This window comes from Homarus americanus, unplaced genomic scaffold (genome assembly GCF_018991925.1).
Source record: "Homarus americanus isolate GMGI-L3 unplaced genomic scaffold, GMGI_Hamer_2.0 scaffold11794, whole genome shotgun sequence".
Taxonomy (NCBI): domain Eukaryota; kingdom Metazoa; phylum Arthropoda; class Malacostraca; order Decapoda; family Nephropidae; genus Homarus; species Homarus americanus.
The window spans coordinates 1,013,521-1,140,604 of record NW_024739301.1 but is presented as its reverse complement, the minus strand read 5'-3'; the positions used below and the strand labels follow the sequence as shown (position 1 = coordinate 1,140,604).

Sequence of the window (127,084 nt, the reverse complement as noted above, 5' to 3'; positions counted from 1 at the left end):
TTTAAAGAAAAATTTGCAGTTAACCTTTTGTATAACTTCAAAGATCTTTCAAGGACCATCAATGACATCCTACATACTGCCTAAAACATTTTCAAGTTTCTAATAATAAATAGGTATGTAATTTTAGAAACCCATCTCGAGGAATAAAATCCATATAGATAAGTTTTCTTCCATCCATATACTGCACTGTATCTAATTTGAAGGATCAAGATTTATGCTCCCAGAATGTGTCCTAAATTCATTGCCTTAGTCATCTTAATACATGGTGTTATATTCTTCAATTAACCCTTTGAGCCAGAGGGACATGCTTGGTACATCCTCTTACACCATGCATCATATCAGAGGGACTTGCCTAGTAGCTACATCCTCTGATCTCCATGACAGTAGAAAAGCTAGGAAGGTGAAATTGCTTTGATATGATACAAGTCTTGTTCCTAAAGATGCTCTGATTTACCACTTGGCCTAGTCTAATCCCCTCACTTGTGTTAGGGTGAGTACAGTATTGAGCTTAATGTGTTATCACTGCTGGCTATACGGGCAAACACTACGTAATTAGGGTGAGGCGTGCTGGAGCAGGAATCGATTTCTATGCTATATAGAAATCGATTCCTGTTCCAGCATGCCTCGCCCTATACCTTACTCATTCAAATAATTGTCTTGCTGGTAAATTACACTGCCTTGTGGCAATGGGAGTTCAGCATGCTGGCTCTCAAGTGGTCATTCCCCAAGTCCTTGACCAAACAATGAGATTTCACCCTTAAACCCTGGGTGACATTCTTTATGTCCACCATAGCTACCCTGGGTGACATTCCTCTATGTCCTTAATTTGCTTGGCATAGTTTGAATATCCAGGCGGGATGATGTACTTTTCATAGGAAGTTTATTTACTTGGCAACTCAACTCGCACATAATCATTGTCTCAAGTCTAATGGTCCAGTTACTCACCAGCAATCATGATAGAATGCACGATCTTTGACGTCTCGTGACCCGCTCCGCTTCTCCACACCCTTGACAGTAGTGCTATTCGTCAAGAGTTGTTGATTTGAGTGGCATTGATATAATATTGGGTGACAAAGGCAATGATGGAGAGGAAACAGACCCAGATGATATCAAGTTTGTTGAGGCAGCCAGCGGTGAGGACAGTGATAGACAATGGCGTGGATATAGGGGACCACGTTCATACCAGCCATAACAGTACGCTTGGAGTGACTGCACTAAATTTTCCCCTGAAATACCATATAAATAAGAAAGCTGTTTGATACAATCTTTCACAATGTAATACGTTAATATCGATATTTTTATACATTAATTTTACAAAAATATTATGTTTATGCAAGAATTCCTACACATGAAAGTTATTTATATGAAAACAAAAATACAAAAACTGTACAAGTTCTGTCATTAAACTCAAACCAAAGTTCAGTGCTATGTATTGTATCTTATACTGTATGTATACAATTAAAACAAACTTTGAATACATTATAATATAATTTAAGAGATGGTAGAGAAGTTAGCTTCAGATGAAGCACCATCAGTTTCATAAAAAGGAGAAGGGTGCTCTTTCTCTCCTAATGGTTTTCTCTTCTTTTTATGGTCTAACCATGAATCAGAGTACAGTACTGTACAGTATTAAAAAAATACTACACACTGTTTGAAGAGCTACCTCACAACTGAAGTACAGTAGTTGTCTGCATGCAGAATTAGAGGAACACAAACACCCTAGAACTAAAACTGTTATAAATATGTATGTAATACCACTACAGTACAAGACTGGTATGCTACAAAAAGTGGTCCACGAATAGGAGGGAAAAAAAAAATCAAAGTTGCCTCTACACCATCCCACATTTCTCTATAATTTGTTTACAACATTTTACAGTACAGGGCAGCTAAGTACTGTTCTTTTTTTCCTCTTTATTTTTAAATAGGTAGATCTATACACAGTCTGCAACCCCCCCCACAACAACAACATCAAACATGAGTATGATGTGTGATTACTGCAGGGGGACGTCGGATATGAAGGATACAGGCCTGACCCTTACAGCGTTTAGGATGTTGCAAACTGCTGTAAAGCATAAAGGCTGTTGCTGGTATTGCCCTGACTGTGTAGTCAAGGTGAATGAGGCGATTGCAAGCCATAGGGGAACGAGTTTCCTAGGGACGAAAATAGATGAAGCTGGAGCTTTGCTGGTTGCCAAACTAGAACAAATTGGGAAAGAGATCCTTGCTAAGACTGAGGAAGTAGCCGACAGAATGGAGGTGGTTGTTAAGAGGAGTTTTGCTGACATATTAGCAGGGCCACGGGAGGGGGCGGAGAGAAATGCAGGATCAGAACAGGTTCTACAGCAGCTAGGGACTCTAAAGAAGCGTGTCGAAGAAATGAAAATTAACGGACCTACTGTTAGGGGAGAGAAGGAACAAAGGGAACGTCTCCAGCGCAGGAACAAGGGAATAGATTTGGAGTCCCGGAGAGCCAGGCGAAGGGAACCGAGAGTAAGATAACACACGATAAGATGCAGTTTAAGAATATTTGTACAGAGGTTCTGCAGATGCCATCAACCTCTCAGGATGTGAGGAGGCTTTTTGTAGAAACTCTGAGAGATAATTTTCTGTTCCAACATGTCAGAGACCCGACACATTACAGAGGGAAGCAAACAGCCAAGCCACTAGACCTCATCATAAAAAACGAGGAGGGTATGGTGGCCAAACTGGAACACCTTGCCCCAGTTGGTACCAGTCACCGTATAGTGTTGTCATTCAGATTTAACTGTTACCTAGTTCAAGATAAGGCCAGGCCAAGGTGCAAATATTACAGGGGAAATTACAACGGGATGAGGGAAGAGATGAGGGGTATCCACTGGCCTGAACACTACGCTGAATATCATAACTAGTAAAGTGACCCATTTGATCGATAAATGCATACCCAAGACCAAACCCAGTGCCTCTAGGGATATGAGGGTTGGGTCAAATGATGAGCAGGACAGGAGGATGTATGCAAGAGCCAGAAACCAAGCAAAGATAGAATGTAGAAGGGCTGAAAAGGAGTTGCAAGCGAGGTCAAGTCAAACCCAAAGGCGTTTTGCCGCTATGCAAAGTCGAAATTAAAAATGCGAGTAGGAGTATCAGACCTGAGGCTTGAAGATGGTAGTTACGCAGATTCTGACCAGGATAAAGCTGAGGCATTGAACAGCTTCTTTTCCTCGGTGTTCACAAGAGAGGATGCGATTAACCTTCCTGCGTTTTAGGACAGACGGTTCGACACGGCACTGACCCACATTGCGTTCACAGAAGAGGGTATTAGAAATAAACTTTCAAAGCTAAAGGTCCATAAGAGTCCCGGCCCTGACATGGTGCATCCTAGAGTGCTAAGAGAGTTGAGCAACGAGCTAGCCGAGCCCCTGAAGATCCTGTTTTGTAAATGCCTGGATGAACAAAAGGTCCCCAGTGAATGGAAAGTGGCTTATGTGAGTCCTTTCTTCAAGAAGGGCGATCGTCACTCCACAAACACCTATAGACCGGTGAGCCTGACCAGCATAATATGTAAAGTACTTGAGAGTATTGTAGGGGTGTCGAGATATTAATGTTGTCTAGCACTCAGGATGGAAGGAAACTCTAATGTGGTGTTCTTGTATAATATAAGTTATATGATAGACAGTCTGGTGCTGGAGGTGCCGTGTGGTGAGGGGCCCGCGTGGAGCTTGCTGGAGGAGGTGTTGCTTGTTCAGGAAGATGGGCAGAATGATAGTTGGTTGGTGAGGAAGCTCAGAGAAGGACAGCTGGTGGGTCGCTATGCTCGCTGGCGGGAGCGAGGACCGCCAGGCAGGCGAGGAGAAGCGAAGGCAGCCAGGCAGCGGCGGAGGAGGAAGGTGTTGCTTGTTCAAGAAGAATGGTCAGAATGAATCTCAATGGAGAGACAGAGCTTATATACCCAGCAGCAGCCGCCAGTCCTCTATGAATCATGTTGGGAAAACCCAGAAAGTCGCCGGTGAATAGTTTCGTTGCTAAGCAACCGTACCATCTGGCATCAGCTCTCGCTTGGTTGCTAGGAGACGGCACGTCGGAATGCGTGGAGGTGCCGTGTGGTGGCTGTGGCTACGCAGTTGTAGGCAGTTGTAGGGGAGACGTCCACTACAATACTCCCCCTTCCCTCCAGGCGGTGTAGGAGACTTGTTGTCGGTAGAGTTGCTTAGCACATGTGAGGCAGACCGGGCGGTGCATGCCTCATGTGAGACAACGGCGATGGCGTGATGAGCCGATCGCTGAAATACAACTGTCTAGATACACACTATCTGTGGGAGAAGGGAGAAAAAGGGTGTGTGGAGGCGATGAATGTTGTGCTTCCCTCACGACAGGCACAGGGTAGTCAGATGCGCCTGCTGGGGTGTGTGTGGGCCTGGGTCAGGAGCAGGGGCTGCGTCAGCAGAAGCGGATTAGGGCTCGTGACAGCAGCTGGGTCCACGACAGCAGCAGGGTGCAGGACATTAGCAGGGAGTACCTGAGGGAGAAAAGAGGGGGTGTGGAGGCGATGGATGTTGTGTGCTTCCCTCACGGCAGGTACTGAGTCGTCAGATGCGCCTGCCGGGGTGTGTGGGCCTGGGTCAGCGTATGAGGCAGGACGGGTGTGCTGGGGTCGTAGGATGTGGTGCTTGGGGCAGGAAGAGGAGTCGGTGTCTGCTTGAAGACTGGGAGTGTGATCAGTGTCTCCTCCATCCTGTGTGAGTGCTAATCTCCGGGAGTCACCATTGTAGGAGTGTCGAGATATTAATGTTGTCTAGCACTCAGGATGGAAGGAAACTCTAATGTGGTTTTCTTGTATAATATAATTTATATGATAGACAGTCTGGTGCTGGAGGTGCCGTGTGGTGAGGGGCCAGCGTGGAGCTTGCTGGAGGAGGTGTTGCTTGTTCAGGAAGATGGGCAGAATGATAGTTGGTTGGTGAGGAAGCTCAGAGAAGGACAGCTGGTGGGTCGCCATGCTCGCTGGCGGGAGCGAGGACCGCCAGGCAGGCGAGGAGAAGCGAAGGCAGCCAGGCAGCGGCGGAGGAGGAAGGTGTTGCTTGTTCAAGAAGAATGGTCAGAATGAATCTCAATGGAGAGACAGAGCTTATATACCCAGCAGCAGCCGCCAGTCCTCTATGAATCATGTTGGGAAAACCCAGAAAGTCGCCGGTGAATAGTTTCGTTGCTAAGCAACCGTACCATCTGGCGTCAGCTCTCGCTTGGTTGCTAGGAGACGGCACGTCGGAATGCGTGGAGGTGCCGTGTGGTGGCTGTGGCTACGCAGTTGTAGGCAGTTGTAGGGGAGACGTCCACTACAGTATTATCAGAGATGCCTCGATGGAACATCTACTACGAAACAACCTTGTAAAGGATTACCAACACGGTTTTATGCCGGGCGCTCCTGCTTAACACAATTGCTCAAGGCATTGGATATTTGGACCCATATTCTGGAACGGGGTGGTAATATCGACAATATTTACCTAGATTTTGCCAAGGCTTTCGACAGTGTACCCCACAAAAGGCTGAAAATCAAACTGGAAGGGTACGGAATTCGGGGAAATGTCCTAGCGTGGATAGAAGACTTTCTACATGACCGCAAGCAGTGTGTGGTGATTAATGTCACAAAATCATCATCCGTACCTGTCATAAGCCGAGTACCACAATGCAGTGTATTGGGCCCGCTGTTGTTTGTTTGTTTCATAAATGACATGCCTGACGTTGTACACTCCTTCATACAAATGTTTGCCGATGACGCCGTTATTTCGGGAAATCAAGAACCAAGTGGACTGTGAAGAACTGCAGAAGGACGTATGGCAACTCACTTACTTGACAAGTTTTATCAACAACAAAGACAGTTGAACTTTTTACTTTTACTTTTATCCTCTTTGCCACTCATTGGCTCGCTAGCCGCCCGGGCGATCGGTCACGTCTCTGTCACGCACTGTTGGCAAGTACTGGGCATGCACCGGCTCCTGAATGTACCTGAACCCACTTTCAACATCACTCACAATGGATCTTGAATGTTCCAACTGTAATCAGACATATCTAAGTTGCCGTCACAAATGCAACCACAGTTGCAATTTCAAATGCTGTGTAATTATACTAAGGAATAACGAAGTCTCGGGTGCAATCTAAGGTTGAGAGAAATCGGAGGACTCAGGCGTCCTGAAGCGATGAGAAAACGGACTCCTCAGACGGGGGACTCAAATAAAGAAAGCATAGCTACACGTTTTGTGGGTTATTGAGCGTAATATGAATCGTCTGATTTTACGTTAACTGACGGGTACGACCCAGGTTATTACAGCAGTAGGCGCATACACCTCCCTTAGAACGGAAAGAGGTATAAAGGCTGCAGTTGGAGACTTGAAAAGGTTTGGGTGAAGCTGCTTTGGACAGTTGAAGTTCGGAAAGTAGTAAGGGGTCGGGGGAAGAGGTTAATAGATGGTGCTCCACATGGCAGCAAGAGCAAGGTCTACCATTAGACAATAGATTATGCTTCCAATATCTTCCCAGGCGGTAGTACCTCCCTGTTTGGTAGCTGCCAACTACCTACTACCTTGTGTACGGTAAATACCATACTGTACCGTTAGACCATATTTACGATGACAACAGACAAAGAATTATAGTCACAGTAGTCTAACGAAACTAGATTTACCGCAAGATTGTTAAGAAAGGTTTATTAGTTGTTATACGTTATTTCTGATCGTTTTGTGTTATTTGATGAAATATTTTAGTGATCTTGCTCGTAATATTGTTCCAACATTATAAGTCTAACTCCTATGTTTGGAAATTGAAAATATCACTAACTCGCTCGTCAATAATATTCCATCAAAATTTAATGAATTTAATTTTTAAAGCAGGAAAAATATGAATTTATTTTGTTAAATATAATCTGTAAAATTGCTAATGATAGGTTCTCATTTGATGGTGTGGACCTGTTCTGTGATTGGTGGAATGTTAACCTTCTCAGTCGCTCTGTGTTGTTGGTTGGTTCAAGTGGAGTTGGTCTGTAACCTGTTGATTGTTGGCGGAATATCTCCAGTTTCTCTTTTATTTACTGTCAGGGACTAGCAGAGTATAAAGAAGACAGGAGTTAAATAAGTGAGTAGTAGATGAGATATTGTTGTAAGATGGTGAACTGTGCCTGCTGCTGGGCTGACCGCCTCTGGCTAATATTAAAATATTAAATGTACTTCATGTTTGTTGTATAAGGTTTCATATTATGGTAGCCAGTAAGGGTATGGTTAGTGTAGGGGAGGGTGACGGTGTGTGGTTAGTGTAGGGGAGGGTGACTGTGTGTGGTTAGTGTTGGGGAGGGTGACGGTGTGTGGTTAGTGTAGGGGAGGGTGACGGTGTGTGGTTAGTGTAAGGGAGGGTGACGGTGTGGTTAGGTGTAGGGGAGGGTGTGGTGTGTGGTTAGTGGGGATGGTGACTGTGTGTGGTTAGGTGTTGGGGAGGGTGACGGTGGTGTGTGTGTGACGGTGTTAGTGTAGGGGAGGGTGACGTGTGTGTGGTTAGTGTAGGGGAGGGTGACGGTGTGTGGTTAGTGTAGGGAAGGGTGATGTGTGTGGTTAGTGTAGGGGAGGGTGACGGTGTGTGGTTAGTGTAGGGAGGGTGACGGTGTGTGGTTAGTGTAGGGGAGGGTGACTGTGTGTGGTTAGTGTTGGGGAGGGTGATGTGGGTTGTGTTGGGGAGGGGTGACGGTGTGTGGTTGGTGTGTGGGGAGGGGGTGACGTGTGTGGTTAGTGTAGGGAGGGTGACGGATGTGTGTGGTTAGTGTAGGGGAGGTGATGGTGTGTGGGTGTAGTGTGTGGTGGGGAGGTGATGGTGTGGTTAGTGTGGGGGTGTGTGTGTGACGGTGTGGTGTGGTGTAGGGGAGGTGTGTGGTGTGTAGGGGAGGGTGACGGTGTGTGTTAGTGTGGAGGGTGATGGTGTGGTTAGTAGGGAGGGGTGAGGGGAGGTGATGGGTGTGTGGTTAGTGTAGGGGAGGGTGATGGTGTGTGGTTAGTGTAGGGAGGGTGACGGTGTGTGGTTAGTGTAGGGGAGGGTGATGGTGTGTGGTTAGTGTAGGGGAGGGGTGATGGTGTATGGTTAGTGTAGGGGAGGGTGACAGTGTGTGGTTAGTGTAGGGGAGGTGATGGTGTGTGGTTAGTGTAGGGAGGGGTGAGGGTGGTGTGTGGTGTGTGGTTAGTGGGGAGGGTGTGTGTGGTTAGTGTAGGGGAGGTGATGTGTGTGGTGTAGGGGAGGGTGATGTGGTGTGGTTAGTGTAGGGTGATGGTGTGGTTAGTGTGGGAGGGTGATGGTGTGGTTAGTGTAGGGGAGGTGATGGTGTGTGTTGGGTGTAGGGGAGGGTGACAGGTGTGGTTAGTGTAGGGAGGGTGATGGTGTGTGGTTAGTGTAGGGGAGGGTGATGGTGTGTGGTTAGTGTAGGGGAGGGTGATTGTGTGTGGTTGGTGTAGGGGAGGGGTGACGTGTGTGGTTAGGTGTAGGGGAGGGTGACGGTGTGTGGTTAGTGTAGGGGAGGTGATGGTGTGTGGTTAGTGTAGTAGGGGAGGGGGGTGATGGTGTATGGTTAGTGTAGGGGAGGGTGACAGTGTGTGGTTAGGTGTAGGGGAGGGTGACAGTGTGGTTAGTGTAGGGAGGGTGACGGTGTGTGGTTAGTGTAGGGGAGGGTGACGTGTGTGGTTGGTGTAGGGGAGGGTGATGGTGTGGTTAGTGTAGGGGAGGGTGGATTGCATGTGGTTAGTGTTAGGGGAGGGTGAGTGTGTGGTTAGTGTAGGGAGGTGACGGTGTGTGGTTAGTGTAGGGTGATGGTGTGTGGTTAGGAGGGGATGGGGGAGGGTGTGTGTGGGTGTGAGTGTAGGGAGGGTGACGGTGTGTGGTTAGTGGGGAGGGTGACAGTGTGGTTAGGTAGGGGGATTGTGTGTGGTTAGTGTAGGGAGGGTGATGGTGTGTGGTTAGTAGTAGGGAGGGTGACGGTGTGTGGTTAGTGTAGGGGAGGGGTGACGGTGTGGTTAGTGTAGGGGAGGGTGACGGTGTGTGGTTGGAGGTGTAGGGGGGGTGTGGGGTAGGGGAGGGGGGTGTGTGGTTGGAGGTGTGGTGGGAGGGGAGGGTGACGGTGTGTGGTTAGTGTAGGGGAGGGTGACGGTGTGTGGTGTGTGGAGTGGGAGGGTGACGGTGTGTGGTTAGTAGGGGAGGGTGACGGTGTGTGGTTAGTGGGGAGGGTGACGGTGTGTGGTTAGTGTGTGTGGGTGAGGGTGATGGTGTGTGGTTAGTGTAGGGGAGGGTGACGATGTGTGGTTAGTGTAGGGGAGGGTGAAGGGTGTGGTTAGTGTTGGGGAGGGTGACGGTGTGTGGCTAGTAGGGGAGGGTGACTAGTGTAGGGGAGGGTGACGGTGTGGGGAGGGTGACGTGTGTGGTTAAGGGGAGGTGACGTGTGTGGTTAGTGTGTAGTGGTTAGTGTAGGGAGGGTGACGGTGTGTGGTTAGTAGGGGAGGGCACGTGTGGGGTTAGGTGTAGGGGAGGGTGTGGTGTGTGTGGTTAGTAGGGGAGGGTGACGGTGTGTGGTTAGTGTAGGGGAGGGTGACTGTGTTGTGTAGGGAAGTGGGGGGAGGGTGTGTGTGGTTGTAGGGGAGGGACGGTGTGTGTGTGTGGTTAGTGTTGGGAGGGTGACGGTGTGGTTAGTGTAGGAGGGTGACGACGTGTGTGGTTAGTGTTGGGGAGGGTGACGTGTGGTTAGTGTAGGGGAGGGGTGATTAGGGGAGGGTGGTGTGTGGTTAGTGTAGGGAGGTGACGTGTGTGGTTAGTGTAGGGAGGGTGACGTGTGTGTGGGGAGGTGACGATGTGTGGTTAGTGTAGGGAGGGTGAAGGTGTGTGGTTAGTGTTGGGGAGGGTGACGGTGTGTGGTTAGTGTAGGGGAGGGTGACGGTGTGTGGTTAGTGTAGGGGAGGGTGACGGTGTGTGGTTAGTGTAGGGGAGGGTGACGGTGTGTGGTTAGTGTAGGGGGAGGTGACGGTGTGTGGTTAGTGTAGGGGGAGGGTGGTGTACACGTCTGGATGTGGATACGTGTCCCAGTGGATTTGGTGAGTGTAGTAGGAGGGTAAGTTTGTACAGTGACTTATCTTGATGGAGTGTAGGTAGTGTATTTAAAGCCATTTATAACCTACGTATTTGGTATTCATTTGAGCTCTGGTTTCTGAAGTGATGACAATTTCAACCCTGTTTATCCAAATTACTTTAATTTAGTCTGAAGCTTAGCCATCTTCCCAACTTACTAATAATTTTAAATGTCACTCTTTACTGCCAACAATATTAGCGATTCTGTCATATTTACCAACAATTTTAGTTGTTAATTTGGTTGCTAAATTGTTATTATATAGGTTACCTATATTGCTGGTTTGTTTTGTAGTGGTGCAGCCAGTAACAGAGATGGCAGTAGTACGTGTGTATCGTGGATGGGGGAATACACAGTCTCAAGCAGCAGCTAAGAAAGTCCATCTTCAGCGCCTTCAACGGTCTTGTCCCATGGTAGAGTCTCTAGAACACGAGGTCTGCTACTACATCCTCACTGATCAAGAGTATGTATAAGCTACATGTGTGTAGTGGCATGTTTCATTGTAGTACAATATTAGTAAGGCACAGGATACAGGTATGGCAGCTGTATGTGAAATGCCTGTCTACTGGTATGGCAGCCTAATATGCATGTGTGGTGAGCAGACCATGTAATGATTAAGAAAATGGCTCTTTTTGACCATTAATACAGTCCATCAATAGTACTGTTGTCATACCTATATCCAGTGTGATTTTTGGCATATGGCTGCCATACTTGTATCCAATCATTAATATTAAGCTGTTTTGCATGTACAGTATCTCAAAAAAAGTATCAGCCAGGATGGGTTGATGACTTTCGAAATGCTACATGCAACTTGTGATGTCCCGGGAGGGTTGGTATGTGTGGTATACTAGTTCTACTACATTTGGTAACCGAACATCATCTTAATTATGTTGAAGTAAATGCACATTGCATTACGTATGTTAAACTATACAATATACCAAAGTAAAATTCTGTTTACTCCTTCTTTATCTGCACTGGCAGCCTCACCATGCCTAACAACACTAAAAATGTCGCTTCTTTTCTTAAATTTTTCGAACCAGCCCTTGCTGGCCCTAAGCTCTTCAAACTCTGTGCCAGAAGAACCAGGTTGCTCTTCCTTCTAATGTTTGTAAATTTCCCTGGCTCTTTCACAAATATATTCAGTAGAAGCTGAATCTCCTTTCATTTGTTTTTCCCTAATCCAAATAAGAAGTAACCTCTCTGTTTCTGCTTTTAATGATCTATCTTTAAACACTCTGGTAGATTTGTCTCTCACTTTCACTTCTTTGAACTTGTCTTTTTGTGCAAGAATTGTCGACACAGTTGATGCCGACATGCCATATTCTTTACTAAGCACATTTGTTCTAATGCCTTCATGTTTCTTAATGATTTCCTGTTTCACTTGAATTGAAATCTCCTTTCTCGATTTCTTTGGTGCCATGCTGGATTCAATACAGTAATTTCACCACTAAAATTTTAAGTTCACTAGTTGTAATTAAAGATTATTTTCTTTATATCAACACTGCACTATATATTATCATTATGTGAAATAAATTTCAGAATGACCAATAATTGTACTGTAAAAACATAAAAATAGTTTATGTTCAAGAGAGTCTCAAGCAAGATGTTACCTCTACTGACCTGACACAAACTGATGCCTGTTTGGTGAGTTGAGTGGCTGTTTGGCGTGCTAAAAACTAGTTTCCTGTACAGTACTTCAATTATGTTAAATAATTGTTAAAATTACTAAAAAAAATGTAATATAAAACTTGGAAAATTATTGAATAGTACAACCTTCTTGATATTTACTCAAATGGGAACGAATTTAAGCCATAGAACCGATTACTGTATTGGCGGATTAATATTCCAGCTGGTGGGCAAGCGAAAACATGTTGAGAGGAATTCGGTAAGACTTTTTTTCGTTAACCAAATTGAATATTCTTATGGAAGGTAATTCGTTAACTGAATTTCATTATCCGAGGGACCACTGTGTGTGTGTGTGTGTGTGTGTGTGTGTGTGTGTATATTTATTTATTTATTTATTTATTTTACAAATGTAAGCATCCGCTTTTGTGAACACCAATGAAAAGAAATTGTTCAACGCCTCCGCCTTATCCTGGTCATAATGTGCATCGCTGCCATCTTCAAACCTCAGGTCCTATATGTCTACTCACATTTTTAATTTTGACTTTGCATAGTGGTAAAAAGCCTTTGGGTTTCACTTGACCTCACTTGCAATCTGCCTCTGGAACTCTTTTTCAGCCATTCTGCACTCTGACTTTGCTTGATTCCTGGATCTGGCATTCATCCTCCTTTCTTGCTCTTCATTTGTTGTAACCCACGTTGTGACGGCACTGAGTGTGAGCTCTTTCAAGACTAGACTTGACCAACATAGGTGAGGTACAGATACATTCAGGAGCAAGTACAGTACTTGCCAACAGTGCTCAACAGACGTGACTGACTGCCCAAGCAGCTAACGAGCCGATCATTAGTGAGGAACATTAAAAAATAAATTACTACGTACTTGCGGCTCAATAGAAGCTGCTGAGATGTAAACCAACTCATTTAATTTACTTGAATTTTTAGCTACTTAAAAGACTACATCTATTGTATTTTGTTATTTAATGTACAGTATACATTTTTATATTCAAGAGGTAAAGCCAGTACAATACAGTAAATCCTAGCTAAATGTCGTGGTTACGTTCTTCAAAAACACAGCATTAATGGAAACAATGCTAACAATCAATTTTCCTCATAAGAAATAGATAAATACGCTAGTTACGTTCCCCAGCCTCCCTTTGCCCCATAAAATACATTACGGTACATCTACATAAATTACCGTATATACTCGTGTGTAGTTTGAGTTTTTAAGACCAAATTTTTAGGCAAAAAATTGGGGGTCGACCTCTACATGGGTAATAGTTTGGTTAGGTTGAATCCGTGCATGATGGGAAGGGCTAGGAGCAACTTTTAGCTTTAGACATGAAAGTATTTACCATTTACTGCCAGTAAACAATGGAAACGTAAAATATGTACCAATTAGTAATGAAAAGCTGTGCATTGCCTTCAGCAGATGAAGCGCACCAACTTACAATAGACTAAATTACCTTACAACGTGCTTTCAGTATATGTTGAAGTTATTAGCACAGGCTAACTTATCATATACGGTATCACAGTACTCATTGATCTACAAAAAATACCGGTAATAAAAACTTTTCGATATTTCACACTTAATATAATACCCGGTAATCCACCTCAACCTCATATTGTTTTCAACGATGCACGACGCACCACCAGCTGTTGAGTATCAGCTGGATGGTACACGTGTTTTTCGAATCGTTTTCAGTTAAAAACGGTTACATCACACGTATATTTTACCTTAACCGTGCCTGAATGAATATATTCTCGGAAATAAATAGTAGTTTTGCTGAAACGTGATGTATTTCAATGTAAAATACACTTGTAGGATAAAATACATGACGAAAACAAAAGACTTTACCTAACCTTCCGATGTTCAAGAGATGTTACGGTATTCGTTTTTTTAATAGTTTTCGGTTAAAATACTATTATATTACAATTATATTCTATTCATACTGTGCTCTATATTATAAAATTTCCTTAATATATATATATATATATATATATATATATATATATATATATATATATATATATATATATATATATATATATATATATATATATATATATATATATATATATATATATATATATATATAATGATGGTTGTGGAAATGTATGCATAATGGTTGTTTTTCATTGTGTAAATTTTACAAACTTCTCTATGGGAGTTTCACTACACTTTATATTTTTTGAAACAGGAAAGTGGGAGCAGAGGGAGACAAAAGATACTGTATATTGTCTCACAATCTATAGAAATGGGTGTACATTTTTCCCCTTATCTCCTCCACTTCAGTCTTCTTTGCTCTTGGGTGTGTAGTAACAAAACTACTAGTGGTATTATCTGCCCTCATACTCCACTGGGCTAATAGCACCATAGAACACTGATAAGATTGTGGTATTTCCATGTTCTGCAGAATTGGAAATCTATTGCAGTACTGTACTAATGGTTAATGATCAGTATTACAGGGCTATTAGCAAAATGTAGAAAGATTTCCTAATACAGTAGTACAATTTTCTTCAGGAATAAAGGACCCTGTGGCAGTGATGTAGCAGAAGTGCTCGGTGGTGAAGTAGCTTGTCAACTCTGGGGACTTTTGGGCGATCCTTGGGTGGATGGACTTGACCTACACACCAACACTCAGCTACAAGTTAACACAGAGACTACCCAGACCATTATTGAAATTGGTCCCAGGTAAATTATGAAGGTGATTCTTAATATTGCAAGTGAATTCACAAATTTTATATAGGTATCTAGGATCAGAGCCATAGTACCCAGAAAATCTTTGAAACCACTGAGGTGCATATGACTGTTATGGAGAACTTATTTTATTTTGAAGCTTCATGTCTCCCATTACCAGATGTTGGGCTTAGTGTACTTTGTGAGGTAAGCTGGTAGGTCTTGAAGCTTCATGTCTCCCATTACCAGATGTTGGGCTTAGTGTACTTTGTGAGGTAAGCTGGTAGGTCAATATAGAACCAAACGGGAAGTTGTGAAAGTAATGGAACAGGAAAACACAGATTGAATTTATAAGGTATAGGCTTCCACAGATGGAATAGCTTTGATAAAGTTCTGGATCTTGTTTATTATGGCTTAAACTACAGGGTGAGGTTAGTCATTAAAATAATCATAGATGTTTGAGTAACCAGATATTTGCCGTCATCTCCAGATGTGCTTTGGGGCTACAGTACTTGGGTGGTGGGTATGAAATAAAAGATATAATGTTAATACTGTAGTTAAATTATTATGTGCTGTGATGGTGTGTGAATATATTGTGCTGTGTATCTGTGGTCCGTAATATCTGGCACCTTTAGCGATCCATGGACCAAGTAGTTAGTTGGGTTTAGTTTTATAATAAATTTCTCCTGACCTGACATGGTCAAAATAAAATACCAGATAGATCTCCTGTCAGTCCCAAAGGCAATTGGGACACTTAAAGTGGAAGAATCAAGATTAGTTTGCTCATGCTGAAAACTGATTATTTACCAACACACTATAAAGGAGGCAAGTTGAATTAGATTCTCATAACCTCAGCCATTATTTGTAGTATTGTCAGTTTTACTTTGGTCCTTCAAATTATATATTTTTTGTATTAATGAATTAATTTTCATATATACATTTACTTTTATTATGAGGCCTTTTGCAAGTGACCAAGAAATTTTTACATTCATTGCTACTCTCCTTCAGACTGTTAAAGATGTCTCTGACTGATATTATGGCCATAGGCAGTAGCAGTGAGAGAAATAAAACCAAATCTTTTTTCTTGAATATTCTAGACTGAACTTCACGACAGCATGGAGCACCAATGCAGTCAGTATATGTCATGCCATGGGCCTTACTTGTGTAACCAGACTTGAGCGAGCACACCGCTATCTGGTTACCACCAAGGAAACACTTGACACTGGAAAGAGGGAGGAGGTTAGTTATAAGATTTTTACATAGAGTAATGAGATGGAAGAGTGTGAATCATGTGTTTTGTAGCTTTAAAATGGGTACTTATGCTTCATAGGATTTAAAGTCGTATTGATTGCCTTTAACAAATTGCTGCGAGTGGAACTCGTTAAGGCTGTTTTTGTGTATGATTCAATGGCCGAGATTTTTTTTATCCATTGTCCACACCAATACATGTAATGAGACTACAGACTTCACTGTATTAACAAGAAATTTTACAGGAAACTGAACACTGGCTCAATCATGTGCCAGGCAAGATTGGTAAGGCATTATATAATATGGTGTGCATTGAGCTGACCAATCACCTCGCCTATAACCCAGGCAAAAAAGTTGTTCCTTTAGTCCAAAACACAATCGCTTCAGTCTGAACCAACAGGAGGTAAATCTCCTTATTCAATAGCAAAGTATTGACAACAGCCACTACAACCCAAGTTTAAGCCAATTTTTCATATACAGTGGTCCCTCGGTTAACGAACTCAATTCGTTCCAGAGGGTCGTTCGTTAACCAAAAATTTCGTTAACCGAAGCCATTGTTTCAATGAGATATTGGGTAATTGGTTCCAGCTCACAGAAAAGTAAGAAAAGTATATACAAAGTAAAGCCAAAAACGCATAAAGTCAGAAACCCCTAAAATTCCCCTTAAATCACTATATATATATATATATATATATATATATATATATATATATATATATATATATATATATATATATATATATATATATATATATATATATATATATATATATATAAATCAGATAATATCAGAACTGCATCTGAAAGCAGTGCCTTGTTTGTTCATGTTAGGAATAATAATCACCCCATTGCTTGGGAAAAAAGCTTAGAAGTATTCAAATCATCTTGTGTCACAGAAAGACTTCTTGTTGAAGCTAGTTTGATTAAGGAATTAAAATCAATAAACCTTAGTGATGGTCAGTTCAAAACTGATAATATGTTACATAAATTTATTTGTCAGTGGCCCAAGGTTAAAAATGCTTTGAAAACCTTTGATCTAGATGTATGATAGTTATTTTGTGGGTCCCCTTTTTTCTGACCTGACTTGTCTAGTCACGTCACCTCCCTTCTCTTAAGCTCCTCTACGTGTGTGTTGGTGTGGGGATTAGTGGATGTCATTATTTTGACCTGACCTCATGTTTTTAGGTCACCCTGTATATTTAAGCCTCTCTCTGTCCATGTAATCCAGTTGCCTCTGAAGATGTCTTGAATAAAGACGAAAGCTAAGGTACTCCGTTGTTTCCATCTTCCCGTGTGATTTTATCAAGATATATATATATATATATATATATATATATATATAATGTGTGTGTGTGCAAGTAAATCACTGTAGGTGCACGTGATCTAGGTATATGCTGATAACCACAAGGAAAAAAGAAAACACGAAGTTCCCAAGCGCTTTCGTGTAATTCACATCTTCAGGGGTGAGTACAGACAAAAGAGAAATACAATCCAAGGTGTATATATACAGAGGAGGGTGAGACCAGGTCCACAATGGTCAGGTATTAGGTAATGACCCTACTAATCTTTAAATAGCACACAATGGTTGGTGGTCAGGTCAGATGGTCAGGTGACCCGACCTTCTCACCTGATTACAAATCTTCTTAATTACAAAATTGTCCAGCTTGTACATGCTGTTACTCAAATTCGTGTTGAATGCTTCGGTATGTTTAATAAGACTAGATTCTATGATGTTCCTACTATCAATTGAATTATATGGTAATATTGAGGAGGCATTATCCCAGTCAATGCAATGCTTGTTATCCCTCAAATGAACAAACAGAGCATTGGATTCCTGGCCTGTCCTAACACTGTATTTGTGTTGTTTAATTCTAGTTGCAAGATCTTTACCTGTCTGGCCTAAGTAAAACATATTACATTCCTTGCAAGGAACTTTATAAATGCAACCAATTGTGTTGTTGGGGGAGTTCTTGATTAACATTTGTTTAACAGTGCATGAGTTTTTAAATGCCACATTGACGTTCCAGGTTTTTAGTTGTGAAGGAATGTGTGAGAAATTTTTGTGAAATGGTAATATTAAGATATTCTTATGGTCATGGGTGGGCTTGGGATCAGTTCTATAAAAAGTTTTCTTAGTAATGTTTAGGCATTTGTCTATGAAAGATCTAGGGTATTTAAGGTTTGAGCCAATATTATATATATATTTGTATTCCTCATCAATGAATTCCGGACTGCAAATTCTCAAGGCACGTAAAAACATTGTTGAAAATACTGACTGTTTGACTTTATTATGGTGGGCAGAATAATAATGAATGTATGAACACACATTACAGTAGTTGGTTTTCTATAAATACTGAACTTAAAAGTGTTACCTATTCTGTGTATCAGACAGTCTAGGAATGGCAATTTACAGTCTTGCTCTAATTCCACAGTGAATTTGATCGAGGGGGCTAAGTTGTTAAATTGTGGCAGGAAAGCTTTTAGGTCCTCATTACATGGCCAGAGACATAATACATCATCAACATATCTAAACCAGACTGCTGAAGGTGGTAAAATATTACTTAATAGTTTCTTTTCAAAGAATTCCATATATAGGTTGCTTAATACAGGTGAGAGTGGATTACCCATTGCCATACCAAATTTTTGAGCATAATATTCTCCATTGAATTCGAATTTGCAATCCTTAATACATTGTTTGATGAGTTCGATGAAGTCGTCTTTCGAGACGGGCAGTGAAATATCATCCAGGGAATCTGAGGAACTCTAGTAAATCATCAACTGGGACCTTTGTAAAGAGTGATGTTACATCAAAACTGACCAGTTTAAAATCATAATTAATGTGTAAGTTATTGAGTTTATCAACCAAATCCATATTATTCTTGATATTGGAGTTAGAAATGTTGCCAACTTGGGGATTTAGTAAAGAAACTAACCATTTAGATAGTTTATAAGGGATTGACCTAACTGAGCTAATGATGGGTCTTGCTGGGTTATTAGGCTTGTGGGTCTTGATTACACCGTACATGTATGGCAGTGGAGGGGACGTTGAAGTAAGATGTTTAATGAGAGTAGCTTTACCTCTCAATAGGGACTTCAGTTTTTTTTTGACCTGGTCTCACCCTCCTCTGTATATATACACCTTGGTTTGTATTTCTCTTTAGTCTGTACTCACCCCTGAAGATGTGAATTACACGAAAGCGCTTGGGAACTTCGTATTTTCTTCTTTCCTTGTGGTTATCAGCATATATATATGTGTGTGTGTAAATAATAATAATAATAATAATAATAATAATAATAATTAGGTAACGGTTTATTGAAAGAGCTTGACAGCCAGAAGGCTGAAAATATACAGTTACATATTTGGGGAATGGGTTTCGAATTACAAATAATATACTAGTAACATAAGTGACACAAATAAGACATATAATAACTAGATGGGGAAAAGCTCAAACTACAGTTCATTTCAACATAGTGACAGTGCAAGGAGTAGTGTTTACTGGGAGTGAATACACTGGTTTATTACAAGTTATTGATAATTTTTACAATGGTTGGGACTGGGCTGTTCTTATAGCAATCAGTTCGTGCACGTATGGGCTGACTGCTGTGGTGTCAGTCAGCAATTCTCGACTAGGGATCTCAGGTAGTAGAGCCGTGTCGCAGGATGGTGTAGAAGCTTCTACCAAATTTGCAGACAGGTCGTAGATGGTCAGTGAGAGTCGAAAGGGTCAGTGTGTTGAGCGCTTCTTGATATGTGGAGTAGGAAGGAGAGAGAATAATCTTGCATGCCCTCTTTTGCACTTTTTCTAGGTGTTTACGTTGTGTGGCATTTAGGGAGGAAGACCAGGTGAGGGAGGCATAGGTGAGCTTGGGAAGTATGAATGTTGTGTAAACACTGAGGAGCTCGTGTGCAGGAACTCCGAGGGACTTGAGTCGGCGTAGGAGGTGGAGACGAAAACTGGAGGATTTGATAACTTCACTGGGACGGTGGCTTCCAATTTAGTTTGTTGGTCTATGGTGACGTACGAGGAGCTTCGTGAATCTACAACCTGGAGTGTGTTCGCACCCAGAGCACGGGATAGACAATGTCGGAGGAGAGGTTGATGCATAATCATGGTCTGCATATTGATGGTGACATGGTTGTTGGTGGCCCAGTTTTGGGAGATCAATTCAATAAATCCTGAAGGGCGTGTATAGTTGTATATAATTGTTGACGCTGATCCCAATGGTGGAGTCGCTTACATATTTGAAGTAGCAGGGTTTCTCTTAGGCATCATTGGCTATATAAGTAAGCAGAGGTCCCATCTGTGCCTTTGGGGGACACTAACAGGTGAGTGACTGAAAGGTGGAGACGGAAGCCGCATAGCCAGGCCGGGTCACGAGGAAGTCTGTGTTATGGTATGAGACTTCTCCGAAGCCCGAGGTCAATAGCTTTGTTTATGATTATATTGTGGTCGACTAGGTCGAACGCTTTAGTGAAATCAATGAAGGCGACAGCTACAGACGTTTTTCGTTTCTCGAGATGGCGGTATATGTAATCGAGAAAGCTGACAAGACAGTGAGTGGTGGAGGAAGTTTTCATGTTGCCAAATTGTTGAGGGTCTACGACTCCTGCAATATCAGCATAAGCCCAGTCAAACACAAAACTTTCACAGATTAGGCTGGGTATTGGGGTGATTGCAATAGGTCGTAGCTGATTTAAGGATTGTGGGCTGGTTGACTTGGGCACTGGTGATACATAAGAGGTCTTCCAGTCAGCTGGGCATCTGGCTTGACTGAGAGAAGCATTGATGATGGAGCATAGGGGTTTAGCAAGCTCCGGGGAGAACTCCTTGAAGAGTTTCATTGGTAAGTCAATGGGGGTGGTAGAGCGTTTTAATTTTAGTTTGTCCAGGCGTTTTGCTACTTCAAATTCTTCTACTAAGTCAGTGGGAAGGGGGGCTGGTAGGTAAGCAGGGAGAGTGGTTGTGTCAAGCCGGGGGAGCGTCTGGCATATAGTAGCGAAATGGTTATTTGTTTGCTCAGCTGCGTCAACATTAGTGAGATGGCTAAGGAAGGGGAGGGGGTGTGTCTTATTGTTTATTCCACAGAGTTCTTTAAGCTTACCATACCATTGACTGATGTTGGTCTGCTTCAGGTGTTGTAATTTGGTTGGGTAGTGGGACTTCTTTGCAGTGCGTATTTCGTGGATGACTCGGTTGCGAAGGGACCTGTAGCGGATGTGGTCATTGAGATGAAAGGCTCTGTCTCTCTGTTGCATAAGTCTTTTGATCCGAGGTGTGATCCAGGGCAAGTCAGCTGGGTGAGATCTGACGGACTTCTCGGGGAAGAAGTGGTGGTGAGCTTCCGTGGTGGTGTTGGTATAATTTATCCATTTGGTTTCCACGTCATCCACGCTAAGTACTTCAGTCCAGGGATGGTGAACTATCCACTGCCCGAAGAGGCGCACTGCAGTCAGTAATCGGCCTGTAGGTCTTGATGTAGGGTCTCTGTACTTGAGTGGGAGTGGCAGCTGGGGACCAGAGCACTGATAAGTGTGTGCTACACCCGATAGGAGGCATTGGTTGAGGTGGTTGGTACTGGTCCGCTAAGTCAGTTAAGATAAGGTCAAGGGTATTTTGACTGTGTGTGGGGAAGGTCACAACTTGTGATAGTGATAGCTGGTCCTGGATATCAGCGGTGTCAATTTCATTAAAATCCCCACATAATACTAACTTGGCACATCGGTACCTAACTCTGAGGTGGTAATGAGATGATTAATAAGAGTGTCTCTGGTGGGTGAGCGAGGCGGATGGTATGCCACACAGATTATGATGGAAGCAGTGTTGCGCGGGTGGGCCCGTGGCACAACACGTACCCATAATGCTTCCACATCTGCTGGGACTTGGACATCCAGGCATGACGGGCGTAGGTCATCTTGACAGAAGAGGGCAATGCCCCCTCCGCGTCTATGTTAACGAAGGTGATGAAAGAGTTGATATCCCTCAATATGACATGTTTCAGGCACAATTTGCCAAGCCTCACATATGGCAACGACGCTCGCGGCGGCTGACCTGACTGTAGTTGCCAGCTCGTCGAACTTGTTAGCTAGGGAAGTGACGTTGGATAGCAGTAAAGACGGAAGATCATACCATATCCGTGGAACTTCAGTGTGGTGGTATGGTCTGTCAGGGGTGGGTTTCTCCGGTTTCCTAGTGGAGGTTACGGTTCTAATGGGCTTATGTGTATGACGGCCTTGTCTACGGCTACACGCGTGGAATATGTTCAGTGACGTGTGTGTGTGTATTTTCTTACTCTTAAATCACTACTGTAATGTGATACAGGTGATTAATTTTATCTCTTGTGCAAAATATGACTTTTATATTCCAATTATTCGCTGTCTTGCAAGGAATCCAGCAATGCAAATTATATTATCCTAACTTTAGTCTGAGATATTATATAAGGTAAACACTGTAAACCTAAAACCCTGGCTGGGCAGATGGGAGAGAGGGGGGGAGCAGGAGGTGAGGCTTGACAGTTGGCGCCGAGAGGTCTAGTGAAGTATTTATTTGTTTATTTATGTCCTTGAGATTGAGTTTGTTTTTTGCTTGTAAAATTTCATATACAGTAAGTGACCGGGGAGAATTTAATTTACATTGCTTGAATTCTTATACGATAGTGATTAATTTGAATATAAACAAGCTATAATTTGCACTAGACATAACAATTTTAGTACCGTTAGTACATGTACACTACAGGTTTGCTTTAGGTCATTTATTTCTTCTACTTTTCTTTTAGTATGGTGTGTGCATGTAAATGAATGAAAATAAATGAAAATAAATGAAGAAATTTATGTAAATCTACCCAAAAATACAGTTGAAAAACTTTACATTATAAAATGTACTAATGTACTAAAACCTATAAACCTATAAAAAAATAATTAATGTTGTTAATATATATTTTACACATGTAGTTCAGAACAGTATTAATGGACTTATCAGGAAGTAAATTTTTCTCAAACTGTTTTTCAAAACTTTCCAGATTGTCACGGCACTTCATGATCCCATGACAGAGCAAGAGTATGAAAAGCCTCAAGAGAGCTTCCTGCAGGAGGTAAAACCTCAGAAGTGGTGGCAAGTGGATGTACTGAAGGAGGGCAAAAAAGCACTGCAGCAAGCAAATGGCAAGATGGGTAAGTAGTGGGTGTGGCCATCGACATGGTAATTGAGCAATGGATTTTTTGTGTTGCTGGTAGATCATCAGCTAAATATGCCATTGACAATGTCCCCTTAGGGATACACAGTTCTTAGGAAATTGGAGCACACTTATGTAGGCTGACTATACAGGGTTTATTAGCTACGACTGGTTTTGTAAGCTTTATTGGTCATGTATGGTTAGTTGATAATAAAAACAACTGTCTGTCCCATTTTGACACAAAAGTATTAGTATCATGAGTTATCAGCCCTGTTACTGTAACTTGTCACACTAGAGGGAAGGGTTGGGCTGTGGAAGTATTTGAGTCTTGTTGGTCCATCTGGGTATCATGTTAATACTGTATACTGGAGGGACTCAGGTTGGGAATGGGTTGCATTCTAAAATTTTGTTCAGTCATTTGTTTGGAATTTGGAATTCAATTTCTCATATACATCCTTATAAATGGTGGTTTTGTTCCCATGCCTATTTAATCTGTAGTTAAACTGAATTATTTTACATTTGCAATGAATAATACAGGTTCAACATGTAAAATCTGATATTTATAGCAATTTACATTGTGAACTTGTGTTATAAGCAATTGTGGTAATGTTAAAAAGGCCAAGAGATACCTTAATAGGTAGCAGTCAAGAGAAGTCAAAATTCTTTCTAATAAAATGGGATTTCTGCTTTTAGATATTTTCAAGCACAGTTTATCAAGGTTCAACAGTTTTTGTGGCAGCCATCCTTACACATGCCTGAACATTGGTTGTTAATTTAAAGCACTTTTTATTCTACAGTAATTAAAATTTTCAAGTCATATTTAAATAATTAAAATTTTAAATCCATTATCAAATATTTTTGTTCGGTTCTTTACAATCTGATCGTGGAAAAAATAAAATCCATGATAAATGAGGACAATAGTAGTATCCGATCACATCCCTATCTCCTCGAGTGGTTGTGACCAAGCTGGATGTGACGAAGTAAGTCCTGTCATGATCATGTTTACTCACAAGCTACATGGATTTCACATGAACTTGCATATATAAATAAAGTACAGCATTTGATGAATTGTAAAGGAATTTCCATGCAAAATCGAGAGAGAGAGAGAGACTAGCTGATAAATTTTTTGCCAGTGTCACGAATCTTTATTAAACATATTTTTAGGAATACAGTAAGGACTTGCCAAATGAGGAATTAGTGAATTTGACTTAACAATCCTAGTGTTGTAGGGTATGAAAATTGAGTTGGGTTTGTCTGTCAGCCATTACAACCATTCTCAAAAACAAAATAAGGGCTTCTGCCCAACTCACCACTTCATAAATAGCACCCAAGACAACTGGTTCAAGGAGCATTTTTACTGGAGATAGAGAATTGGATAGGCATGTGGGTGAAAGTTTAGACTCTAGGATTATGTTAGTAGCTACTGCAGATAGTGGTCAATCTTAAGCAAACTCTGACCAAATGTAATGATGAACACCGAACTTTCTGCACAGTATGTATTTAATTTTTTATGTGCTCCATTAAAAAAAAATTGTGAGATACAGAATTGAATTATTCTTATAGTTTTGGCATATCCCCTCAGGTCTGGCATTTGATGAATGGGACATTGATTATTACACTGATATGTTCAAGAAAAATATACAGCGAAATCCCACCACTGTGGAGCTGTTTGATCTCGCCCAGTCAAACTCTGAACACTCAAGACACTGGTTCTTTAAGGTATGATGGTAAAAAATTCTTAAGTTTTTGGCTCCTACATCATGATTTTATTTGATCTTGTCAAAAATATGAGTGACATGAGTTACACCAACACATCTAAATACCTCATGACAGATCCTACCTGGTTCTTGTGATCCAAAACGTGGTAGTGGTGATAAACAGTGTGGTTTTTGTGGTGCAGTGATGGGTGGCAAGCCCTTTTGTAGGTGTTGAGCCAGGCTGTGGTGCTGTAGGTGTGGGTGAGGGCCACTAAGGACAGGAGGAGGAGGAGGAGGAGGATGTGTAAATAATTCCAAACCATTCGATGATGATGATAAGTTGATTTGTGTTTCCACCTGCTTTATCTCACACTCTAGTGCATACCAATCCTCTGAAAATGACACTGGTGTGATTTCAGTAAATCAGCCGGAAGACGATGATAGCAAGGTTAATAACCCTTGTACGGTCTCGTTCAAGATTCTACAAATACCGCTGGAGACAGCTGGCAACTCAAGGCCGTTTGTTTACTATAGTACTTAGTAAAATTTATGAATGAATGTTAAAGGTTATCAGTGATTGGTTACTTAGTTCCCCGTTGCTCAATTCATGGTTGGGCTGTGTTGTTTCGTATTATATTATAGTACGTAATATAGTAAACAAACGACTTGGAGTTGCCAGCTGTCTCCAGCAGTGTTTGAAGAATCTTGAACGAGACTGTACAATATGACCTGACTTCACCCCACACTACCAGGACACATTTACACCAAAGTGTACCAACCTGACACTCTCTGGTAATATTACTTAACTCTTAATGTGAGAAGGGTGTTATCCAGTGTGACTCCTACCAAACACTGTAGGATTTCTAAAGGTATTTCTGTTTCGTCCTGTGTTAACATTGGGTTATAGATGTCATAAAGTAACAAGGAATGGACCAACTGCTTGAATGGCTAGTAAGCTGAGGCAGTAAGTGGTGAAATGATTAATAATAATATAGAAGAAAATCCAACTAGTTTCCTGCAACTTAATAGGGAGTTATTATGGAATGTGCAGAATGTTGATTGTTAATTGTTAAGCTTTGTTGCATGATGGTATTTTTTACCCAGAGAGTGAACAAGATACAAGATGATGATTGTAGGTTTATTTTGTTAATATACGGTTTCAGGGAGAATACAAGGTGGAGGGAGAGAAGTTACCACAATCACTGTTTGATATGGTGATGGCGACCAACACCCCCAACACTACTAACAACAACAATGTTATTGCTTTCTCTGACAATTCTAGGTAAGAATTAGTTTTGACTGTTCTTATCTTATTTATAATGCGTCACTCCTGAGAGGGGCGGGGACATGACATGAAGAGCCACACTATCACTAAATACCTCCTTTGGCCCCTCTATTCCTTTTATAGATCCTCTTTTTTTTTTTTTATCTAAATAAATTATTCCAACTTTCCCTCTCTCTCTTTGTGTAGGTTGTCTCCTTGAGCCCCCTCATTATTCTCCTCTTTCAGCCATTCACATGTCTGTTATCTTGGCCAGTCCCTCTTTACCCATTCTATCACTTCACAATTTATGCTTTCTTCCTTCTGTCCACCACACGCACACACACACACACACACCACACCACACACCACACATACCACACATGCACCACACACACACACCACACACACCACACACACACACACACGCACACCACACACATACACACCCCAGACACACACACATGCACACCCCAGACACACCCACACCACACACACACACACACACAGTCCAGACTTCTATCAGTGCCTAAACTTTCCAGTGCAAGCCCTCAATCCAAACCCATACTTTTTCAAACTGGCCACTGCAAACATTTATACATAATTAGCAATACTTGAAGTTTGTCATCTTGTTGCATTTAACATTTACAATTTCAGAGTTCATGTTTGTATGGACTGTACAGGCAGCTAAAGAAAAAAAGTACTCTACAGATTTAAACTTGTATGTTACATTATACTGTACAGTAGTGTAATTGCCTTAAATTTCACAAATTAATGTTGGCTTGAACTTTTATTTACATTGTTATTGTTTTCTGTATCACTAATTTGTTACTCCATGTTAGCGGTATTCACGGATGGGAGGCACCAATGTTGGTGCCATCTGACCCCTGCAAGAGCTCGGAGTTCAGAATTCAGCAACAGCTCCGTCACTTGATCTTCACGGCAGAGACTCATAATTTCCCAACTGGTGTTTCCCCATTCAGGTAACTCTAGTAAGGATGTTCTTCATCTACCTTTAGTAACAATGTTTTCTAGTGAATTTTGGTGACAATTTTCTTCATCTAACTTAGATAAGGTTGGTTAAGCTAAAGCTAACTATGGTAAATGTTTGTAAGCCAACTTAGGTAGGTCTTCAACTAACTTCAGTAAAAAAAAAAAATCAGCTGACTTTAACAACTTTCTTCAGCTAACTTTAGTAACAATTATTTTAAGCCAACTATTTTTTTTTTTCCTTTTAAGGTAGATATAATTTGTGGTCCTCTTTATTAAGTCGAGTAATAAAGGATACTGTTCATAAGGCAGACAATCTAGTAAAAGTAATCTATACACTAAAACTATTGATAGGTGTCTTAGTGAATGGATCATTGTTTCTTGGCTATATTCACTTAGGTAAGCAGTGCTCATAATTTTTGTCAATAGCAGCCAATCCCAAGAAAACTATGCTAGATTTAATCTACCGTGTTTTGTAAAATGGAAATATGTTTGTAGTATTATTTTTCTCTAACCCCCCTAGCCCTGGGTTAGGGTGCGCTGGCCGTATCCGCCATGTGGGGTAAATCAAGAAAAATGCAAAAAAAAATCAATTTTTTTTTTAACTTTTAGATGATAAAACAATAAAAAAGAAGAAAACTCTATATTGACCCTCTAGAAACTTCCCTGTGGCAGCACTGATGAGGGAGATAAAGAGACAGTGTTGTTTTCATAGCTGACGCTTGTGGTCACTACGCACTTAGTGGCCATTTTGTACTTGCCTTTGTGTCTGGGATGGCCAATAATGTACATATTTACTGATCATAATACTTATTTGCTATAAATAATTCATTTAGAATATTTTATTTGCATTATTTTTCATAAAAAGTGCTTGGCAACACACACGCAATCAGTCGCCTGGCTGTCTCTGTGTTTGGTAGAGCAAGTAATGCATAAAATAATAATGATTACATTAATAACCTAATCATTGCATTATTTTCCAGTAATACTACACTACAATACAACTACACTACAGTCTCTCCTCGAATTATGACAGGGTTCTGTCCCGACGACCAGGTCGTAAGTCAAAGGCAAAAATAATACATAGAAATTCTAAAATGGGTGTCTCTTTTTCTTCTCAGCACCATGAGAATTCTTATTTTTACGCTTGCCTTCCATTTTAAAGGGAATTATAAACGAAAAATTTTCAGTACACAATGCGATCACTAACGTTGGGACTCGAAAATGCGTAACGTGAAAAATAATTTATACGACCATGGCCGTCGAAAGTTGAGGAGAGACTGTACTTTTAGCAATATTACTTTGATACAACATGATAAAATGGACAAACAATGAAAATTAAACAAAAAAGAGTAGGTAATTACATTCAGGAAACTTCCCTGTGGCCGAGCATGTGGCCTGACAGCCAAATAGTCACATTGGAACCTGATAACCAGTGCTGGGCATTAAATACTGGCAGGAAAAAGCAATTGTTCTGGAACGGCACCCGGGGCGCTCCAGTTAAGAGACCTATATATCAAGCTTGCGGATCCCCTTAAGATCCTGCTCTGCAAATGCCTGGAGGAGCAAAAGCTCCCTGATGACTGGAAAATGGCTTATGAAAGTCCTATATTCAAGAAGGACGATCGTCACTTCATGAATAATTATAAACCAGTGAGCCTGACCAGCATAGTGTGTAAAAAAAGTGAAATCTCCATTAGCCGGAACAATAGGTGCAGAGCTCTTGGGAATGAGAGATTTCTGGGTAATGAGTCGACTCTCAATGCCAGAATAAATCCCTCATCCCCGGACTCTTCTGGGTGAGGAAAAAAATTTCTCATAATTTCCAGAAATTGTCCATTTCATCATCCATTGAGCCAGGAAAAATATCTCCCATCCCCGAAATTTTCCAGAATTTTCCGGGTAATAGAAAAATGTTCTTGGAAGTTACAGTAATTTCCCATTACATCATCTCTCGAACCCAGAAAAATATCCCCCATCCCTGGAATTTTCAGGGTGCTGGAATAATTTTCTCAGAATTTCCGGAAAATGCACTTTGACTTTCATCACTCAAACCCTGAAAAAAAACCTCCCTCATCCCCGGAATTTTCCGGGTGTCGAGAAATTTTTTTCAGAATTTTCCAGCAATGTGCCCTTCTGAAAATCGTTCGCAAAGTTGTAATTTTCCGAAAAATTCTGGCTTAGGGAACAATTTACCAAAAAAATTTCAATTCCGGCTATCGGAGAGTTCCAGGTTTGAGGGATTCCAGCTCATGGAGATATTACTGTACGGGTACTAGAGAGCATCGTAAGAGATGCCATGATAGAACATCTGCTACGAAAAAACCTTGTGAAGGAATATAAATGCGTTTTTATGCCGGGATGATCCTGCTTAACACAATTACAGTACTCAATGTACTGGATGTTTGGACTGAAATTCTAGAACAAGGCAGAAATGTCGACTATATATATATCTAGATTTTGCCAAGGCTTTCGACAGCGTATCCCATGAAAGGCTGAGAATCCAACTGGAAGGGTACGGGATTCGATGAAGTGTCCTAACCTGGATTAGAGACTTTCTGCATGACCGCAAACAGTCTGGTGATAAATGGTACGAAATCATCATGTTCACCTGTGACAAGCGGGGTACCATAGGGCAGTGTATTGGGCCCATTGTTTGTCTGTTTCATTAATGATATGCTCCACCTAGCTGTTTACTTGTAGCGGGGCTACAACGGGAACTGGAGGACGTATCCGTGATATCCAGGCAACAGGCCGTGGAGGTCACGTAGTGGCTGGTACTGCTGGCTACTGCTTTGGTAATCTTTGCATTCCTGGTAAGTAGTTGTGGCCAGTGATAACTCCACATCCTTCCTTACAAACACTTGAAATATATCAGTACCCTGTACTGTAATAACACCTACAGTATTTTTATTGTTTGTTGTATTCTTATGAGATTCATTATCATCCTCCTTAAGAGGTTTGTCAATGAAAAATTGTACATACTGTATATAAATAATGATGATAGTTGGCACAGTATTTTATTCATTGACAGTTCTCTTTAAAGAAGAAAAGATGATCATGCTTAATGTGCAGGAACGTTAGATCAACAAGAAGCACATTAGCATTACAATAAAAAAAAATAGTATATATGGCTTGGTACATACAGAGCTGAGGCCTTGCCAAGTAATGGAATCTTCAGATTTATTGGTAATGAGCCTCTGTACAGTATACAGGAGGTCCCAGGGTTACGAACGTCTGCCAATACCAGCGAGGTTAAACTTTAAATTTACTGAATTTTATTTACATGATGACTTAATTTTTACTTGAATTTTCTGTATTCTGTCATTCTATTAATCCTTTTCTCTTAAATTAGGGATATTAGATGTATACAGCTCCTCCCCGACTTACGACGGGGTTAGGGACCCAAATCCAGGTCGTAAGTCGAAAATGCTTAAATGATACATAGAAAATCTAAAATGGGTGTCTCTTTTTCTTCTCAGCACCACAAAACTCTCACTTTTAAGCTTGCCAGTCATTTTAAAGCGAATTACAAACGAAAATTTTGTCAGTACACAGCTCAATCGCTGACGTTGGGACTCGAAAATATGTAATTTAACAAAATTTTGGTATGACAGGCGGTCGTATGTCCGGGTGGTTCTGTAAACTTTAGTTCGAGATTTAGTCTTGTTATTGAACCTGAATCCACATACCTGGAGCTGGTGGACGCCTGCCCCACAAGGGGTCTCCGCTCAAGGTTGAAGAAGCCGCAGGTCCCGAAAACTGTGAGGGCAAATTTTTTTGCAGTCAGAATTGTGAACTCTTGGAACAATCTGCCAGAGAGTGTTGTGATGGCATTGAGTGAGCTCATTCAAGGCCAGATTCTGATATATTCAGGAGCCAGTGCATGCCCAGTACTTGCCAACAGTGTGAAACAGAGACAAGACTGACCACCCAAGTGGCTAACAAGCTGATCAGTGGCAAAGAGGGTAAAATTAAGTAAATAAATACATGAAGACCATGCGTCTTCATTGCTTAAGGAGTAGAGGAAAGATGCCAAGTCCAGTTGGTTTATTTGGAAGAAATTGGGGATAAAAGTTTGTGTTCAAGGGACTATAGCTTGGGGAGGCAGAGCTGCATTAACTCCCTTAAAGGAATAGAAAAATATGAATTTGTGTGTTAAGGTAGTTTTGTAATTCACTTGTTAACACTGATAGACTCGGCCCTAATAAAAATTAGTTCAGTCTTCTGATTAGGTAGGGCAAGTAGAGCATTTGTTTGTGATGTACACTCTCCACAAAAAGTTCTCGAACAACTTGGCATGACTGATTTCAGAATAAGCACTATGGCTTGTCATTCCAGAATGGCTGGTATGCCTGGTTGTGAAGTGACTCCCAATGTGTGTTGCTCTTTATAGTATTTACAGGTGAACAGAAGTAATTTAATTTGCAATAAAACCTCCTCAGAGAGCAATGTTCAGATTTCACATTCATTTTGTCATTGTATGACCCTTAAGAGTGTTCTAGAACTTTTTGTGGTGAGTGTACATTAAACAAGTCTGTTATCAAACACCCAACATTTGAGGTAAACCTTCACACTTGGGTATTATCTTATAAAATGGTAGAGAGAACTTTGAAGATCTTTCTTAATATTTGGTTGATAAAAAATTTGCAGATATTTTAGAACTCCTGTGGTTGGTCAAGTACTAACATTTTATATTTGCTGATAGAGTATGATCTACCATGGGAGTCTACAGACACACAGTACCCAACCAACTTCGCCTCACCACTGGAGGTTGCTATAGAGGCCTCCAATGGTGCCTCTGACTATGGCAACAAGTTTGGTGAGCCAGTTATTGCTGGCTTTGCTCGTTCCTTTGGGCTTCTTATTGGTAAGCAAGCAAATTCTAGATCAAAAGTTTTTAGTAATAGTTATATAAGTTTCTCTTGATCAGATTATGGTAATTGGCAGCCAGTATAAGGGATTATCTCGTTTACTCAAACTTCAACTAGATATTTTCCTGTTTTTTGTGAAATATTCAAAATTTCAAATACAACATTGATAAAAATTAAGCTTGGAATATAAATTAAATTAAATGCCACTTGATAGATAATTAAAGGGGGAAATAAAAAAAAATATATAGTAAACTCGTCATATATTTCTTTTATGCAGTGAAAATAGAATGGAAGGTAAACACAGTACAGTTAAAGGAGACATTGGTATCATTATTTACCACATCTACACCCAGGGTGAAACTCTCAAAAACTGTTCCTTTAGATTGACTAATTTTATATTTGGAACTAATTTCTCAGTTGACATAATGTTTTCTGTATGGACCTTAGAATCCTAGATGCTGCATGTAAGAATAACCCAGTAAAAGCTAATCTCTCCAAGAGATTTTTTTACTCTGTTATTTACTAAACCATTTGTTGTGATGTGCTACAGGCAAAGACACAGAGGCTGAGAGACGTGAGTGGATCAAACCCATAATGTTCAGTGGAGGGATGGGTACCTTGGATGCTGCCATGATTAAGAAACAGCCTCCAAAGAAAGGTCAGTACTCCTCAGGAAAACTATCATGATATTCCTTTTAGACTTTGTAAAATTTTCTTACTACTGAACACTTGTTAAAATATTGTTCAGGTAGTAGATAAATCATACTTTTGAAGAATTTTATTTGGAACCAAACTTCCTTCTTTTGGTCTTCCTGGTCCTTTAATTTCTTGTACCTGTATTTGCTCTTTTTTCTTCTAACAGTCACATCCAGGTTCACATATGTCTACTTTCCCATCAATGTAGGAGCACATCAGGGCTCTGTACTTGCTTTTGCCTTTATCTTATACATTGTTGATGACCACCACCTGTCCATTCCTCTCGGCAGCACACATTCTATTGCTGACGACACTAATAAGTCTGGGGAGGAAGAAGCAAACACCCATGAATTTAAATACACTATTCTAGAGGGCCCACAGTTAGGGAAGCAACAAGGTCAGTTTAAATGAGTTAAAAGTGCCGTGGTGAGTGTCCATAAAATTTGTCTTAGTTATGCATGTTCTTTGTGCACTGTATTTATCTATTCTTAATGTACAGTATTGTGTATTACTGTATATGAGGTCTAATGATGCTGTCCAATGCAACCTTTCGTATTAATTAATTATTGCTAGTAACTTTGGTGCCTTATGCCGGATATGAGAGATTTCATGGTATCTCATAAAAGGTACACGAATTAGTGTTTATTAAAATATCTTGTTTTTGCATATAAGAAGAGGCCCTGGTAATGTATAATTTTTATAGTTTAGGAGTTGGACCTTATGCTTCAATTCTTGATATAAAGCAACTTATAAAGTACATATAGGTGAAAAAGCAGGTGTTATCCCTCAAAAACATATATTAAAGCATCTTTTCCTGTACAGGTGAGCATGTGGTGAAGGTGGGAGGACCCGTATACAGGATTGGCGTAGGTGGCGGTGCTGCGTCCTCAGTGCAGGTGAGTCTAGTTACCACTGTGGGTGCTTTAACCTCTGTTGTAACTCCTGGGTATGTTCTTTAACTCTTTAGGTGCGTAATTAAATTTCGCGCCGGTTCCTGAAAAGTGTCAATTATCCTGCCAAAAATGAATTTCATATAATCACATTTTCTATATGTTTTTCCTAGAGAACTTTTAGTATATTGTCCAAATCTGGAACAAAAATTCACATATGTGTGCAAATTTTAGAGAAAAAATGACATTTATACCCAAAAATGCAGGAAATTGGTATAAATCAATGTCTGGTATATGGCAAATAAATTTAATCAATTTGGTTACTAAACAGCAAATTTAGATATGTATTACATATTCAGATAATATCAAACAAAATAGTACAAAAATTTGGGGAAGTTTTTTCAAGGCCGTGGGATATCCCCGCTTGTCGCATTTAATTAATATAATATTTTGGGCGGGTTTACCCGCATGTCGCATCCAAAGGGTTAACCAGGAAAAGAGGCTATTGGTCACTGTGGGGAGCCGTAACCCTCTTTGTTAAAACAGGTCGAGTATTTTCATTACTTTTTAAATTTTGTTAATTCTTCACTAATAAAGGGAAAATGAAACTGTCACTTGCTCACACGTCTGGCCATCTGTTTATCTGTAAGTAGCATCAGTATGTTATCTGTTGAATAGATAGTTTATTTTCCACGAGTATGAAATATACTGTAGTACTGCAGTACAATGAAAAATTAAAGTTGCTTTTATAGGTGTGATTGCCTGTTAGGTACAGTGTGGATACAGCACACTGCACTCAACTGTCTTCATTTCTCCAACTTGTAAAGTTGGATTCCATTTACTGTTAGGTCGATTGGGAATGCCCCAGGATTAAACCCCTTTGGACAATTTTGATGTCCATTCAGTCACTGAACCTTGTGTAGTCGTGATTTTGATGGTTGAAAATAGTGATATTTACCAGAATTGGCTGTGGTAGTATTGTTGTCACATGCCACCAGGGATGGGTCGAGGTGTTAATGTAAACCTTATCAATACGTACGACTGCAGTACTCTAGTCTTATATTTTAGGATTTATCAGCTTGAAACATAGTAGGCATCATCACTACCATTCAGATATGTCTGTGCATTGTGGGATCTTGAGGTCAGAATATTTAGCTAAACTGGTTTGAAGTTATTCAAGAATATTATGGTTATTTATTTTCTCTATTAGGAAAGCGGAGTTGGGGTACCATTAGATAATCTATATTAATGTGTAATAATTAACTCCTCCTACAATATTGTAACATTGGAACCAGAGGAGTGAGAGCACTTAGGGATGTAGCATGTTTTTAGATTTTAGGTGAATGCAAAGAATATAGTTAGACAATTTTAACTTCAGGTGCAGGGTGATAATGAGGTAGCTAGGGACCTTGGTGCTGTACAGCGTGGGGATGCTGAAATGGAGCAGAAGATGAACAGAGTGATACGTGGCTGCCTGGAAATGAAGACCAACCCCATTTTGGCAATACATGACCAAGGTGCAGGTGGCAATGGTAAGATGATGGTATTTATTGTAATATGCTATTTATGTACATCAGAATTTACTGCCATGAAAGTATGGTGGCAGGGATGCTTAAACTGTAATGTATAACCTGTGCCTCCAGAGCAACATGTGCTGCATATATTCTTATTATAGGCTCGGGTTAGGAACTTAGAGAAGCTTCAACCCACAGCTAGAGTACTGTATTATTCAAACATTAGCCTTCAGCCCTTATAAAGTGGTAAAAGTCCACAGCACCGTGTAAGGCTGCAGGCTTATGATTAAGTCCTTTACAGTGTTGGTGTGATCTATATAATATATACTGCCTGAGCAAAAGGAATCAAGTTCTTAACCCCCAAAAAAAATCTTTTACAGGGGTCTGCAGGAAGTGAGGTGGTCATGCATACTGGTTTATGACTGAGCCTGAGGTGAAAGTTTTATTTTGTAAACTTCCCTACAAACAGTTGTAGCTTCTTAATCTATTTCAAGTGCTATGGTGGTTGTGTGGGAGAATGCTAACATGATTATTGAGGTTACTTCAAATAAAAAGTTTATGCATGAAGTTGTTCAACATCATATTGTAAGGAGATGAATTTGAATAACAATATCACAGACCCCCAAGAATGAGGAGCCCAGAGCCCCTCTGCCTTCATTCTAGAATTTTGTGGACTTAAGTATGATTATTGTCAAACTCTGTCACTTGGGGTTGGTTCATAGAGGATGAGACATGATGTCTGAATTGTTTGCATGGACAATTGGAATATCACTCTTTGAAATGACCGTGTGAAATCACTTCCCACTACTTAGGTACACTGACTAGCTAAGCTACTTGGCAACTTTGGCTACCATGCCTCATGAGATTGTGGTACTCCCTATTGTATAAACACCACTTTTATAATGTGAGACCCACAAGGAAAAAGAAGGCTTACATTCATTAGTCCTATTAATGTGAATGCCAATAAAGATTACCTTCCTGTGAGCATTTACTGTGTATTATCAGTGATATCTTCATTAGCTGGAACAATTGGTGCAGAGCACTTCTGGGAATGAGTGATTCCCAGGTAACAAGACGACTCTCAAAGCCCTCCCCCCAAAAAATCCCTCATCCCCGGAATTTTCAGGAATTTTCCGGGTAATGAAAATTGGAAGTTTCAGAATGCTGCATTATTTCATCTCTTGTACCCAGAAAAATATCTCCCATCCTCAGAATTTTCTGGGTACTGGAAAAGTTTTCTCGGAATTTTTGGAAAGTGTACCTGATTTTCATCTCTCAAACCCGGAAAAAAATTCCTCCTTCCCTGGAATTTTCCGGGTATTGGGAAAATTTAATAAAAAATTTCCAGAAAATGTGCCCCTCAGAAAATCGTTCCCAAAGCAGTAATTTTCCAGAAAATTCCGGCTTTGGGAACGATTTTCCAAAAAAAATTCAATTCCGGCTATCGGAGAATTTTGGCTTTGAGGGATTCTGGCTAACGGAGATATTCCTGCACTTGAATATATATTTATGCCTAAACAGTTATATTCTCGCTCAGCAAATGTACTGAAGGAGTTGATGGAGGGTGCAGGTGGAGTGATTTTCACGGAAAGCTTCAGCCTCGGAGATCCTACACTGTCAACGCTGGAGATCTGGGGTGCTGAATATCAGGAATCGAATGCTTTTTTGTCCGATGCAAAAGTCCTCCCAACCCTCACTCAGCTTGCTGCCAGGGAACGGTGTCCCATGGATGTTGTAGGTGTCATCACTGGAGATGACAAGGCAAGTAATTTAGTGTTTTCGTGACCTCAAAACTATCTTAAGCTCTCATTTTCTCCGTCACCTTGAACGCCTTTCTCTTTTGTCGGATCACCAGTAGGGCTTACGCCAGACGAGATCTACTGGTGATCTGCTCTCCCAGTGCACCCATCTTCTCTTCGGGATTATGGGGAAACTTTCGTCATGGCTCTCGACATCTCCAAAGCATTTGACAAGGTATGGCACAAGTCTACATACCTCTTTTTCTTCTTCCCACTTGAACTGGAAGGAGAAGCAGCTACTGACCATTTACACCTTTGAGTAAAATCGATCAACTTTGACTGAGCAATGAGTAATGCTGTTACTACTCTGGTGAGCAGTTGGGGAAGTGTGCGAATACAGTACTGTACTGTAGTTGTACTGACATGGCAATTGATTTGAAATGCTTCCAGCTTAACTTTTCTCATGATATATAGGAAAATAATAGTAATATACTGTAGGTAACTAAAGTGAAAAAAAAAAACTATAGTACTGTAATTCGTGCTTCGATGAGCCTGACATACCTGACAGATATACATACTGTATAAAGTTTAGGTCTTTGCCAAAAAATTATAAAGATCTGAATACTGTGTGAAACCATTTATAAGGTTGAGTTGGTTCAGTAAGAAAGGAATTCATTGGGCTGCCTAAAGTTGGCCAAAGTATTCGATTTTGATATGTGGATAGCATACCAATTTTTCAAGGTTCTTTGATGATAATGTATGTGAGACTTGAACAACTTCAGCATTATGAAGATGTTTAATCAGATGTTTCATTACTGTATTAAAATTTTCACAGGTTCGTTTAGTGGAAGGCAAGATGGATTCTAGTGTAATGGAAAAGCTGGAGGAGATTGAGGGAGCACAACATCCTGTTGACTTACACTTGGACTGTGTACTGGGCAAAATGCCAAAGAAGGTGAGGGATACTGGGTAAGACACAGGGAGGGGAGGCAAGATGAATTAAGTCAACATTGAAACTAAATGAACATGAGGCTTTTCAAAAGGTGAGGAAGTCTAAAGCATATAAGAAGTCATTGTTTTCTTTGATACAAAGATCCATCTTAGGGTAATGAGGGAGTAAGGTGCAGTGGGCAAGTTTTTGTATTTTTCTTTTTTATTATTCAACTTCAGTTTTCTCCGTCAGATAATAAATGCCATTTCGTCCTTTGTATCCTCAGCCTGCATTACTGGCACATAGTTGCATTGTCAGTCATATAATAAAAGACAAAGATCAGGTCAGAGCCTCCTGGTAAAGGCAGGATCTGGCAGATGGTGTTCTAGTGGAAGTTTGTTTTTCCAAGGATGTTTTGGTTATTTGCTAAGTAAATTTTAATAATACTGTAATAGATTCATGGTGACTAATTATATTATTTAGGAGGTTTCAAGAAGTGGCAACCTGTGAATGTACAAATGACTTCTAATACAGAGTCACAGACCTTCCCATCATATTACAATTTTAAAATTTAACTCCAAACACTTCCTTCCTATGTATGCAGGAATTTCAATGGACAAAAAAGCAAGTTGAGCTACAACCCTTGGTGCTGCCAGACTCGCTGAAAGTTCAAGAGGCCTTGGAGCGTGTGCTGAAACTTCCCTCCGTAGCTAGCAAAAGATATCTAACCAACAAGGTACCAGATTTTTTGTTCTAGTATAGGCCATTGGTATTTGAATAATCAGTAGGTTGAAGGTTCTACTGTTGACCAAACAACTGTTGCTGTGGTAAGGGTACAAAATATTGAAGCAAAAGGGCTATAGAGAGGAGCAAGTTGGCAAATAAGAGTACAGGAGGCAAATGAGAGACGAACTAGCTCCGTTTCAGATGATACTATGCTGTCTTGGTGGGCAGTTGAGAAAAAATGCAAATGCTAGTGAATAGGCTTGGATAAATACTTCAACTTTTGTCCTCTTCACCACCGATCGGCTCGTTAGCTGCTTGGGCGATCGGTCATGTCTCTGTTACGCACTGTTGGCAAGTACTGGGCATGCACTGGCTCCTGAATGTACCTGAACCTGCTCCAGTGTTGGTCAAGTCTGGTCTTGAAAGAGCTCACACTCGGTGCCATCACAACACACACTGGCAGATTATTCCAAGAGTTCACAACTCTCACTCCAAAAAAGTTACCCCCCTCACAGTTTTCTGGGCTTGCGGTTTCTTTGGCCTTGAGCTGTGACCCGTTGTGGGGCGAGCATCCGCCAGCTCCAGGTAAGGACACTCGACTGAGTAGTGCCCCTCAAGATGCTTATACACCTCAATTAGGTCTCTCCTTTGCCCATTTGTAGTATAAGCTAGGCAAGTTCAGGTGCAGGAAGTGGTGGTTAATTGCGAGTGTGGAAAAATAGGAAAGGGAAATAGATTTTAGCTTGAATGGAAATAAGAGTGGAGGAAGTGAGGTGCTTCAGTTATCTAGGAATGGGCATGTCAACAAGTTGAACAGTGATTAATGAATTGATCCACTGATCAGCAAAGGAGAAGAAATTGGTACAGTAGAAAATGTATGTAGAGAGACCTGTGTCAGAGGAAGCAAGGTTGGAGATGTTATAGAGAGGTTGTTGAGCCAACTTTACTACAGCTGTATATAAGACCGAGGCATGGACTCTACATGTAAGAGTATAATATATAAGGTGAATAGGATACAGTATAGTCTTCATTTACGCGGTCAATTGAACCCGTGGAGTACCGCGTAAAACGAGAAATGCGTAAATGAAATAACAGAACGTGTGGGATTAATTGAAATAGAGACTGGGCCGCCCCCAAACTCCACTTTTTCCAACACAATACGTACCTTGTAGTAAAAATAACATCTTAATTTTATGATGGTATGCATACACAATTAATAATTTACAGAAATATCAATATTATTAGGTTTCTTAACACATAAGTTAGTGGAAAAGCTGGGTCGGCACACGTGGATGGCGGCTGGTTCAGAGGCAGAGGGCAGATTAGTTGCCCTCCGGTGAATCACTTTCACTTTCACTACTCGCAGAGGTTTGCAGGGCCTCCCAGACAACCTCTCAAAGTCCATATCCTCACTGTCAATATCACTATCACTGACTTGGGCTGGCTGTGGTTGTGGTGGGTTGCGGGCGAGGAAGTCCTTAATACTATGTTGACGACTAGCATTGATGTTGTCGAGATAGATCTGGTTATACGGCTCCATAACTTTCGTCAGATAGTTATTAGACACTTCATACCGATGCTTGTCTGGGTCGTTATCAAGGATGAGCTTAAGTTTCTCCCCCAACTTGATGATTTCCTTCACATTATCATGGCTTGGTCCAGGTAATTCAATGTTTTTCTCGGGTGGTGGGGGTCCCGCGGAAGCCATTGTAAGTTGTGAGGGGAATAGCGGGCACAAGAGAGAACTGTATACGCGGACTGAGAACAATGAGACAGGTCCGGCTAGGTCAGCGACTTCTACCCTCTGGTGGCAGGGCATGTCATGTTACATTAGACCAATCACAACTAGCGGCGGAGGGAGGTAAGGATGCGTGGCCCAATCACAGTCCGATATGTCATATGACGTCAGCGATAACGTAAGAGCGGCCTAATGCGCACCACTCACTGCGCCGCTTCCCGCGTATGGTCAAGAATGAACCGCGTGAGTAAAAAAAATGGTGCGGCGGTCTGGACCTCTCCAACCGCTCGCCGCGTAAATGACCAAATTTACCGCATAATTAAAGCATTTTCATTCTGGCAAGGCACCGCGTAAATGACCAAACGCGTAAACAAAAGCCACGTAAATGCAGACTATACTGCATATAAAATAAGAAAGTAAGAAATAATATTGCTATGAATGTAGAAATGAGACTCCTCAGACACTGTGCAGACCAAGTGTGTTAAAGAAATGTGGACTGTTATCGCTGCCCTCGTACAACACGACCTCTGACTCGCATACCATGTGGCCGGTGACCACCTCGCCAGATGTTCGGGGACGCACAGCAAGCTTTTTGTTGTGATCATAGTTAAGGGCTCGGGTTGCCTCTGGCTGACAGTATTCATCCGGCCCTTCAAGTGTACACATTAGCTATAACCAGGAGTTACTTGGAGTGATACTACGAGTTAAGTGGAACTATAAGCCCGCACACGTGAGTGAAAGAACAGTGAGTGTTTGTATTGTGGTGAAATGTTGTGAACTACCTACGGGCATAGTGTTAAGGCAATTTGGATAAAACCATACAGAATAGTGTACGTATTTATTAACTGAAATATAATGTACAGTATACATGTAATGGAATGTAATCGGTAGTTAACGAGTGTCTCACTTTTACAGGTTTTGACCAGATCAACCAATAAACATTGAGTGAGTCCACGTTGCGGGTTTCTCTCGCCCTTAAGACATAACGTCATCTAACTGTCGAACCATCTGGCAGTTAAATGGACATTATGAGAGAATAGGAAGTGAAAGATTAAAAAAAAAGTGATTATCTCAGAGGCAGACACTAGGTGAGAGAGGAGGGAAAAGATTGAAGGTTAAAGTGAAGGAATTGCTAAAAGTGAAGTGGATGGACCTCCAGGAAGCAGCACATGTGAATAATAGTCCATGGTGATGAGTGGCGTACGGGGAAGGCACAGCACCGAGTGAATGAATGAAGGGGAGTGAAAGAAGACCCTATTTTTGCTTTCGATTCTGTAGAAAAATGCCTACATAACTGACAAAAATAAAGAGCATTACTTATCAACAGTCTAATAAAACTTTTTGTTGTGATATACAGTTCTGGTGATGATAATCTGAGGGATGTGAATATGACCGTACACTATTACTCGTCTAACTGTCGAGCCACATTTCATGCCATCACTGGTTAATCCAGTGATATGTTGAAAAAAATTTGTTCCTTAGAAGGAACAAGTTTCATCTGTCAAATGTTTAGTTAGCAAGATGAATAATTAAAAATAAAACTTTTGAGTATAATATTTTAAGTTAACTAAGTATTGCTTAATAAATTTATAAATATTCATTGTAAAGGAAAACTGTACTAACCTGAAAAAGTAAAAATGTTTGCACAGGTGGACCGGTCAGTGACGGGCTTGGTAGCACAACAGCAGTGTGTAGGTCCTCTACACACTCCTCTGGCAGATGTTGCTGTCACTGCTGTCTCTTACTTCAGCAAGGTGGGTCTTCAACACCTTCCCTGGCAGATATTGCTATTAATGTATTTTCATTCAACAGATATAAATTGCCAGCAAACTCCATATCCCTCCATTCTTCATTTGGTTGATCTCTCTTTGAAGCTCTCTTTATACATGATTAATGTTAAAAGAATTTTTATAATGCATTTCAATAATACAGTACTGTAATTGTAATAGGTAAGAATGACACTGTAATGTGAACTACTGTACAGATAATGAAGAAAAGCACAATGAAAGGCAGTTACTGTGTTGCTGCATGTGAACAATTAGATCTAGAAGAAAAAGAAATGTATCACACATTTCCAATTTTTTTTTTTACCAAGTTTGTCTCAACCTAATGTGCTTTTTCAGCAAAATCTAAAAATATGCATACACCGTTTCATAAATAGGCTAAATGGCAACTGCTCTCCACTCCTTTACATGGCAGAGGTAGGGTAAAGCTATATTTATTATACCTGTACTATGATACTTACACTACACACAGGACTGGGAGATGCTGTACTATAATCAGACAAAATTTAAATTATTGTACATTGTAGTGTATTATAGTAACACACTTCAACATGACATTTCACTACACAGGGAAGAAGAGGTGAGTGAAATTGGTGTTGGTAGCAGCTGGTCACAAAGCCACTGATAACTGAACCTCCCCAATTATGTACCTTAGGTAAGTCAATCTATTCACACTGGGTATTAAAGGCACTTGAGAAATTACTACTTATATTATGCACCAAAGTGTACCCAGGGTGTACCTGACTTGACCAAGGTACACAGGTGTGCCAGGACACCGTATAGTAAATTACTAATGTACCTGCATAAGAGATACTGTAAGAGTACTGTAGTAGTAAAATATAGTATGTATTATACAGTATAAGGTATTACATTGTGTGATGGTGACTAAGTGTGGTGGGGGGGGGGGACACATTCAACTACAGGTCAATATAGTACAGCATTTGCTTTGTCATGTAGTGTGAACAGAACTTTATTATTTCTACACACAAGAATATCTTCTCCACTTATTACTTCACAGCAAGAATGCACGATAGAAACTGTGTTGGTGGGAGGACTGTGAGGGTGGCACAAACTTGTCATATCCTGGCCACCAAAATACAGTATGTACAGTAAACTGTCGATGTTTACAGTACATAATAGATTATTTTCATTGAAGCTTTATTTTACTGTATTGGACAGATTATGTGATGCACAAATTTGTAAACAGGAGGGAACAGCAACAAGTATTGGGGAGCAGCCCATTAAGATGCTGGTATCCCCTGCTGCAGGTGCTCGACTTGCAGTTCTGGAGGCACTTACCAACTTGGCCGCTGCTCCCATCTCTAACATTAAGGTCAGTGCTTGTAGATGGATGTATTTATTTTTAATCTCCCTCTAATTTTACTGGAGGGAACTGTAGGATTGCTCACAAGGGATCTTGAATGATTTATCTGTAATCAGACATATCTACCGTATTTGTTGACGTAGAAGACGCGTTTTTCTTCCCCAAAATGTATAGCAAATTACCCTGCGACTAATGCGCCGGTATTATGGATGGGAGGCCAAGCGCCGTAGGTGGAGGTCCCTAGCTAGGGAGTCTGGGATGAGCAGTATCCATTAAGCACAAAAATTTTGTTCCTAATAATATTACTAATAATAAAATACTGAAATAATTACGGCAAATTTGCTGAAGACGTAAATAATGGCTTACATTGGCTTACCGGCAGAGGGAAGCTCACAACATTTCGCTGTACCTCCTTCCCCAGCATACGTAGCCCACACCAGATACATGTCTTACATTATTTAATGACTGTGTTATCTTTAAGAAACATTTGTTTATTATCTAAATGAAAAATGCCCCTAGAAAGATTAAAGAAATGTAAACAGAAAGTTTAGCCGCCAGTTAGCCACTTGCAATGAGTCGATGACGCCAAAACAGTAGCGATGGTGCTACACCCTGGTGGCAGATTGCGGCAACACAAAACATCGCAGCCAAAATTACGAGTTTTACAACCTATTGGTAGTTCTCTTGACCAAAATATAAACAAGGTAGAGTTGGGTTATTCCCTTATTTAAATTTCATACAGCATTCAAACCCATTGCCCAAAAGCAACGAAGGCATTGCTATAACATTAAGTTAAGCTTGATGTCGTAGGCTACGCGAAAGAACACGGTAATTGGGTAGCTGCGCCGCATTTTGGTCCACCACCAACTGAGAAAATTATAAGGACTTGGAGGAAACGTGATCAGCTAAAAGCTGCTGAACGTAGCAAACACTGTCTCCGTTAGGGGATTGTAAAGTGGCCAGAACTAGAAGAAGAATTAAAAACATGGGTGTTAGACCAAAGAAACTTGGGCATTTTAGTATCCACCAAAATGATTATTCACCATTCAAGACTGATGGCACCGAACAGAGATATTGATGATTTTAGAGGATCAACATCATGGTGCTCCAGATTTATGAGGAGAAATAACCTACGAATGAGGGCTAGAACAAGAATAGCACAAAAGATGCCTGCTGAATACAGTACGAAGATAAAATCATCGAGTTTCACAGGTGTGATTAATGCCAGAAAATAAATTATTTTTGAACTTTCACAGATGGCAAATATGGACGAAGTCCATCTGACATTCGATGTGCTATCAAACAAGACGGTAGACTCCAAAGGTGCTAAATCTGTGATTGTTAAAACATGTGGCCACGAGAGGACACACTACACAGTTGTTTTAGCATGCTGCGCTGATGGCACAAAACTGCCACCTTTTCTAGTTTTTTAAAGAAAGACATTACCTAAAGAAAGAATACCCAATGGAGTTTATGTTCATGTCCATCCAAAAGATTGGATGGACGAGGGAGGAATGAAATTGTTGATAGATAAAGTGTGGTCCAAGCGTCCTGGTGGGCTCTAAAAGGAACCTGCCTTATTAGTTTGGGACCAGTTTCGGGCTCATAGGACTGAGCTTGTTAAGAGGAAAGTTGGACAACTGAAGACTCGGTTAGCTGTAATTCCAGTCAGTTGCAGCCTTTAGATGTGTCTATCAATAAGCTATTTAAAGGATTCATGAGGGAGGAGTGGAACAAGTGGATGCAGGCTTCAGATTTTGAAGTGACACCGACAGGAAGAAGGAAGAGGCCTACTATTACACAGGTGTGTGTGGGTAAAAAGTTCATGGAATGCTGTAAAAGAAGAGGTAGTTGTGAAATCGTTTAAAAAAATGTGGCTTTATAGTATTCCACCCTAAGCTGGCCCATAAGCCCCGCCCTGCCCCGCGTCTGTAGCTACAAATAGTTAATTGGTCCCCCTGAGCGTTTTACCTCCCCCCGGACTGCGCGTATAAAAGCGCATATTTTTATCGACCTTTTATAATAAATATGAAAATTTTTCCAACATCCTCACTGAAGTGCTTATGCCTTGAAATAATTTCCCTTTTGATAATCCTGATATTTAACATTATTTTTGATATTAACAGGTCTGCTTACCAATTGTGAACACATTTAGTTTGAATTTTCTATGAACCAATCAGCTGTTGGTATAGAAGAGGGGTGGGGCCTACGGGCCAGATTAGTGTTGAAAGGGTATAGTAATGCCCTTGATGGTACTGTAGACGATTTATTGTTTGAAGAAAATATTGGTGACCCAGATCCTATTGCAAAGAATTCCAGTGATGAAGAGAGTAATATGGATGCCAGCAGTGAGAATGAGTTTTCAGGCTTTGAGGAAGCTGATTTACCTAGTTCTGAAGATGATGATTTACTAGGTTTTGTAGATGATTGAATAAACTTTGGATTTTTTTTTGTGCTGCTTGCTATGTAGTCTGATATTCACTAAATACCAGTTTCTATTAAAATGCATTAATTTTTTTTTCCTGTTGCTTGCTGTGTACTAATATTCATTGAAATATTTGCTTTGTACTGTATCTACAGTATAGGAATTCATTCACATTTATTGTACTTTGCTGCTTGCTACGTACCAGTTTTTACCGATATATTTGCTTTGTCTGCATGTACCATTATTCACTGATATCAATATATTTCTTTTTGGCTGTGGTAAATTTTATTTATTTTCCTTTCAAGGTTAGTATAATGTTACTATATATGATTTCCTACTTGATTCCAGTATATATTTACATGCACAAAATCATATTTCCCCCCCACAAAACTACTTTAAAATCACTTTCAATAATTTTATGATGAAACGTACTAAATTTTTGTTTTCCCACAAAATATCCTTGTAAAATAGGGATGCGTCTTGTACCCCGGTAAATATGGTAATTTAGTCTAACATGTACGTATTCTGTTGCAATTTAAAATTTCATAACATATGACTCGTATGAGATACTATACTAAGGATTATCAGTCTTGGTGGTACACGAGAGAAAATGGAAGATTCAGACAGACTGAAGCGGTGAGAAAACTGACGTCTCAATTGGGGACTCAATAAAGAAGTTACAGCTTCATGTTTTATGGGCCATTGAGTGTAATATGAAATGTCTGATTTTTCGTTGACTAACATGTTCAACCGTGGTCAGTACATTGACAAAAGAAAAATAGAAATGTCAATCGTTTAGATAGTCAACAGTAGCAAAGTTTACAGGTTTGTAGGGGATTTAGGATCATTTTAAGCTAGTTTGTGTATTACATGATGAAATTAAATTTCTGCCCCCCCCCCCAATATAAATTCAGTAGAAATTTAAATGGAAATATGTTTTATGAGATCATTTGTGTAAGGTTTCTTCGTATGTCTGATTATTTATTTATTTATTTTTTAATTTTTTATTTTTTTACGGGGATTAGCCCACCAGGGCACAGGTCACTGACCCACATTGGGGCCTGGGGGGCGAAAATGTAATAATAATAATATTAATAATAATAATATTAATAATAATAAATAATAGTCATAATAATTCATAATAAATAAAATTTATGATAAAACAAACAAAAATAAAATAATAAAATAATGATGATAATAATACAGTAACTGTAATACAGTGGGGTATGCTATAGCGAACGGATCCTACTACGAATATTCCTATAACGAACGGTTTTACCTATAAAATTGAGAATGCTATAACGAACGAAACTCCTACAACGAACATTATTTAAATTTTTTTTTTTTTCCTAATTTATTGTTTTTTTATTACAAATATTAATGATATTCTTTATTTCAGGGGTTTAGATGCATATTTATGCACTTTTTTACAATTTTTACAATTTTATATTATATTTTTCAGTGTTAAGTGGTTATATTTGGGGGCCTGGAACGGATTAATCCTATAACGAACGAATGCTATAACGAACAAGGTTCTGGAACCAATTAGATTCGTTATAGCATACCCCACTGTAATAATAATATTAATAATAAAGAACTATAAATACAAAAATGAAAAAAAAAGATCAAAAGTGAGAAGTGATATATGTATGTTGTGTTGTCAATAGTAAGAGAAACAATTAAGACCCTGCAATTGTGTGTAAATGGAGCAGAAAGTCAGATCAGCAACCTGGGACTTGGTCACAATTTTTGTGATGCCATATGGCAGCAAGGTCTACCATTAGACTACACATTATGCCTCCAACATCTTCCCAGGCGGTAGTACTTCCCTGTTTGGTAGCTGCCTACTACCTACTATCTGTTAATTTAATGTTTAACCAGAAGTTGTTGAATTATGTGAAATTTAGAATGCTTTCACATATGTAACATACATTACTAAGTGGGTCATTAATAGCACACTATTTATCTTCAGGATGTTAAATGCTCAGCCAACTGGATGTGGGCGGCCAAACTGCCAGGTGAGGGGTGGGCGCTGTATCAGGCATGTGAGGCCATGTGTGAGATCATGAAAGCTGTGGGTGTGGGTGTAGATGGTGGCAAGGACTCGCTGAGTATGGCAGCACGGGTTCCTGGGCAAGAAGGTGCGAGCAGCGTTGTCAAGGCTCCTGGATCCCTGGTGGTGTCTGCATATGCTCCTTGTCCTGACATCACTAAGGCAAGTAATAAAGTATCTCATTTATTTAACTTTGTATTCTCGAAGTTTCAAGGTGAATCGTCCTTCCATGAATGGAGTAGCTTAGCACATGATTCCATTACCCTTTGGCCTGGTTGAGGGGATATAGCTGTTAATTATTGTTTGTGTGCATTACTAATCATATTTTGCTCATAATCAAAGATTTCCTCTAATCAAATCATGCCAGTAATAATGAATTTGTAAAACCTTATTACAAGTGGTATCCCTGTTAGCCAGAACAATTGATGCAGAGCACTTCTGGGATAAGAGATTTACAGGTAACCAGACGACTTTCTCAATCCAGGAAAAACTCTTTTCCCCGGAATCTTTTCTGGTTACTGGAAAGTTTTTTCAGTGTGTCTAAACTACACAACCTGCACAGACATGACACTAGCCCAGATCTCCAGAACATTTGTGAGTGCTAGGGAAAGTTTTCAGAGTCTAAACTACCAGAGTCTGTAAAAACCATTCTAAAAAGTTGGAAACTCCATTTCTTTACTAGAATAATCCAGAATAAATTATCTAAAAGTTTGGTAAAATAAATACAGTAGAACCTTGGTAAATTGGACTAATTGGGGCAGACCCCAGTCCAAAAAATGCAAAAGTGTGAAAAAAGCAAATATATTGGGTGGGGGGGGTTGGAGATAACACTGCTTATCCGAACTGTTTATTGAAAATAATTTTATATGTTATTACTGCATTTCAACAACTAAGGTCTTTAACCATTAAGCCCCGGGGTAAGGTGCTGCTGGCCTTATCCCCCATACGGGGTAAATCAAGAAAAATCAACTTTGCCAAAAAATATTTTTTAACCTTTTTAAATGATAAAACAATAAAAAAGAAGTAAGAAAAACTATATATTGACCCTCTAGAAACTTCCCTGTGGCAGCAGTGGCGAGGGAGATAAGGGGACAGTGTTGTTTTGACGGCTAGCGCTCATAGTCACTATGCACTTCACGGCCATTTTCTGCTTGCCTTTGTGTCTGGATGGCCAGTAATGCATATATTTACTGATTATAATACTTATTTCCTATAAATAATTCATTTAGAATTTATTTTATTTGCATTATTTTTCATAAAAATTGCTCGGCTACACGCAGTCTGTCGCCTGGCTGTCTTTGTTTGGGAGAGCAAGTAATGCATATAAATAATTATTGGAAAAATAACTCTACAAATAAATTCATTTATAACATAACCATAGCATTATTTTCCAGTAATACTACACTATACAATACAACTACAGTACACTACTTTTAGCGTCAGAGGTTAAGGGATGCACTGAGCCCACCCACGCCTACCTTTGGCGTGACCACCAAATAGTCATGCTGGAACCTAATAGCTGGGCTTTCAAACAATGGCGCGAAAAGGCACGCGTTCCGGAATGTCAACTGGGGCGTAGGGGTTAACAATCTGCAATTGTTCTGTTTAGCGGTCTTCAACTCGCTGGGAAAATTCAGGACAGAAATCGAAAAAATGGAGACTGCTCCAAATGGGCATCTCTTAACACTGTAGTATTCTTGGCTGGTTGTGTCCTGGTATAGTAATGCACAGTATGCTGCACAACACAAATTGTATGCAAAACAACCACTAGCAAAAGTATGACCGACAATGGCATCAGAATGTTTTCTGGTTGAAATTAGGATAGTGAAGGGACTAAAAGGGCAAAAAAGGGGGAATTTGGCAGAAGTGCCAGAACGAACAGTTCCTTTAACATGTATACACGTAAATTGCATGTTCCGCGATTCAGTAGTTCCGCACTGGGTCCCCAGAACAAAGTAGTCACGAAACTCATGAGGCCACTTTACACATTTTTTTTTGTTTTTGTTTTTTGTACAACTTCTAAAATTTGGAAAGGCCCTGCTCCTGAGCTTTCCAAATTTTAGAAGTTTGACTGTATTGTCAAGCAAGCATTCCAACATATGACTATGCACTAGAGAATACTATACTTCTGTATATCCAAAGCATTTTGTGTAAGGTTTCAAATTCTAAATATGGAAAAAGTAACAATACTTTTTTCTTTTCTTTTTATTAGGACTGTACCTACCAAATTATGAAAAGTGGCATATTGATGTAGGGATTTACTGTGCTCATGTATTTAAATTACCAGATTAATTTTATCCTAAAAGTCAAATATTTGTGACTGTAGATAGTGACACCAGACATAAAGAGCCCAGGAGGAGGGGGCGAAGGCACTCTCCTGTGGGTGCGTCCTGTGCCTGCCCACGCCCGCCTGGCTGGCTCTGCCCTTGCTCAAGTGTACAGCCAGGTGGGCCATGACTGTCCAGATGTGGATGTAAATGAAATTGTGGCCTTTGTGGCTGCCTTTAACCTCATCCAGCAGTTGATTAAGGGTAAGTCTTGGCTCATAAAATTTTCATACACAGTCCTCTTGAAAATTTGAGGTTTTGTATTAAAAATAGAAGAAAAAAACATCTCATAATAGATGATTATATTTTGACAAGTAAAACAGATGTTTAGTTTGTGGCTTGAGCTAAACTGTTATTACTGTACTTATTTTTTTGTAAAGAAAATTTGTATACAGAGTACTGTACAAGTTTTCCCTGTTATTCAAAGGGGTTATGTATTAAAACATTAGTGATGAATACTGAAATGAGTAATAGCAGGAGTTTCCCCATAAGCATTGATGGAACAAGGGGATTACATTCCTATTCATGCTAACATCACTCGCATGACAAAAGGTGGGAAATTTTTCCTCCTACGAAATAATGTACCAATAAGATTGGACTATACCAAAGAATAAACAAGAAACTACTTTTATAATAATGGGAAACACACACACACACACACACACACACACACACACCCATGAAAAAACTCATGTGCACAAAATTCATGATGGCAATATAACACAGGCATACTGTACTGAATTGTGGATAAAATGCACAAAGATCTTGGTGACAATGTTTACTGGATGAAACCAAACACACTGATGCTGATGTGTTTACTACACTACAGTAAACCCTCCAGTTTGGCGACTAATTGGTGCTGAATAAACCTCGCCAAACCAGAGGACTTAATCCAATGGGAAAAGGCCTAATTGGTACTGAGGGGCCAGCCAAAGTCTCAATTTTTTCCTATTTTACCCACGTATAACCTTTATTTTATTGTTGAAAGAGAATGAATAATTAGTTAATCAACATAAACATAGAAAACCAACATTAAAGTTGATGAGCTTAATGTACACTATGCTGGTATTCGAGGCTGGGAAAGGCTGACGTCCGTCACCCCCACCCAAGCCTCCAGTCTCTCCCCTCCTCCTCCACCACTGCCTTTGCCTCCACTAGATCAAAGCCTTCAAAATAAAAGTCCTTTGGCAGGCTCAATCATATCCACAAGCTTTCTCTTATCCTCAAAGGAGTACTTTTTCATTTTCCTCCCAACTCGATACTCGTGAATTTCTTACCTTTGTTTTTACCCCCATCATTTGAACCGACTGGGTGCTCAGACGGTCTTTTACCACCACCACTATCATCCCCTCCAATACCCCCAGGTACTTTTGAGGCCATTAATCCGCGCAAAATCACCGCGCCAAGAGAGAGTGAATTAAAAAAAAAGTACACAAAGGCCAAAGTCACTCGAACAAACAGCGGGAATGTGGATTGACGTGGTCAAAATGGCTGCCTGAACATCTGACTGGTGCTTTGCGCTTGGTAAATACTTGCCAATAATACTCGCCAGCAGCATTAAGCGAGATTTATCTTGCACATATTATTCTACAATTATTAGTTGATTGCATTTCAATTTAAACTCTCGCCAAAGGTGAGGGTTTGGTCCCCAAAATGGAGGGCAGAGTACTGTGTGAAGAAGTATTTCCTTGTATTCATTCTACATGATCACTATGTCCCCTCATGTTGGTGGTGCATGACATTACAAAGAATTGTCCTGGTTTCAGGTTTTCCATCCCTTTCTGGATTTTGAATGTTTCTATGAGATCTGCCCTATTGTGCTTTGTCTGAAGGGTCGTTAGTCCTAAGGCTCTCAGTCCACGTGGATAATCAATATGACATAGTTCCAGAATCATTTTGGTCATTCTGTGTTGCATCTTTAAGGGAATTGTTAGGTCTTTCTGTGGAGGTAGGGTTTCTATGCCTGTATACACTAATTCTGAATTGGACATAAATGAGATTTGTTCAGTTGAAAAAGCCTTTTCCGATCTTTGTATGCCGAAGTGCAGTTTATAATTCCCAAATCTCTGTCCGATTTTCTCACTGCTGCCTCCACTTGTTGTTCCGCCTTCAGTGAATGGCCTTTCACAATGCCAAGATTTTTCTCCTTCTCAACATTATACAGGAAAGTGTTATCAAAATAGTTGTGATTAGGATTGTTGTACCTTACGTGTAGGATCTTGGATTTCATAATGTTAAAGAGAACTTGGTAGCCTCAAGACCATTTAAGCAGCTTGTGCAGGTCTTTCTGCATTGTTGTGACGTCATCTTATCTTGCTACCTTCCCAAATATCTTTGTGTCGTCCGCAGACTTGATAATGTGGCTTGATGTATTTTCATGTCATTTATTTGGCTAACAAAGTGGGTCCAATTCACGGTCATTTTGAGAACCTAACCCCTGTGAATTTGAAGGGCATGCTGTATTGATTTTTAATTTTTTGTTTTATTTTTTTTTTACCTTGCATATTGTAAGAAAATTTAAAACTGTGCTATCAACAACAATCTTCAAGATAAGGAGAGATGTTATTTCTGTCGACCGCACATTACTCCCCTACGTGACGTGCAAGGTGATGGTAAACTGCTACATACCTCGCATTAAATCGCTCACTACCACTAATTAAAGAATTCTTTTATACATTCTTACTTTTGTTATGTATATTCAGAACTTATTGGTTTATTGTAATAAGAGTGGTAGAAATTATTGTAGATGGTGGTAGTGGTGGACAGTCACTTGATGAACAGCTGTGAGAGGAGAACATTGACACATCTGTTGTATTTTATATTGTAGTTAAAATGTGTTTCTATCTACATTATTTCATGTTTCTTATCATTTTATCACCATTTCTGTATGAGATGTCAGCCCAAGGACCCCTAAAATTCCCAGCCAGGAATGTATCTACCCATTAATACATTATTTCTTCTAAGAAAATAAGCTTTGCATATCACAATTTCACAAGTGTTTTCAAGAACAGAACCCTAATGATAAATGGTGACTTCCTTAAGTAATAATTGACATTTAACTCATTATATTATGTTTTCCCACTTTACACCAGAGGGTTTAGTGTTAGCACTACATGATGTAAGTGATGGAGGGTTAGTGACCTGCCTGCTGGAGATGGGTGTGTCTGGCTGGTGTGGCATGAAAGTGGATGTTCCACCAGCACCTGCCCCACCAAAATCAAGCACTGACCAGGTGCCACCAACTCTTGCTGCTCTCTTCGGTGAGGAAGTGGGGTGAGTTTTATCTATCATGTCTCCACCCATTATGACGTGACCTGGGCTAAAGAACAATTTTCTGGACACTTAAGCTGATGGTGATGAGGTGTCCCAGGTCAAGGGACAGGTCAACTTTGATAAGAACAAAGTTGCTTAGTCTCTTGTCCATGTCCAGTGACCCGCGTTATACCAGTTACACCCCGAGTTATGTGCTCTTTTGATAATAAAACCAAACGGGTTATCACCACCACCATTTTATGGCCGTTTTCCACATTTTCATGGGTTAGGTACGGTCACCAGAGGGCATGTTACCATCACTCTGAAATGAGGATGGATATTCTGAGCTGATATTGTCAGCCATAATGAAGGGTGGCACTTGTTGATGTCATTTTGGGACCAGCTCACATGTTTTTCATGCCATTAGATTGTTGAAATTAATTCATATTCTGTTTTTGCTGTCCCTTGAAAAGTCATCATTTTATTCATTAGTGTCCTTCCTGATGACTAGCACAGGCTGTCTATACAAGGATGAGGCATCATCTCTAGGGACTTGGTAGAAACGAATCGGACTTTGAAGCATTAAGTTGTGCTAGTAACATCTTCCTCTACGTCACCATATATTGTTTGGGAGTGTCCAATGACTGAAATAACCAAATTATGTAATACCATTTCATTTTATTTCTCAACTTGTTAATTATGATGTGTTATTGCAACAAGTTAGGTAGAATAGAGGTACAGTAATGTGTATCCATCAGGTGGGTGTTGGAGGTGAAGAGTGACTTGAACAACAGTGTATTGGAGAGGTTCCTGAGTGCTGGAGTCCCTGGCACCTGTCTCTTGGGCACCACTAACGGTCTTGGTGCTCATGCGCAGGTAACTTATGTTGGCTTCATGGATAATCTACGTCAAAACCTAAAGTATATTCATCACAAATTTTCAAATTAATGTTCATCTTATAAAGATATAGCACATTTTAGTTGAATTAATATCTTTCAGTTTGGTTAGAAATGGTTTCTGTTGTTTAAAGTGATGTGGTGATTAAGGGGGGTGGCTACACCTGGTCCCTGAGGAGTATAGTTGCTGTCTCAGCCCCAGACCCTGATACTGTAGTTATAAGTGAGGATTACTGTGTTGCCAGGACAATAGTAAGAAGCCATTAAGGGATATTATGAAGGATAAAAATAATATAATAGATTTAAAGATGTTAGAGAAGGAAGAGGACCTGAGCATGCTTGATAAATTGTTATTTTAAGAACATACATGAAGTGAACATGAAAAACCTCTTGACAGACCAGATCTAGGAAACATTGCTGCTGCGCTGAGCAAGAAATTGCCTGTTGAAACCTGCAAATGCTTATTATTTACTGTAATATGAATACTCAAATCCATGGCTGCTAAACCCATGTTGGTGAGGGACTACTGTAATTTACCAAACAGCCAATGAATTGTTTTAAAAGTAATTAACCATTCTCTCTGCCAGATTGATATCAGGGTAGATGGTCAAAAAGCCACTTGCTTGACAGTGCTAGAGGCTGCTAGACTATGGGAGAAGACAAGTTACCATCTTGAAGCACGTCAGGCCAACCCAGATTGTGTTGAAGAGGAGTACAGCAGCCTAGTTAAACGAGCATACACCACATACCATGTCCCCTTCTCGTACAGGGATTTTGTCTTAGGTGTGTACCTGAGCTGACAAATTCAAATTGTATTTTATGACATCAAACCTAATAGATTTGATGGGTTGTGAATGAGTAGATATCCTAGTAATGAGAAGTATTTTTAGGGCATTTGGGTGTTTAGTAGATGATAGACATTTTTATTTGGGGAGCTGAAGATGGCTCCCTCAACCACTTTGGGGTCTCTGTGCTAAATAAAATTCTGGCATTAGCCAAATAAAATATGAAAAGTGGCATCCCATAATGAAAGGGTTAAGCCCATAATAATATATATAGGTATATTTTCTTAGTAATGAAAATTTAAATCTTCCCAATGAATACGCATTATTGTGTAAAAGTTAACATGGAAAATATTAATTATGCACAGGGTATATTAGAACCATTCTCTCTCTAGTAACGAACCATCGTTTTGTGATGAGGAAGATTGGTTTGTTTGATGATGTCATTGACATAATGGAATAAGGTTACCAACACAATGCCAGGAGAGTTATAGCTAGGTAAATGAAGAGCTGTCTATCTCCTTCAGCTTTGAGACTGGAAGTTGTCATCCTTGGGAGTTGGAACTGCAGTTGTGGCTTTGATAGGCAACTCTTTTTATACCCCACTTTATCAGTAGCAAAGGATTTTATCATGTTCATGCACCTGTCTATTTTGGTTTTTACATTATCTCTTGATTGCCTTAACTAATTAATATGTTGGTTACATCTACAGTAGTGTATATTGTCACAAGGTCTGGATCAGTTATGTCTTGAGTAGATGCAGTCATTCTTGTCATAAATTTTTTAAGCACCTTCTGAAGGCCCTGAATAAGATTATATTGTATGCGAGATGCTTGCTTATCTCCAAAAGGTCTCGTTTGATTGTCAAGGTGATACATTTAGCTGGTAGTTATGCAAATAGAATTTTTCCCATTTCAGTCATTTTGATTAAATTGTTTCACTAACCATCATGTTTATGTATCTTGCAGGCCCAGAGGCCAATTTGGTGAGCATACCTCGTGTGGCTGTCATACGTGAGGAGGGTACCAATGGAGACAGGGAGATGGTAGCGGCACTCCTGCAGGCTGGCTTCTGTGTACACGATGTTACCATGACTGATCTCTTGGCCAGTGGGGTCACCCTGGAGGGATTCAGAGGGGTGGTCTTCCCAGGAGGGTTCAGTTATGCAGGCGAGTCACTGTCTGTTGTGGTGTTGCCATATTTTGTTGGTCTGTCTTCTCTCTGTTGTGGTTTTTGTTTTTTAATTCCTGATTTTGATATTGGGAGATTTTTATGGTAATTAATAGATTGCTATTATTTTAATGTTTAGATAGAAAATATAATTAAAAAAAAAATTAGCACCTTTAATTGAACTTCTCAGGCATCGAGTCCCCCTGGTAAAGAACATATCTCCAGTTATATGATTATTGTAAATGTTGCCTTAGTAGTTCATAACCTTCTACTTGCTTCTAACCTCGCCTAGTTTCTTGGTACGTGCAGATATGAAATTTATATAAAGTACTGCAATGTACTGCATGTATTTCACTATGTATGTTTATATCTCCAACATTATATAATATCTACATGTATTTAGCATTCTTGATTAGAGAAGTGATAATGAAGAACTACAAGTTAATGGTAAAGTAATATCAAGTACTGTATATGCTATGCAGATGATACTTCTCTTATTACAGATAGTGAAGAGGCATTACAAAAACTTGTTAACAGATTAGTGGAAAAATGTGGTTAGAGTTAATGCTGTAAAGACCAAAGTAATGTTTTTTTCCATTGGAAACTGATGCAAGAAGGGTGTTGTCCAGTGTGACCCTACCAAACATCTTGGGTTTCCTCCAGGTACTCTGGTTTCCTCCCATACTAACACTGGATGGTAAAATTCATACTGTACAAAAGTAAAAAATAATAAATCCAACTGCCTGAACGGGTAGTAAGATAAGCGTGAAATGAGGAATTACGTACTCGAAAGTAGAAGAGTTACAGGAATACCTTGCTATACATTGGACATGTGTTTTTGAAAAGTGAAACATTAAGGGAAACAATGTACCGTACTACCTTGATAACTCGGCATGTATGGGGCTCTGACCTTGCCGAATTGTCCCAAATTCCGACTTACTGAGGCCCCTCCCCTACAAAAATACAACCATAGAAAATGATCAGCCCATATATGTGTACTGTACATGCAATAACTAATTTTCAAAAGTAACACATACCAGCACTGCAGGTGAAGAATGAAGCATTGTAGTAGGGGAGAGGCATGGTATGTGATGTAGGGGAATGGTAGGTGAGGCAGGAAAATAGTAGGAGAATGTATGTGAGTACTACTGAAATTTGGTCACTTATACAAAATAATTAATACATTTTAACAAAAATAATTTTCTCTGTATAATTTAAGTCTGAGTATGTAAATAAACATGTAACTTATATCACTAAGGATATTATAGTCCACCCTATTAAAACCGTTTTCTTGATTACAGAGCAAAATGGTAAAAATTTAAATAATCTAATATGGCTTAGAGATGAAGAAAATATAATGTAAAATGATAAAATAAACAAAATGTAGAGCAGGGGTTCTCAACCAGGGGGGAATTTCCCCCCTCAGGTTTTCAGGAGGGGGGGGGGGGGAACTGATACTAATATGGAAAAAATAAAGGATTTTCAGCATTATATGCATATTATTTGGAATGCACTTTTTGAGGCAGACAATCTTGGAAAGGAGGGGGAATGACATTCTGACATATGGTGAAAGGGGTGCATGGGGCAAACAAGGTTGAGAACCACTGATGTAGAGCATAGGTGTGTGTGGGAGGTGAATGTATTTGAAGGCAGTGAGCTGTACTCTGGCTGACTCACCCGCCTTCCTCCCTCCCACGTGATGTCACGGCACACATACACGCACACGTCTCGGTCAGCTGTTTGATTGTCTGGCTGAACTGTGGCGTCACATAGATGATGGTTTCAGTGTGGAAGGAGCTTTTTTTTTTTTACAAAATATGTGCTATTGTATTTTATGATATGCTATGTGGTCATAGCGCTGGTGTCAGACACGTGAATAAATGACTTCAGTTGCTCTCAGATTATGGGACTAAATTAGAATTTTTACCAAACGGGACAAAGTTGGGATACCTGGAAGATTCAGATAGTTGGAATGCAGATAAAATAAATTGCACTGTAAATGAAGTAAAGTCTATGATATTGGATTTACCTGAATAGAGGAGACATTCTGCATACAGTGGCTGGCCTGACGTGAATGGAGGAGGTTGTTGGGTGTTACTAGGTCAGTACTGCAGGAACCAAATATTACCAGGGAGTGCTGACTATTAATTCTGGTGCCCTAGATACTCTGTGGTGCAATATATAGTGTAGTACTTTATACCCAAAATATTGGGGTGCTACAGCACCTTCCCTTCCCACGTCCATGTACTTGGTGGAGTGAGTCGGCACCACCCGACCACAACAATAACAAACACCAGACTGACCAAGTGTGGAGTGCAGCACAGCAAGTGTTACCCAAGTGGCCAAATATGCGGAGATTTTCCCAGATAATTTTATATAACTCGGCATTTCCCCGAGTTATTGTATAATGAATTCCGAGATATCATATGTCGAGTTATCAAGGGTTTACTGTATAATGAATACAAGTTTACCATAGACCTAATGATATAAAATTTTGTTTTGTTCCTGAGGTATGTTTCTGGTCAAAAATTTTGGTGTAGACACTGTAACTACGTAATATATTTTAAGTTAAAATAAATGTTTAGATGTAAAAGATATGTCAATAAAATAATATTTACCCAATTCGGTTAAGGAAACTTCATGTAGATGCTGGCTCGTAGAGTTGTTGAGATGAAGCAGCAATAATGACTGCTTCTTCATTTAAGGAATTAGGTTTAAAATACAGTATTGGTCAAAAGACCACTTGTTTGTACAGCTGCGTGTAGCAGTTAGTCTCGTGTGTGGCAGGTCGCCAAGTTGGAATGTGGCAGCTGCTGTTCAGCTGTAAATTAAGAATATTTGACTAAATTTTAAAAAAAAGTAGTAATAGAGGTAAATGTGAATTTATGTTTGTGAATTATTGCTACTCTACTCAACCTGTAAATCTGAGTGGCAAATATTTGTTCTTTTCAGTACATAATGATCATAAAATTGTATTATATTTTTCCAGATGTCTTAGGGTCAGCAGTAGGTTGGGTCAGTGTGATTAAAGGATGTTCAAGTATGCTGGCAGCATTAGAGGCATGGAGAAGCAAACCTACCAGTTTCTCTCTGGGTGTGTGTAATGGCTGTCAATTGATGGCCCTCCTAGGCTGGCTTGATCCATCCTGCCACCATAGTAAGTTGTGTATCTCAGTCAGTGGCATTCCTAGACTGGCTTTACCCACATTTCCACATAGATTAGTTTCTTCATTTTTGCTGCATGTCATAATGTAGATTTTAGTTATGTATTTTGTACAGGGGTACCCATTATTTGTAGAGGATACATACAAAATTATAATTATAGATGAATACTGAAGCAACTGATGGTAGGGAATTTCCCCCATAAGAATTAACAGAATAAGAGGGGATTACATTCCTATTTGTCGCAAATCACTTGCTGGACAAAAAAAAGGGGGAATTTAATACATGATTAATGCCTTGTGCATGGCATTTCTTAGGAAATGTCCTGCACATTACAAGAATTACTGTATGTTCTGGTTCACCAGGCAGTAGTCAGTCTTCAGAGATATCTGGTTATAGACTCCAAAAGAAAGCAGGATTTGAGGAATCAGTCCTTCATTTTTTTTTTTTTTTCTGGTGGCCATTAATACTTGTATCATAAAGTGTGACCAGTATGTGAAATGTTTAGGTGCTTGAACAGTTTCTTAATTTTTGTTAAGAGTTATATTATATCTTTTCATCACATCCATGTAACTTGGTGTCATGTGCAAGATACCTTGACTGGATGATTGGATATTCATCAGACTCGCACAACAGGTACTACCGGTACATGCAAAATTTAAGACGAGATTAACCTTTGAAAGTCAAGGGCAAAAGCCATAAATTCTAAATATATTTGCAGTATGCCTATGTACAGTACAAGATATGCCAAGACTTGGGAAAACAGATATTTACCACACAGACACACACACACACACACACACACACACACACACACACACACACACACACACACACACATACACACACACACACACACACATACACACACACACACATACACACACACACACACACAAAACAGATACTACATAAAACTTTCTAGATCTTAACAGCTTTTGAAGGTCATATGTCAGAGGTCATTATTACCAAAGCTTTTTTTCTTTCTCTCTCCAGCAAATTTGTTACTATACTTAGTGGGATTCTATTTGACATGATCATCAAATCAGAGGAAGAAGTTAAAACTATCTTATGTAATGTACAGGTATACAGGTAGACTCTTGTTTTACAAATCTTCAGTTTACAAAAATTTGAAGTTAAAAAAAATTACAATTTAACCTGGGCTTTGATTTACAAACAGATACCCATAAGTTATAAAGAAAAAAATTGTTAGTGTACGTAGTAATTTTTCTCAAGTTATGAAAATTTGGAGAAATAATGTTTTCTGTCTCTGTTTACCAGTATACTTATTTATTGTTGGTTTTACCATTTTGAATTGGTGGAAAGAATAAAGTAATAAAAGCCCAACATACAGAGAAACAAACCAGTACTGTACAATCCTGTAAATGGCACTTACATTTTCTTAAGTGTGCATGTCTTGGGTGTTTTGTATGTACAGGTAGCCTTCATTTGTGTACAGTATTTTATACTTTCCTTGCATATTCCCAGTGCCGGATTAACCATGAGGCACTGGCCTCAGGCCCCCCGACTCTAAGGGGCCCCCAAATCCAAACATTCTCGAAGTTTGAGCATATAAAACATGAACTTCGTTCAACGATGTCCTAATAAAGTCTCAATTTTCTGTCTCTTGTGAACATTAAATGTGTTATTTTGCAGAAGCTTAATATTGATGAAATCCTTGATAAAATTGGGTATATTTTGTTCGTTATTTATATACACCTTGAGGGTAGGGGGCCCCAAGTTGATCTGTGCCTCAGGCCCCTATTAAGCTTAATCCGGCCCTGCATATTCCTTATATTTTCTTTCACTTTTTATTTATTAGACAGGTAATATATTTGTTATAGGTTTTGGCTCTGTGTTTCCTTCTGTTCAGTTTACAATCTCATCTGTTTTTTTAACAATGAAATTGTTACTGTACTGTACTGCATGTATTTAGCTTATGTTCTCCTTCCTTCCCTCATTGGAACATATCTTGGCTTTCATAATGGGAAAATCAGGGTTATGCATGTAGTTAAATAGTTGTAACATGTGTAGTTTACACTAACTAATTATCAGTGCTTCTCACAGGAGATAGGTCACCAGCAGTTCGTCTGACCCACAATACTTCAGGACGCTTTGAATCTCGGTGGTCCCGAGTTCAAATTGAAACATCAAACTCTGTGCTACTGAAAGGCATGCAGGGAGCAAGACTAGGAGTGTGGGTGGCCCATGGAGAAGGTGGGTCAATGAATATTGAAAATGTTCCAAGAATCATTTTATTTATAATATATTCAAGCAAAGTACAGTAGTTTTAACTGGTCTCTCCAAACATAGGGCTGTATTCACAGTCCTGACCGATGGTGAGCACGACCATCAGGAACCCAACACTCGTGTAGGGAGAGGTCATTCACGAATGTGCTTCAGGCACTATGATGGGTCGAGATCCCGATCAACCGGGCAGGGCTACCAGCATTTCCAAGTCGACTTCAGATGCATAGTGTTGATGTACAGTATATGAGTCAGTTTAAACATGTCATTGGTCAAATTTCCTGTGACTAGTGTCAGGTGTACATAATGATACATTCGATTTTACTGTAGGTCGCTTCATTTACCGAACCGAAGAAGTCCTGCCTGCACTGAAATCTGCTGGCAGTGTCGCCCTCTGCTACTTAGATGACCAAGACCAACCCACCCAGCAGTACCCCTTCAACCCTAATGGCTCACAAGGTAAATTGACTTGATTTGGATATGATCAATGAAATTCTTCCCTAGTAGTGTGGTAGAGCAGCTGCACCCAGTATGAGTATACTGTAGTTTAATTGAAAAAGAAATCAAGATCTTGGAATCATCATTTCTACTTCATTCTGTTCTCTACCTTCCCTTACAGATCCACCTAACTTTGAATTACCATTGTTGCTATCTTGCTTTCATGGCATACTTCATTGATATATTCCAAGGTGACTCGGTACAGTTGCTAAAACTATTCAGTGATCAGCCTCTCTTATCCAAGTTATCACCATTAAGGTTTTACTTCCATTTTCCACCCTTGCATAGGTTATCTGAAGGCACTTCTTCAGACTGCATGATCAATAACAACCTTCACAGTCAAAACTTTTGTATCTATACCCTCTTGTCCTCCATTCTTTCGTTGTGCCCGAGCTTATTACTATAGTACTCTAGGTATTGATACAAATGTACCTTATTAGTCCCCTCATATTTACATAAAAAATATACTAACTGGTCATATTTTAAGTAAATCTATACCCAATTAATTTATCATGAAGCCTCTGGATTGGACCATTGTTTTAACAAATTCTGATCGTATTTAACAGCTAACAGCCTTTGAACACAAGATGGGGGGAATCTCTTGGACATCTTCATGTACTTACCCAAGAATCATGTGAATAGTTTATTAAGTACAAGAATTAAAGACTGGGTAGAATCATCATTACCTGTATATCATCTGCCATTACACAGCAGCTTGACTCTTGTATGTTTTTCCTCTACCATTCTATTCTTACACAGTTCCAGACCCTAACCCCATCTGTCATATACAGTGGTCCCTCGGTTAACGAACATAATTCGTTCCAGAAGGTCGTTCATTAACCGAAAATTTTGTTAACCGAATCCATTGTTTCAATGGAATATTGGTTCCAGCTCACTGAAAAATACATACAAAGTATAAAAAAAAAATGCAGTAAAGTACACTTACTTTGAGGTGTGTATGTAGAAGGCTCCTCGTTGATGAAGATGATGGGAATTAGAAGTGGGGGTGGAGAAGGGAGAAAAGAAGGAAGTGGTATGGAGGAAAAATTGCCTTCAGTGGACCCATTCTTGATGCCTCATTTCACCAATAAAATTTTAAGTTCACTTGGTGTAATTCAAGATTATTTTCTTTCAATCAATACTGCACTGCTATATATTATCAATATGTTAACTAAAGTTCAGAATGACCAATAATTTAAATTAAAAACGCAAAAATATTCAAGACGCCAACAAAATAGGTGATCTCTCCACAGAAAACAAAGCCAGACTGACGCCTGGTGACTGACCCACGCATCTGATGGGTGCACAACTAACTAGTTCCCTGTACTGCATATATTATCAATATGTTAAATAAATGTTAAAATTACAATAATTTTAATATAAAACATTAAAAAATTCAAATTTATTGATATTTAATTCATTGGAAACGAATTTAAACTTAGAACAGATTACTGAATTGGCAGACTGGGCCATCAGCTGACCAGCTGATGCTCACAACAAAACGTGATATTCGTAAGGATTTCGTTAATCAAATTTTTGTTCGTTAACCGAATTGAAGATTCTTATGGAAGGTAATTCGTTAACCGAGGGACCACTGTACTTGTAATACAATAGTACTCCTTTGTTCTGTGATGTTTGCTATTAATTTGGTTTTACATTTCTACTTCCATTTTCCTTTGAACATCTACCGGGTATTCATTCATTATGGCATGTTTTTATTTTATACTGTGTAGATGGCGTGGCTGGTGTGACATCTCCCTGTGGGAGGCACTTAGCCCTCATGCCTCATCCTGAGAGATGTGTCCTCACCTGGCAGTGGCCTTACCTTGCCCCGCCCCTCTTCACACAACCCCCAGCTCAAAGGCTCACTGCCCCATGGAGCAAGCTCTTCCAGAATGCTTTTGACTGGTGTTTGGAAAACCCTTAGTTATAACAGGACCTTTGTTTGAAAACCCATAACTGTAAAAGAACCCTACTGGAAAATGTTAAATGTTATAATAGGATAGCATCTATAAGACTTGGAACTAATAAGAAAATGTATAGTTGCAGAAATAACTCAAACAAACAGATAAGAAATTGTGGTATTACCCAACTTGAAAGGTGTAGTAATGGAGGGGTCTCTTGTAAGACATGGATCTCAATGACTTGGAATATTGGTAGCAAGATATAGCAGGAAAACATTATCTGAATGTTACTACATATACTGTAATATATTGTATAGTAGTTTAATTAGATGGAAGCAGCCTTGTTAAAGTTTATCCCTAAAATTCAACTTGTTTAAAGTTATAATTTTAAGCATTTTCCCACTGCAGTATACAGTATATCATTTGAAATATATTACGAAATATGAAATTATGTTCACAAATAACATTTAATAAAATGGTTGGAAGATACTGTATGCTTTCATCTAAAAACCTCAAAACTTATATTTTTAATGATATTTGCCGCAATATCTGGGATGGCAATCCTCCAAGAATGGTAAGCTTAGCCCAATGTATTCAATTGGTTAGTGCCCACCACCATTGAATAACACCCTGTAAACCGTTTGTAGCTGTAGGGATGCAGTCGATACAATTTGGCTTTTGTCCATCCAATTTTGACGGCTAGTTTGTCAAGACGCCATGGAATATTTGTTGTGATATAATGATACTATAGCTGACACAAGGCCAGATTGCTGTCTAGTCACAGGAGAGCAAGGACTCAGTGCTGTAGTATAAAGGTCAGACATTGATCAACATTTAAAGGTCTTTAAATATCATTCCTACAGTAAGTTCTCAGTTAATGTTGTGGTTACATTCTTGTAAACAGCATGTTATGTGAAACTTAAGAAACAGGTTACATTCCTAGCCTTTCTTCACCCTCATAACATGCATCACAATTAAGACACTGTAAGCATGATCGTAAAAATCTTTAGGAATATTTTGCAGTACAGTACATATTGATATAAACTACAATAAATTTTAATTAATATTTAGTTTGATAAACAGTACTGTATTGTACTCGCTGATGCCCAAAGGTGAAACAAATGAGTGGTCGGAGGGCAGCAGTGGTGACTTAAAACAAATATCTTCACTGTAAAACTGATGCTTCTCCATTGCTTTTTGCAACTAGCAGTACTAACTATCATTTGCTGGTCATTTTGAAGTCATATCAATGGGCAAAGTAGAGCAAAACATCATAAACAAGTTGTAGGTTAGGTAAGGTACAGAGCACGTGATGGCATCCACACTGAAGAGGCATAAGCGAGACTGATGCTTTGCGGTGGTTGTACAACATCACTTGGCAGGCGAAGGATAGTGTTGTGCAGAGCAAAGTAGTACTGTCTGACTGACAACATAATTGTAATAACGATTCTACGCGACATTATCGACATAGTAACGAAACACCGTTAAGCAAAGATGCATTCCTGAAAAACTGACTGTTTAGCAAAACGATTGCTGAGTGAGGGAGAACTAGAAATAACCTAAATGAGGAATAATATCCGTGGAGAAGTCATGTAATCGTGTAACCAAGTTGCTGACTCGCCACCCAGTAGCAGTCAGAGCAGGCGAGGCTGAACTGTGAGCTACGTTATTGTTCAACTCGTAATTTCAGGTAAATATACGTAATATTCATTTTCTTTTACTCTTGTTACGTGCACACACAATCGTTCATACAGAATGTGTAATAAAAAAAGTTATCAGGTCAAAAACAAGGATAATAAACATTCCTTACGTGCACGGCAGTTAGCTCGCAGAGCGGGAAGGGGAGGGGGGGATGAGTGTGGGGATCTCTCGGCTGTTCTCGGTCTTGTGTCCTGTGAAATACTTGCAAAATGGCAATGCAGTATTTTTTTTTTTTGCCCTCACATTTACTGGTACAGTATACACGTGACAGTTTATCTGGACAGTCATCAAGCAGACTCGAGAGACCTGTGTGGCTGCTGCCTGTATGCCATGACATCACTGGAAGTAGGGAGAAAGTGGCTGGCCACAGGCCCGGTCACGACTCATGACGCGTGCTTTGTTGCGGACTCCCAACCCGAGTGGTGATACAGAGGGCGGTGTGGGGGTGTGTGGGTGGTATTGGAGGAGTGGGGGTAGTGTTGGAGGGTATGTGTATGATGATGGGGTGTATGGGCAGTGATTGAGTAGATGGGTGGTGGTATGTGGTATTGGAGGGGGTGTGGGTGGTATTGGGGGGTGATGTGTGGGTGGTGTTGGGGTGTGTGTGTGCATGCATGCGTGTGGGTGGGTGATGATGTGGTGACTGTAGGAAACCTTATGTATAGATAATTTCTGCTGTGTATTTAGGGAGTCCTGAATGGGGTCTGGCTTATACTATACAGATGGGCAAAGGATGGTTTAATATGTTTATAAGCCCCTCAGATGACTTCACTCAATCAAGGGCTTGTATCTGGAGTGAGCAGATGTCCACCCCCTATAGACGTCACAGCCTTGGATTTAAGAAACCTTAAGTATGGAAAATTGTCAGAGCTAAGAATTGTGAACGCTTGGAATTATCTGCCTGACAGTATACCAAATGTGAATTAAATTAAAAACAGACTTGGCCAACACTGGTGCAGGACATATACATTCTGGCACTAGTACTTGCCAACAGTGTGTAACAGAGAAATGAACCACTGCTCAATGAGCTAGTGTTGATCAGTGGCAAAAAAGTAGTAGTAGTAGATTGAGTAGTCCTTTTCTTAAGTTTCCATCTCTTGATCCAGCAACACACAAGTGGGAAAGTAGGTAAGATTGTGGATAATATATAAGATTATGAATTCTTCAGGTTTAATTCAAAGGTTTTAGAAAGGATTTTATACAATAATTTTTTTGTTACTTTTATTTCACAGCTTCAAACATTTTATTGCAAACTTCAAATAGTTCTCTGTCCATCAGTAAGTGCAGTCAAAAACAAAAATTTTTAAATGTTTTAAACTTAAAAGGTGACCTTGACTTACACCCAGAATTACTGATATACTGATTAAAACTACACACACCTCTGACACTAAGAATCTTTCATATACTGTAGTTCAAATTTTTAAGTTGCACCCTTTCCTTCCAATATAATAAAGTATCTGATGACTTTTGAAAAAGAATAATATAATGAGCACTAACTCAATTCTCACATACAAATATTCCCATCCCTACATGCCAAATTGAGGCCGTGGCTGCATTTTGTCCATATACAGATGAGGATTGTGTGTTACTTCTGGTTCACGGCCGAGGGTGTCTGTGAAATCTAAGTCCAAGTCCTGGCCGGTTAGTGCCTGAACATGGGCATTAGATTTTGGCAAGAAGCCTAGGTGACCTATCTCGGGCCAGGAAGCCTGTAAATAAAAATAATAAAATAAAATAAAAATGTAACCGTAATGGTTTATACTAAACAATTCACTATACAGTTCATGTACTGTAGGGGTATCTGTATACAGTATGGTGAAAATATAAACCTTACGAGTTAAATTACACAAGTACGTACTGTAGTAGTAGCTTAAAATATAGCGTACTGTACTACTAAAACTACAAAATTTGGGATCAGACCAAAAAATTAAGCAAAAGGATAAAAGGTTTACTTATATAACACAAGCCAGAAATGTACAGCATTCTGGTACACAATGGAAAAACAAATGAGAACTGTAAAAAGATATGGGGGGAGGGAGAGAATACATCACAACTTGCTGTTTTTGACTGACCCAGCTCCATGCCGTACAGATTCAGAGGTAATACTGGATGATGGTTGTGCACATTAACTAGCAAACAATGAATTTTTCTCAGGAAGACAAATGCTTTCTTTCCTCATTAAAAAAAATGGGTAGAAATGGACTAAATCAAAGGAAAAACCCCGTGAGAGGGGAAAAAGTAAATAAGCATAAGAAGGCACTAGGATGAGGCTGAATTATCATGTCAAAATGATCTACACACTTTGTACCTTAAAATTGCACACAAAGTATAAAAAGTGAATCTTTCCTCTCCACATGCATCACAATGTTTCAAAGCAATTCACTGTCCATACTGACGTTAAATCATATAAAAAAAAAAAATTAATTTTACTGAATTTTTCTAGTTTTAAACTTCAGAAAAATTACATAAAGTACTGTATGTACAAACAACTTTAAAGGATGAGAGAATAAACTTACAGCAGCTCTCTCATGTCGAAGATGTGTTGCAAAACCGATTCCAAAAGCTCTACTGGCAGATGTCATTCTAAATTCACCCTGACGCTTGTAGTACGACCGTTCTGAGGCCTCAAGGGGATGTGCTGCTGATGTAGCAGGGGCACGACGCAGCATGCCCATTTCTGACCCATAGTCCGCCTCTTGTGTCACCATAGGGCTAACTGTTATACTTGGTGGAAGAGCCTAGAAACAATTAAGCCAATATCATCAAGAAATATGCATCTTACCTTAGAACTTTAAAAAACACATACAATACAGGGTACCTTTGTTATTCAAAGCAGTAAAAACTATAGAACAAATAATACACTACAGGTACAGTAATCATAAATTCTTTAGAGGGAAAATTAGCAAAAGCACAGTAACCTGCTGTAAACATTTCCATTTATGCAATCTAACAGTCCTAGATAACTTAAACTCCCAAAGGATAATTTTTAGCTAGTCCATGACGGTTACTGAAACCAATGGCACCTATTCTTTTATTCATATAGCTACCAATAACCTGTTTGATAGATTGTGGTAATTACATCCCTGGTGATGTAACATCTTAGGTCATATGTTGCCGAATTCAAAATAAAAGCTAAAAAAAATCAGGAACATATTCAGTAAAATTCTGAGAAAACTTCCGGCAATTAGTTCCAAATTTTTTACTGCTCTCGAAGCAAATTCCAATGATGAAATAATGCATAATTCTGTAAAATTCCAGAAACATACTCCAATTTTTTCCTAATTCATAAAAGAATTGAGTCCCCATCATTATCTTGTGTCAAAATATTTTGTTTAAGGATCATTTATTGAAACTGTCTTGTAGAGGATTTATTCACTCTCATTATTGTACTAAATTTATCTCTCTAACACAAATAGAACAGATACTGTGAATAAAAGTTTATACACCTTTCTACAAGCTGTAAATATTTTTGTTCTTCCCTGCAGTCTAAATGTAATTTAGTGTTAGTCCGTGGAAGATAAGATGCGTAGTTTAGACTCGCTTTGAATCTTGGAAAACTTCCCCAAAATCATTCCAGGAATGTGCTATAGTGTCTGTCCATGAGAGATTTGTAGTTTAGACTCTTGGAAAACTTTTCCCAGTACTGTACATGGAAAACTATTGGGAATGTGTGATTTTTTCCGGGCCTGAGTCATCTCATTACCCGGAAGAGCTCTGCACCAATTACTCCGGCTAACGGGGACATCACTGTACATTGGGTATTTTGTATGCCCCTTTTCACGCCTCAAGCAAGACTCTCTGCTAGACAAGTGTCCTGTTTATTCTCCTTGGTGCTTAATAATACAAGGTATACTATACTGTACTAAATAAAGATATTATTTCCCAAAGACAACACAAGTTTACCATCCTTTCATTATGAGCCAAATCAACCTCACTTGTTTAAAGCATCACTTTGCTGTGACTACCTTAAAGATTGCATGCGATACATCAGAGGAATGACTTACGAGATACAGCTACAATACATGTATACTATTTAAAAAAACAAGAGCTATCCTAACTAAATCTATCCAAACCTGTTAGTTAGGTAAGGTTAGGTTGGAATAATTTAAGTTAGGTTATCACCCGAAGGAACTTGGAATTGCACTAAAATTTCATGATATAATTTGGAGAGCCTACAGTACCTGACCTAACCTACTTAACAGAACCAGATGTAACCTACCTAATTTCTTAACCAAGGGCAGACTCCCATCATAAAATCGTTTAGCAGCAGCATGAACTTAAGCTTAATAATGAGGCTACTTGTTAAACTGAAACAAATAATGTTGACTGAATGTCACTTCCCGGTCACATTTTGGACACTTGCACGTCCTTCCAAGAAGTCAGTGATCACATACTCATTTAGTCTTTAACATGGTCTTGAACCTCAACAAGCGCAGATGACTTATGATATCTTATGGATTTTCCAGTAGAAGACGCCATAATTGCGTTCATGAGCCAATGCATACCCTTGTGCAATATCAATAACAATCGGAACAAAGTTAACTTCGAATCCAATGCAACTCTAAATTAAAATGTAAGGTATCTAAACCCCTAATATGGAATTCATTCTCAACCATATGATGCTGATCCTGTTTTGTACATGTTGAAAAGGCTGGATTCATTCTCTTATACAGTATCTTATAAGCGGACCAGCACAACAGTCACCACAGGAGAATTGACACCCCCATATTTACACTAATAATTAATTTATTTCTTCGCCTACAAAATATGTCGAGACATTTATTACTACCATATGATCATTTTTTCGCCATGTTTCACCCCATAATTTCTCTCTTTTTTTCAAGCCCAGCCGGCTAAAGGTACTTTATGATCAAAGGGTGGAAGAAAAAACAAAAACTTAAAATTCAAGGAAAAAGTTTTTATATTACTTTCTATAATCCAAATAAGCCAAGTCTGGTGATAAGAATTTCCTCCACTATTACCTAGGTTAGGTTAGGTAAGGTAAGTTGGGGTGGGGTTGGGTTCGGTTAGGTAAGGTAAGTTGAGGTTAGTTTAGAGTAGGGTTAGGACAGGTAAGCTTAGATAGAAGGTTAAGTTAGGTTAGGTTAATATTTGTAACTGCTGCAATTTACTGTCGAGAGGTTGCACATTTTAACACTGCCGAGAACAGGGAGAGAAAAACGAACCCTAAAAATATGATGAAATATTATATTTTACACAGTTTAACCCCACATTGTCCCTCTCTCTTCAATACCCTTCCCACTTAAGAGGATTATTGATACTGAAGGAGAAATGGGCCATTAGCAAGGAGGTTGAATGAAGGGAGGCGGCACCAGCTGCCTCAAGTGAAGTCACCGAGTGTGACTGATGCCTTTACCAATATGGCAGTGCGTTTCTCTCAATGACTTCATCCTCCTTGGGTGATCCCTCTATAATGTGCATAATAAATAGAACAATAGTATATATCCTGCAGAGTTATCTGTAACCAACGTTCATTCGTAAGTAGCTGCGGCAGCTGTGGCCTTGTTGCCTTGACCAAGATGGCGGCCTGGCTGCATGTGCCTCCGTTACATACACAGCCAACACTACCTCCATCCATTCAACCTCCTTGGCCATTAGCACAAGAGACAGTTACCAACAGTGAAAAAACAGCATTAAAAATGGCAATGTATGAGAACACTGCTACCACCACAAGTTGTTTGATTTTGTTAATTTTTTCCACAGGTATTCTTATCACTAGAAGCGACATTTACGAGAACCTGACCTAACCAAACAAAGAAACCTACCTAACCTTACCTAACTTCCTAGCAGTACTTATTTTGATTTCTGGTACCAATGAAAGCAACTTTGTTGAAGATTTAAAGTGTAAATTTACATTTTTTCAGAACAAGAGAGTACGCTCGGACCGAGCGAGTCGGTTGTAAACAAACAGTAGACAACAACATGCGCTGACTCTGCAGATTTTGGGGAGGAGTATTTATAAAAAAATAATTAACTTCTTCACATACAAAGCACATAGAGACATCATTAGAGCGTCATATGAATAGTTTTCACTACGTATCATACTCCACAATTTCCCTTATCCTTCATAACCTGCCCACTACAGGTGATTTATGATGATAGATAGAAAACTACCAAAAAATACTGAAAATTACAATAAAAAGGGCAAAATCTTTGGTTTCACTACCAATTCATTTTTATCAGAATTCATGGCATTTGGTGTTTCATTCGAATTTGGGTATTATTTTTGTTTGTCATCCGGGGAATCTTAGGAATTTAAGTATTGAAATCAATAGTTTAGACAATTCCAAGACACTTTTCTTCTATAACGTTTCCCCCACAAATGACTTACACATGCCGTGGGGGGCTCTTCCCCCCTCCCACTAGTTAGGAGATCAGGTCAGGTTATTTGCGAGGGAAATTTCAAAGAAAAGTGTCTTAGAACTGTCTAAACTACTGATTTCAAAAGTTATATTCCTAAGATGACCAAAACTAAAACTTTATCCGAACTTTACCTTCATGGGGGACCCATGGAAATTCTGGAGTTTTGAGTGGAGGAGAAGACAAACAAAATCTAACCTAACTTAACCTATCCAAACCTAACCTAACCTAGCCTAGCCTAACCTAAACCTAGTGGTAAAATTGCATATTCACTACCAATTGGTTTTTAACCAGAAATCTAGGTTTGGTCACTTATAGCGTTGTGCACCGTTTTTCTGTTATTAGAAATGTGTTAAAAAATCACCAAAATTCATCCTAACCAGGGTAGGTTAGGTTAGGTTTGACAGAACGGTGCACTAATATAAAAAGAACCTAGGTTTTCCCCATGGTATTTGATGTTATTCATCCATATTTGACCTTTATTTCCGTCGGAAATGAATAATTTTTTAGAAATAAAAAAATGCTCTAACCCAATTGGGAATGAAACTGCAATACCATAAAAATTTCACCTTTTAAAATACTAACTATAATGATAAGAACATCTGTGGAAAAAAAGAACGAAATCGAACAACTTCTTCTGGTGGTAGCGGTGTTCTCATAAATTACCTTTAAAATCACCTCTACAATAAACCCAGTGTCATGCTGGGTCGAGGAGCTGGTGTTTCTTATAACTACTGTACAATATATCCAATTGGTTTTAAGATTTAATTGAAATATTAAAAATACCGTTTACATTTTTTCTTGGTGAAACTGTGTCTTTAGAGAATGTCCGGGAAATGTGAATAAGAACTTAGAGTTAAAGGATGAATGACAATCCAAATTTAGTTTACCCATAACCGAACCAAGAGTCAATGTTGCACTTCACCATTTTTTCCTATCTATATTACGTCTTCAATGTATTTCATTAAGCCTTTCTATATCATCCTGCTAATCATTAGTACTAGTTAACACAATTTTACTCCAAACTATGGGAGAAACTCACCATTATAGCGAGAAAGGACTTCAGTCACTGGCTGGTCTCACTCACTTGTGCCTCGTCAACAACACGGAGGCGTCCGGCGGTCCGAGTTCCTCACTTCACACCAACTCTAATTTATCATAAATTTTAAATATCTTAACCATTACAGTCACTTTCTTCTTAAATGTATCAAATATATTAATATATAAGGTGATTTATTAGTAATATTTAAAAGGAAATAACAATTTTAGTTGATTTTATTTGTACAGTACTGTTGAATTTCATTTCTCGTCCATGACTTGGGATTAACATTACTGCAGCATTATTATACCTATCTAGCTTTCTCTATAAGTTTGTATTAAAGTGTATTTCATAACATTCAATGAACTTCATAAAAATCAGCGTTTTCAACCACAAATAATACAAACATGCCAGTAAAGAAACTTTATTTCATAAAATCCATAATTATTAGACTGTTCATGTGTGTTTCTTCTGTAAGAAAACAATAAGTATTTAAAGTTATTTATAAGAAGTATTTTCAGTATACATATGCTGAACTATAATTTATATTAACATTAAAAGATATGTAATTCCCTATTCGGAAAAAAAATCACTTTAATGCATTTTACAGAGTGAATAACTTTAACTGCTTCACCTGTACAGTGTATCGTCTTGAGAATAAACTTAGACAACAACACTAACAGTTGATATCCACCCCTTTAGTAATGTATTAATATTATAAAAGAAAATGACCAGGTTGGTGTTGATGGCGACTGGTGGAAGCTGTAGCTGAGTTACGCCAGACCAGACTAGACCACCACACACCTTTCCCTCACACTCCAGTTTTTGGCCATACTATGGAGTCAGACACTCCCAACCTGCCAATTTTCGGCAAGGTAAGTAACCACTGTAACTTTAATATGAGGAAATGGGCAATAAATTGGCCTAGAGCCTTAGCTAAAGAGCATTGACCTCCTCAAGCCCTGACAATAAAATCCCTATGTAGCTTTCCCTCACAAGCTGAGGGTTACCTCGTGCCCAGCCAAGCACTGTATTATGCTTCATGGCAAATATATTACATTAATTGTGTTTCCTTTGACTTTAGATTAGACATTGGGACCAGGACAAGAGATGTGTTCCCCATATTGTGGTACCAGTTCTTTGTGTGAAATTTAAATGATCTGTTTTATTCAGAACAAATTGATTAATAGAACCACAATTTGTTGTTAATATCCTAAGTGATTTCCTTATAATATGATTTTATGGTAAATATTTCCTTGTGCCTACTTACCATTCATATTTCAGCTCATCTTACAGAACAAAGTGTAAAATGAAGGCCACTACCCCTTGACCTGTTTAATTTAACATTTCACCACATATCAGCTTTCTGGCCATTTAGGCAGCCGTTCTCTTTTTAGTTACTTCATGAACTTTATTGTCCAGTGTTAATTGAGGAGGAAACCAGAGTACACGGAGGAAACGTGTGATGTTTGGTGGTGACACACGGGACAATGCAGGTTTTCTCTGAGTGTCAGGCAAATAAGCATAGCTGGGATAGCCTTCTCAGAAACATTAATGAGTGCAGTTAAAAGACTTTTTTGCAGAAGACAGAAAGTTATTACTCCTAATTTTGTCATATCCAGTGTCTAGATTTAAAAGACAAGGACAATATAAACTTGCATGTAAAGCATCGCAAATGTAACCTTATCATCTTGTCAACAAGGCTTCCTCAGGGCCACTTGGTGTCTAAACCATCATTGTAGACAGGAAAAACAAACCTGCTAAACCAAACTTAATGATCTTGTAAAGTTTTTGAAGCACATTAGTAAGTTTTGGTAGGGTTTACAAGATTTATGTAATTTACTATTTTAGATCATTTAGTAATTAATTTTTTTTTAAGTATTAACACAGAGGGTGCTAGACTTATGGCACAGACACCAGCTTAAGCATATCTCTCACAAGTATGTCAAAGGTTTGAGCCTCGGACCAGACACACATGAAAAAGGTCATTCAGTGTTACCCTCACTACTGAACATTACAGGTCTGTACTAACACTGGATAGTATATCCGTTTGAATGGCTAGTAAGTTGATAAGTGGTGAAATGTTTAAAACAAAACAAAACAGAGAGATCCTACACAGGCCACTGGCCTTCTTCCCTTTACATGGCTGCCTCTGGTGTGTGGCCATTAGGTAAATAAGGTAAACAAAGAATACAGGGTATAGCAAAATTAGAAGGTAATAAGAAATTTACTTATATTGGAAAAAGTCTTTGAATGCCCAGTTCACCCTCAAAGGTGTCCTTCAATTTTTGTCAAGGAAAATGTTGGCAATTATGTAAGTTTAGTTGGTTTGCCTGTAGGGGATTATACCTAAAAATATTTTCAGCTATTATACATAACACACCTGCCCCTCAACATAGAAATGAGGTGTAGTTTTTTAGAGGTGTTTTTTATTTTCTACAATATCTTGTGCAAACATTTTATATTTTTGTTAAGGACCATTTCTCCTCCAATAATAATACCTGTAATGTATCCCACAAAGTGAGGTTAGGTAAGGTATGATAGATTAGTTTAGGTTGGTGTTTCTAACACTGCCACAATTTTCCATGGAAAGGAAGGACAATTGTAACACTGCTGCTGTAAACAGTGAAAGAACCACTTTAACCCTCAAAATTGATAAAAAATAAGATAAAGATAAAGTTCTGTCCACTTAGAGGGTTATTAATACTGAAGGAGGGGAATTGGGCCCAAACTAAAATGTTAAATATTTGGACAAGAAAATTTTATCAGCAGTGAATAGAGAATAGAAATTACCTCTAGAAAAACCATTTGTATGGCTGAGTTGAAGAGCTAGTGTTTTCTAATTACAGTACAGGGTATTGACACATTTTTCTATGCAGAACATGCAAATTTAATGCTGGAATTAGGAAAAAGAATAAGGAAGGTAGAAGCACATGGAATAGGTGGATCATTATTAAAATGGATTAGGTCATGGTTAACTGGTAGGAAACAAAGAGTCAGCATAAATGGATTAAAGTCAGACTGGGGTGCGGTCAAAAGCGGAGTTCCCCAGGGATCTGTATTAGGCCCTCTGCTGTTTGTTATATTCATTAATGATCTTGATTTAGGTATAACTACAGTAGTAGGATTAGTAAATTTGCAGATGATACCAAAATGGGGAGAGTGATAAATTCAGACAGTGACTTTGAACACCTTCAAAGAGATCTAGATACCTTACATGAGTGGTCAGTAGACTGGCAAATGAATTTTAATACTGATAAATGCAAGGTACTACAGATAGGGAAGACGAATACAAACGTTAAGTATAAACTAGGTAACACAGAAATAGAAAACTCAGATTGTGAAAAAGATCTAGGTGTATTTGTTAGCAACGACTTGAAACCTAGAAAACAATGTAGTATTAGCGTTCGCAACAAGGCAAACAGGATTCTTGGGTTCATATCTAGGTCTGTGAGTTACAGAACTGCTGACGTTATCTTGAAACTTTACCTAGCATTAGTGAGGCCACACATGGATTATGCGGTTCAATTCTGGTGTCCTTATTATAGAATGGACATAGATTCTTTGGAGAGAGTACAAAGAAGAATGACAAAAATTATCCATAATATTAGAAACCTTCCATATGAAGAAAGACTGAAAAGCTTAGGCTTGCATTCATTAGAGAGGCGTAGAGTTAAGGGAGATATGATAGAGGTGTTCAAGTGGGTAAGTGGGATTAACAAGGGTAAAATGGAAGATGTTCTGAAGCTCAGTAATAACGAAATAACTAGAACAAATGGTTTTAAATTAGATAAATTCCGATTCAGAAAGGATATAGGCAAGCACTGGTTTGGTAATAGAGTTGTGGATATGTGGAATAGGCTACCGAGAGCTATAGTAGGATCGGGGACGCTAGGGAGCTTCAAGACGAAGTTGGATAGGCACATGGAAGTGCTGGGATGGGTGTGAAAGGGATCTGCCCTGTATGGGCCAGTCGGCCTCCTGCAGTATCCCACTTTCTTATGTTCCTATGTTCTTAATATTAGTACCTAAACATGGCAAGGAGGTTGTTTGCATTCACACTTTTGCTACTTTAAGAAACTGACAAAATAATTACAAGACCATGTCTAATTTTAAGTGACTGTAAAGTGGTTCATTTCTGTTAAATTCGTAATTGAATTATTATATTTTAATTCACTGAATGGCAAAAGGCATGGCAGCGCAAGACCTGCTTGCTATTTTTGGTAAATCAGTATGTAATGTACTCAGGAACACTGCCTCATGATAACCAGCAAGGTAGTTAATCTTAGAGTTGCCAACCTTGCTGGTACAGTACAGGAGATCCCCGAGTTAGGAGTGGGTTACCCAGTACGTTCCTGGACCCTGATCTTAAGTTGATTTGTTGGTAACTCAGAACTATGTTATTTTCACAAAAAAAATATGAGTAGAATCCAACCCGACATGTAGAATTATAACATTGTTCTTTATAGTAACCCAGAAAATTTGTTGTCATTCTTGCTATTTTAGTGAACCGTGTGATGTTTAGGTCATGTTCATGTACAATTCTGTACGGGTGTTTGTAACTCAGGGAGGCTTTTGGCAGGAAAGCCAAAAATTAATAACAGAGGAAACTAGCATGATTACTAACATCCAGTACTGTACTTACTTATTTACTAACTTACCGGTCGATGTGTTACTGGACTCAGGCTTCAAGTGCCCAGATCTCATCTCCCAGGCTTGAAACCTTTGTGTGACAATTCTGTATTTAGTGAACGGCATACTTTTTAAGTCATGAAAATTTAATTATCGTATTTTACGGTATATAAGGTGCACCTTTTTGTCTGAATAATGGCAAAAAAAATCAACTTGTATCCTATATGTGAAGTTGTGGTCTCCCATAAGCTAATGAATCCCCCCAGTTGCTGTCTCCATGAGGCTAAATTCTACCTCACCCAACCACAGAATTAAAAATATGTTATTGCTTCCCTAAACACATTATTAATATTTCTTATTAATTAAAAAAGTAATTAGTGTAAATATAAAATCTCGGTTTATAACTACTGTACTGTACTGATGATAACCTGAGACAATTAACGTCTTTATGGCAGACACCTAACTCTTCAGAGGAAGCTAAGCAGTAACCATTTCTGAACTCTTAAGAGCATTACTGTACAATCTATTAGTGTCATACCTGCAACATTTATTTTTCAATCTACAAATACCTGATACAAATGAAAATTTACAGACAGCTCTCTCTTCCCATTTGCATTTGTTAACATCACTGGTGGCATTGTATCCAGGTTAAACTCATCACTGTAACCACTGTCCATGCTGTGAGGTGTTATGGTTGTTTTTCAGCTTGTATTTTCGGGTAGATACAGTATATGTAACTTTCTTAATTTATTTTTACTCAGTTACTTGCACACTCCATCCTTCTTGCAAATTGTGAAAAAGGTAATATTAATGAATGTCCTAAGGACAAACACTTTTTTTTTTTAGATTAGCCCACCCGGGCACAGGTCTCTGACCCACATCGGGGCCTGGGGGGCAAAAATGTAATAATGATAGTAATAATAATTATTCATAGTACTGTGAATAACATTTTTAATAAAAATATAAAATTAAAAATTAAATAATAAAATAATAATGATAATAATAATACAGTAATCCTGTGTTTTTCGTGGGAATTACGTTCCTGAAAGCCCTACGAAAAGCCAAAACCCCGAATACTCTTTTAGGAATTGCTGTACCTGTGGCCACCAAACAGCTCAGGTAGGTTCATGCTCTCCACTCACTGCCCAGTGGTCACACTGATCACTGTTGCACTGTACCGGCATTTACTAACATCATTATTTTAAACTTATCATATTGTAGTATAATAATGGAAATAATAAACACAGTTATATACAAAAAAAATGTTATTTACAAGTAACTAAAATTTTTTTTATTTCGCTGAGGTCGGCAACACCCGCATTGCCAGCCTTTCCCTGCTGTCCTGGCGTCTGCCTGCCCTCACGTAGTCACGCCAGCCAGCCGGTCCTCTTCCACCCACATTCCTCCACTTGAAGACTTGTATTCTGACAAAAGACACAAAAGAATTGTCAGTCTTCACCACATCTCGAGCCATAGCTCATACCACCTCTGAGCTTGTCCAATAAAACTGTTTTTTCTGTTAAGGTCATCACTATTCATGATCTCTTGGTCACTTTAGAGTCTTTGCTAGTAATATTTGCCTTTGATGAGGCTGGCTAATGTCCCGGAGCCATATGGAATGCACGTGGAAGGACAAACAGAAGAGGTAATCACAGTAGTGTTCACAGTATGGTAGGCACGTGTGGACTGAGGCTTCTCGGAGCTGCGGGTGTCTGAGGCGGGAAAAGGTGTCGTCTGTTTGCCGCACCACAACGGAATATCGAAAATGGCGCGAAATTTAAATTCTTGTTTTTAAAGGCTATTTTATATACCTGTACAATATATATAATTTTTGAGTAAAAAATGCAAATGGTCAAAACCGTAGTAAAAAAAACGCTGGATTACTGTAATAATAATAAAGAACCATAAAGAAATACAACAAATTAAAAAAAGATCAAAAGTGAGAGACAATATATGTACAGTATGTTGTGTTGTCAGTACAGTAGTAAGAGAAACAATTGAGACCCTGCACTTGTGTGTAAATGAAGCAGAAAGTCAAATCAGCAACCTGGGACTCGGTTACAATTTTTGTCATGCCATATGGCAGAAGGGTCTACCATTAGACAATACATTATGCTTCCAATATCTTCCCAGGCGGTAGTACCTCCCTGTTTGGTAGTTGCACACGAGTTAGCTATCTCAGGGGGGAGCGAAGGAGGGTGCAGTGTTAGGAAGAGGCTTTGCCAGGGAATCGGCAGAGGTATTGTCCCCACTGGTATCTGGCAGGGAGTGTATTCAAATGGCGTTTATGTTAAACTTTCATTTGGATTTTATTTACTGGTTTGGCAATGCAGTAATTTTTGTTGTAGCATTTCTTGGTATACTGTAGTAGTATTTTTATTTATTCCTCACATTTACCGTACTGTAGTGACATCGCCGTTAGCCGGACCAATTGGTGCAGAGTACCTCCAGGGATGAGAGATTTCTGGCTAACCAGACGACTTTCTCAAACCCAGAAAAATTCCTTATCCTGGGAATCTCTTCCGGTTACTGAGAAAAGTTTCCGAGTGTCTAAACTAGACCTCTTGCACAGGCAGACACTAGCCCACTTCCCCGAAACGTTTCTGGGTGCTGGGGATGTTTTCCTCAAGTCTAAACTACTGGAGTCCTTAAATGCGGTTCTAATTAAGTTAGAAACTCCATTTCTTTACTATAATAATCCAGAATAGTTTATCTAAAAGTTTGTTTATACAGTATAAATATATTTAAAAATTGAAAATCTATAGGATATGGGTATGAATGAAGCTATATGTTAGAGCAAAGACTGTTATTTTCCACTCCCATGGAGCTGTGGGGGATTAGTGAGTCTCGTGTAACTGACCTGACCTGATGCAATGTCAGGTGGAGGTAGGGTGGGGGATTAGTGGTCTCATATTACTGACCTGATGGAATGTCAGGTCACCCTTTCTTGGGTGGGGGTTTGGAGGGTCTCAGGACCTGAAGATGTTTTGAGTAAACACGAAACCTAAAGTATTTTTAGGGAGATTATTATAAGTACCGGTATAAGTTAAATGAGCAAAGTTGTTATCACTTCAACATTACGTTACATAAAATTTTAAAATATGAAGTGGAAATGAATGTTGCCAATCGCTCCTCAACAGCTGATAGTTAACTCGTTATCATGCAGTCACACACACGCAGATGTGTCATACAATAAGACCCCCACTCCTCATGCTTGCTATCTTAATTACCTTGTTGGAGGTGTGTGAGTGGTGTTGGAATGTGTGTGTGTGTGTGTGTGTGTGTGGGGGGGTGTGAGTGGTTGTTGGTGTGTGTGTGGGGGGGAGGGGGTGAGTGGTTGTTGGTGTGTGCGTGTGTGTGTAATAATAATACTAAACGGTTTATTAATAGAGTTGCAGCCGGTGGCTGAAAATATACAAACTTACATTTGATTTAGACATAATGATATGCATTGAATACATTTACAGGGCTGTACAGTACATAAATTAGGAGTTGTTTATTATTTTAACAATAGATGGGATGGTGCTATTCTTATATCTATCAGTGCAGGCTCTTATGGGCTGAATTTTGTTGTAGTGGCGGACTGTGCGAGGTGGGTGGAGGACTGCCGGTGGCAGGAGGTGGCGATGACGAGGAGGTGCAGTAGCCCACTGCCAAACCTTGCTAGTGCTTGGTGGTAGAGGTCACTGAGAGATGGCATTTCCAGGGTGGAGAGAGCGTTGATATAGCCGGAGTTGTCTGCGCCGAGCATGATTCTGCAGGCCCTTTTCTGTACCTTCTCTAGCCGACGCTGTTGGATGGAGTTGAGAGAAGACGACCAGGCTGGTGATGCATACGTTAGAGTGTGTGTGTGTGTGTGTGTGTGTCTGTGTATGCATGCATGCGTGCGTGTGTAATGTTGGGATGTGTAATGTGTGGAGGTGGTGATGGTGTGGGTGATGTAGGGTGAGTGTGGTGTTGGGGGTGTTTTGGTGATGTAGAGGTGTGTGGGTGGTGTTGGAGGGTGTGTGGGTGGTTGTTGGATGGCGTATTTGTGTGTGTGTGATGTAGGGGTGTATGTTTGGGTGGTGTTGGTGTGTGTAGCACAATGTGGGTAATGTTGGTGTGTGTAGCAAAATGTGGGTGTTGTGGGCTGAGTGTTGTTGGTGGAAGTGAACCTTTATGGGGGGTGAGGGTATTATGACCTGAAGATGTCTTGAATTGCTTTATTTTTTACCTGAGGTATATACATAGTACTGTAGTGATATCTCCAGAGGTGGGCAGTTGCGCCACAAAAAGTTGCGGTGCAACTTGTGCCGCAACTTTTTTGGTTGTGCGTGCAGTTGCTCCGCACATTTTTCTAGAGAGTTGCGGAACTGGTTGAGGCACAACTTTTATAAGCATTTTCAAGCGCAAGGCACAAAATTTTTCGTCAATAATTGAAAATTGGATTAAGACCGCATAAACAAACGGGCATCCCTAGAGCTGCGCATTACGAAAATTTCTGTTTCTGTCGGAATGATTCGGCATACACATGATACAGGTCGGGCAGCATATTTCTGAACTGTAAACCAGATGAGACCCCCCCTCCCCTCCTGTCGCTCCCTTACTCCCCTTCCCTCGCTGTAGTTGCCAGATTTCATCTTTCACATAAACTCTAGAAACTAGAGTTAATGTGAAAGGTGAAATCTGGCAACTACAGCGAGGGAAGGGGAGGGAGGAATGATTCATATCATAACCAGTCAGGCAGTCAGTAGCACTGCAGTTAAGGCGTCAGTTTCTTGTTGTTTTGTTTCTTGTTATTACTAGTTTTATGGATCGATGTGTGACGAGGAGGAGTCTGTGGCGGGCAACAGTGATCCTGCCGACCAGGACATGGAAGTTGAAGTGACTGAGACTGTTGACAGCCAGTCCACTGAGACTGGGGCCAGTGGCAGTGAATTTTTGTAATTTTGTAATAAAATATTGATAATATTAACTTTTTTATATCAATTATATTTTGTTTTACTTGTAAATAGGCAAAACAAATTTTTAGTATTTGTTTATTTAATTTTTTTTAAAGTTGCAGTTGCGCCGAAATTTTTTGAAAATGGTTGCGGCGCAACTATTTCAGTAGAGTTACCGTTGCGGCGCAAAAAAAAAGTTGCGCTTGCCCACCTTTGGATATCTCAGTTAGCCGGAACAATTGGCGAGGCGCACTTCCGGGAATGAGAGATTTCCGGGTAACGAGACGACTCTCAAAACCGTAAAAAAATCCCCCATCCCCAGAATTTTCCAGGTAACGGAAAACTTTCTCGGAAGTTCCAGATATTGTCCATTACATCATCTCTTTAACCCGGAAAAATATCCCTCATCCCCGGAAATTTTCCAGAAATTTTTGGGTAATGGAAAAATGAACTCAGAAGTTCCAGAAATTGCCCATAATTGTTCATCAATCATCTCTTGAACCTGGAAAAATTTCCTCCATCCCCAGAATCTTCTCGAATTTTCCAGGTACCGGAAAAATTTTCTCAATTTCTGGAAAAGGTGCGTGATTTTCATCTCTCAAACCTAGAAAAAGGTTCCCCCTTCCCTGCAATTTTCCTGGCATCTGGAATTTTTTCTCGGAATGTTCCACGCATTGGCTTGGGTAGTTACACTAAGGCTTTTCCATGCCTCTGCCCAGTTAAGCACTGCATTAAGGAAGTTGTAGGCTTTGTAATTTTCCAAAGTGAGAACTCCCCTCATGTCAGCCTCCATGCCACCCTCATCCTCCAGCACCACAAGACACTCTTCCTGGTACATATATCTGTAGTGTCGCTTGCAGGCCTCTATCACTCCCTGGTCCATTGGCTGTATTAAGGAGGGGATGTTGGGAGGAAGACACAAGACCTTGATTTGACCACCAAGTCCCACAAGCTCCTCCATAGCAGAATGTGCAAGGGCATTGTCAAGGAGCAGGATGGCCTTCACATTATCCCTCGAAATACCCAGCACTTCTTTCTGATACGTGATGATGACAGATACAAAGTGGCTGTGAAACCAGGTGTGGAAGATGTTGCGAGTGAACCAGGCAGTCTTATTCCCCTTGTATATCACTGGTCAGGCATTCATGATATTTCTTAAAGCCCAGGGCTTGTTTGCCTTTCCCACAACCATCGGTGTCAGCCGGTGGGTGCCGTCAGCATTGGCACAGACAAGAATCTAGACACGATCCTTTGCCATCTTCCTGCCAGCTACGTGTGTCTCGTGCCTGGAAGCCTGGGTGTTGGATGGTGGAGCCTTCCAAAAATGCCTGTTTCGTCAGCATTTTATATCTGGCTGACCAATAACTGAGCGTCTTCAATAATTTTCACGATGCTTCCTGAAGGGTTCAACACTTCCTTCATCAGTACTGGCAGACTCGCCAACAACTTTCTTGTTAACCAAACAATGACGACTTCTAAAATTGAAAAGCCAACCAGAACTTGCATTGAAGCCATGTATCTTAAGATGCTGTGCTAAGCGAGCTGTGGCATTTTGAATGACCACGCCATGTACATTGATGCCTGATGCACGTTCCTACTTGTACCACTTGTACAGTGGTCCCTCGGTTAACGAAATTTTGGCTAATGAGTTCCCTTCCATAAGAATCTTCATTTCGGTTAACGAAAAAAAATTCGGTAAATGAAATTCTTACGAAAACGTGTCAATATGTTTTGGCTTGCTCACCAGCTGGAAGATTAGTCCGTCAATACAGTAATCGGTTCTGGGGCTTATATTCGTTTCCATTGGAGTAAATATCAAGAAGGTTGTGTTATTCAATATATTTCCAAGTTTTATATTAAAATTATTAGTCATTTTAACACTTATTTAACATAATTGTAGTACAGGGAATTAGTTTTTGGTGTGCCCATCAGCCACTTCACTCACCCACCAAGGCATCAGTTTGTGTCTCTGTTCAGTGGAGGAAACATCTCGCTTGTGGCTCTCTTGAACACAGAGTATTTTTATGTTTTTACGGTACAATTATTGGTCATTCTGAAGTTTATTTAACATATTGACAATATATAGCACAGTGCAATGTTGATTTAAAGAAAGTAATTTTGAATTAGACCTAGTGAACTTAAAATTTTATTGGTGAAATGACTGCATCAAGCATGGGTCCCCTAGAATGTGATTTTTCCTTCATCCCCACTTCCTTCTCTTCTCCCTTCTCCTCCACCCCCACTTCTAATTCCCATCATCATCATCAACCAGAGCCTTCTACATTCACACCTCAAAGTAAGTGTACTTTACTGCATTTTTTTTTTTTTTTTTACTTTGTAGTATGTGCTTTTCGGTGAGCTGGAACCAATTACCCAATATTCCATTGAAACAATGGATTCGGTTAACGAAATTTTCGGTTAACAAACGACCTTCTGGAACCAATTGTGTTTGTTAATTGAGGGACCACTTCACAGCTTGATCTAATTCCATAAATTTTGCTGGCTTAATTCTTTTTTGCACTTTTTTGAGCTACCAGCATCCTCTAGAGTTAGAAAGTGCTTCCGAATCTTGTCCCAATTCTTTTTTATATCGCAAAATGTGCTGGACTTTATCCCAAACTCCTCACACATCATATGCATGGATGCGCCAGCATCCACGTGGTCTAACACATTATTTTTATCCTGAAGACTCGGGCACTTGAGCTTCATGTCCTTCCTATAGCTCCTTGAAGGTACAGACACCATATCAGTGATGTTTGATAAGGGAAAACACAAGCAGAGAACAAAATGTGGAGAGACAAGCCGCACACACCCAACCGCAACAATGACAAGCGGCAGACTGACTTGCACTTGGAGCGCAACCTAGCCTCCCAGCGTCCTGCGTGGTGTTAATCTTACGCTCCAGATATGCCGAGATTTTCCAAGATAATTTTATATATCTCGGCATTTCCCGAGTTATACTATAATACTTTCCGAGACCATATCCTTGCCAAGTTATATGAAATGTTGAGTTATCGAGGGTTTACTGTACTTCATTTATTTCTCAAAGGCAATAGGATGGTAACCACTCAAGAAAAAATCTGTAATATGTTCCCTGTACACATCTGATAGCATTTGAGAAAACACAGACAACATAAACATGCGTGAAGGCCAAAATTCTTGCATATAAGTAACATTTTGGTGTGCCTTGCTTTATTGAACATGGGATGGGAGACTGAAATTTGTAACACGTTCTGAATGTCTGTACGAGTACAGGAGTGCTACCAGTTGTACTGAGAGTGTTTTGTTAGCTACTGTACATTTACCAGTAACTCAAGAGCTTCTTTATTTTCTTCTATGTTTTACATGTACAGTATTGATAAAAAGGGGTGTTGGTACAGTTGTGGAAATGTGTTCCTATGCCTCTTGTGGTAACCCATGTCTCCAAATGGCAACGTCGTACTGTAGTTGTAATATCACTATTTATGAATGAAAATGGGTATTGGTCATGTAACGATGGATGTGATTGGTGGATAGGTTTGCTGTAAGTCATATAGGTTGGTTGTTTGGAGACACAGGTTACCATAAAGGGTGTAGGAACACATTTCTGCAACTGTACAATGGTAAGGTGTTTGCCTCTCACCTTTGTATTCTGGGTTCAATCCCTGGGCTGGATGTGAGATGGGTGTTATCCAGTGTGACGCGACCAAATATTGTAGGCTGCCTCTTGTGCTAATACACTGTACTGTATTGGACAGTGAAGGACAAACTCACCAGGAACATTGGGGGTAAAGAAGCCAGTGGCTATCGTCGCTATCAAAGCAGTAAAAGGGGGGGGGGATGATAAGCATCTTTGGCAAGTGAATCTTAGAAGAACTGAGAAACCTATCTTCTTTAATTGAGTTCATATGTAGAATGAAACACCATGGTACAGGTAGTTCTGCTATAACGCGATAATTGTGTTCTTGTAAAATATCGTGTTATAGAAAATCGCGTAATAGAAATAACAGGGCTTATGGAGAAAATAGGGTTAGGTGCAGATTACTCGAAATCGAAAAAATTTAGTAGTTAGCCTAACACAAAGGATAGCACAGTCTAAATAAATGTTACATTCATATCTAATAATGAAATCATACAGTAAATTTAACACTTTACCTTGAAAAAATATGAATGTAACTTGATGGGGGAGAAGGGTGATTTTGAGGTTGATAACATCAAGCTTCTCTTCAAGTGTTATATCCTTTCTTTTACGATAATCACCGGGAATTCTATCATCAGAATGCTTTTTGGAGATATTCTTCTTTACCATATTCACAGTTAATACCACAAAATTGGAGAAATAGTAAGCAAAAATCGCGTTATAGCAAACAAGCGATCGCGTTATACAAATATTGTTCCGAATTCATAAATCGCGTTAGAGCAAATTCGCGTTATCAAAACACGCGTTATAGCAGAACTCACTGTATGTGAATTTGAAATGAATCAAACCCAATGCAAACACATTACAGGGTAACTGGATTATTTTGTAGAAACTAATTAATAATGATAGTAATACTTTGATGATATGAATTCTGTATACAGTAGTTATTATTTCATTACAGACACAGTTCACTGGAGATGAGCAAGCAGCCATCCAAAATGTCTTGCGGCAGAAGCTTGGACCATCCTTCATCAGTCAGCGACCTGGAGCAGGAGCCCAACGCATAGCATATATTGAAGGCTGGCGACTCGTGAGCCTCGCAAATGAAATTTTTGGTTTCAATGGCTGGAGCCATTCAGTTACAAACCAGACTATTGGTAAGAATTTTTGCAAAGCCATTTTAGTTTACATCAGAACTGTACAGTTGAAACCTGATATACAGTACAGTATATCAATGAGTCTTTGCTGCACTTACAGGTCATTTTGGAACAGGGTAAAAATGGAATGTGCAAATTTGGGGACTTGTAGTTTTGCAACAACTCAATAATGGTACAGGTAGTACTTATGGGCCTCGGTTCATGGCCTTTGACCTGAACCAAATAGATTACTGTACTCATCCATATTGTGAGTGTTCCATAATAATATTATTTTGTAACAGAAAGATGGTTCAGTACTGTATAGTATGGCTAGAATGGATGTTCTCAACTATTCAGTCATCACAAGCAGGATAGTTTCTTTGGTTTTTATTCTATGTAGGATTGTACCAGTACTGTAATTGTATCATTTTCAGATGTACAATATTACATTTGACTTGTTACATCATACGTCCGTATTCACAGTCACTACACCAACAGACCGATCGGGAGAATCATTGTGTTTCGTTATTCAGAAACAATTACAGGCCCAGAGGTGCTCCTGGTTGATTGGGTCTCCTATCGTAATCGTTGGAACAATTCATCAGGAAGGGGGTACCCACCCTATGCCAGTCCCAATGGATATATAACTTTTCACCATCCAAATTTTGATATACATTATTGAGATATAATTCAAAACTGATAGGAAATGAGTTTGTTGGTGAGAAAGTCTAATTTTCAAATACATTCCAAGGTTGTTGGCTATTTACAAGTGTATAATAATCTCAGTTGATGATGAGTGTTCCTCAACAAACACCGTGCCACGAATACAGTACTAGTCTGTAGGACTGCAGGTTGCAAAGATTCGTTAGTGATCATAATGGGAAATGAATAACCAAAGCACTGTAGGTTTTTCTTATTTTTTCTTAGTGATTTAAAGGATTATGACCTTTATTTTTGTAACCGATGTTTATTTATGGAGATGTTACCCACTTCCACTACCAACAATGATGGTTTGGCAGGGCTTTGAAGATGAGGGAAAATGTGTGGTTAAAACCAATCAAACCTTTGAGAACCTGATTTAACTTTTCTTAACCTAAAATGATACCTATATTTACAAAAATATTACCTTATTTAACCGATGAAGGAGCATAAATTGATTTTGTGTTCATGGTTTCATTCACAATGCATTTCTTCTTTTGTTTGCAAAAAAATTAATTCTAGAATTATTCATTTGTTATGGCTTCCTCATGATAAACACACTAAAAATATGCAAAAACAAGGAGAGAATCACTTAAAACTCCTCCATTGGTTAATTGAGGTAGGTTTGTTTAGTGTGTGTGTGTGTGGTTTGTTTGTTTGTTTGAACCCCACATTTTCTCTTTAAAGCCCTGTCCACATTCTGTACATCATTATCATATCAACATATATATATATCAGCAATGAAAGTGAAGGTCATATTATTTTTAAATCCTCATGAAACACATATGCAAAACATATTTTAGTTATTGATTTCCCATTACGGTCACCTAACGAATCTTTACCCCAATGGGGGCATAATATCAAGGATGGGTAACAGTAATGAAAAAAACACTGTAATAATACATGGTATTAATATCCAAAAACAATAAATGGTTCCAAAAATGCTGTCAGATGAACAATGCACCAACCCACAATGCTTTGTGTGTGAAGCAGTTTTTAGCCAATAAAAACATCACTGTGCTTGAGCACCCACCCTATTCGCCAGACTTGGCTCACTGCGACTTCTACCTCTTCCCAAAGATCAAGTCCGTGCTCAAAGGAACCAATTTTTTGTCGGTAGAAGAGGTGAAAGCCAAAACGACGGAGCTCCTCAACAGCCTTACAGAACATGATCTGCTGAATTGCTTTGAACTGTAGCAGCATCATATGCAACTGTGTGTCAACTCAGAAGGGAACTACTTTAAAGGCGATCACAGTTGATTTTCTTAATTTGGTAAATAAAAAGTTACAGCATTAGTCTCGTTTATTTGTGTCGGGCCTCGCATACTATATACTGTATTGTACTCACCAGCATATGCCGTCATCTTGAGTTTACATTAGGCATATACTGTCCACTCTGCTTAATGTACAGCACAGTACAGTATATGTAACTAATAACTTTTTATGTCTTAACACTTGTGATGGAGGTGTGGTAGGGGATTATTGGGTTTCATGTCACTGACCTGACCTAATGCATTGTCAGGTCACCCATTGTATATCAGTCATTATTTGTGGATCATAGGAATAGACACTTGCCATTTTGAAATGCACAGTATTTATTATCTTTGATCATTAGTAGTACAGTATTATCAATTAAACATTTCACTAGTAGCATAATCAATGAATAAGCTCTTCTTTTATTTGTGGTGGAGGTGGGGTGGGTGGGTGGGTCTCACATTATTTGCCTGACCTGACCTAAAGATGTCTTGAATAAAGATGAAAGGTAAGGTGTTCCAGTCTTTCCATTTTCATGTGCAGTTGCCAGCAAAAGTTCTCCCACAGCCCTGTGTAGCAAGTTGTGGGAAGAATTTTGCTGGCAACTGTACATACGGCACTTTCACACTTAGTGAATGTACAGTGCAGTACATTATACATAACTGGAATTACTTTTGACATCTTAGCATTGTATTTTTGCTGATTGTATCCTGGTACATACAGCACTGCACAACAGTAATTGTACACCTTGTATACAATGGCAGCAGAATATGAAATATGGGTGCAAGTTACCCAAGCAGCTAGCCCACCCATGCACTTGGCAGGTGGGGATATGTCAGAGGATGATGCAATATCTTGGAATTTCCCCATCGGATTTTGGTTGTGTTTACTGGGTTGGCGATACACTTGTCTGGTGCTGGACCCCAGTCTTGCATACAAGGGGATCCAGATTAAATGAGTGCAGGTTGTAGGGAGTTTACCGTATTGAATGTGGAATCACTGAGGTTGTGCCTCACAACAGAAATTTTATCAAACACAACATTAACTGATGAAGGGAAATATAGAAAGTCTTTTGAGGAAAATATTGCACTACCAACCACCATCCAAGTGCTGCTACAAGATGCAGTATAACATGCCATTTCTACCGACCCTCAAAATATTCGGTAGAACATGATTAATCTTCCATAATTAATAGTGGCTCCAAAACTGTGTATGCTTAGCCTGACAAAATTGCTATTCCCTGGAGACTTCCTGTAAATCTATACACTCTTAGTAACCAGAGTGTTTTGTTCATCTCATACATATCTTTGTGGCAAATCTCAGGCTTTTCAAACCATGGTTGAATTGACATTTTAGGTAGAGACAGTAATTTTTCATAGTAAAAGGCTTTTATTTTTACCATCTCTTTATTTCAGATTTTGTCGACCACTACAATGGCAGATACTATGTAGGAGTTAGTGCAAGAGTTCGGGTGCAGCTGAAAGATGGAGCTTTTCATGAGGACATTGGCTATGGTGTTTGTGAGGGAATGAAGAGTAAAGCACTGTCACTAGAAAAGGCTCGTAAGGTTAGTGTTTCAGCAGAGGATATGCCATACTCTATATACAGTACAGTATTTGTTTTGTTTTTTCTCTCAAGATCACAATTTTGGCAACAGTATCACAAACACAAATTGATTGTTATTTAATTTACTTATTAGATACCATAATTAAGAAAATAGCATTGCCTACATACAGTATTTTAAATACAAAAAAGTACACTAATTACAGTCTATTAAGAAGTTGAGAGTTCCCTGAAAGATAGCTAAATGGATTGATTAAAATACAGTATTTTCTCGATTTAACAAACTACAGTAATTCGAGCCACTCCTGTTCATTAAATTGAAATTTCCACTAAATTGAGCTTTCCGCTGCTCATTCTGTGTCCTGCTGTTACCGCATGTGTTGTTCACTGCTACCTCTCGGTCAACTAAGTGTACACTGGAACACCTTAGCTTTCGTCTTTATTCAAGACATCTTCAGGGGCAACTGAATTTACAGGGATGGAATGTCAGGTCACTCTTTCTTGGGTGGGGGATTAGTGGGTCTCATGAACCTGAAGATGTCTTGAATAAAGACAAAGCTAAAGTATTTTTAGGGAGATTGTGATAAGTATAAGTGAGCTAAGTTGTATCCCTTCAATATTGTTACACAACTCTCAAACCAGATCTGTTTCTAGAGCTGATATCGTTTCTTCTATCAATGTGGATCCGTGCAGCACCTCCGAATGGGGAGGTAGAAATTTGGTTAAATTCAATTGTAATAAAACACAGTATTTACCAATTACACTTTCCAAAATAGAAGATCTTTCACCAATCACACTTCAGGTTGCAGTCATTCTGCCAAATTCTAAAATAGATATGCTAGGCCTCACCATTTCCTCTAATATGTCATGGAAGCCACACATCCACAACATTAGTCCTAACGTGGAGTACTGCTCTCTTATCTGGGGTGGCTCCTCTTCTGTCCAACTGTTGGATAGGGTGGAATCAAAGGCATTTCGTCTTATTAACTCTCCTCCTTTAGTCGATAATCTCTCTTCCCTTTCTCTTCGCTGCAATGTTGCTTAACTCTGTCTCTTTTACAGGTACTTTAACAGGCAATGTTCGATGGATTGGGCATCCTGTGTACCGCCGGCAAGGCAGTGGGCTAGTAACACTTGTATTGCTCGCGGTGTTTACCGTTTCTTCGTGGATATTGGTCACCCTAGAATAACCTGTTATAGTACATCCTTCTTTCCTTACACAGCCAAATTGGGGAATGCTCTGCCTTCTGTGTTTCCATACTCTTACAATCTGTCTCACTTCAAAAACTGGTTTTCCGGCATCTTTGTGGTGTAGATTAATATACAGCTCCTCCCCGACTTATGGCGGGGTTAGGGACCCAAATCCAGGTCGTAAGTCGAAAATGCTTAAATAATACATAGAAAGTCTAAAATGGGTGTCTCTTTTTCTTCTCAGCACCACAAAACTCTCACTTTTAAGCTTGCCAGCCATTTTATAGTGAATTACAAAAAAAATTTTTCTCTGTGTACTGACGTTGGGACTCAAAAATACTTAATTTGACAAAATTTTGGTACGACTGAGGCAGGTCGTAAATGCAGGTGGTCATAAGTCAAGTAGGTCGTAAGTCGGGGAGCAGCTGTAGTCTTTTTCTCTTCTATTTTTAATTTCTTTTTTACTCTTATTTTTTTTGTCCCCCAGGACCCGTTGTGTGTTGATGACCTGTACCCGGGTGGGCTATTCCCCGTAAAAAAAAAAAAAGTTACCTCAAATCTTAGGTTTAATTTCATCGACAAAAATTTCCAAAGCTATGTGAAAACAATAATGATATTGATATAAATTAATATAAATACAGTAATGATAATCAATGTACAGTACTGTACTTCATTAGGTTTTTTATTTAATCGGGCAATAATAATTTTTTCCATGATGCGAGTTGGTGTTAGGAAGGTCATCCAGCTGTAAAACATTGCTGCAATGTGCCTGATGGCAAGCAGGTCACCAGAGCTGTGCCCATACCTTTGTCTCTGCTGCATATACTGCATTGGTGTCCTGGGTTTGTGGTGGTAAGCGGGGGATTCTGTTTTGGTTTTACCCAATCGCTGCCATCAGGTGATTGCTGCTAACCCACACAAATGTGGAAAATGGCCTTAAAACATTTATGGTGTATGAACTCTACTTCTAGTAAATGTCAAGACTCACTAGGAGCTTTAACAAACCCATTAAACTCACTTTTAGGAAACTCATAACTTCTAAATACTGTATACAATATTTAATTATTCTTTTTATTTATAGTACTGTATGCACACAATAATGTTTTCTTTATTTTATTATATAAGAAATAAAACAAACATTCAGCTGAGTTTGTGTAAGTGTGTGGAAGCAGAACTTGAAGTACTCTACTGGTTGGTTAGGTTCAGCCTTGGTCCCAAGGGTCCCAGATTTGAGGGTCTGTACTTGTGAGAAACTGTTGAGCAGATGTTGCATTTTATTGAGTACTGTACAAGGTCATAAAATCATAGGGCAAGCACTGACTCCCACTAAACCAGTTAACAGTTGTAAGCATTGAGTGCATGTGTAGAGGGACATTCCAAAGTAGTGCATGGTGATTTTGCATTTTGTATGGCAGGAAAATTTCATTATTCGACTGAGAGGTGCCTGAACCAAGCACGTTTGGAAACGTGAATATGTACTGTACTGTACTGTACTGTACTGTGTGAAAATCATGATGTATCACTTTTAGAGTCAGCCAAAAATGTTCCTCCAGTACTAGTAAGCTTGTAAATATCATGTCTTTCCATCCAATAGAGAATTCACAGGATTCCAGAGTATAAATTCTGGCTTCATAAAGATGCTAACGTCCACATTCTTGTACATTACAATTCGTTAGCTAATAACATTTTGCAGTGTTTATATCCTGTAGTCAATTTCTACAGAAATTCTTTAACCCTCCTGTTAAAGGGATGGCTTTGAGTTTTAATATGGACACTCTCTCAACATAGGAAGCAGTGACTGATGGTTTAAAGAGGGCTCTGAAAAGCTTTGGAAATGCCCTTGGGAACTGCCTCAGTAACAAGGATTATCTACGCTTTATTGGCAAAGCTCCAGCTGCCCCTGTACCAGGTATTAATTCCAAAGATCTGCTGCACCAAGATGTTCACACAGGTCTTGCACAGACACGTAAACGAGTCTTGGACGAGAGTCGTGGAAAGAGACAGGTATGAGTTACCTATTTAAATAATTTTGATGCTATCATATAGTTTACACCTAAAAAAATTGCAAGCATGTTCTAGATGTTCAATAGATTAATATTTATACAAAGTATTGAAACATTAATTTTAATAGCACCAGTATTTCATTTGGTAAAAAATTTTCTCATGTAAGGAATTACCGTATGAAAAGGCTAAAAGGAAACAAGAAGCACTGGACTTAATAATTTCATCAGAAATTCTGCAGTACAAAAATACAGTACATTGAAATATCACAACCAAAACTAACCATACTATCACTAATATAAGCTAACCAACATATTACAGCCTCTGAGGTGCACTCATCAACTCTTATGCAATCAGGCTAACCACTCACAGTGACCACTGGTACTTATCAAACATTTAGTTAAACATCCATTGCATCTCAAGCCCCTTAATTGGAGTCTTGGAAACAAAAGTCACCATTCATGGTCAAGAGAGCCAAATGAGTCCTGGTGCTACAGCAGCTTATAGAGTGCAACTTCCTGCCCTTGTCTGTCATTTGCTATCTTCAGATTTTATAGGAAACTTGACTATAAAATGGTTATACACTGGATATCTCTGCTTTATAATTACGTATACAGTAGAACCAAATTGAGCTTACATCCCATATATAGTGTCACACTTTGGGAGGTTGACAGCGTTACCAAGCAGGTCTTGCATTATTAGCTTAGTAAACATATCCCACTGTCCAGCAGATTTGTTTGAGCATAATCTTCATACTTACCCCCTTGTCTGCCATATGATTATTCTCTCACACTGTGTCTTCACCTTCCTCTTGTTCTGTTTCTTCACTTACATCCATTATCTGCATAGTATGTCTTAATCCATCTTGGTGTTCAATTTTTATGCTCGTGATCAAAAGTAGGGGGATAAACGAGTAGTACTGTCAGTCCATACATCTTTTTATCAGTCCTTCTATCTGTGAGAAATTTTATTTCAATATATCTACTTGTGGGGGGTTCCCTTTCTGCTGAATAAAACCACCTGGTGTTAACAAACAAAATACTATAATAAAAGTGGCATCCCTGTAGTGAAGGGGTTAATAAGTTCCCAAAGGCTCAGTACATTAATTTTAATTATGGTGTGAAAGTACATACAGTGCAATTCCTTTTATCCGAATCTTTCAGGTATCCAAACTTTTGTCCCCATTGGTCCTGTTTGATTAAAATTTTGATTTAGTCCAACAGTCCAAATGCAACTCAAGTCATTCCCTTGTATGTCTGCCACCAGTGTTGCTGTAACCTCTTTGTTTATTAGTGTGCCGGGCTTAAACCATCATCTGGGCTATGCTACACAGTTCAACCGAGCAGTCAACCAGCTGACTCCTAGACATGTGTGTGTGTGTGTGCCATGACATTGCATCGGGGTGAGTTGGTAGTACAGTTACAGCCTATTGCCTCCACTAGTCCACTCATACGTTCACTTCCCACACATACACACCCGTGCTCTTCATTTTTTCATGTTTTGTAGTTTTATATTATATTTTCTTTGTTTCTAAACCACATTAGGGTACTGTATTGTAAAGATTATTCCCTAACTTTTATAGTTCCATTACAGTAAGTTTTCCTGTAGCACAACTTTTCACTGTGCGATTTGACTATAGCATGATAAATTTAGTAGGGGACACCTTTTCCATAGCGACTGCAATTTGACTATAATGTGATTTGAGAAAATGTTTGTCATAGACCAAAGCGGTTATGCAGTCGCCTGAGGTTTAGCACTACACTAGGGGATGCGGTGTACCCACGCACTCTCCCAGCAGTATTGTTTAAATTTCTTCAGCATCGGACATGCGATCGTGGACATTACTTATGCTTACTAACTTTTTTGCTTTGTGACAATGAGTGACAAGAGTGTTAAGCGTTATGGTCCTGGTGGTAGTGTTCAACAAGTGATACAAAGAAAAGCTATAATGCTTGAGCAGAAATTAGATGTTATGAGTGAAGTGAAAGGACACGCAACATTATCAAAGACACCGGACTTACTGAATCCACGCTCCGCACTATTCTTGGAAATGTAAAAAAAATTAAGGCAAGTTGTACTGCTGCAACACAAATTAGTGCAAGTTGGAGTATTAGGGGAAGGCCCAAGATAATTGAAGACCTTGGAAACTTCTCAGTTTGTGGATAGAGATCCAGACTAAGGTACGATCAGAGACAAGTTTCTTAACCATTAAAGAAAAAGGAATTAAGATCAAAGTGTGAGCCTGAAGATATTCAACCATTTACTGCAAGCAGTGGGGGGTTTGCATGGTTCAAGGGCCTCTTCAACTTGCATAATGTTAAGTGGAGAAGCTGCGAACACAGACAATGCCACAGTCACCAGTCTACATTGGAAAAGGATACCTTCCAGGACCTATATCTCTAAGGACAAGGTCAAAGCTCCAGGGTTCAAGGCAGCCAAGGACCGATTCACCGTCATGCTGGGAGCCTAAGTTATTGGCGATTATGGGCTGAAACATGTGCTCATGTATCACTCGGCAAACCCACGTGTACTCAAGGGTTTCATTAGGGCAAACATTCATTTATGATTCTGCAAGAAAGGTTGGATGACTGATCAAATTTTTAGTGACTATTTGTTGGAAACTCTTCATGCTGACCTTCAAAATTGTAGTCAGAAGAAAAATCAAGACTTAAAGATTAAATTACTTCTAGACAACACTCCCAACTATCCATCTTTTGCTACTGATATAAGTGAAAATATTTGCCACCAAACACAACCTCTTTGTTGCAGCCAATGGACCAAAGACTGATTGCTGTCTTCAAAGCCTACTATCTCAGGCGCACCTTTGCCAAGTTGATAAAGGCAACTGACGGAGACAATGAGCCCAGTGTGAGGGAGCTCTGGAAGTTTTTCAACAGGAAGAATGCAATTGACATCATGTTTTTCATGACTTTTGGGGCTTGTGGGGCAGTCTGAACAATTGCAGTAATTCCAATGCCAGTGTGTAGCCCTAGCAGGACAAGAAGGATTTAATGAAGTGGAGGAAGGAGATGTTGAGGAGCTGCTGGAGTCCCATAGGGAGAAACTTTAAATGGAAGAATTTCAACAATTGGCTGTGAGGCAATTGCAGGATGTGAGGATGATGTAGATGATGCTGAAGAACCACCACCACATGAATTCACAACAGCACTGTGTTGATTGTCTAAGGAGTAAAGGCTCAGCTGGCACCCTACTTGGAACCCAACGAAAAAAAAAATGGCAGACCACACAGAAGAAAATCCATCAATATATTGTTCAAAATCAATCAATAATCTTGCAGAATCAGTGGCATGAACATCAATGGGTGGTTCAACATTTTTTCATGCACGTATTCCCCCGCCACCATCTTCCTCTACACTCCAGTCGCTTAAACACTTGCCGTCATCATCAGATTGATCCAGCTCCTCCATCACCTCCATCATTTGCCTCAAGCAGCTATCTTCTCTTCTTGTGGTGAGTGTTAAAACATTTTTAAAGGCTTATTTACATTTTTTATGGTTAATGTTTTAATTTAAAAAGGTTTTATCACTGAAAGTGTTTACTCAAGCCCACCGTCCTTCGTGGCTACGTGTTCTACTGATTAGCGACGTAGACTAGCACACTGTAACTCATATATTTTACAGTACAGCACTGTGTTAAAGAATGCACACACTTATTTTAAAATCAAACAACAATTAATAATAATATGAGAATAAAGGTGAAAAGTGGGTCCCATGTTGGTGTTCTTAAACCTACTACTGTACTCCTTAACCCCTTAATTCCCATTGAAACATTGGCTACTATAACGCGATTTTTTTATACCGCAGTGTTTTTCGGGAATGCAACTGTTGTGTTATTGGAGTACTGACTGTACATGTAACAATGGCAACATGCCATCTCACAGGCCACCACCATCCCCAGTTTTTTCCCCCTTCCCAGTGGGTCAAGCTGTCGCTGAACCGAATTTTGACCTAACATAAATTATTGCATGCTCTTGTGTAGGTATCTGAACCATCATTAGTCCTGATGAGTTCAGGTAAAAGGAATTGCACTGTACCGGGTAATAGTCTAAATAATTTTAGGTGGTTTGGGGAGCTGCATCATTTCCAGTTTTTCTTGTTTATTTTTGGGCGACATTTTGCATTTTGGATTAAAGAAAAAGTTACTTTGCTTAAGCATTGGATGTGGTTTATTTTTGATTGACTGAGTTTGATTTCCATATTTTCCAGCTGAATTCTTATGTCTGATCAAATATCAGTGGATGAGAGGTGAACTGTTAAGTAATTCTGTAGTTGTGTAGATTTACTCTATCTCAGATGTTGATTTACATTACCTGACTCAACTAGAGTTAGGATAAGTAGGTTTATTATAGACATGTAAATTTCTCCTTTTTTGTTTTAACAGTTGATTACGAATGATCTTCCCCTATATTAAGCAGTTTTGTGAAAAATAACGCTACAGTGAAAAACTAGTGGCAAAATTGTTAGGAAATTTTAATTTTTAGTATAGTATAAAGTATTGACAAGTACAACATGCTTGAAGGAACACTTGCCTGAATGTTGGATCAAGCATGGTGGTGGGGGGAGAGACTCATTCCTTGGCTACACAATCACCTGATCTGAGTCCCCTTGAATTTTTTCCTTTGGAAAATATGAAGGAAAGGATACGTGAGGCTGTTAGAAAAGTTCAGGATGTTATGGTGCAAATGTATGAAGGGAAACAGTACCCTCTTTCTGTTGGCATAACCACAAGAGGAACTCATATTAACCCTTGTACTTGTATACTGGGTGTTCTCTGAGCTGAATAAAATCATCTGGCATTAGCCAAATAAAATATTAAAAATGCTGTCTTCATAGTGAAGAGGTTAAATTTCTATAGGTTGAAAATAATATATATTTTTTTATTTATTAAAATATTTTAGTTTTAGTTGTAGCTTTTATATTTATTTATTTTTTTAAATTACAGTAAATGTATAAAATTGGGAGCTCATTGTAATCACCCATTATTATGTTCACTGTTCCTGGTAAGCTTCATGTACCTGTTCTGTACAGTACTGTAGTGGGGGAGGCAATATCATCGACAGCTAGTGTTTGTTTTATGAATCAAAGGCCAGGTTAATTTAATTGTGCACAATATAACAAAGTGATCCTTTTTCAGAACTGTCAGGTTAGTGGTTCAAGAGCAACAAAAGAGCACATTCCCAGCATGTCAGACACTACTCCAGGTGAAGTCAGTAATATCTCATCCCATACAGGACTATCAAACAGTGAACTTAATAATGCAGAAGTATCACTTAATGATGTCAAGGCATCTTCACAAATGAGAAACGGTAATAAAGTACCAAAACTTATTGTGAAACTTGAAAGAATGGAAAAGTCAATCAGTACAGAGAAGCAATATTTAATACATAACCAAAGTTTACCTCTAAAAAAAAATTCTGGTTCCCCTTCAGTATTAAATAACAGTCTTCCGCTAACTAAAAAAAATGAACCCCCAGTAGAGAATCTAAGTCTTCATAAACGTAAAACTTCAAGTTTATCTGTACAAGCAGAGTGTTCATTGATCAAGAATAAATCTTGTGATATCAGTAAAATTTCATCTCCCTCAGTACTAAATAAAAGCACACCCTTAAATGAACCAACTGTGGATGAAGTAAAATCTTCAGTAAAGGACACTTCACAAGGTACAGTAGCTGGTGACCCTGCTGAGGCATCACTGAAACTCACCATTCAGCAGGTAACAGACTGTACCAATAATTATCTCAAGAATATGACAGGACTTAAAGAAATAACAAAGGAAAGAGAAAATTCACCTAACTCATTTATTGGTTTTACCAAAGATATGATTGTACACTCTCCAATATCAAAGTCCAACAGTAACGAAGTGGATGAATATAAGAGTGAAAGAAAGAGGAGACAGAGAGAAAAACAACAAGCGTTTAAGATGAAAATGAAAGATAGACATCCTTCTGTCAATCCATCTCATGGGACGACACCGAACAAGCCTGACACGGCATCAGAAGCAAGTTTATTTGACAACGGGGACGACGTAGTTGGAGAAGGTTAGTGTCTGATTTTATCTGTCTGTAAGATGTAAGAAATTAGTTTTTATTACTTGTTTATATTTAGAACTTTGTGACATAGATTGGATTATGGACACCTTCAAGAATAACACCTGTATTACTTATGTTATGGTAGTACAGTTGAGTCTGGATTTACGCGGTTTTGGTTTACGCGTTTTGACATTTACACGGTGCCTTGCCAGAATTGAAATGCTTGATTTACGCGGCAAATTTGGTCATTTACGCGGGAAGCGGCGCAGGCAGGGTGCACACAAGGTCGCCCAGTCATCAAAACATTACTGAGTTCTTCACCCGCCACCCACCACAGCCAGCCCAAGTCAGTGATAGTAAGGATATGGACTTATATGGACTTTGAGGGGTTTGACAAAGAGGCCCTGCAAGCCTCTGTGGTGGATAGTGATACAATTGATACAAGTGATACAGGTGACGGCCAATAATCTGCCCTCTGCCTCGGAACCAACCCCCCATCCCCGTGTGCCCAGCCATCTTTTCTATGAATGTAAGTGTTAAAAAACCTAATATTATTGATATTTCTCTTAATTATTAATTGTGTGTGCATACCATCATAAAATTAAGATGTTATTTTGACTACAAGGTACGTATTGTGTCGGAATAAGTGGAGTTTGGGGGTCGGCCCAGTCTCTATTTCAATTAATCCCATATGTTCTGTTATTTCATTTACGCGTTTCTCGTTTTACGCGGTACTCTTTGGGTTCAATTGACCGCGTAAATGAAGACCCAACTGTACAGGTACAAAACCTCAATTCTGAATTTCAGAAAACCAGAGAACTTTGAACACCGGACAGTTCCTTTCCTGGGTTGGGTTAAATTTCTTCCTTAGAGTTGTCCATCTGTTACCTTAGGTCTACCAGCAGGCCACATAAACTTAGTTGAGCTCAGGTTTTACTTCTTGTCAGTTGTGAGACTTGGCAACACCACCCTCACCCCCCAACACCACCCTCACCCTCCAACACCACCCTCATCCTCCAACACCACCCCACCTCCAACACCACCTCACCCTCCAACACCACCCCACCACCCCAACCCCACCCACCCCAACACCACCCCACCTCCAACACCACCCTCACCTCCACACCCCCACCCTCCAACACCCCACCCCACCCCAACACCACCTCACCCCACCTCCAACACCACCCCACCCCCAACACCACCTCCCACCCCAACACCACCCACACCCTCCAACACCACCACCTCACCCCAACACCACCTCACCTCCAACACCAATTCACCCTCCACCACCAACCTCCATCACCACCCCACCCCAACACCACCTCACCTCCAACACCACCTCACCTCACCCCCACACCACCTCACCCCCAACACCCACCTCACCCTCCAACACCACCTCACCCTCCAACAAATCTCACCCCCCAACACCACACCTCATCACATCAACCACACCCCAACATCACACACACACACACACCCCCAACATCACCTGCATACATACTCTCCAACAACCACTCACACACACTCCAACACCTCTCACACACCCCCAACAGAGGAATGAAGACAGCAAGCATGAGAAATGAGGGTCTTATGTATGTGTGACTCTGTGGTACTGAGTTATATATCAGCTCTTGAGGAGCACTTGGCAACACTCCTTTCCACTCCATCTCTTTAATTACTCACACCTTTCTGCTTTCTCATCCCATATTTTAAAATGTTATGTAACTTAATGTTGAAGGGATACAACTTTGCTCATTTATACTTATCACAATCTCCCTAAAAATACTTTAGCCTTCGTGTTTATTCAAGACATCTTCAGGTCATGAGACCCATTAATCTCCCACCCAACAACGGGTGACCTGACATTCCATCAAAAGGTCAGTAACATTAGACCACTAATCCCCCACCTGACATTGCATCAGGTCATGTCAGTTACATGAAAACCATTAATCCCCCACAGCTCCATGGGAGTGGAAAAGTACCTGTCTTTGCTATAATATACAACTTCATTTATGCCGGCACCCCCTGTAGTCAGGACAAAATTACGAGAGGACACCTAACTTCCCTCCCAGCCAGGGAGAAGGTACTTTTAGACTTAAAGTTTTTATCTTATAAAATGTCACAGACTTACTTAGCAGAATTTAACTTGCATTGCTGGAATCCTTGTAAGATAGTGATTAATCTGAGTACACCACATAGTTTGCACAAGAGATAAACATTTTAGTTCTTTAGTTTAGTACATTTGAGTTCAAGTTTTTCAACTCATATTTTCGGGTAGATATACTGTATGTAACTTCATTTATTTTTATTCATTTACATGCACACACCATCCTAAATACATATTATGAAAAAAGTAAAAGAAATAATTGAGCTAAGGGCAAATTTGTACAGTACTCAAATGTGCTAAATAATTACTAAATTTTATATGTCTAGTGCAAACTATGTGATGCTTATACTCAAATTAATCACTGTCTTACAAGAATTCCAGCAATGTAAGTTATATTCTGCCAAGTCAATTCAGTGACATTTTATGAAAAATTTTTTTTAAGGGAAGTGGGGTAGTGTCTGTCTGTGCACGACGTCTAGTTTAGTTACTCGGAAACTTTTCCCAGTAACCAGAAAAGATACCGGGATAAGGAATTTTTCTGGGTTGAGAAAGTCGTCTGGTCAGCCGGAAATCTTTCATCCGTGGAAGTGCACGGTGCCAATTGTTCCGGCTAACAGGGGATATCACTGTGTACAGCTCCTCCCCGACTTATGATGGGGTTAGGGACCCAAATCCAGGTCGTAAGTTGAAAATGCTTAAATAATACTTATAAAATCTAAAATGGGTGTCTCTTTTTCTTCTCAGTACCACAAAACTCTCACTTTTGAGCTTGCCAGCCATTTTAAAGTGAAGTACAAACGAAAAAATTTTCAGTACATAGCGCAATCACTGACTTTGGGACTCGAAAATACGTAATTTGACAAAATTTTGGTACGACTGAGGCAGGTCGTCAGTGGGGGTGGTCGTAAGTCGGGGAGGAGCTGTATATACTGTACAGTTAACCCTCGAAGATTCGGAACCGGTAAATCTGGATTTCAGGAGATTCTGAAAAAAATTTGGGGGTTCTGGGCTAAGAAGCATTCCCAAAACAGAGCACAGAACATTTTAGGCCCGTGGGTGCTGGTTGACTAGTCATTCGCGCTGGACACAGGTGCCTGAGGAGGTGGGAAACATAAACAGTTGACAATTGTTGTTTGTGGAATATTATTTCATTCACTCTAGTAATGATACAATGTTTCTGATTATGTTATCGTAGGTAAATGCATGGTTTTATAATTTGTTTATCACTGTGCCCGTCACAGTTTTCAAATTAGACTAAGAGATATGTATTTCTCCCATACTTATTTCGATCGTATGCCTGGCAATTGGTGCGGGTAAGAGGAGTAAGTTGAGTGTCGTCTGCACTTAACTCACCTCCCTCCTTGCCATATATCACTGGATTTACTGTTATTATTAGTGTTTACTGATATAATGATGCTTATCAGTGATTAATCATGGCAGTGTAGCGAGGTTAGACTCGTCACTGCTACCACCAGGCTACTGGAACAACCTGTGAGGTGTTACGGTTGTTTTTAACTTGTATTTTCGGGTAGATATACGTAACTTTCTTCATTTATTTTTACTCATTTACATGCACACACCATCCTAAATACATATTGTGAAAAAGTAAATGAAATACTATGCAGTATAGTACTGTATACTGTATGGGTGACCTGATATTGCATCAGGTCAGGTCAGTAACATAACCCACAAATCTCCCACCCAACCTCCATCTCAAGTGTTAAGAAGTGATTAGAGTCAGCTGAGTGAACAATGTCTGCTGGTGAGTACAGTATATACAGTGTAGTAGTACAGTAGTATACATTATTTTGTTTTACAGGATGAACAATACCGTACGTGTACAGTGGTGTTTGCATAAATAAATACAGCTCGTGCGAGTTGCATCATTAGATTCATGGAAATTTTCCTGTGAAGCGTGGAAAATAACCAGAGTCGATTAACGTCTTCAGAGGCAGCTAAGCAGTAACCATTTCTGGACTCTGGACTGTTGTTATGGTTGTTTTTAATTTTGTATTTTTGCATAGATACTGTATACCTAACAGTCTTCATTTATTTTTACTCAGTTACATGCGCACACCATCCTACATGCATATTGCAAAAAAGTAAAAGAAAATATGGTCCTAAGGGCAAACACATAAAAGGAATATACATTTCTTTGCTCACAAGTTAGCTGTCTCAATGGGGGAAGCGGGAGGAGGCGGGACGTGTGGGTGGGAATCTGTGGAAATAGCGTCTGCATTGCTATGGTGAACCAGGAGGTATAGGCAAATGGCGACTGTTAAACTTTCATTTGGTTTTTATTTATTGGTTTGGCAATACAATATTTTTTGTTGTTAATTATTTATTGGTATTATTTTTATTTATTCCTCACATTTACTGGTACAGCACTGTCTATATATATTAGAGAACTATGGCTACAGGAGCAAATCCACACAAAAGTTTTCTAAATACTCCATGCTAAAATGGAATATATATATATATATATTGATAAAATCACACGGGAAACGGGGAACAACGGAGCACCTCAGCTTTCGTCTTTATTCAAGACATCAAGATTTATCTTATCCACATTTTCATTGTGGACCTACATGAAATATATATATACCTGTATATATATATATATATATATATATATATATATATATATATATATATATATATATATATATATATATATATATATATATATATATATATATATATATATATACATACATACAGTGAACCCTCACTTTACGCTGTTAATTCAACCCACGGCGGCCCGCGTAAAGTGAACAACATAACATATGGGATTAATTGAAATAGAGACCGGGCCGACCCCTAAACTCCACTTTTTCAGACACAATACCTACGTTGTAGTAAAAATAACTTCTTAATTTTATGATGGTATGCACACACAATTAATAATTAAGAGAAATATCAATAATATTAGGTTTTTTAACACTTACATTAGTAGAGAAGATGGCTGGGCACACGGGAACGGATTGAGTTCGTTAAACGAGGGGTCACTGTAGTTTAATATTTATCATTCATTAGGTAGTTTTTTCTGTTGTTCATCAATCATTTTCATTGTTTTTGGGTGACAAAGCCCTAATTTTCCCATGTTCTTTTATTTACTATATGAAAATTCATTTAATAAATGGTTACTCAGTAATCTAACCCATTTGTATAGTGAGGCATACCTGAATGGGATTTCAGGAGCACTTCCCCATTTTTATGCAAATCTTTGAACAATTTAAATAAAATTGTTTAATTGTCGTTTTTTTAGCTGTTTGGATTTTCCTGTTGATTTATTTATTTATTTTAGAATATAGTACATCATTAGCTCAAACACTCTGGGTAGCTTCAAATATAGGTTGGATGGATATAGCAGCGATAGGTGTTGGGTGTTAACGGGACTGCCTAGTATGGGCCAATAGGTTTGCTGCAGTTTCCGCCCTTTTTAAGTTCTGATGTAAATTTTATCGCCAATTCAATTATCACTGCATGTTTTGCTATACCGCAGTGCAACCTAAGACAAAAATTCAAACCATGCACAAGAATTTCAACTGTGCACAAATTAACAAAAACTTCTGGATACAGTATTCTACACAGGCTCGAAGAGAATGAGTCTACTACTGAAACAGCCATTGTGTTGAGCCTTAAGTATGTAAAGTCTGCTGCCTTCCATGATCTTGTCCAATAAGGATGCCAGTGGTTTTGTCTAAATCACTTATATAGTAAGGGAGTACAAATCACACTGATGATATGCCCTGAATAAAGTAGATACTATAGTTATGAAGCTGAGATTTGTTAAATAGTTCTTTTACTTTTGAATCCAGGCCATATAATTCATCCTACTGAGTTGGTACTGGAGCAAAGTTGATCAACAGATAAAATTTGTCATGAACATTTTCTTGATTTTATATTTTTTTCACAGATGATCCAGCATTTTGGGCTCAGCTAATGACACAACAACTCATGGAAGCCAGACAAGAAGAAAAACAGACAGAGTCATTCGCTTACTCTTTAGGTCTTGCTCCCTCGCGTACCAAAGAAAAATATGAAAATCAACACTCCAACATTGGTTTTGTGGGAAGAGCTTCCACCTCTGCTGCTCATGGTCTTATTGCAGGTCTTAACGACAGAAATTTAGTAAAAAGTGGCGATAGCAGTTCAGTTAATCAACAAAATGGCAATTTTGTTGCTAAAAATGTATTTACATCATCATTTAAAAGTACTAACTCTAGTGTAAGACCTGGTGACACCACTTTACCTGTTGCAGACAGTTTTGGGAACAAGAGTGATGTAACTGGAAAATCAATAATGAATGAAAATGTTCAAATTAAAATGGAAAAGCAACATTACGTTGAAAAACTAGCTCAAGGCAGTTACAATTCCTTGTACAGCGATGGAGAAGATTCATCCGTCTGGCGTTCACCTCGCACCAACAAGGGAAATACACACAAATATGAGGACTTTAAATTACCATTGACTAGAAACAATGGACATAATGATGGAAGATCAAGTCCAGTTTTCTCAAAGAAACGGAAAACAGAGGGAAGTGTGTGAAATATTGTATTGGATCTGTTTTTAGTACCGCTTACCATATATGGAAGAGAAATCATTCTTACATAGATAGTCTAGTTTCATTTAAGATGGAAAAACATTTTTAATTGCTCTGTTTAACGAGCTGTTTACAGTACACAAGTATTTTTATGCATTAAATCATGATCATTTAGCAACACAATTTTTAAAATGTGTGAAAACTTATCAGGTTTGTAATTAGCATTTGAGGTGACCATAAGGGTTATGTAACCATATTACTGCATATTCACTAACCATATTAAGTTTACATTTTAAGTACAGGACAGTATTGTATCCATTTTGTGAATCATATACATCTTTTATTTATAAAATTTGTAATTAAGGTAGAAATCTAGTATACAACTGATTTTTTTCAGTTGAACCTATGAAATTACTTACTTTCAAAGTTGAGCTTTTATCACCCAAGTAAAGTACAGTAAGTGAATCAAAGTACAGTAAATAGTAAGGTGTGAGATGCTTGTTAGTTAATTTTTAGTTTTCAGGAAAGTGTAGTTGGCACAGTTATTGTAATACAAACATTTTGTAATGACTTAGAAAAATGTACCTGAGACCATCTCACCTCTTGTCTAGTCATAAGGATGTTAAAAAATTTGTTTTAGACAACTCCACAAGGAAGGCTTTCATAGTGTTTTTAATTAGCAAAAATTTTTTTTTCATTGTGCTCATGTAATTGTGAATTAAAGTGATTTTAATAATCTTGGTATTTTTAATAGCATTTTTCGGTTTGCAAGGCATTGAGCAACCTGCAGAATTACCCGCCTGAGTACTCATTGTTTACAAGTTTGTAGTTCTTTATAGTAATGATTGTGTCAAAAGTATGTAAGCCTATTAAAATCAAGGAAAATTTAATTAACACTTAAGTTTCATACTATATAATATTATGGTTGAATTTTTTTTTAGTTTCTTTCACTTTATTGAAGTAGAACTATTTGTTACAAGTGTTCACACAACCATGCTGTTTATGCAAGTTACATTTACTTGCTCATTAAGATAATGGAAGGCTACACACCTCCATGGCAGAATATGTTGGTTAATGTGACTTGACTAACACAGGATGAGCAGCAACTGTAATAAAACCACAAAAGATGGGGCTTTCACAAGTAAGGTGAACAGAAACATGAAGGAATTGGTATCAAAGAATCATTGGATATGACAGCACAGAATATGACAGTACAGAGAAGTTCCAGCTGTTCTAGTTGCAACCGATTTACCAGACATATTGATCAACTTTTAAGTAACCAATCTGACTACCAATATAAAGAAACATTAACACGAAAAAAAAAAAGCAAACATCCATGATACTTATGTCCTGACAATTGTGCTGTTATCTAACCTCACAGTCTACTACAACAGGAAATAAACAAAGAGCATTCTCTGGTCCTAGATAGATGATGGTAATACTAAATTACTTGCACTAAATCTTGAAATGCAAAAGAATATATATATATATATATATATATATATATATATATATATATATATATATATATATATATATATATATATATATATATATATATATATATATATATATATATATATATATATATATATATCTCCTTATGCAGTTGAACTCGATATGAAGGGTAAATTGTTGAAGCCTATCATTTATATTTTATACACAACAAATCCTGCATAATACTTTTAAAATATTTCTTTGATGTATCATATTATTACACAAACTAGGCTATTCAATAGTTGTGATTATAAATAGTTGTCCAAAACCGATGTCTCCACCAACATCACAGTTTAAGGATTGTAATTCAAGAAAAAAAAATAAAATAAAAAAGATTATACAAAAGGGGGGCAGTACTAAAGCAGCAAGAATGGCAACATAGAAATGCATAAGCTTAGTGGAGGCATAGGCTGGAAAACATGACTTAAGAATGTTGACCCATGATATGAAATGATTTCCACACCCATTTCATGTCACAATAATCTGAAATTTAGGGCCAAAAATTTCATTCACATAATAGTATTCATACATTAATTGCCTTACACTTGAAATGGGTGAAAACACTTCGCATTTTAGCAGTTGTGTTACAGATTGACCCATTTCATGAGAACTGCTTTATTGTTCTTCCATAGTTTGTATGACATTGGTCACAGAGTTTCTAGTTGTCTGTCAGGAGCCAAACATACAATAACTATCTCTGGTCAATTGGGTGATAACATTATCAACTTACCTATACAAAGCAACAATAATGAGAACCTTAAAACTTAATTCTCTCTCTCTCTGCTCAGACTTTAGTAAATATACGGTGTCTAAAGAGCATTAAACAGCTCGGCCACTGTGGCATGACAGTACATTTATACTGTACTATATAAAATAGCAATAAATAATATACTCTAGTCTTCTAGCTCAACTCTTTACACTCAGAGAGGCAAACATGAAATACTAAAAGGACTACCTCCCAGATAAATTATTCAGATGAAACCTGGAAAACTTTATGACTTAGCTATAAATACCCAGTTTCAATGCTCATTCTGCAGTTAATCTGTCTCACGGACTCCTAAAATGCGTGCATGCACCTAAGCATTTAAAGCTAAGGCATGTTTCCCACTGATTATACAAATTGTGATTTAAATTTGCTTTTGAAAATGACTGCACACACTTAGCCAGCTATGATATTTCAAGCAATATCATCAACCTTGTATATGACCTCCCAAGTCCAAAAAATTTAATATTTTGTGATTTCTATTATCTTATAAAAGCTACTTTCATGATTATGTAAGGGACTAACTTAGACCTTGGTCTTAAGTATGACGGGAAAAAAGAAATGTAGGATATGCTGAAATGCACCGACATTCACTGCCCCACCCTGACCTAGCCTTTGCACAGGCTAAAAATGCAGTCTAGAACTGTCAAGTATCTCAGAACAGGGAACATAGCCCAGACATTGACATGTTATAGTTACCTGTACTACATGAAAATGAAACAAGTCTTTACTTAACAGCAATGGCAACTGAGCCAGCAGTTTCCTCCAAAAATAGTAATTCCTGGTACATTACTGCCACTTAATATGTATCAGAAGTTTATGTAAAGGCAGGTTTTGGGTAAACCCATCCCCTAAAAAATTTAAAATAAAGAAAATAAAGAGAAATCATCATAATTTTTAACAGAACTGCTAATTCATGTCAAAATATCATTTATCATCAACTTTGCCTAATGAGCAAACAAACGAAAAACCCTTGAGACGGTAGCCAACAATAACTGCATTATGGCATACTGTAGTAAAATGATGGTGGCGATGTTGGTGGTGAGAAAAACAGAAGCAAGAATTTACAGGAAATAGTCTGGTGTTCGGCGTGTTACGTGAGGCTCCCCTCTCCTTGGTGCTGGATCAAACTGGAGGCTGTAATTAAAAAAAGATATTCTTCAAGTCAAGTGACTTGAAATTTGGAGGATTCACATGTCTCCCAAATAAACTCTTAAAATGAAAAATTTCAATAGAAAAAGGTTCTAAAACTCTTTAGCGTTTAAATGCTATATAACTAACAATCTGTTACTAAACCTTTGATGGATATAACTGAGCAAAGAGAAGTTGCTCATGTTCATTTTAAAACTACATTTAAGTGTCACAAATCAACCATTTAATTCTAATGTTTCATGAATTGCTAAAAATAATTTAATAAATGTTAAGAGGGATACAGTTCCTTAAATAATACCTGCTTCATATACTTGTAACTTTAGTGCAATATAAAATCTACAGATCCTAATTCTCCCACCACTGGTTACACACATAATGCAGAGAACTTGCAAATAAACAAACAATGTAATGAAAGCCAATACAGTATACAGTACAGGTGGCCCTTGCTTTAGGTGAGTCCACTAAATGCAATTTTCACTATCATGTGATGGCCTTATCTCTACCACTCTCCTGCTTTGTGCAAGAAAAATCCACAATTATGTGACTTGCTGGTTGGATGCGCAAAGTTCGTTTGACTGGTGTGGGCTCCACTATGCAGTTAAGGCTAATGAGACCTTGTGGAATGGCCAGTGAGTAGCCATTTGAGGCAGCCTGTGCACTCCCTCAAACACTGTCCATTGTTTTGTGTGGACCTACGCTATTCTCACCCCATCTTGTAGTGTGTGGATTTGCCATTACTTTGACTGGTACAATGTTGGCTAAGCCCTCTATTTTTCCATTGATGAAGCAAAAGACAACTCCTTTCACACTAAAAACATAGTTAAAAATATCGAGGAAAGTTGAAGCAGGTGGTGATGCATCCACACTTGGTCGGGGAGAACACAATACAAGCCATTACAAAAACTGCCAATAAAATAAGAAACTTTGCAGTCTACTAAACATCTCTTTTGGCAGGGATAATACAAGAATATGAAATCCCCAGCTGGAAAAAATGGAGATGCTTTTAATGTAGACCGAGGATCAGACCAAAAAGAAAATGGCAAATCCCTGTTGATGGTGAGCATTGAAGTAAATACTATACACGTCTTTTATATTTTTTATGACTTATTTAAGTATGGAATTTTTCATGGTTTTTTATGGGGGGGGAGAGTAAATAGATCCTAGAACGAATCCCTATTAAATTCCTGTAAAAAATTTCTCTCCCTGCAAAACTGCTGTATAAACAAAAATTTGGGGGGGGGGATTAACAACTCCCACATACAGAAGGGCCACCCATGTACAGTACAACTACTGTATTAAAATTAACTGAAACACTCAATGGGAACATAAAAGATAGTAATGGGTGCAGAGACCGAAGAGGTTGGAATAAAACCAAATTCTACAATCTTTAGCTAAAACGAAACTTGAAAGCAACTCAAGCACTTGGACATTTGAAAAACTTATCAACAAATTACACTACAACTAATTTACAATAATAGTTTAAGATTTTTAAGAAAACAATTAACATTCCAAATTCATACTTACAATGAATACTTCAGGGAGTCATCAAGCTCCATAATGGCTGCCTGGTTACCACAACGATAACAGTAGTTTGGTGCAGAGAAGATTGTAACAACATTTCGATCATGGCACCAGTTATAACCTTCCATAACCAACTGGTGAGCTCGTGACACCAAAGTGAGACCATTAGAGTGATTAAAGGTCTCAGATATGTCTTGACCAAAAGTGTAGCCCGCACCTCGTGGAGAGATGCCCCAGCCACCACGGTCATCTGGATCGGACCATAAGAGATCGCACATGGGACCCTAAAGGAAAAAAACAAACAAAATAAAACACTTTTACAAATTAAAAAAAATTTACTGAATCACTAGAATTTACCAAAATGAAAAACCTCACCTTCAAATTAACCAGAAGAGGCAATAAATGAAAATTTGTCCTGGATCTGAACAAAACCTTAACCCTAAATATCAAAAGGAATGCGACAGAATACAAAGGATTCAAAACAAAAATATGATAAATCAAACTAAAAGAGTGGGCTATTTTGAGTGTATACAAACCCACAGAGTAATTTGATTTGAGAAAAGTGAGGCAGATGACTGATAACAGACAATACATTTAATTTAAAAATAGAGGATAACTATTAATATACATACTGGATATGTACAGTTGTGACAATGGAGAAGTTAAAGGGCTGTTGGACTAAGTGTGTTTACAAACATAGGGTGTCTGAACATCATTTGGTAGAGGTGAGAATATTAACTAATGCAAGGTTTGGGTGAGAGATACAGAGATATGAGAAAAAAATTATCTAAATCAATAAAATGAGGAACCTAACTGACAAGAAATTTAGAGAAATGACTGAGGTGGTGTTGTTTAAGTGTGGTTCTTTTAAGTACAGCTGTGGTGTATTGACAATATAACAAGAATGAAAAATAGCAAGAAAAGGGGATATGAGAGGTTGACCGTGAAAATTCTGGAGAAGAGAAGAGCATCAAGCATCAGTTAAAGTAGGTAGAAATAGAAATAAAGGAAACAAGGAGTCCAGGGAATTACAATAAAACTTAAGGCAGTTAAAAATAAGAGGGGGCATTGTACTGCTGAAAAAAAGAGTAAGCAAAGAAGACACGGGGAGAATTTTTTGGGGGAAATGCTAAATATTACAGGTAAGAGAGGGGCAGCTACCATGTCCATCCACAACACTTACGGGGAAAGTAAAGCCTGTGTCGAGTGTCGAGAAAAAGACTCGTTCCTATGAAAGTAGGACATTCAAGAATTCGTAATGTCACCACAGTTGTTCAATATTTTTAAGAGTCAAAAGGAAGAGCAATGGAGATGGTAAATAGTGATATGGAATGCAAATGGTAGAAGGTGGAATCAGAAGCTCTTTGCAGACGACATTGCTCATTTGTGATTCTGATAAAAATGTACTCATGTCAGTGAAAGAGTTTGTGTGCACTAGCAGAAAATAACAGCAAATATGATGTAAATAAGTACAGCAGGGAGTCGAGGAGAAATGAAAGCTAGTTTGAATGGAGTTAAAATAAAGGACACACTGTTTCACTTATCTGGGAAAGAAAATGTCAATAATTGGAACAATGACAAATTGGTTAACAAAAAGAGAAGGGATAGAAAGTAAGAAGTTCACTAAGAAATGAATCAAGAGACAACTACTGTATAGCCAAGAACACAAAGATGAGGATGTTCAGATAAATTGTTAAGTTGGCATTACAGGTGTGAGACAGACTAAATGCAGGAGGAAGTTAGAGAATAAAAAATAAAGAAATAAGGAAGAGTGGATGTGAAAGAGGTGTTGAGCAGAGCTAACTAGGACTGGCTAGAGTGGCGCAGTATTAACACTGAGGAAATGGTAAGTGATTGGATGACAGCAAAGAAAACTCTATATTTGCTCTTGGCTATGTGGCTACTATGCAAAATATATACAGTAGTGGTAGAGTCAGCATGACTGATATTTTTAAAACCTAACACACCAAACTCACCTCATGAGGTACTTCCTGCAGCCGATCAAGTGCCCTAATGTGATCAAGTGTGTCTATTGATGGGGACAATCCACCATGCAAGCAGAATATTTGACTGTCGACTAGCGCAGTCAAAGGTAGGTAGTCGAACAAATCAGTAAAGTACTTCCAAACATTTGCATTTCCATATTTACGTAAACATTCATCATAAAACCCATACACCTGGGTAATCTGTCGGGACTCGTGGTTGCCACGGAGAATAGTTATGCGTTCACGGAACCGTACCTAAAAGATAAGTTTATTCAAGTTTGTAAAATTTAGTAAATCCTAAAACATGTACTTGTGATATCCCTAAAATAATTATATGTACTTATATTACTGGTTATATAAGAAGACCACAAAAGAGTATCTTAGTACAGTAGTGTTGAGTAAAGAGTAAGATTGTGAAATATTTTAACCAATATAGCCACATCATATAAACTGTACTTTTGACAAACTGGATTTTTGGCATTTATCTATGGAGTCTACACTACAAGCTATGTGATGGTTCATAACATGGAAAGATATCATTGTGTGAGTCAGGCTCATACATAAACAAAGTAATCTCACGTAATGGACTTGATTAGTCTCGCGTTTCTAATCATTCCCCTCAACTATTAAATAACTTCACTTTTATAATTACTGTATCATATAGTACAAAATACTGAACAAGTTTATACACCTGTCCTAAAAACAGTACTGTAAGTACCATACTTAATGTTCTATAAATACACATGAAATACACAAAAATTATTTGTATTAGCCAATATAAAATTTATATAGCAACTACATTCCTGCAAATGGCATTAATTATTGTTGAACTGATAATGTACTACTGAGAATTGCTTACCTTTAAACATACTAACAATGTGACAGTCTCTACAGAATAATAACCTCTATCAACATAATCTCCCATGAAGAGATAATTTGTGTCTGGGGACCGTCCTCCTATCTTAAAAAGTTCCATGAGGTCATGGAACTGTCCGTGAACATCCCCACAGACTGTGACTGGAGACTTTACTTCTTGTACATTGCTTTCCTTTGCAAGGACTTCTTTAGCCTGAAATAAAAACACCTACATTAGGAGTAGAAATCTAAGTTCAAAATTACACAAATAAATGCTGGAGAGAAGATAATAATGTACAGTAATTAGTCTAATCTTGACAAACTTAACAGCGAAGAATGCCAGATTAATATAGTTTTTACAAGTTCATCAATGCTGCCAACCCCCCCCCCCAACCAAAACACACAACAGTCCTCTACTTTGTGATTAGTATGCACTCTAAGAGGATACTGTGAGCTCATTTTAATGTTCAGATTGCTTATTGACTTTGAGAGAAGCTAACACTACAGTACACTTCTCTGAAGCTAGATCATCAGTTACATGCATATCATACCAAGTCCCCACATTAAATAAAAGTGGAACCTGTAGATGTGGTGGCTCATTAAGCAGTGATGATTAGGAGCAAAGTAGACAAAGCCCTTTTTTTTCAGAACAGAGGGAAGCAGCCTTGCTAAGCACTACACCGAATCACCTTCACTTTCTTTGTCTTTAATTTAACCCTTTGTGTTGATTACTACAGGGTCAAGGTTTTCCATGTGCCACATATATAAACTTCACACTTTCTATGTTATTCTCCGAGGCTCAGAGCTTCTAAATCTTCACAGAACCCATGTGGCCAAAGTGTGTACATACAGGTATTTGTTTTGAAGATCTTTTTATTTATTTATACAAGTTTTATTGTTATTCAAATGGTATATACAGTAACTTATTTTAATTATGTTCATGATCCTGTATCAACAATAATTAACTAAAATTTTTGGCTCTTAACCTCCAAAATAATGGAGGTTAAAAAGGTACCCTTAATTATTGTGCCTAGAATAATTGTTTATATGAAATGGAAGTTATTCGTTTAGGTATACAGTATTATCATCCTCATACTTGGAAATCACAAAATTCTGTCATCTAGGGATCTCCACTAGAACACATTGACAGAAATTAAAGTGATGAATACCCATTCACAGCTTCATAACTGGAGGTGCCTAAGATGCAAGCCAGCTGCGTCCAGGACAGCAGGCAAGCACGGTATAATCCTGGAAAAAGTTAGCATACATTAAGCCATTTCCCAAAATTTGTGGGGTGGCAATCCCAAGACAAGGTGAGTTTGCTTAGCCCAGAGCATCAACCTGTTGAGTGAAGACAATGTCAAGGGAAGGCCACAAGACCGCTTCCATCAGCTTTTCAATGTTGGAGGGAATGACGGACAGGGCTGAGTATTCGACATGACCTGACCAAACTTAAGCCTTGTAGTGTAGTGTTAGTACCTCGTTGCCGTTAAGGAATCGAACCAACCTTCAGTGTAGACACCCAGAAGGCCATACAAGTGACAATACTGAGGTGTTTGGCAAACATCAGATCCCCTGGGAATCTGTACCATTCTCCCAGTTCTTGAAGAGGAGAAGCAAATCTGGGGTGGACTGAGTAATCTGTAACCGCACTGCCTGTCAGATTGCAGTAAGGTAGAAGAGAGAAAAATAAATAACATAAAATAAATAAATCAAACAACCAGTGTTTCCAGTAACCTGCCTCTACCTAAGAAAATTGTGACCAATCATAATAAATTTTTCTTTTATTTCAAGCAAGGATAGATTGGTTCACACAGCACATTCACACACAAAAGTCCTATTGCCTCTCCTCATGAACCACGAACCCCGAGATTCAAACTAGTGAATATGAAGCACTTAATGGAAAGAATAATGCATCAGTGTTTACTCCTTCGGGTTCATAAGTTTGAATCTTGGGGTTCGTGGAACAGCACTAATGGCAACAGGACTTTAGTGGGTGAGTGTACAGTAAGGTACTTCAGAGAGCCATCGAGTGCCACCAAAGCAACAACAAGCAGAGTAGGTGGGAACCACATCATATGTTTCTTGAAGCCAAGATGGCAGCTCGCCCCTACAGCCATAACAGAGTAGTTTCCCTTCCTTGCACTCATTAACCTTACGTATATGCTTCATGTAATCGAATGAAGGTTGTTAGTTACCTTCTAAATATTATGAGAAATGAGTGGTAGTGTGACAAATTAATAGTTCTTTAACATACTGTACAAAAATGTTCATCTTTTTATGATGCTCCAACACCACAAAACATGACCATTAGGACATTCAGGTACTCCCAACTTCTGTTCCTGTAAAACCTTTTGCAAATCAATTTTCATTAATCGAATCACATTTTCTTGGTCATAATACAAAAGCTGAGTCAAGTTAATATCTTGTTGCTAGGTTTGTTGCATAATGGAAAAGTACCATATGGTCCTGCGCTGTGCCAGCCCTAATGATTACAAAGTTACTATTTATCAAAATTATAATTTTTTCAAAAAATTTAGTACAGTTGCTACCTATATGGTACAGTCTTTCCTCTTCAACCACAGGGGTAAGGTTCCTGAGTAACCTTGTGGTTTTCATAGATCTAACAGCAAATTATCTTTATAAAGTACTGTACACTAGAATCGCCATTTTCAGTTTCTCTGAAAAATCCACAAATTCGAAGAGAGCTTTGTCCATATACCTTTCAGTATAACGAGACAAATGCTCTGATAATATCATAAAACACATAATACAGTACACACTCAGTACAGTAATACATGATGACAGAAGAGAAATGCAAACAAATCAACATAGTGACTACTGTGCTTTACCCTCATAACCCAATGCAACAAGGATTTCACTTCCACATATCATACTTCATATTGTGTACAAATGACACTTGCAACACAATGAAAATGAAAAGTAAAATGTCCATCATTATAACACAAAATAATATAAGATGGCTTTACTATCAGAAACAAAGATTTCTGCTGCAACTGTTACTCAAACAACTCTCAAAGACTTAATGAGAGCAATTTCTAAAAGGAATGCAAATCCCAAGAGCTTTGGAGTCACTTAACTGTACTGTACATGTATTTAGCCTCACTTAAGCTTTTGGCTTTAATAATGATAATTTTTTCAGGATCTAGTGCACAGAACACAAATCAGGTAGGGGAGCAAGGAAAAACATTTAAAAAATACCATAATGAGGAGAGTGCAATAGCCTGTAGCTTTAGCACTTAAATGAACTGACAAAAACCATGACAGAACTACATATAGCTATATGATTTTAGCAGGAATGAACCTCTTGAGTGTTGCCAGACTTACTGTAAGTACTGTATCACTGTACAGTATTGGTCATGCAACTCAACCTCACCAGTCTCAACCATGGCAAGGTTTTAGGTATTACAACCATTTTGATGCAATCAAAACTACATTATACAGATGGCTCCGTTAGCTGGTGCTCCTTCACTCAATTTTGAAAACAGGTAAGTGCTGTACCTATTTTGAGCACCTGTGAGATCTTAAAATGCTCATCTCAACTCTAATGTTATGGGTACTGTATGTGTAAGGCTGTCATGCAGCAAAGGTTATGTACTGCATAGTTAATTGGCAAAATGCATACCTAAGTAGCATTGGGTCAAGGAACAGTCCAATTTCACCAGTTAGTAATCCCATTTGTTCTATTAATTGGCTTTTTTATATAGCTACTATACATCTGGTGGTCTGGCCCGAGTTTAACAAAATATCTGGTAGCTATGTGCTGGTACTGTACTGTATACTGTAGCCTTAAAGGAAAAGCTACTGTACTGTATTTCAATAGTAGTTGGGGGCATACTAGTAGTGTGTTTATTAGTGCGAGGTAAAACAGGTTTGTACAGTACATTATACAACATCTTCCTTTAAGATTTTGTGGTATAGTTTCCTCTAATTTTATGTTTTTAAAATTGGGAAAAATATGCAGTCTGAAAACTGGCTCAGACAGCTTAGAATATTTTTTCTGTGAAAAGCAAAGAACACAAATCAGGTGGGAAAGCAAGGAAAAACAGATTTAAATGAACCATACTTAGAAAAGGGCAAATAGCCTGTGGTTTGAGTGCTACAATAAAATGACAAAAGCCACAACAGAACTACAATACAGTAAACTGTATCTCATTTCAATAGGACTGAACCTCTTGGGTATTGCCAGTTTTGAGTACAGTAGAATACCTGTACTGGACATTTAAGTATTCCAAACCTTTCTTGCCCACAATGGGTGGTTGTGGTATTTTCAGAAAAGGCACAAAAACTCAAACAAGGGAATCTGTGGTGAGGCTCTGCTTACATTCAAAGTACGGAGCCATTCCCACAGAAACTACCGGGTAAACAGAATGAGTGAATCAGGACCTATCATGTTGACAAAACTAGACTATAAATTTATATACAGTACAATTATACATTATATATAAAATATATATGGTATATACTAGTATAGAGTATATAAAGAGACAATCTATAGTGCAGTACAGTACTATAGTTATAAGTACAACATGTGGTGGCCTCTACAATACAGTACTGTACATATAACTATTGGTAATCCTCAAAATCCACCACAAACAGATAGACCCCAATTTATGAAGCATCAGCTTAAAAAAATCAGTTACAAAAAGGAAAACTCTGATGTTACAAGTTTTTTTCGCTTTCTTTGTTATTTTCCCGATTAATTATGATATGCTAAAACAATAATTTTTTTAATCCCTGCATAATTTCTTATTTCACTTATCTCTAACATTCATAATATTAAGTATAAAATAAGCTTTCAATGTGTAATCATTCTCCTGTAATTACCATATAACTCAAATACACTGAAGACAAGTAGACTTGTCTCCATCACTCAGCCAGTTGCCGGATTGTCAAATTTCTCATTTACTCATGTAGTATATGGAACATTAAATAAAAGAAACTAAATGCATATCCTTAAGTTTCATGACAATTAACAACAAAAGTGTTAGTTATCAAAGTTATAAACGAGCGCACGAGGGAGGGAGTGAAGTCAGCTGTACTGTACTAAATGCACCTCAATCAAAAATATTAAATTGTGAATACTGTAGTATCAAATTAGCACAATTCAGGATATACTCTACCTGTATTTGAGTGGCATACCGTGGTTGCACTGATGAGGCATACAGAACACCCACATATATCAGTTAGCAAATCAAATATCAAGTAGGATATGCCCTTTCTCTAAATAAGGGTTGTTAAGCTTTTATAAACACCTAATGTCTTAAATTATATCAGTGGCATCTGACAAAGCATCTATTATAAATCATTAAATATGGGTGCAAAAATACTTACGGCAAAAGAAGATTAAGCTTTCAGTGTGATCTACAGTAATTTAGTAATAAAGTGGTTAAAGAAAATGACTAGGCATCATGCAAAATGCTGGCCTACTGTAAAGTTGCCAATGATCTTTTTGCTGAACAGTTAAATAATTAGTAAATATTTGTATTTGTATGATCCGATTATTATTTCACGTAAAACAGAACACTGAATGACTTTCCCGAGTGAAAAAATTATAACTGAAAGCGGACTGTAGGGTTATTTAGAAATATTAAAAATAATATTGTGGACCAGTTTTGTCCAGTGAATGCAATTTCCGAAGTGCATGTATTTGTGCCTAGGGTTGCCATATCTGAACATTAAAAAAAGAGGACGCTCCAGAAGACATCCTGCCCCCCCGGCACACACTTTGGCGCTATGTAACCTTGAAGCAGCCGTTTTATATATATATATATATATATATATATATATATATATATATATATATATATATATATATATATATATATAATCTCGGTGTACTGTATTGCATTGTATTTAATGTAGGCTAATATACAACATTCATGGTAAAGAAATCTTAAAAATAATAAAAAAATTACCTTTGCTTAAGGCTGAATATCTTCATTCCCTTAGCTGCAGTCTTCTTCCCCCACTGTGTGTGTGACTTGATGTGCCCATGCACATCAAGATTATGGTTGAAAATTGCTAAAATGCCTTAAATGCAGGACAAGAAAAACAAATGCTAGTGTAAAAAAAAACCATAAGAAAAATATGGTATACTTTCAACATTTCATTTATGGCTGTAATAGCACTAAATACAAAAAAAATGAATAATGCGCGTGCCTGAAGAACAAGGAAAAGCAGTACACGGCACTACATGCTAGCCCAAAAATTGCAAGCAGCTCTGTTGGCAACACCGTACAGGGGTACACGTGACTTATCAGCTGACGAAAACTGAACGAGATCTCTATGGTTTCCACCTCCCCTCTCTCACAGTCTCTCTCTCTCGTCATTACAGTTTCATGTTTTTTTTTCCGTGGAGAAAATGATGGAAGCTGAAATTCCGGACTTTTAAAGAATTTTAAAAATTACTTCCGGACGAAGATTTCGAGACCTAAATGGAGGACATGTCCGGGAAAATACGGACGTATGGCAACCCTATTTGTGCCCATTAAAATTACAGAAACCTATTAAATAGCCACTCTTATGGATCAACTCTTAGGTAATATAATATCACCATATAACATAAGACTCCATGCTTATTAAGGGAAAAAGTATTAAATTTGACTAAAATGGCTCAAATACCTTATGCTCCAACACAATAAAGATCATTTTAGTATGTTATTGATAAGATGGTTATGTCTATATGTCCATTGCGGGCATGCAGCTTATCCTTCTGCATGCATTGAGGGACGCTGAGTCTCCTCAAATTTCCTGAGTGAAAAGTGTGAAGACTCTAAAATTAAATCTATTATTGAAGATACTATTAAAAAATATATTCTCCTTTCTACTAGGCATGCAATGCATGCCTTCCATTCATTAAGAATACACCACTGCTGTATTTATCTCTCAGTGATTTGTTTCTTGCTAAAACCAAACTCAGTTCAGTGATGGTTTGTTTTCCTTCAAACCACTGCTGTCAACCTGCCGAGTTCCCTCATCATTAGAAGGAAGGGGAAAGATGGAATATACCTACATAACCATCACCATTTTATGGTTATTTTTTTATGCTTGCATGGTTTAGCCATATTTACCTGAGGGCAACTATCCAAATTGGTCTCTTCCAATCTCTTTCCCAGCTACCACCAGGCAAATTTGAAGCAAGTCTCATGGGTGGATGCTCTACCTATTGCTAACTACTTTTACATATACTGTACTTTAGGGAAATGGGCATTACAGTCTGAAAAAAATAATGATCCCATTATGTACTTACATATTTTTACACTAGAATCGCAGCCCGGTTATGACCCACCAAATTGAATCAGGAATGAAATTATTTGTCTGTGTCAAATCAGTGGTGCCTTGGACCTCTAAGCATGAGATACCTACTGTACATGACCAGTGTTTACTGTAGCTGTATCATATCCTGGGGCATTTTCTTCTCAACAGTAGATCAAGCACCATAATTGGCTTTGTTGGCATTGGATAGACACGATGGATGGAAGTCCATTATTTACAAAAATAACCCTGGGAAATTACCTGTACAAAAATAGCAATCCCTATCATTAGCTACTATTTTCATGAGATTAATTAGTTGTCTTCAAAAGCTAGTGGAGAGATGGAAGAGCATCATAGAGTATTAACCACTAACTTAAACAGGAAAAACCATAAACCACCTGAACTTGACCTACTGATTCTCAGGACCACAGTTGTTGATCCCCACTGTCCAGCCAAGGTTCCTGGGTAAATTTTAGCTAGCAGTGTGGTTTGGACCAACAGCCATGCCTCCATTATGATGTTACTTTTGGATATCACAGGAATAATAGTAATTTTATATTTGCAAAAAATGAGTTACTAGAAGAATAATACGAGTAAAGTTTTGTTTTCAGACAACATGGGAATCATAGGAGTTTTATCTTTGCAATCAATAGTTTAAACAATTCTAAGACACTTTTCTTCTAAACGTTTCCCCCACAAGCAACTTATATATGCCGGGTGTCCAAGGAAGGAGCCGCCGGTTAGTTTAGGTAATTAGTGAGGGAAACGTCATGGAAGTAAAGTGTCTTACAATTGTCTAAACTATTGATTGCAAAGATAAAAATCCTATGATTCCCATGTTGTCTTTTTATTATCTAAATATAACTTGTTTAAATGAAAACATTTTGTATATAACTGTGCTATGGTAATGAATTTGGCGTTTCATGTACCATCACCCCATAATTTAAATCACTAAAACAAAACTTTTCAACTGTCTCCTGGTATGTTTCACCATAATACATCAAATACCTCCCTTATCTTGTCAAAAACAAACGAACATTGAAGTGAGTGACGGAAACCAACAAATCTATTATACGCATTAGCCTATACAGTACCAAAAGCAATATGTCATCGCTTAATCTAATTCACTAGTAAGCAGAAACCATTAAAAGAATCCTGCTTTTCTAAGTGAATCTAATATAATATGAAAAATATTAAGAGCCTCAGACGGGGTTGACAGTGACGGGTAGGGTGGAGCTTCACTTATCTCAAGTCTATTAACCTCATCACACCAATACTTTTCCAGCTATTTTCATGCAATAACCACATTATGATGGCCATATGCTAACAATCAGAAACAATATAATAATCCTAATCCTCAGGAAACCTTAAAATAGTGTAAAAAACAATCCGGTCTTACCTTTTCACATAATGTTTTCACTTGATTCTCCGCCAACTGTTTACACTCCATCAGCTGGTCTATCCACTGGTCTAACTCTTTCATCTGTGTTTTGTCATCCATTGTGATATACTTTAAAGTTTCTGGTGATACTAGTAACGATTTACCCTCACTTATACCGGGTTAAAATTAGTGTTTTACTCTAGAACATCAACACCGTGCGCCACCGTCTCCCTCCTTCACAATATGGCCGCTGACTAGTACCCAAGATGACGTCATCTCACAGATACCAACTAGTTGTAATTATCTCCCCGAGAAGGAAATATTTTACCATCTTCCTATACTACTTTTTATCAGCAATGGCGTTTAAGTTTATGTATATAAGTACAAAATTTTACTGTTCCTTGAAGGAATTGCTTCTCTTATAGTGTCAGATATGTAGTTATCGTTCCGGCCAGATGCTTCACGGTGTGTGAGGCTAGAGGAAAAGCATTTTTCCATTTCGCTATCATATCATAATAGAAAATTACCATGTTAATTGGTACCCTTTAATTATATTCATTTTCACTTTTTACATAAACTGAGTCATCAATTTAAAATAATTAGCCTACTTTTTCAACACAAAGGTTAAATTAACGTGTAAACATTACAAGATCTTGACATATATTTTGTAAATATAGGTCATACAAAATTACAAAATATATTTTAAATATAAGTAGAATATTATCATGAATAATTGTTGTAAAATATTTGGAGTAATGAAAATAGTACTCTGAATTGAAAATTGGGTAATGCATCTGTGAAAACCCGGTGCTACCACAACAATGGTACCTAATACTATGAAAATCGGCCAATAAATTTATAAGGCTCGTCTTCTTGTGGGGGAGTGCAGGGATTGTGCAAAATGCCCTGCAAAACCGTTTTAGTTTCACTAACAGGGAATAATACTCTTTCTTTTTATTTGGGTTTGGAATTTTTAAAGTACTTTTATGTTCTAAAATCATTCCCACCGTGTTCGTCTGTATTCCATCGAGCGATTTAAACAAGTACAGTACTGTACATGTGGAGGCTAGCATCCTCAGCTCTCAATAACCATCCTCCTCTTCCAATATGGTTAAGGAGTAGTTGACATCTATACAAGCTCTCGTGCATATTCTCTTAAATTGTCACTGTATCAAATTATGGGCTGAAATAACAGTCGTATTTTGTGTTTTTGTTGTCTTAATAAATATAACCTTTATATTCTTGCAGCAAGTTATGATGTACGTAAAGGACAAGACGGTAGTGTAACTGTTTTATTCTTCTTAGATAAATAATCTTGTATATGGCTTTCAGTTCGCTCGATATTTCGTGACAAATGGTTTTGCTGGTGTCATAATTTTATTTACTTTTTTCAATACGTTGTTGTCACTATAAGCCATTCAGTGGATCTCCCAGGGTAGGGGATATGGCCATATGGGATATATGCACCCCTCCAGCTGCCTTGATTTACATATACCCTGTATATCATTATGATATCTCGATTGGAATTCGGTGTCAAGGGGTAATGAAAATGAATAAGCTATGTTCTTCCCTCCCTCCGACTGGCGTGTTTTAGAGAGTGAAGGGAAACACTTGCAGTATGATTGTTTATTTCATAAAATCTTGTTCTAAGGTAAGGAATAACGGAGAATGACTATCACTACGTGATATTTATTGTGTACGATTAGCAAAATTCACTTTATCGATGGCATGTAGTGTTAGTAGCCTATTTGATGTATAAAGCTCAGCCGGGACTCCGACGGGAGTGGGTGTCTGGGCGACAGTCTTCTTATTTAAGGCCAGCGGTATATTCAGTACAGTACTTACTTTAACTTCGAAGCATTGCAATTACTCGTGTCGTTCTGCCTGTGGTAAGCGTAATCCTGATGTGTAATGACCATAAAGTATCAAAACACAGGCCAGAAACCCTCAACTCCATTATGTTTTAGAAATTAAAGTGTTACTGAAGGTGTGGGGTTCTGAGATGTCTCCTACATAAACACAAGATGGTGAGTACGTAATAATATTCATCCGTCGTGCGTTATTCAATTCAATTTCAATTGTTTATTCCTTGATAGAGGAAGCGGGATCCTAGTGCTGTCACTAGGTACCCCTGTTTGTGCGTTATTTGTGTACTATTGTTCTGAAATGCCCGTACGTGTAATCTTTTTGTATCTGTACTTGTAGCCTAATTGTATTTGTACATATAACCTATACTTGTATCTGTACCTGTAACCTACTTGTATCAGTACCAGTAGTATATTTGTATCTGTACCTGTAAACTATTTGCATCTATACCTGTAGTCTACTTGAAGCCTATACTTGTGTATGTACTTGTAATCTACTTGAAGCCTACTTGTAACTGTACCTGTAGCTTACTTGTACGGTACTATTGCCTATTCTCTTTGTTTATCTGTTCATGTTGCGTGCTCGTTCTAAAACTCCTGTACCTATGCTGTTGTTTCTGCATTAAATATATCGTGAATGATAAGAGCAATAGTGTCACCGTGATAGAGACAGAGACTGGTGCGTATAGTAAGTTTGAGGGTCACCGCAGCTGGCGAGGAGTCATAAAAGAGGGAAGTGCGGCTCTAGGTCAAGGTTAGCGGCGAGGCAGCACGTTGAAGGTGAGAAACAGGAAACAGTGACAGGGAGGGAGAGAACGATGTAATGGTGAGAGGGAGGATGGTAGAGGAAAATGGGTGAATAAGAGGTGGTAGGGGAAAGAAGGAGGGAGGGGAAGTGGAGAAACTGAGAGCAAGGGAAAGAGGAAGTGGGGCTCACCTGAAGATTAGCCCCAGCTTATTTCACCTGATGATTAGATACCCAAACTTTACCTAAGGGATTATGTTAGATTAGTGAAGGTCATATATGGTTAGGTTAGCGTTAGGGTGGTTCTCAACTGGCTCAGCCATGTTAATATTGTTATTATTATCCACTCTGTATCTGTGTTCTGGCTAAATAAACTTTTTTCAGTTCAATTCAATCCAACCTGGGGGGATTAATTTTATGGTGATCCGGAAATAGTAACAAGGGTGAGTGTTTTTATATCAGCGTGAGAGACAGGTGGTAGTGAGTCAGATGATCATGTCATTAGTCATGACGAAGATTTGGTCATCAGTTTTGTTTAGGCTTAATGTGCTGCTGTACATTCTGCCTTAAGCGGGGGAGGGACGGGGTGGAGGGGAGGAGGTTGGAACGAAACAACTTTCTCTGCTAGTCACTCACTAGGTTAGGCGTTCACTGAAATGTTAAACCCAGGTATGAGCATGGGTAATTGTCTTTCTGCTCCTCTAGCCTGTATATATATGGAGTTTTTTGAGTCCAGATTACTTCCCAATATAGTGGACTTTATTCCTCCATGGTATAGATATGTAGATGATGTTCTTTGTCTTTGGCCTAAAAACAGTGACCCATTGGAATTTTTAGACAAGCTTAATAATATTGTCCCAAGTATCACATTCAAAATTGAAAGAGAAATAAATGAATCCCTTCCATTTCTTGATATGCTAATCATGAGAAATGGCCAAAACTATAAATTTAAGGTATATAGAAAGCCCACACAGGTAGACAGTTTCATTCACTTTTTATCGAATCACCTTGAGTCTACCAAAATGTCAGTTTTTTCTGTTATGTTTTTAAGATGTCTGCGTATTTGTGACTCTGAATTTATTGACGATGAATTGAAACACATTCGTTCTATTGCACATAAACTCGGGTACCCTTCTGTGTTTGTTGATCGTTGTTTCAAAAGGGCTAAAAAATCCTTTCATTCCTCTCAAACCAGACATGTTCCTACACTTAAGAATATTTTGACTCTGCCCTATCGTAATGAATTTGTCCCGTTAGTTCGGTCCCTCAAGCTTCTAAATATTAATGTTGTTTTCAAGTATGACTCCACCATTACCAATATGTTAATAAGGAATAGCCCATGTTTGAATGTAAATGGAAGTGTTTATTGTATTCCATGTAGCAAATGTAATTGTAATTATGTAGGTCAGACAGGAAAAACACTGCAGCTTAGAATCAAACAACATAAGTATAATATCAGAACTGCATCTGAAAGCAGTGCCTTGTTTGTT

At 38.8% G+C, this 127,084-nt stretch overlaps 4 protein-coding genes across 5 annotated transcripts; 2 read left to right on the top strand and 2 right to left on the bottom strand.

The window, feature by feature from the left end:
- The first annotated feature begins 6,940 nt into the window (after nt 1-6,940).
- Nucleotides 6,941-64,198, top strand: LOC121874499 (phosphoribosylformylglycinamidine synthase-like). Of its 2 annotated transcripts, XM_042378644.1 has the most exons (28): nt 6,941-7,098; nt 10,406-10,574; nt 14,256-14,426; nt 15,509-15,650; nt 22,677-22,827; nt 24,412-24,548; nt 25,690-25,808; nt 26,630-26,770; nt 29,481-29,593; nt 31,486-31,647; nt 32,202-32,309; nt 33,170-33,243; nt 34,616-34,769; nt 36,289-36,512; nt 37,326-37,445; nt 38,026-38,157; nt 41,535-41,639; nt 42,877-43,002; nt 47,391-47,633; nt 49,798-50,002; nt 52,891-53,071; nt 53,809-53,926; nt 54,534-54,729; nt 55,697-55,897; nt 58,888-59,055; nt 61,128-61,277; nt 61,638-61,766; nt 63,539-64,198. In XM_042378644.1, coding segments are annotated over exons 1-28 (4,134 nt in total). In that variant the 5' UTR covers nt 6,941-7,097; the 3' UTR covers nt 63,733-64,198. The 2 variants fall into 2 exon arrangements, with proteins under 2 accessions (XP_042234578.1, XP_042234579.1); XM_042378645.1 differs by lacking the exons at nt 6,941-7,098; nt 10,406-10,574; nt 14,256-14,426; nt 15,509-15,650; nt 24,412-24,548 and having other exon boundaries at nt 22,683-22,827.
- Nucleotides 64,199-66,566: 2,368 nt separating this feature from the next.
- On the bottom strand, nt 66,567-72,952 carry LOC121874498. The gene is made up of 3 exons (XM_042378643.1): nt 72,834-72,952; nt 67,927-68,148; nt 66,567-67,119 (listed from the first exon to the last, which is right to left on the bottom strand). The coding sequence occupies exons 1-3, from the start codon at nt 72,834-72,836 to the stop codon at nt 66,937-66,939; spliced, it is 408 nt and encodes a 135-aa protein (XP_042234577.1). The 5' UTR covers nt 72,837-72,952; the 3' UTR covers nt 66,567-66,936.
- Nucleotides 72,953-73,428: 476 nt separating this feature from the next.
- On the top strand, nt 73,429-107,288 carry LOC121874496. The gene is made up of 6 exons (XM_042378641.1): nt 73,429-73,705; nt 86,968-87,163; nt 90,511-90,662; nt 93,638-93,853; nt 99,005-99,908; nt 105,926-107,288. Exons 1-6 carry the CDS (start codon nt 73,667-73,669, stop codon nt 106,555-106,557), a joined length of 2,139 nt encoding a protein of 712 aa, XP_042234575.1. The 5' UTR covers nt 73,429-73,666; the 3' UTR covers nt 106,558-107,288.
- A 161-nt stretch (nt 107,289-107,449) lies between these two features.
- LOC121874497 (serine/threonine-protein phosphatase 2A catalytic subunit beta isoform) lies at nt 107,450-123,250 on the bottom strand. The gene is made up of 5 exons (XM_042378642.1): nt 123,003-123,250; nt 114,330-114,539; nt 113,462-113,725; nt 111,489-111,769; nt 107,450-109,949 (listed from the first exon to the last, which is right to left on the bottom strand). The coding sequence occupies exons 1-5, from the start codon at nt 123,102-123,104 to the stop codon at nt 109,877-109,879; spliced, it is 930 nt and encodes a 309-aa protein (XP_042234576.1). The 5' UTR covers nt 123,105-123,250; the 3' UTR covers nt 107,450-109,876.
- Between the last annotated feature and the right edge of the window lie 3,834 nt (nt 123,251-127,084).

Bases quoted from the DNA above. Each gene is read 5' to 3' on its own strand.
- LOC121874499 (XM_042378644.1), top strand. The intron at 37,446-38,025 runs GTGAGGGATACT...CTATGTATGCAG, and splicing joins TGGGCAAAATGCCAAAGAAG to GAATTTCAATGGACAAAAAA. The intron at 59,056-61,127 runs GTAAGTTGTGTA...TGCTTCTCACAG, and splicing joins TGATCCATCCTGCCACCATA to GAGATAGGTCACCAGCAGTT.
- LOC121874498 (XM_042378643.1), bottom strand. The intron at 67,120-67,926 runs GTAAGTTTATTC...TTTTATTTACAG, and splicing joins TTCGACATGAGAGAGCTGCT to GCTTCCTGGCCCGAGATAGG.
- LOC121874496 (XM_042378641.1), top strand. From the start codon at position 73,667: ATGGAGTCAGACACTCCCAACCTGCCAATTTTCGGCAAG. The intron at 87,164-90,510 runs GTAAGAATTTTT...TCTTTATTTCAG, and splicing joins AGTTACAAACCAGACTATTG to ATTTTGTCGACCACTACAAT. The intron at 99,909-105,925 runs GTTAGTGTCTGA...TTTTTTTCACAG, and splicing joins GGACGACGTAGTTGGAGAAG to ATGATCCAGCATTTTGGGCT.
- LOC121874497 (XM_042378642.1), bottom strand. From the start codon at position 123,104: ATGGATGACAAAACACAGATGAAAGAGTTAGACCAGTGGATAGACCAG. The intron at 113,726-114,329 runs GTAAGCAATTCT...CTTATCTTTTAG, and splicing joins CATTGTTAGTATGTTTAAAG to GTACGGTTCCGTGAACGCAT. The intron at 111,770-113,461 runs GTGAGTTTGGTG...TTTTTCCTTTAG, and splicing joins TGCAGGAAGTACCTCATGAG to GGTCCCATGTGCGATCTCTT.